Here is a 111,101-nt window from a genome sequence, read left to right on the forward strand (position 1 = left end):
TGTTATTATTCAGTGTCCCTCAAGCTATGGCAGGAAAATACATATTTGGCTGCAAGAGGAGCCATTGCTCCTTCGCCCATGAGTATTCTTAGTTTTTCCTCTGGGTTCAATTTGTAAAAAATTGGAATATGTTTAGTAATTTCTGTGAATAATGAATCTCTTTGTGAGGAATATTTATCACAGTAAAGGAGAAAGTGCATCTCTGTCTCTACCTCCCCTGTTATGCAGTGACCACATACACGCTCCTCTTTGGGTAGCCATGTCTTTTTATGTCTGCCGGTTTCTATTGCCAATCGGTGGTCACTCAGCCTGTACTTGGTAAGGATCTGTCTCTGCTTCGTATCTCTGACAGAGTAGAGATAATCAGCCAATTCATATTCTCTGTTTAGGGTCAGATAGCAATTTAGTCGGCTTTGGGATTTTGTTTCATTTTTCCAATGTTGTAAATATAATTCCTTTGATTGGTTCATGATTTTGCTTATTGGAATTCTTTCTTTTGAAGCAGTGCTGGTGTCAGCTTGGTTGGTGAGGTCCAACACCAGCTGACTGAGAGGGCTCGTTTCTGGGCTCAGCTCTTCGGTTTGAAGTGATTTAAATTGCAGACTTGAATTTGGACTTGAATTCAAATGTAGCCAAAATTTTAATGATCTTTTCTGTATTTTCATTATTACTGGAAAACGGCCCAATTCTGCCCTACATGCATTAGTTGGTGTATTTCTCTGGACTTGTAGGATTTTCCGACAGAATTCTGCATGTAGGGCTTCAATTGGATGTTTGTCCCACATTTTAAAGTCCAGTTTATTGAGTGGCCCCCAAACCTCACTTCCATAAAGAGCTATTGGTAGGATTACACTGTCAAATATTTTAGTCCAAATTCTAATTGGGATGTTGATTTTGAATAATTTCATTTTTATTGCATACATTGCTCTGCGGGCTTTTTCTTTGAGTGCATTCACTGCCATATTAAAGTTTCCCGATGCAGATATGGTCAGACCAAGATAGGTGTAATTTTTTGTGTGTTCAATTAAGGTGTTGTTCAGGGTGAATTTATATTTGTGTTTCTGACATCTGTTTTTTTTTTGGAAAATCATGATTTTAGTTTTTGGAAATTTACTGCCAGGGCCCAATTATGGCAATATTGCTCCAGAATATTAATTTTCTGTTGAAGACCTTCTTTGGTTGGTGATAGAAGTACCAAGTCATCAGCATATAGCAGGTATTTCACCTCTGTGTCAAATAGTGTGAGTCCCGGGGCTGGAGATTGGTCCAACATGTCTGCTAATTCATTGATATAAATGTTGAAAAGATTTGGACTCAAACTGCAGCCTTGTCTCACACCTCGACATTGTGAAAAAAATTCTGTTCTTTGGTTTTTGATTTTTATTGCACACTTGTTTTCTGTGTACATACATTTTATTAAGTCATATACCTTACCACCAAGCCCACTTTGTAGAATTTTGTAGAATAGCCCTTCGTGCCAAATCAAATCTCTCTCTGTCTCTGTCTCTCGCCCTCTGTCTCTCTGTCTCTCTCTCTCTCTCTCTGTCTCTCTCGCCCTCGCCCTCTCTCTCGCTCTCTCTCCCCCTCTCTCTCTCTCCCCCTCTCTCTCTCTCTCGCCCTCTCCCCCTCTCTCTCTCGCCCTCTCTCTCGCTCTCTCTCGCCCTCTCTCTCGCTCTTTTTCGCCCTCTCTCTCGCTCTTTTTCGCCCTCTCTTTCTCTCGCCCTCTCTCTCTCTCGCCCTCTCTCTCTCTCGCCCTCTCTCTCTCTCGCCCTCTCTCTCTCTCGCCCTCTCTCTCTCGCCCTCTCTCTCTCTCGCCCTCTCTCTCTCGCCCTCTCTCTCTCGCCCTCTCTCTCTCGCCCTCTCTCTCTCGCCCTCTCTCTCTCCGCCCTCTCTCTCCTGCCCTCTCTCTCTCGCCCTCTCTCTCTCTCGCCCTCTCTCTCTCGCCCTCTCTCTCTCGCCCTCTCTCTCTCGCCCGCCCTCTCTCTCCCGCCCTCTCTCTCTCGCCCTCTCTCTCTCGCCCTCTCTCTCTCTCTCGCCCTCTCTCTCTCTCTCGCCCTCTCTCTCTCTCTCGCCCTCTCTCTCTCTCTCGCCCTCTCTCTCTTTCGCCCTCTCTCTCTTTCGCCCTCTCTCTCTTTCGCCCTCTCTCTTTCGCCCTCTCTCTCGTCCTCTCTCTCGCCCTCTCTCTCTCTCGCCCTCTCTCTCGCCCTCTCTCTCTCTCACCCTCTCTCTCTATCTCACCCTCTCTCTCTCTCTCCCTCTCTCTCGCCCTCTCAATTCAATCCAATTCAAGGGCTTTATTGGCATGGGAAACATGTGTTAACATTGCTGCTGTGATGGCACACTGTGGATTTTCACCCAGTAGATATGGGAGTTTTTCAAAATTGGATTTGTTTTCAAATTCTTTGTGGATCTGTGTAATCTGAGGGAAATATGTCTCTCTAATATGGTCATACATTGGGCAGGAGGTTAGGAAGTGCAGCTCAGTTTCCACCTCATTTTGTGGGCAGTGAGCATATAGCCTGTCTTCTCTTGAGAGCCATGTCTGCCTACGGGGGCCTTTCTCAATAGCAAGGGTATGCTCATTGTACATAGTCAAAGCTTTCCTTAGTTTTGGGTCAGTCACAGTGGTCAGGTATTCTGCCGCTGTGTACTCTCTTTGTAGGGCCAAGTAGCATTCTAGTTTGTTCTGTTTTTCCTCTCTCTCTCGCCCTCTCTCTCTTGCCCTCTCTCTCGCCCCCTCTCTCTCTCTCTCGCCCCCTCTCTCTCTCTCTCGCCCCCTCTCTCTCTCTCGCCCCCTCTCTCTCTCTCGCCCCCTCTCTCTCTCTCGCCCCCTCTCTCGCTCTCTCGCCCCCTCTCTCTCTCTCTCGCTCTTGCCCTCTCTCTCGCCCTCTCTCTCGCCCTCTCTCTCTCTCACCCTCTCTCTCTCGCCCTCTCAATTCAATCCAATTCAAGGGCTTTATTGGCATGTGAAACATGTGTTAACATTGCCAAAGCAAGTGAGGTAGATAATATATAAAGTGAAATGAGAGAGAGAGAGATGCGCGCTTTGTGCCCCGGGGCTTGGGGAACCTGGACTCTCAGGCCAGTGAATGACTTTAAATATCAGTCAAGTGCTGAGGAGAGATTCAAGCATGTACCAGAGATATACACCACTGCCATAACTGTGTCGACTGCCTAATCTATACTATATTGTCTGGAAAAGCCTCCCGTTACCAGATTGAGCACCAGCTTGCTATCTAAAGTATCCTCAATAATTGAACGCTGCCAGCATCTACATGTATATTGGCCCTCCACTGGGACTGAGGGAAAGCACAGGTTGGTGCTCGCCTAACTAGTGCGACGACACAGTTCCCCCTCCCATGTGTGTGCGTGTTTGATGGTTAGGTAGGCGCACAGTCCTCTCCTGTTCCCACGCAAACCCTTCTTCTATCTCTCCTGGAAGAAAACGCACGTCTTCATTAAATTTGCATGGTTGTTTCTCTTCTTCCTGTTTTTTCCCTTTCCTTGGTTGTTTCTCTCTTTTGGGTCCCGGGAGGACGTGTATCTGTGGTCTACTTTTCATTTTTTTTTTTTTTTTTTTTTTTTTGCTGAAGGCTTCTATCTCTCGTCTGACAGTTTTTTTGTTGTTGTTGCAAATTGGAACGCTCGTTCCCCCCACACATACACTCATGCCCTTGGCTGCCTGCAAATGTGCAGTCGTTAGTTTGTCATCCCTCATAATAGAGCTGTCAAAACAGCAGAGAGACACGAATCAACATACACAACCAGTATAGTCTATTGATGTACACAGGCATCCAGACCTGATGACCACCTCCACAGCCACTCATGTAGTGTGGTCATATTCATTCACCCCTTTTTTGGGATAAAGATAAGCAATTAATCACTGTATAAAAGAAATTATTAAAATACTGAGCTATATTGTATGCCACATTTTGGGGTGAATTACATTTTTTATACGAACACAACAGATTTAGTTTAACAGGTAGTCAAAATGATTGACACCCGTAAAGATTGTTGTATGTAAAGTAGTAAATGTTTACTATTTGGTCCCCTATTCCTAACATGCAATGACTACGTCATCGTTGTGACTCTACAAACTTGTTGGATGCAGTTAGTTTTGGTTGTGTTTCAGATTACTTTGTGCCCGATTTAGAAATGAATGGTAAATAATGTTTTGTGTCATTTCGGAGTCACTTATATTATAAATCAGAATAGAGTGTTTCTGAACACTTCTACATGAATCTGGATGCTACCATTATTATGGATAATGAATTGTGAATAATGATGAGTGAGAAGGTTACAGAGGGTCAAAAATCATACCCCCGGGACATGCCAAATAACATGTATACAGCCCACTCCAAAATGACACTACATTATATCCCATTCATTTATTCTGGACACAAATTAATCTGATACAAAACCAAAAACCAATTGCAAATGCATCCAACAAGCATGAACAAAACAGACCCACTAGGACCATAGGTTTTTATTTTCTATTTGTATTATGTAACTAGGCAAGTCAGTTGAGAACAAATTCTTATTTACAATGACGGCCCTATGGGACTCCCAATCACAGCCGGCTATGATACAGCTTGGAATCGAACCAGGGTCTGTAGTGACGCCTCTAGCACTGGGGTGCAGTGCCTAAGACCGCTGCGCCACTCGGGAGTCCTTAAAAGAGAGAAGCGTTTTCCTAAAACCCTTGCGCAATGGCAGGAGAAGAGCAAACAACAGACCTTCATTCCATTTCTACCAGATCTGACTTGTTTGTGTTGAAAATCAATGTTTGACCAACCCACAGATTTAGGTAATAAAACTAAGATCTCCAATCAGATCCAGCCGACATCTTAAAGAAAGAAAGGGGGTCACCTCGACGTGTGAAGACCTGAGGTGGCGGGCTGGGTACAATAGAGATACGACCGCATTCCTGAGAAGGCACAAAGGACATCCTTGCATACCGTGTCATCAGAGTTCACTCTGAACCACCACAGATAACCACAGAGATCATACATGTGTGTAGATGGCATCAGAGTTCTCTTCAGGGAAGAAGTTTCGAATACAGATGCCAGTCACGGCTGCGGAAGCATTATTCTCTCACACATTCCAATAGTCAGTCCGCTAGATGCTGTGCGAGAGAGAGCCAAGATTTTGGCCCCTCAACAGGGGGAAGGGCTGACTGGCCCTTGAGTATTTCACTTGGGTTCCTTTGCCATTTGCCATGCAGACCCAGAGGTGACAGAGAGCACATAGATTAGGGTAGAAGATTTAACCATGTTACATACACACAACATACTGTGACCCCTGTGCATATACACAAGTAATCTGTTTTGTACACATGCACACACACACACACACACACACACACACACACACACACACCCCCCCCAGGCTGTTACCGGGGGCTAGGATTAGTGGTGCAGCTAAAGAGGCTTACAGGATGGGGAAGGCAGGACACGGTGTGATGTATGGAGTGGAATGGTGGATGGGTGTTGACCCTCCCCACGGTAAAAGGTCACCGTAACGTGAGTTGATCCACTGTCCCAGGTCGCACCAGGGTCAATCGCAGGCTCCCGTGGGTCGGCCGGTGGCCAGGAAGAGATCAGGGGTCGGCCGGTGGCCAGGAAGAGATCAAGGATCAGATATAGGTCCACAGAGTCCTGTCAGGCTGTTCTCTCTCTCCTCTCCTCTGTCTCACCCTTCTCTCCATCTCTCTTTTATCTCTCTCTGATACTCTTTTCTCTCTGTATTTTCATCTTTCTTCTGCTCTTTATCTACCTGAACACTTCCCCATGTCCCTCTTCATTCTGATCTTTATCTACCTGAACACTTCCCCATGTCTCTCTTCATTCTGCTCTTTATCTACCTGAACACTTCCCCATGTCTCTCTTCATTCTGCTCTATATCTACCTGAACACTTCCCCATGTCTCTCTTCATTCTGATCTTTATCTACCTGAACACTTCCCCATGTCTCTCTTCATTCTGCTCTTTATCTACCCGAACACTTCCCCATGTCTCTCTTCATTCTGCTCTTTATCTACCTGAACACTTCCCCATGTCTCTCTTCATTCTGCTCTTTATCTACCTGAACACTTCCCCATGTCTCTCTTCATTATGCTCTTTATCTACCTGAACACTTCCCCATGTCTCTCTTCATTCTGCTCTTTATCTACCTGAACACTTCCCCATGTCTCTCTTCATTCTGCTCTTTATCTACCTGAACACTTCCCCATGTCTCTCTTCCTTCTGCTCTTTATCTACCCGAACACTTCCCCATGTCTCTCTTCATTCTGATCTTTATCTACCTGAACACTTCCCCATGTCTCTCTTCATTCTGCTCTTTATCTACCTGAACACTTCCCCATGTCTCTCTTCATTCTGCTCTTTATCTACCTGAACACTTCCCCATGTCTGTCTCTCTCTCTCTCTCTCGCTCTCTGTCTCTCTCTTCCTATCTCTCCCTTTCTGTCATCCCCTCTTTATTTATAGACCCTTAGCCCATGGGTTCCACTGGGAATTCTTCCTGGCTGTAACCGGTGTGTGTGTGTGTTTCAGGTGTGTTTATGGGCTGTGTCGTTTGTGTTCCCGACATCTGTATGTGTACTTTCAACCCTCACCAAACCTAGACCTTCGATCTTCTCCCCCGTTCTTAAATTCAGAGCGTTTCACTCTCAGAGCGCACACTAGACGCTCTGGCAGAGGAGTAGGGTTGATCCGAGCGCTCTGACCATCACAACGGTAGTCAAGCACCCAAGCCAACTGGCTAATGTTGGCTAGCTACTTTCAGACACAAATGAGAGAACACCTCACTCTGACCATTTTACTCGCTGTAACAGAGCTGGTTAGGCTGTTTTCATGTTATCCAGAGCTTTGGTGACTGTAACTGTTCTGCTGGCAACAATTTAATTACGCTTTTTTTTGCCAACGTGCAACAGGTGTTGAGCGTTCGTAAATTTAGCAGTTATTCTGCTCTCTGGCACACTCAGACGAGAGTGCTCTGAAATCGGAGTAGATAGCCAGAATTAACCATGTCCATTGAGAACGCACAATGTCTGTACAACTTAGCTAAGAATGATGTGAATAATCAAGTCAATAAATGTTGGGTAGTTAGATAGCATATAGTGAAAATACTGCCTGGCAAGTTCGATGTATTTGTAGCCAACTAACTTTAGGTAACTAGCTAACATTTTTTATTTCACCTTTATTTAACCAGATAGGCCAGTTGAGAACAAGTTCTCATTTACAACTGCTACCTGGCCAAGATAAAGCAAAGCAGTGAGACACAAACAACAACACAGAGTTACACATGGAATAAACAAATGTACAGTTAATAACACAATAGAAAAGTCTATATACAGTGTGTGCAAATGTCGTGAGGAGGTAAGGCAATAAATAGGCCATAGTAGCAAGTAATTACAATTTAGCAATTAAACACGGGAGTGATAGATGTGCAGAAGATGAATGTGCAAGTAGAGATAATGGGGTGCAAAAGAGCAAAAAATATGGGGATGAGGTAGTTGATGGGCTATTTACAGGTGGGCTATGTACAGGTGCAATGGTCTGTACGCTGCTCTGACAGCTGATGCTTAACCTGTTGCGTCGCGCAATCCCGGATCCGGGATTCTATTTATAGCCTCAAGCTCATTAGCATAACGCAACGTTAACTATTCATGAAAATCGCAAATGAAATGAAATAAATATATTTGCTCTCAAGCTTAGACTTGTTAACAACACTGTCATCTCAGATTTTCAAAATATGCTTTTCAACCATAGCTAAACAAGCATTTGTGTAAGAGTATTGATTGCTAACATAAGCCTAGAATTCAGCCAGCAACATTTTCACAAAAACAAGAAAATCATTCAAATAAAATCATTTACCTTTGAAGAACTTCAGATGTTTTCAATGAGGAGACTCTCAGATAGCAAATGTTCAGTTTTTCAAAAAAATATTATTTGTGTAGGACAAATCGCTCCGTTTTGTTCACATTTGGCTATGAAAAAAACCTGTATACAGTTATAGCCTCAAGCTCATTAGCATAATGTAACGTTAACGATTTCTGAAAATCGCAAATGAAATGAAAATAATGCGCCTGCTCTAAAGCTTAGCCTTTTCTTAACTTCTTGAAACTCCCCATCCCGGATCCGGGTTTGTGACTAAAGCCTCAGGCTCATTAGCATAACGCAACGTTAACGATTTCTGAAAATCGCAAATAAAATGAAAATAATGCGTCTGCTCTCAAGCTTAGCCTTTTCTTAACAACACTGTCATCTCAGATTTTCAAAATATGCTTTTGAACCATAGAAATTGACTAATTTGTGTAAGAGTATGCAAAGCTAGCATAGCATTTTGAGTAGCATTTAGCACGCAACATTTTCACAAAAACCAGATAACCAAATAAATAAAATCATTTACCTTTGAAGAGCTTCTGATGTTTTCAATGAGGAGACTCTCAGTTACATACCAAATGCGCAGTTTTTCCTGAAAGCGTCTGTGTGTAGGAGAAATCGTTCCGTTTTCTACATTGCGTCTGGCTACCGAAACGAACCGAAAATTCAGTCACCTACAACGTAAAACTTTTTCCGGATTAACTACATAATATCGACCGAAACATGGCAAACGTTGTTTGGAATCAATCCTCAAGGTGTTTTTTCACATATCTCTTCATTGATATGCAGTTCGTGGAAGCTTGCTTTCCTCTCTGTATCGCATGGAAAAATACTGGCAGGTGACTTTTGCGCACCAATTTCGGCGCAGGACACCGAGCGGACACCTGGTAAATGTGTTCTCTTATGGTCAATCTTCCAATGATCTGCCTACGAATACGTCACAATGCTGCAGACACCTTGGGGAAACGACAGAAAGGGCAGGCTCATTCCACTCGCATTCACAGCCATATAAGGAGACAATGGAAAACAGAGCCTCAAAAATCCTTGTCATTTCCTGGATGCCATCTCATCTTGGTTTTGCCTGAAGCTCACGTTCTAGGGCACGCACAGAGAATATCTTGGTATTTCTGGACACGTCAGAGTGTTTTCTTTCGAATGGTATCAATTATATGCATAGTCGAGCATCTTTTTGTGACAAAATATCTTGTTTAAAACGGGAACGTTTTTCATCCAAAAATGAAATAGCGCCCCCATAGATGTAAGAGGTTAACAACACTGTCATCTCAGATTTTCAAAATATGCTTTTGAACCATCGCTATTCACTAATTTGTGTAAGAGTATGCTAAGCTAGCTTAGCATTTTGAGTAGCATTTAGCGCGCAACATTTTCACAAAAACCAGATAACCAAATAAATAAAATAATTTACCTTTGAAGAGCTTCGGATGTTTTCAATGAGGAGACTCTCAGTTACATAGCAAATGTTCAGTTTTTCCTGAAAGCATCTTTGTGTAGGAGAAATCGCTCCGTTTTGTACATCACATTTGGCTACCAAACGAACCGAAAATTCAGTCACCAACAACGTCAAACTTTTTCCGAATTAACTCCATAATATCGACCGAAACATGGCAAACGTTGTTTGGAATCAATCCCCAAGGTGTTTTTTCACATATCTCTTCATTGATATATCATTCGTGGAAGCCTGCTTTCTTCTCTGAATTCCATGGAAAAATACTTGCAGCTGAGGTTTGCGCACCAATTTCGGCGCAGGACACCGGGGCGGACACCTGGTAAATGTGGTCTCTTATGGTCAATCTTCCAATGATATGCCTACAAATACGTCACAATGCTGCAGACACCTTGGGGAAACGACAGAAAGGGCAGACTCATTCCTCTCGCATTCACAGCCATATAAGGAGACAATGGAAAACGGAGCCTCAAAAATCCTGCTCATTTCCTGGATGCCGTTTCATCTTGGTTTTGCCTGTAGCTCACGTTCTAGGGCACGCACAGAAAATATCTTTGCAGTTCTGGAAACGTCAGAGTGTTTTTTTTCCAAAGCTACCAATTATATGCATAGTCGAGCATCTTTTTGTGACAAAATATTCTGCTTAAAACGGGCACGTCTTTTTATCCAAAAATGATATAGCGCCCCTAGAGTTTCAAGAGGTTAAAGTTAGTGAGGGAGATATGAGTCTCCAGCTTCAGTGATTTTTGTCATTTGTTCCAGTCATTGGTAGCAGAGAACTGGAAGTAAAGGCGGCCAAAGGAGGCTTTGGGGGTGACCAGTGAAATATACCTGCTGGAGCGCGTGCAAGATTTAATTTTGGGTTGGAGATGCTTAATTTGAGTCTGGAAGGAGAGTTTGCAGTCTAACTAGACACCTAGGTATTTGTAGTTGTCCACATATTCTAAGTCAGAACCGTCCAGAGTAGTGATGCTAGACGGGCGGGCAGGTGCGGGCAGCGATTGGTTGATGAGAATGCATTTAGTTTTACTTGCATTTAAGAGCAGTTGGAGGCCTCTGAAGGAGAGTTGTATGGCATTGAAGCTCGTCTGGAGGTTAGTTAACACAGTCTCCAAAGAAGGGCCAGAAGTATACAGAATGGTGTCGTCTGCATAGAGGAGGATCAGAGAATCACAGCAGCAAGAGCGACATCATTGATGTATACAGAGAAAAGAGTCGGCCCGAGAATTGAACCCTGTGGTACACCCATAGAGACTGCCAGAGGTCCTGACAACAGACCCTCCGATTTGACACACTGAACTCTCTGAGAAGTAGTTGGTGAACCAGGCGAAGCAGTCATTTGAGAAACCAAGGCTATTGAGTGTGCCGATAAGAATTTGGTGATTGACAGAGTCGAAAGCCTTGGTCAGGTCGATGAATATGGCTGTACAGTATTGTCTTTTATCGATGGCGGTAATGATATCGATTAGGACCTTGAGCGTGGCTAAGGTGCACCCATGACCAGCTCAGTTCATACCGGCACATACTGCCTAAATGCTATGCGGCTCGTAAGGATAGCGTAGCTAACAAATTGTCAGCCATCATAACGTGTAACGTAACTTATTTGAAAGGTCATTACTTTATTACCATTGCTCAACATTTTATTAACATTTGTCATAATTAGATAAAGCAATGAGTTTGTATCCGCTCTCGTCGGACTTCGGCAGCATATTTTCCGCCGGTTTCTTCAAATCTGAAAACGTTGAAGCCACGCCCGTTTTCTGAAGAATAGCGTTATGGGCCTTAAAAGCACGGAAATAGTGTTGACCGCATATATATACTTCGTATTATGGCGAATTTAGTATGACATCCGGGAACTTTTGGCATACTAACTATATCCATACTATGACCAATAAGCATACTACGTACTCAATTTATTTCACAAATAGTACGATTAGTGCGGTTAGGGTGAGTATCCAACACCGCTTTAGGCCTCGTATTAGCATACGCACTTATCTCCTGTACAGTGCTAATTCCCCCTCTCTTTTATATTGCTGTAGCTCCAGTATTGTAAAGTCCAGCTCCTGTAGTTTAGCCACAGTGTATTGTTTCACTCCAGAGCTGTAAGGTCCAGCTCCTGTAGTTGTTTACCTGTGGTTGTAGGTCCAGTGCTGTAAGGTCTAGCCCCTGTAGTTGTTTACCTGTGGTTGTAGGTCCATTGCTGTAAGGTCTAGCTCCTGTAGTTGTTTGCCTGTAGTTGTAGTTCCAGTGCTCTCAGTCTTCGACCAGTACCAGCCCTCTGCTGACAGAACATTCTTCACACCTTGTAATTACTGAGCTTCAGTCCAGGGGGGATTTCAGGCCACTAACTTCTGTAGCTGTTAAAAGACAAGCGAGAGGAAACAGACTATTTTGGACATACTATTTAGTGGGTGCATGAGCTTTTGTGTGTGTGCCTAGTACACCTCTCAACAGAGGTCCATATGTATCATAGGGTGCACAGAAGTGCTCTCCACTCAATCTATCCCTGTCTTCTATACCATTTTGTCCCTTCTCCTCTTTCTCCTTTCACATCTGCAAATGCACCCTCTGTGGCTTGGCGGCTTGGAGCCGTCAGAGGTCACTAAGAGGGCTTTTCCACTGAAGGGCCGTGCTGTGAATATCACGGTTCCCATTTAATTTCCGTTTGCACGTGGCCCACTTGATTCCTTGGAACCAAGCGGGATATTCAGCCTCGTTTGATATCTGGTACTGTCCTCGATCCAAGTAGGCTGGTGGGTAGGGTTACAAATGCCTGTATTCAATGATTGATCTCACGCAATGATGTCACAGTGTGTGTCGCGTATGTTGTTAATACTCATGCACGAATCAAGAGAAGGAAAATCTGACTACGAACGGTACAGCTACACGAACGAATAACTCTAGAGAAAAAATTGATTGATTTTTTTCTCCGTCGATTTAGTGACCAGGTTTTCTGGTGATTTTGACCACGGAACTCGTTCTGTTATAGTCACAGACATATATATATATATATATATATACCATTGAACCAGTTCTAGAAACTTCAGAGTGTTTTCTATGCACACATACTAATCATATGCATATACTATATTCCTGGCATGAGTAGCAGGACGTTGAAATTTGGTGCGATTTTTAACAGAATGTTGAAAAAAGTAGCCCGATCTCTAAGAGGTTTAAATAAAGAGCAAAATTATTATTATTATTTGTGCCCTGGTCCTATAAGAGCTCTTTGTCACTTCCCACAAGCTGGGTTGTGACAAAAACTCACTCCCATTCTTATGTTTAATAAATGTTTCATATAATGTGTGTGTGGCAGGCTTACAACGATGGCATAAAAACGTAATTTGAGAGTGTGCTGACCCTGGTGCTAGAGGGGGTACGCAGCTGGAGGTTTAATGTTTGAAGGGGTATGGGACTATAAAAAGTTTGGGAACCACTGCTCAAGTGGAATTGTGCCGCGGAGGTATCCCGAGGTGTCCTTCCTCTCTGACCTCAAACCCAGGACGTCTCTAGTAAGAGTGTCAATAAGGCATCAGCAAACCACCCAGCTGAATGCGAGATGGCCACTTACAGGTTAGAACCCTCATTTTGGCACCATAGAAGAATGAGAGCAAGAGATCCTCCCTGAGACTGCATCCCAAATTGCACCCTTTGAGGTGCCTTTTGGGACGTACACTGAGACGCCATAATAAAACCACAGCCCCAGACTGCATGAAGAGTGGTAGGGGAGTTTCACGGTCACGGCGTTTGCAGCGGGGCGAAGTCACCTAGCTCTTTCGACCATGATTATTTCATGTCGGCCGTGGTATGTCTTGGACGGGCTCTGATATTGTGATGAATATTTGAGGGATTGAGAGGGTATCACTCTCGCACTCTCTTTGTAGGGAGCGTTGACCTGCGCTAGTCTTTCTAAATCAGTCCCCAGTCAGATGTTTACATACACCTTAGCCAAATACATTTAAAACTCTTTTTTTTCTTCACAATTCCTGACATTTAATCCTCGTAAAAATTCCCCGTCTTAGGTCAGTTAAGATCACCACTTTGTTTTCAGAATGTGAAATGTCAGAATAATAGTAGTGATTTATTCCAACGTTTATTTCTTTCATCACATTCCCAGTGTGTCAGAAGTTTACATACACTCAATTAGTATTTGGTAGCCGTTAAATTGTTTAACTTGGGTCAAATGTTTCTGGTAGCCTTCCACAAGCATCCCACAATAAGTTGGGCGAATTTTAGTCCATTCCTCCTGACAGAGCTGGTGTAACTGAGTCAGGTTTGTAGGCCTCCCTGCTCGCACACGCTTTTTCAGTTCTGCCCACAAATGTTCTATGGGATTGAGGTTAGGGTTTTCTGATGGACACTCCAATACCTTGACTTTGTTGTCCTTAAGCCATTGTGCCACAACTTTGGAAGTATGCTTGGGGTCATTGTCCATTTAGAAGACCCATTTGCAACCAAGCTTTAACTTCCTGACTGATGTTTTGAGATGTTGCTTCAACATATCCACATAATTTTCCTACCTCATGATGCCATCTATTTTGTGAAGTGCACCAGTCCCTCCTGCAGCAAAGCACCCCCACAACATGACGCTGCCACCCCCGTGCTTCAGGGTTGGGATGGTGTTCTTCGGCTTGCAAGCCTCCCGCTTTTTCCTCCAAACATAACAATGGTCATTATGGCCAAACAGTTCTATGGAGGACGTTTCTCCAAAAAGTACGATCTTTGTCCCCATGTGCAGTTGCAAACCGAGTCTGGCTTTTTTATGGCGGTTTTGTAGCAGTGGCTTCTTCCTTGCTGAGCGGCCTTTCAGGTTATATCGATATAGGACTTGTTTTACTGTGGATATAGATACTTTTGTACCTGTTTCCTCCAGCATCTTCACAAGGTCATTTTGCTGCTGTTCTGGGATTGATTTGCACTTTTCGAACCAAAGTACGTTCATCTCTAGGAGACAGAACGCGTCTCCTTCCTGAGCGGTATGACGGCTGCTTGGTCCCATGGTGTTTATACTTGCGTACCATTGTTTGTACAGATGAATGTGGTACCTTCAGGAGTTTGGAAATTGCACCCAAGGATGATCCCGACATGTGGAGGTCTAAAAATGTTTTTCTTCTGAGGCCTTGGCTGATTTCTTTTGATTTTCCCGTCATGTCAAGCAAAGAGGCACTGAGTTTGAAGGTTGAAATGCATCCACAGGTACATCTCCAATTGACTCAAATGATGTCAATTAGCCAGAAGCTAATTAATTAATCAGAAGCTTCTAAAGCCATGACATCATTTTCTGGAATTTTCCAAGCTGTTTAAAGGGACAGTCAACTTAGTGTAAGTAAATGTCTGACCTATTGGAATTGTGATATAGAGCATTATAAATGAAGTAATCTGTCTGTAAACAATTGTTGGAAAAATGACTTGTGTCATGCACAAAGTAGATGTCTTAACCGACTTGCCAAACCTATAGTTTGTTAACAAGAAATGTGTGGAGTGGTTGAAAAAACTAGTTTTAATGACTCCAACCTAAGTGGACGTAAACTTCCAACTTCAACCGTATCTGTAGCTCGAGGAGTCGGGTCTCGCTCTACTGTTGTATCTGTGCCTTGTGTTTGATGCTGATTGGCCTGTGTAGGGCAGCATGATCCCATAAAGCATCAAACACACACCACTAGCACAACAATAGAGACCTTTCTGTTTTACTTAGTACTTACTGCTAGTTTTCCATGGATTCCAAGTTGGCCTGATACTAATGCCAGATGTTATGAAGAATTTGGGAGTTGAGTCTCTATAAATGTGATAGCACGGAGACTTACCCAGTAAGTTAAGCCCAGTAAAAGGGCTTAACTGGAATGGAGAGATTTTCATGGTTGTACCACCTGCCATGCCAAGCAGTGCCGTTGCCAAACTGGGCACAGGAATCTCCTCTGGCATGTGGAGAGGGCATCACCCACCACATTGGCAGTGCCCCTGTCGTGACATGACTAACTTCTGCTGGGAGGGTAGGCTTACATACAGTATGTTCACTATGTGACCGCACCCAGTGAAGCGGGGCTAGTCATGTCCACACGGACTCCATCCCCGGCTACATTTAGTTGCTTTTCCCAGCCTTCACAAAGCCCACAAGTCGACGAAGCCAGGGCCATTTGGCACAAAATGGCCGACATCAGATGTGCTATGTTTGCTAATGTATGGTATGTTTCAAGTCATCCATGTTGGCTCTGCTGATCCTGGTTGATGGCGAAGGGAGGTCAGGGAGGGGCTTGACGGGTCACCTGACCTTCATACAGGGCTACGTGCAGAGGAGTGTTTGGCCTGGCCTGTGCACACTGCCGAAGCCATACCAACTCTGCTCTGCCACCACACACACACACACACACACACACACACACACACCAGCTCTGGTCTGCCGACATTAGGTGCTGTCGCCACTTAATCTCCCCCACAATTGTGTGTGGGCGTGCGCGCTGGAGTGGATTAGTGATATTGCTGGGCAAAGCGCAGCACCAGAGGGGCACTCAAATCTCCGCCACGAGCAGTACTCTTAGTTGCTGCAGGGCATCAGTTCATTGACACTGCATCTGGCTGCAAATCTGGCCGTGTTTTTGCTCTCCATTTCTCCTTCTTTACAGCCTGTTTACTCGTCCCTTTCTGTCTGTTTACGTTTGATATGTTTGTTTTGTCGCCTTGCCTGTCTTACCGGTCTATTACCCTCTACTCGTCTGCCTGTCTGCCTGTCTTGTCTATTACCCTCTACTCGTCTGTCTGCCTGTCTGTCTGTCTGCCTGTCTGTCTGCCTGTCTGTCTGCCTGTCTGTCTGTCTAAATATTAATCTGTGTTTTCTGTAAAAATCTGTTTTCCTATTTATTTCACATATCTCCGTATCCTCTGAGTGTACAAAACATTAGGACCACCTGCTCTTTCCAGGACACAGTTTTCACCCGGATTCACCTGGTCAGTCTATGATCCCTTATTGATGTCACTTGTTAAATCCACGTCAAATCAGTGTAGACGAAGGGGAGGAGACGGGTTAAAGAATGATTTTTAAGCCTTGAGACAATTGAGACATGGATTGGGTGTGTGTGTGCCGTTCAGAGGGTGAATGGGCAAGACACAATATTTAAGTACCTTCGAACTGGGTATGGTTGTCGGTGCCAGGCGCGCTGATTAGTGTCCAAAAGTTTTTTCAGTTTCCTGGGTGTATGAAGAACGGTCCACCCACCCAAAGGACATCCAGCCAACTTGACACAACTGTGGGAAGCATTGGAGTCAACGTGGGCCAGCATCCCTGTGGAACGCTTTCGACACCTTGTAGAGTCCACGGTGTTCTGAGGCTGTCCTGAGGGCAAAACAGGGTGCCACTCTATATTAGGAAGGTGTTCCTAATGTTTGGTATGCTCGTGTGTTTCTGTCCAGCACCCTCTACCTCTCTGGATGCCACCACTCACTCACCCCGTCACGATGACAGGTTCATAGGTCAGCAACAAAGGCTCTCCGCTCCAGCACACAAACGCTATGAAATCGGCACTGTTCATTGTCAATGTTCTGATCGGTAACCTTGATCAAGACATTCACAACATGCCTTGTGTTTAACGAACATGCGTTGTAATTTGCCAAACGCCTCGCGGGCATGCACACGTACCCGCATTTCAACACAATAGGCTGAAAGCTTCCCACACGACTTGCCTGTCAGTCTCTCGCCGTCACCGTCTCTGTGGGCGAGGAGGGCAGCAGTTGGGGCTTCGTCTTCCCTTTAGAGAGTAATTAAGAGGAATGGGAGTTAATTTGAAGCTCCCCCAATGCCACCAGGCCCTGCCTACCCATAAGCCCCTTAAGGGATTAACCAAGGGGAGCTCATTGGCGCTTAGACTGGTGAGTTAATGCCCACCCAGTGTGGCACAACTAACCTGGCCAAGCGAGGCCCACACAGCCGCATAGACACACACATACACACACAGACACATGCGCAAACACATTTAATGGTCCCATGTAGCTCAGTTGATAGAGCTTGCAACGCCAGGGTTGTGGGTTCGATTTCCAACAGGGGACCAATACAACAAAAAGAAGGTACGAAAATGTGTGCACTTAGAGCGTAAGTCGCTGTGAATAGAAACATCTGTTAAATGACTAAAATGCCAACTGTTAATGTCCGGCGAACGTTCTCGTTCCCACACACACACACACTTTTCCCCTTCAGATTGCGCCATTGGCACCTAAAGTGTGCACGTGCAAGCTTTGGCAGCGCATGTCCCTCAGCTTAGTGGGTTGTAAAAGTCAAGTCCTGAAATATGTTGACAGCCTCGTTTTAAAATGCCCAAATAGCAGAGTGTGATCGGGCATGATTCAGAGTGGAGCGTAGCACGTGCGGTGGCGGTGCCACGGTTAGTCACTGTGGAGAAACACGTGGCTGGACAATACGCTCCGTGACACAGACACACAGAACGGGAAGTTGAACACTGTGCGGGCACTCATTTTAAGGAAGTCGATGTGTCGCATTGTGTGTGTGTGTGTGTGTGTGTGTGTGTGTGTGTGTTACATGTTAAGGCTGGGAATTGCAAAGGACATCTCTTTACGATATCACAATACTTAGGTGCCGATATGATACGTATCAAGATTCTCACACTTCTATATGTTTTGCCACTCGATACCGCGATTTTCATTGAGACTCGAACGTATTGCTCATCTTATGTCCGCTGCAGAGAGACGAGTGGGAGAGAGAGAGACATGAGAAAACGGGTTTTGGCCAGTCGTGGAAATAAATGTGCCGAAAACAAATTGGCTCCCTGTTTAAAAAGAAGTAGATGGGAGTACTGAGCTATGAAGGAGAAATACTGGGTGCAGGTACAGCCGACCTGGCGCATAAATAGTATTGCGGTATTGTTAAAACGATACGACATATCGTCAAAAATAATATCTGTATTTGTAGCTAATCACTATTACCTACGTACCGATGTTATTGTCACTCGCCCTCCATAGGTCAACATGAGAGCTTTGGGCCAATACACGGCCACACGTTTGAACGTCACTCACCAGCATGTTGAGCGCCGTTGGATGTTAGAGCCTGTCGTCGATGCGGGTGTCCTTTGTCGTGTGACAAAGCATGTCATTCGTAGGCGTATATTGTCTAAGCAAATCCAGAACATAACAGCAATCATTCTCCCCTTCTCTCCTGCTTATTATTATTATTATTATTTATTTTTTTACAATTATCTTTTTTTATTTTTATGAGCAAATAAAGCAAATGTTAACACTCGACCTCTCTTCTCCCCGCAGGGTTTCTTCCGGCGAAGCATCCAGAAGAACATGGTGTACACCTGTCACCGAGAGAAAGGCTGCATCATCAACAAGGTCACCCGCAACCGCTGCCAGTACTGCCGCCTGCAGAAGTGTTTGGAAGTGGGCATGTCCAAGGAGTGTGAGTACTAGTACATGTCTCTCTCTCTCTCTCTCTCTCTCTCTCTCTCTCTCTCGTGTGTGTCTCTCTCTCTCTTGTGTGTCTCTCTCTCTCTCTCTTGTGTGTCTCTCTCTCTCTCTCTCTCTGTGTGTCTCTCTCTCTCTCTCTCTCTCTCTCTCTCTCTCTCTGTGTGTCTCTCTCTCTCTTGTGTCTCTCTCTCTCCTCTCTCTCTCTCTCTCTCTCTGTGTCTCTCTCTCTCTCTTTGTGTGTCTCTCTTGTCTCTCTCTCTCTCTCTCTCTGTGTGTCTCTCTCTCTCGTGTGTGTGTCTCTCTCTCTCTCGTGTGTCTCTCTTCTCAATGTGTCTCTCTCTCTCTCTCGTGTGTGTCTCTCTCTCTCTCGTGTGTCTCTCTCTGTGTGTCTCTCTCTCTCTCTCTCGTGTGTCTCTCTCTCTCTCTGTGTGTCTCTCTCTGTCGTGTGTCTCTCTCTCTCTCTCTCTCGTGTGTCTCTCTCTCTCTCGTGTGTCTCTCTCTCTCTCATTTACTTACATTTACATTTAAGTCATGTGTCTCTCTTATCCAGAGCGACTTACAAATGTGTCTCTCTCATCCAGTGGAACAGCCTCTCTCGAGTGTGTCTCTCATTAAGAGGGGTGTGTTACTTATCTATCTCGAGAGTGTTTTCTCTCCGGAAGGTGGTGATTGACTCTCCTGGCGTCGTGTGTTCCACTCTCAGCGTGTTTTGTGGGCTCTGGGCTCTCTCTCGTGTGTGTCTCTCTCTCTCTGTCTCTCTCGTGTGTGTCTCTCTCTCTGTGTCTCTCTCTCTCTCTCTCTCGTGTGTGTCTCTCTCGTGTGTCTCTCTCTCGTGTGTGTCTCTCTCTCTCGTGTGTCTCTCTCTCGAGTGTGTCTCTCTCTCGAGTGTGTCTCTCTCGAGTGTGTCTCTCTCGTGTGTCTCTCTCTCTCGAGTGTGTTCCTCTCTCGAGTGTGTTCCTCTCTCGAGTGTGTTCCTCTCTCGAGTGTGTCCCTCTCTCGAGTGTGTCTCTCTCTCGAGTGTGTCTCTCTCTCGAGTGTGTCTCTCTCTCGAGTGTGTGTCTCTCTCTCTCGAGTGTGTGTCTCTCTCTCTCTCTCGTGTGTGTGTCTCTCTCTCTCTCTCGTGTGTGTCTCTCTCTCTCTCTCTCGTGTGTGTCTCTCTCTCTCTCTCGTGTGTCTCTCTCTCGTGTGTCTCTCTCTCTCTCTCTCTCTCTTGTGTGTCTCTCTCTCTCGTGTGTGTCTCTCTCTCTCTCGTGTGTGTCTCTCTCTCGAGTGTGTCTCTCGCGTGTCTCTCTCGAGTGTGTCTCTCTCTCGAGTGTGTGTCTCTCTCTCTCTCGTGTGTGTCTCTCTCTCTCGTGTGTGTCTCTCTCTCTCGTGTGTCTCTCTCTCTCTCTCTCGTGTGTCTCTCTCTCTCTCTCGTGTGTGTCTCTCTCTCTCTCGTGTGTGTGTCTCTCTCTCTCTGTGTGTGTCTCTCTCTCGCGTGTCTCTCGCGTGTCTCTCTCGTGTGTGTCTCCAATTTGTAAGTCGCTCTGGATAAGAGCGTCTGCTAAATGACTTAAATGTTAAATGTAATGTAATGTCTCTCTCTCATGTGTGTCTCTCTCTCGAGTGTGTCTCTTTCTCGAGTGTGTCTCTCTCTCGAGTGTGTCTCTCTCTCGTGTGTGTCTCTCTCTCGTGTGTGTCTCTCTCTCGTGTGTGTCTCTCTCTCGTGTGTGTCTCTCTCGTGTGTGTCTCTCTCTCTCTCTCTCTCTCGTGTGTCTCTCTCTCTCTCTCTCTCTCTCTCTCTCTCTCTCTCTCTTGTGTGTGTCTCTCTCTGTGTCTCTCTCTCTGTGTGTCTCTCTCTCTCTCTCGTGTGTGTCTCTCTCTCGATTGTGTCTCTCTCTCGTGTGTGTCTCTCTCTCTCTCTGTGTGTCTCTCTCTCGTGTGTGTCTCTCTCTCTCTCTCTCTCTCGTGTGTCTCTCTCTCTCTCTGTGTGTGTCTCTCTCTCTCTCTCGTGTGTGTGTCTCTCTCTCTCTCTCTCGTGTGTGTCTCTCTCTCTCTCTCTCTCGTGTGTGTCTCTCTCTCTCTCTCGTGTGTGTCTCTCTCTCTCTCTCTCGTGTGTGTCTCTCTCTCTCTGTGTGTGTCTCTCTCTCGTGTGTGTCTCTCGTGTGTGTCTCTCTCTCTCGTGTGTCTCTCTCTTGTGTGTCTCTCTCGTGTGTCTCTCGTTTCTCTCTCTCTCTTGTTTCTCTCTCTCTTGTTTCTCTCTCTCTTGTTTCTCTCTCTCTTGTTTCTCTCTCTCTTTTGTTTCTCTCTCTCTCTTGTTTCTCTCTCTCTCTCTTGTTTCTCTCTCTCTCTCTTGTTTCTCTCTCTCGTGTGTTTCTCTCTCGTTTCTCTCTCTTGTTTCTCTCTCTCTCTTGTTTCTCTCTCTCTCTCTTGTTTCTCTCTCTCTCTTGTTTCTCTCTCTCTTGTTTCTCTCTCTTCTCTTCTCTCTCTGTGTTTCTCTCTCTCTCTTGTTTCTCTCTCTCTCTCTTGTTTCTCTCTCTCTCTTGTTTCTCTCTCTCTCGTTTGTCTCTCTCTCTTGTTTCTCTCTCTCTCTCTTGTTTGTCTCTCTCTCTTGTTTCTCTCTCTCGTGTGTTTCTCTCTCTCTCTCTCTTGTTTCTCTCTCTCTCTCTTGTGTCTCTCTCTCTCTCGTGTCTCTCTCTCGTGTGTCTCTCTCTTGTTTCTCTCTCTCTCTTGTTTCTCTCTCTCTCTTGTTTCTCTCTCTCTCGTGTGTTTCTCTCTCTCTCTTGTTTCTCTCTCTCTCGTGTGTTTCTCTCGTGTGTGTCTCTCTCTCGTGTCTCTCTCTCGTGTCTCTCTCTCTCTCTCTCGTGTCTCTCTCTCTCTCTCGTGTCTCTCGTGTGTCTCTCTCTCTCTCTCTCGTGTGTCTCTCTCTCTCTCGTGTGGCTCTCTCTCTCGCGCGGCTCTTTCTCTCTCTCGTGTCTCTGTGTGTGTCCGTCTCGTGTGTGTCGGTCTCTTCTGAGTGAAATACTGTCTCCCACGAAATGTCTTCACGAAGTAGATGTTCAAAGCACCACACACTGACGTGACAAAAAGTGATGGTTCCAACCCATTTCAAGACATTTTCATATCAAGCAGCAATAATGCACAACCCACCATGATGGCTTCCCTCCCTTAGTCCACGTCTATACTTCCACCACACACACGCTCACACGCACTATATATCTATCTCCCTATAGGTTTCCATGAGGCTAAGCGCCAAAACAATTTCCTAGCACTTCATCCTCTTTGCCCCCCTGTAAGTGAGTTATTCCCCTCAGTGCTCCGAGCTGCTGGTTTACAGCTACATTCATCCCAGTCGAGGCCGCTAAGGAAATCAACCACTGCCATCTAGTGGTGGGGAGCATGTTACTACACCTGGGAAGTAGCACTGTGTTGTTGTTGTTGTTTTTTCATGTATTAATTTGACAGAATCAGATGTGTGTGTTTGCTTTTAAACTGGGATCTATATCGAGTTGTGTAGCTGGGCTGTGCGTGTGAACAGGACTATCTTAAATACTCTTGACTGACCTTTGTGCCCTGACCTTGACATCTCGGTCATCCTTTTAGTCATAGAACCACGGACACAAAAACTCTCTGAAGGGGGTTGACACACTGATGCTTTTTAGTCAAATACCAAATACCCCCCCCCCCCCCCCCCGATGCGCATGTCATTATCACATGTCATGTACAGCAGAGTTTCCCAAACTCCTACCTGGCCACCCCCCCCCGGGTGCATGTTTTGGTTTTTGCCATAGCACTACACAGCTGTTTGAAATAATCAAAGTTTGATGATGAGCTGGATGGGGGGGGGCATCTCTCTCTCTCTCTGTCTGTGTGTGTGTGAGTGAGAGGACTGATTGGAGCGCCAGGCTAATAGTTATTTAATGGCTTCATTAGGTTGTGTTTTCTGGGCCCACGCTGGCAGCACACACATAGTGAACAGTGCTTCTCCTCTCTCTCTCTCTCTCTCTCTGTCTCTCTCTCTCTCTAACTGTCTCTCTCTCTCTAACTGTCTCTCTCTCTCTCATATTTATATACTGCTCAAAAAAAATAAAGGGAACACTAAAATAACACATCCTAGATCTGAATGAATGAAATATTGGAGTCACACTCAAAATTAAAGTGGAAAACCACACTACAGGCTGATCCAACTTTGATGTAATGTCCTTAAAACAAGTCAAAATGAGGCTCAGTAGTGTGTGTGGCCTCCACGTGCCTGTATGACCTCCCTATAATGCCTGGGCATGCTCCTGATGAGGTGGCGGATGGTCTCCTGAGGGATCTCCTCCCAGACCTGGACTAAAGCATCCGCCAAGTCCTGGACAGTCTGTGGTGCAACGTGGCGTTGGTGGATGGAGCGAGACGTGATGTCCCAGATGTGCTCAATTGGATTCAGGTCTGGGGAACGGGCGGGCCAGTCCATAGCATCAGTGCCTTCCTCTTGCAGGAACTGCTGACACACTCTCCAGACTCTGTCACGTCTGTCACGTGCTCAGTGTGAACCTGCTTTCATCTGTGAAAAGCACAGGGCGAATTTGCCAATCTTGGTGTTCTCTGGCAAATGCCAAACGTCCTGCACGGTGTTGGGCTGTAAGCACAACCCCCACCTGGGGACGTCGGGCCCTCATACCACCCTCATGGAGTCTGTTTCTGACCGTTTGAGCAGACACATGCACATTTGTGGCCTGCTGGAGGTCATTTTGCAGGGCTCTGGCAGTGCTCCTCCTTGCACAAAGGCGGAGGTAGCGGTCCTGCTGCTGGGTTGTTGCCCTCCTAAGGCCTCCTCCACGTCTCCTGATGTACTGGCCTGTCTCCTGGTAGCGCCTCCATGCTCTGGACACTACGCCGACAGACACAGCAAACCTTCTTGCCACAGCTCGCATTGATGTGCCATCCTGGATGAGCTGCACTACCTGAGACACTTGTGTGGGTTGTAGACTCCGTCTCATGCTACCACTAGAGTGAAAGCACCGCCAGCATTCAAAAGTGACCAAAACATCAGCCAAACATCAGCCAGGAAGCATAGGAACTGAGAAGTGGTCTGTGGTCACCACCTGCAGAACCACTCCTTTATTGGGGGTGTCTGGCTAATTGCCTATAATTTCCACCTGTTGTCTATTCCATTTGCACAACAGCATGTGTAATTTATTGTCAATCAGTGTTGCTTCCTAAGTGGACAGTTTGATTTCACAGAAGTGTGATTGACTTGGAGTTACATTGTGTTGTTTAAGTGTTCCCTTTATTTTTTTGAGCAGCGTATATACATTCAATTCCATTTAGTGGTTGATGTGTGTTCCCCTGCCATACATTGTCTTTCTTGTCTCTTTGGTTGGCACGGCTATGTGACGATTGTGAGGTCGACCTGGAGCCATTAGCTTTCACATATCCTCGGGAATTGTCATTTGAGCCTAGAGGATAACTCTCTCCGTCTCTCCCTCTCTCTCTCTCTCTCTTTCTCTCTCCATCTCCTCTCTCGCTCTCAGCGGTGAGGAACGACAGGAACAAGAAGAAGAAGGAGGAGAAGAAGCCAGAGTGTACGGAGATCTACGTGCTGAGTACCGAGACGGAGCAGATGATCGAACGCGTTCGCAAGGCCCATAAGGAGACTTTTCCCTCGCTCTGTCAGTTGGGCAAATACACCACGGTGAGTTATGTATATATACACACACACACATGCACACACACCGACAAGTTACACGTACACAAACATTACCCTCACTCTGCCAATATGTTTTGGGTACACCAAACGCTGACAAACATACACTCCTTTCACTCTCAAAATGCCAACCGGTGTATTTGTAGAATCACAGAATAAAATGCATCCCTCTTCCTCCCCCCTATAGAATAACAGTGCAGAGCACCGCGTGGCTCTAGACGTAAACCTATGGGATAAGTTCAGTGAGCTGTCCACTAAGTGTATCATCAAGACGGTGGAGTTTGCCAAACATCTGCCAGGCTTCACCACCCTCACTATCGCTGACCAGATCACCCTGCTCAAGGCTGCCTGTCTGGACATACTGGTGAGGAGACGCATCAGGACACATACACACACACACACACGTAGGACATACATATATTTATTACAAACGACAAAACATCTACAAAAAGGGAACACCAATATACAATATCTTTGTGCTCCACCTAACTTTCCAACTAACTCCGTGGCCTTGTGGTTAGTGTCCGTCCTGAGACTGGAAGGTTGTGAGTGTGATCCCCGGCCGAGTCAAAAAAAAAAATGGGACCTGATGCTTCTCTGCTTGGCACTCAACATTAAGGAGATAGATTGAGGATAAGGCCCTGCTGTAGTCCAGCATTCTGTCCAGGTGGTGCACTTGCACATCAAGCTTCCTCACGCCATGGAAACAGAAGATCTACTCCGATGAGCCAAGGCTCGTCGCAAGACTGACTAACTTCCTCCTTTTTCCCTCCTTCCTTCCCTCCCTCCCTCTACATCTCAATCCCTCCATCTCAGATTCTGAGGATCTGCACGCGCTACACTCCAGACCAGGACACCATGACCTTCTCAGATGGGCTGACACTGAACAGGACCCAGATGCACAACGCAGGCTTCGGCCCGCTCACAGACCTGGTGTTCGCCTTCGCACAGACACTCCTCCCTCTGGAGATGGACGACGCCGAGACCGGCCTGCTTAGCGGCATCTGTCTGCTGTGTGGAGGTACTGCACTACTGCTCGGATTCCAACCCAGCGCTGCACTCCTGTCAGGGCCCGGGAGTTGAGCTCAAAAGAGGCCGATTTGTCATTGTTTTTCCAGCAAATTAGTACAAACAAGTCTCGGCAACTAGTGTCTTTTGTCAGTTGTGTGTATTACTGGTGTGAAGACGTGAGTTTGCCTAATACTGCCTGTGGGTAATGCTACTGTTATCATGCCACTGTGTGAATCATGCCAAGGTTGGGCGTGCTCTTTGAGCGTAAAGATTGGGTAATAAGGACGTGTTTTTCATTGTTTGTTTGTGTGTGTGTGTTTGTTGCGCGTGCTTGTGTGTGTGCGTGTGTAGACCGCCAGGATCTGGAGCAGGCAGACAAGGTGGACTTGCTACAGGAGCCCCTACTGGAGGCTCTGAAGATCTACGTGAGGAAGAGGAGGCCTCACAAACCGCACATGTTCCCCAAGATGCTGATGAAGATCACGGACCTCAGGAGCATCAGCGCCAAGGGTGAGCGAACATGCCTGTACACTGCGTTGTTGTTTTTTTTATATAGGGTAGCTTTAGTGTAGCTTAAACTTCTTCCAGTGTGAAGTCATCGGTAGCTTGGGAAACGGTATTGTTTTATGTTGGTGTTGACTTGATTTTTTGGCAGTTACCTATATGTGCTTGTTATGCAACTTAATCCACAGTTATATATATATATTTTTTTAACCATTGATCCTCTGTGGCTAAATTATGTTCTTTTGGTGTATTTTAAACTTTGAAAGTTGGCTCCTGTGATTGTATATTTGTTGTTATTTTTTGCCTCTTGGGCACCCTGCAGGGTTGGGCCCAGGGAATTCTGCCTCTGTAAACCCCTGCGTTCGTCCAGCCCTCGTCTCAGTGCGGCAATACTGCCATTTATAGCTACATCATGCGTCATTTATTTGAAGATAAATGTTTATGGTCTTACATACGCATTTTGCTGTAGTGGCCGAAACTTGTGGAACACATAACACATGACCCTCTCTCTCTGCCTCTCTCTTCTCCTCCCTCCCTCCCTCCCTCTCTCTCTCTGCCTCTCTCTTCTTCTCCCTCCCTCCCTCACCTCCTCCAGGAGCGGAGCGAGTGATCACTCTGAAGATGGAGATCCCAGGCTCCATGCCCCCTCTCATCCAGGAGATGCTGGAGAACTCAGAGGGCCTGGAGGGCCAGGGGGCCAGCGGGGGCCGCTCCAGCGGAGGAGGGGCCCCACCTGGCAGCTGCAGCCCCAGCCTGTCCCCCAGTTCAGCTCGCAGCAGTCCCCCTGCACCCTCCCCTTAGACGGGGGTCCACCACCACCCCCAGACAGGGACAGCCAGAAGGCGTGACTACAGACTCCCACACTGTGACAAACCAGGCCAGAGTGGAGTGGGGTTAGGAAGAGGGCCAAGCCTGGGCCCAACCAAGACGGACATTGACACTTTGGGGGCAAACGTAGGCCTCGATGGACAGCCGTCCCCCCCACTCCCCCTATCTCAGACCCAGACCTGGCACCGAAACGGGGCCGAAACCGACCCCATCATACTTGACTGAACAATAGGAGGGGGGGGGGGCAGGCATCTCACTTGGATGGCACTATCCCCATCACCCCCTCACCACAACTATAGACATGCCTCAGAACCAGAACCAGCACCAGGGAACGGCTGCCCTGCCGCACAAGGAGTTTAATCTGAGATGTTCTGTTTACTCTCCTCAGTGACGACTCTCTGTTCCTCCTCTCTCTCCCTTAAGACATTGGAGAGGAATTTAGGCTCGGTGCCCGTCAGACCTGGGGTGAAGGGGTCGACAAGACACACGTCTTTCTGCAGGGAACTAGACAGACAGACAGACGGACAGCTAGACATTGGGCACGAGTCATCCCTAAATGTTGTCAGGGACAGCAAACGGGGGGGCCCGAAGGGGGGTGCCTGCCTCACCTCCTATACAAGAGACTGATTTTTTTTTTTCTTACAAAAGATATATGGAAATATAAATATATATATTGAAAAAGTAATGATTGCAATTTGAATTGTCCTTAGGTGGAATGATGCATAAAAGAGGAGTTGCTATCTTTTTTCCAAATGCCCCCCCCCCCCCCCCCCCACCTCCCCAGACCTAGTGTTTTGTTCTCTCCGTTTCACCCAGGAATATCGGCACACTAAGTAGTAGTCACAGTGGAAATTTATTTTGTTTTTCTCCTCTATCAAATCAATAGATAAGTAGATCAAAAATGATTTTCAGATGCAATTCACTTTATGCACTAGACCTCTTGCACTGTCACGTTCACAGGTTGGATCAAATTGATACACAAAACACAAATTGGACCAGGTTGGGTTGGCATCTCTCTGTTGTTCCTTTTACAGTATTTCGGTTTTTTTTTCGTGGGTGGAAAATAAAAGAAAACGTAGTGGCTCTAATGATCGAGAGTCAAGTCGTTGTGGAGTTAAGAAGATGCTCTGTGAGATAATAGCAGCCGTGACAAAATGTACATAAGATGTATTCCTTCTTTTTAAAAGTACACGGAGTCTAGACCTTTTTTTTTAACATTGTCAAAGCCTTTTATGTTCAGCTTTTTTTGTTCTCGTTTTGGTTTCTGAAGTGAAGGTTATTGATCACTAAATCGACTGTTTAGACCACCTAAGGAAGGGGCTGACTTCTAGGACCACTACGGCCGTTGACAACCAGTAAAGAGAGTTACATTTCCACTTCACCTGAAATAAAACGGAAAGATTTATAACAATTTGTTGACCGACAACTCCGTGATCCCCTTCTCCCCCTCTTTTCCCAAGGTGGTCCCTCCCTCATTCCACGTCTGGATAGTGTATGTGTTACCCCCCCGAACACCACTGCCTCTGCACAGTCTCAATATCTATGCCCCCCCCCCCGTCAGTCCCAAACTGTCCCACGTTACCAGTATGCTCACAACACCACTGCCTATGTATGTATACATGTTCCCCATCTCTCTCTAGTCCCCCCCCCCCACCACCACACAACACAACAGCACTGCCTCTCTAAGTCTGTTTCACAGTATCAGCACCTCTCTCTCTCTTTATCTATCATGACAACGCAACTGCCTCTGTTTTACACACTATCAGTATTTATCTGCCTGTCATCCCGGACTCTTGTGACACATCTGAGTACCTAGCTGTTCCCCAGCCTGGCCCTGGATCAGTTTGTGCTGTCTTGTCAATGCATGACAACGAAACAGGAGTGGGCAAGACCGCACAGACTGATCTGGGATCAGGCGAGCTACTCGCCCCGCTCTCCAACCGCTGTTTACACACTAGTGTGACTTACACCTACCCATCTCCTTTCCCCCCACGACTCCACTGCCTCTGCTGTTCAGTAGCAGTGGACCTGTCTTTCACAACGGATCGGACGGGGCCAAACTCACTGCAGCCAGTATGACAACGCACAACTCCCCCCCCCCCCCCTGCACTCTCACTTGTAATGCAATCGGATGCACAACCAGCATTTGCGGATAAAATGAATAAATAACTGTTTTGCTTATGCCAGATCATTGGATGAAGAGAATAATGTTTAATAAAGAACCATGTCTGTGTTTTTTTTATTTGTATGTTTCTTAATTAACTGGGTGTGTGTCCACCATTTATACGTTTGTGGTGGGACTTTAAGAGCAGCATTTTGGTGGACCTGGGACTATAGCAGGTCTCGTTACAAAAAAAACAATACAAGATTCAGACACCCTTTAATGGTTATACTACAGTTTTCTTACCTTTTTGGCCCCTCGATTTAGTTCAGAGAATACACGGAGTGAGCAAAACATTAGGAACAACTATTTCCCTGACAGACTGCCCAGGTGAATGTTAGGATCTCTTACTGATGTCACTTGTTAAATCCACTTCAATCAGTGTAGATGAAGGGGAGGAGACAGGTTCTAAGAAGGACTTTTGTGCCATTTGAGGGTGAATGGACAAGACAAAATATTTAAGTGCTGTTGGGTTATGCAAATATGAAATCCACTTCTTTGTGTCACTGAGGGAGACTAGGAGAATGTATAAGTGAAAGCACCGCCAGCATTCAAAAGTGACCAAAATATTAGCCAGGGAGCATAGGAACTGAGAAGTTGTCTGTGGTCACCACCTGCAGAACCACTCCTTTTTTGGGGGATGTCTTGCTAATTGCCTATACCTTCCACCTGATGTCTATTCCATTTGCACAACAGCATGTGAAATTTATTGTCAATCAGTGTTGCTTCATATGTGGACTGTTTGATTTCACAGAAGTGTGATTTACTTGGAGTTACATTGTGTTGTTTAAGTGTTCCCTTTATTTTTTTGAGCAGTGTATATACAGAACCAGTCCAAAGTTTGGACACACCTACTCATTTCAGGAGTTTTCTTTATTTTTACAATTTTCTACATTTTAGAATAATAGTGAAGACATCAAAACTATGAAATAACACATATGGAATCATGTAGTAACCAAAAAAGTGTTAAGTGTATTTATATAGCCCTTCGTACATCAGCTGATATCTCAAAGTGCTGATATCTCAAAACCCCAAACCGCAAGCAATGCAGGTGTAGAAGCACGGTGGCTAGGAAAAACTCCCTAGAAAGGCCAAAACCTAGGAAGAAACCTAGAGAGGAACCAGGCTATGTGGGGTGGCCAGTCCTCATCTGGCTGTGCCGGGTGGAGATGTTAAAATGTTCATAAATGACCAGCATGGTCAAATAATAATAATCACAGGCAGAACAGTTGAAACTGGAGCAGCAGCACGGACAAGTGGACTGGGGACAGCAAGGAGTCATCATGTCAGGTAGTCCTGAGGCATGGTCCTAGGGCTCAGGTCCTCCGAGAGAGAGAGAGAAAGAGAGAATTAGAGAGAGCACACTTAAATTCACACAGGACACCAAATAGGACAGGAGAAGTTCTCCAGATATAACAAACTGACCCTTGCCCCCCGACACAAACTACTGCAGCATAAATACTGGAGGCTGAGACAGGAGGGGTCAGGAGACACTATGACCCCATCCGATGACACCCCCGGACAGGGCCAAACAGGAAGGATATAACCCCACCCACTTTGCCAAAGCACAGCCCCCACACCACTAGAGGGATATCTTCAACCACCAATTTACCATCTTGAGACAAGGCCGAGCATAGCCCACAAAGATCTCCGCCACGGCACAACCCGGGTGGGGGGGGCACCAACCCAGACAGGAAGATCACATCAGTGACTCAACCCACTCAAGTGACGCATCCCTCCTTGGGACAGTATGAAAGAGCCCTAGTAAGCCAGTGACTCAGCCCCTGTAATAGGGTTTTAGGCAGAGAATCCCAGTGGAAAGAGGGGAACAGGCCAGGCAGAGACAGCAAGGGTGGTTCGTTGCTCCTGAGCCTTTCCGTTCACAGTCACACTCCTGGGCCAGACTACACTCAATCATATGACCCACTGAAGAGATGAGTCTTCAGTAAAGACTTAAAGGTTGAGACCGAGTTTGCGTCTCTCACATGGGTCGGCAGACCATTCCATAAAAATGGAGCTCTATATGAGAAAGCCCTGCCTCCAGCTGTTTGCTTAGAAATTCTAGGGACAATTAGGAGGCCTGCGTCTTGTGACCGTAGCATACGTGTAGGTATGTACGGCAGGACCAAATCAGAGAGATAGGTAGGAGCAAGCCCATGTAATGCTTTGTAGGTTAGCAGTAAAACCTTGAAATCAGCCCTTGCCTTGACAGGAAGCCAGTGTAGGGAGGCTAGCACTGGAGTAATATGATCACATTTTTTGGTTCTAGTCAGGATTCTAGCAGCCGTATTTAGCACTAACTGAAGTTTATTTAGTGCTTTATCCGTGTAGCCGGAAAGTAGAGCATTGCAGTAGTCTAACCTAGAAGTGACAAAAGCATGGATTAATTTTTCTGCATCATTTTTGGACAGAAAGTTTCTGATTTCTGCAATGTTACGTAGATGGCGAAAAGCTGTCCTTGAAACAGTCTTGATATGTTCTTCAATAGAGAGATCAGGGTCCAGAGTAACGCTGAGGTCCACAGTTTTATTTGAGACGACTGTACAACCATTAAGATTAACTGTCAGATTCAACAGAAGATCTCTTTGTTTCTTGGGACCTAGAACAAGCATCTCTGTTTTGTCCGATTTTAAAATTAGAAAGTTTGCAGCCATCCACTTCCTTATGTCTGAAACATGCTTCTAGCGAGGGCAATTTTGGGGCTTCACCATGTTTCATTGAAATGTACAGCTGTGTGTCATCCGCATAGCAGTGAAAGTTAACATTATGTTTTCGAATGACATCCCCAAGAGGTAAAATATATGGTGAAAACAATAGTGGTCCTAAAATGGAACCTTGAGGAACACTGAAATTTACAGTTGATTTGTCAGAGGACAAACCATTCACAGAGACAAACTGATATCTTTCCGACAGATAAGATCTAAACCAGGCAAGAACTTGTCCGTGTAGACCAATTTGGGTTTCCAATCTCTCCAAAAGAATGTGGTGATCGATGGAATCAAAAGCAGCACTAAGGTCTAGGAGCACGAGGACAGATGCAGAGCCTCGTTCTGATGCCAATAAAAGGTCATTTACTACCTTCACAAGTGCAGTCTCAGTGCTATGATGGGGTCTAAAACCAGACTGAAGCATTTCGTATACATTGTTTGTCTTCAGGAAGGCAGTGAGTTTCTGCGCAACAGCCTTTTCAAAACATTTTGAGAGGAATGGAAGATTCGATATAGGCTGATAGTTTTTAAAATATTTTCTGGGTTAAGGTTTGGCTTTTTCAAGAGAGGGTTTATTACTGCCACTTTTAGTGAGTTTGGTACACATCCGGTGGATAGAGAGCAGTTTATTATTTTCAACATAGGAGGGCCAAGCACAGGAAGCAGCTCTTTCAGTAGTTTAGTTGGAATAGGGTCCAGTATGCAGCTTAAAGTTTTAGAGGCCATGATTATTTTCATCATTGTGTCAAGAGATATAGTACTAAAACACTTGAGTGTCTCTCTTGATCCTAGGTCCTGGCAGAGTTGTGCAGACTCAGGACAACTGAGCTTTGAAGGAATACGCAGATTTAAAGAGGAGTCCGTAATTTGCTTTCGAATAATCATGATCTTTTCCTCAAAGAAGTTCATGAATTTATTACTGCTGAAGTGAAAGCCATCCTCTCTTGGGGAATGCTGCTTTTCAGTTAGCTTTGCGACAGTATCAAAAAGGAATTTCGGGTTGTTCTTATTTTTATCAATTAAGCTGGAAAAATAGGATGATCGAGCAGCAGTAAGGGCTCTTCGATGCTGCACGGTACTGTCTTTCCAAGCTAGTCGGAAGACTTCCAGTTTGGTGTGGTGCCATTTCCGTTCCAATTTTCTGGAAGCTTGCTTCAGAGCTCGGGTATTTTCTGTATACCAGGGAGCTAGTTTCTTATGAGAAATGTTTTTCGTTTTTAGGGGTGCAACTGCACCTAGGGTATTGCACAAGGTTAAATTGAGTTCCCCAGTTAGGTGGTTAACTGATTTTTGTCCTCTGGCGTCCTTGGGTAGACAGAGGGAGTCTGGAAGGACATCAAGGAATCTTTCTGTTGTCTGTGAATTTATAGCACGACTTTTGATGTTTCTTGGTTGGGGTCTGAGCAGATTATTTGTTGCAATTGCAAACGTAATACAATGGTGGTCTGATAGTCCAGGATTATGAGGAAAAACATTAAGATCCACAACAATTATTCCATGAGACAAAACTAGGTCCAGAGTATGACTGTGACAGGTCCAGAGACATGTTGGACAAAACCCACTGAGTTGATGATGGCTCCGAAAGCCTTTTGGCGTGGGTCTGTGGACTTTTCCATGTGAATATTAAAGTTACCAAAGATTAGAATATTATCTGCTATGACTACAAGGTCCGATAGGAATTCAGGGAACTCAATGAGGAACGCTGTATATGGCCCAGGAGGCCTGTAAACAGTAGCTATAAAAAGTGATTGAGATGGCTGCATAGATTTCATGACTAGAATCTCAAAAGACGAAAACGTCATTTTTTTTTTTGTAAATTGAAATTTGCTATCGGAAATGTTAGCAACACCTCCGCCTTTGCGGGATGCACGGGGGATATGGTCACTAGTGTAGCCAGGAGGTGAGGCCTCATTTAACACAGTAAATTCATCAGGCTTAAGCCATGTTTCAATCAGGCCAATCACATCAAGATTATGATCAGTGATTAGATCATTGACTATAATTGCCTTTGAAGTAAGGGATCTAACATTAAGTAGCCCTATTTTGAGATGTGAGGTATCATGATCTCTTTCAATAATGACAGGAATGGAGGAGGTCTTTATCCTAGTGTGATTGCTAAGGTGAACACCGCCATGTTTAGTTTTGTCCAACCTAGGTCGAGGCACAGACACAGTCTCAATGGGGATTGCTGAGCTGACTACACTGACTCCACTATGCTGACAGGCTGGCTAACAGCCTGCTGCCTGACCTGCACCCTATTTCATTGTGGAGCTAGAGGAGTTAGAGCCCTGTCTATGTTGGTAGATAAGATGAGAGCACCACTCCAGCTAGGATGGAGTCCGTCACTCCTCAGCAGGTCAGGCTTGGTCCTGTTTGTGGGTGAGTCCCAGAAAGAGGGCCAATTATCTACAAATTCTGTCTTTTGGGAGGGGCAGAATACAGTTTTCAACCAGCGATTGAATTGTGAGACTGCTGTAGAGCTCATAACTCCTCCTAACTGGGAGGGGGCCAGAGACAATTACTCTATGCCGACTGTTACGGATACCAGTATCCTGTGTTCTTTTCTCTCCTTCTCCCCTCACAGGTGAAAATCATCACTCCCCAATCAGTCAACAATCAATCATCAATCAGAAGACACACCTCCTCCTGTTTCCTACCCAATCACAGTTCCTTTCCCTTGGTTTAAAAACCTTGTCAGTTGTTTGCTCTGGAGCTCAATCTCTCTGTAAATTCCATGTATGTAGGTAGGTCTCTGTGGACATACACTACCCGTAGGTAGACTTTGTTAAATACACTAGTTAGAACTGGGAGGACCAACCACTGTATTTTTGGTTGGTTAGTTAGCTGTTGTTAAAGTAGGCTAGTCTAGCTTAGTTTTTTTTAATACTTATTCTTTCTTTCCTTGGGTCCAGCTTAGCCCCTTTTCCTGCTCCCCCCATTACCGTGTGTTTTCAAATAAACCTTGAGTTTGACAGTAGATTTCAGTTGTCCTGGTTATTTCATTAACACTTTTGCTTTGTCACTATTATAATTTGCATGAGTTATGGGTCTCATTACCACCCCCCCCCCCCCCCCCTCTAGACTGTCGGGACAGAAGGGATTCGTAACACCGACACATCTTTCTAGCTGATTTACACGCTGAAGCTATGTTGCGCTTGGTGATCTCTGACTGTTTCATCCTAACATTGTTGGTGCCGACGTGGATAACAATATCTCTATACTCTCTACACTCGCCAGTTTTAGCTTTAGCCAGCACCATCTTCAGATTAGCCTTAACGTCGGTAGCCCTGCCCCCTGGTAAACAGTGTATGATCGCTGGATGATTCATTTTGAAGTCTAATACTGCGGGTAATGGAGTCGCCAATGACTACAGTTTTCAATTTGTCAGAGCTAATGGTGGTAAGCTTCGGCATCTCAGACCCCGTAATAGGAGGAGTAGAGACCAGAGAAGGCTCTATACTTTATATTTGAGATTCTTAAAAGTAGCCACCCATCGCCTTGACAGCTTTGCACACTCTTGGTATCCTCTCAACCAGCTTCATGAGGTAGTCACCTGGAATGCTTGTCAATTAACAGGTGTGCCTTAAGTTCATTTGTGGAATTTCTTTCCTTAATGCGTTTGTTTTGTTGTGACAAGTTACGGGTGGTATACAGAAGAGGGCCCTGTTTGGTAAAAGACCAAGTCTCTTTGATAAATAAGCAAAGAGAAACGATAGTCCGTCATTACTTCAAGGCATGAATGTCAGTCAATCTGGAAAATGTCAAGAACTTTGAAGTGTCTTCAAGTGCAGTAGCAAAAACCATGAAGCGCTATGATGAAACTGGCTCTCATGAGGACCGCCACAGGAATGGAAGACCCAGAGTTCCCTCTGTTGCAGAGGATAAGTTCATTAGAGTTACCAGCCTCAGAAATTGCAGCCTAAATAAATGCTTCACGGAGTTCAAGTAACAGACACATCTCAACATCAACTGTTCAGAGTTGACTCCGTGAATCAGGCATTCATGGTTGAATTGTTGCAACACAAAAACACAACTAAAGGACACCACTAAGATGAAGAGACTTGCTTGGGCCAAGACACATGAGCAATGGACATTAGACCGGTGGAAATCTGTCCAAATTTGAGATTTTTGGTTCCAACTGCCGTGTCTTTGTGAGACTCAGAGCAAACGAACAAATGATCTCTGCATGTGTGGTTCCTACCCTGGAGGTGGTGTGTGGGTGTACTTTGCTGGTGACACTGACTGATTTATTTTTAATTCAAGGCAAACATCTAGCATGGCTACCACAGCCTTCTGCAGTGATACGCCATCCTATGTGGTTTGCGCTTAGTGGGTCTATCATTTGTTTTTTAACAGGACAATGACCCAACACACCTTCAAGCTGTGTAAGGGCTATTTGAACAAGAAGGAGAGTAATGGAGTGCTGCATCAGATGACCTAGCCTCCACAATTACCTGACCTGAGCCCAATTGATATGGTTTGGGATGAGGTGGACGGCAGAGAGAAGGAAGAGCAGCAAAGTGCTCAGCATATGTAGGAACTCCTTCAAGACTGTTGGAAAAGCATTCCAGGTGAAACTGGTTGAGAGAATATAAAGAGAGCAAAGCTGTAATCAAGGCAAAGGATGGCTACTTAGAATCTGAAGTATTTTTTCGATTTCTTTACCACTTTTTTGGTTACTACATGATTCCATATGTGTAGTCCATAGTTTTGATGTCTTCACTATTATTCTACAATGTAGAATGGTGTGTCAACTTTTGACTGGTCCCCTATAAATATGTGTATGTATAGCTCAATTGTCGTGTTTTATGGGTCTCATGTTCTTGGTTTAAAAAATGAAGCAAGTGGGGTTTGTGATGAGCTCAGTGTTGTTCAGTGGAATTAGTAACTTGACCAGAGACCAACCACATTTTTGCTCAGTTGGGTTGGATTTCCTGTTTTGTGACAGTTTACTTCTCTTCTCTGTCATGGAAATGCTGATACCAGAAAGTGTCTAGAGAAGATCACACATTGATTGACCTTGTCTATGAGTTATTATTGCCAGAAAATGGTAATTTAACTCTCAATTTTGGTTCATCAGAATTTTGTTTTGCTCATCCATCATATTGTAACTTAAAAACAGTTAAATCTGGGGGTAAATATTACAATAGTTTACTACCAAGTGTTGGTGAGAATCCTAGCTGACATTGGAGGACATGACAAGGATAAAGATGGTGACAACTCTACTCATTATGGCATTAGGTGAGTATTACACTTAAAATCAGTTAAATCTGGGGGTAAATATTACAATAGTTTACTACCAAGTGTTGGTGAGAATCCTAGCTGACATTGGAGGACATGACAAGGATAAAGATGGTGACAACTCTACTCTTTATGGCATTAGGTGAGTATTACAGTAACTCAGTTTTCATAAAGGAAGGTATTTCAAGTGCCTTACATGAACACCAATAGATCACATCTATAGCTGGGTATCCATTGTCTCTGTGCATTCTGCTTTATACAAATACTGTATGTTATTGTCTCTGCCTAGCCTTGTTTCAATAGGCTATTTATACATTGGATATATTAATATCTGCAATGCAATTTTAACAGGCTAATTTGGATCTCCATGAATATTGATCACGAGCGACTTGGTAGACAGTGGCAAATTCAAACTGACCTATAACAAAGGACTTGTTTCCAGGTCTCATGTCTGCGTTCTAGTCTCACACAACTGCGACCTCAAAGTTAAAAGTTGATGTGCTTTGTGCACATCCCGGAGAAGTTTAGCAAAATAGGATCTTAAATCCGTGGAGAGGATAACACCGGTCCATCTATGTGAAAAGTACAATGATTCATCCTCTAGTGATGTCGCAGTTCACACATTTATTCAGGTATAGAATCCTCTTTCAAGACCCGCAAGAAAAAATGTCATTTTATTTGGAATAGCAAACCAGATAGTTAAACGGGCATATCTATATAACAAACATGAGTTTGGAGGGTTTAAACCAGGTTCAGAGTCAATTTAAATGATGGAATTCACTCATAAAGTGGAGTATTTAAGTTGATATGAATTCAAAAATTTCAACGATCTTCAAGTTTTGGAATTGAACTGTTTGGTCTGTTTTGAATTGGAATTTAATTAGATTTCAATATTTGTACATTTCCAAGTTAGTACACTTACAGTGCAGTCCTAAAGTATTCATACCCCTTTTCCACATTTTGTTATGTTAGTGTTATTCTAAAATATATATTTTTTAAATCCTCATCAATCTGCACCCAATACCGTGCAAATGTATTAAAAGTAAAAAACAGATACCTTATTTACATTAGTATTCAGACCCTTTGCTATGAGACTTGAAATTGAGCTCAGGTGCATCCTGTTTCCATTTCTACAACTTGATTGGAGTCCACCTGTGGTAAATTCAATTGATTGGACATGATTTGGAAAGGCACACACCTGTCTATATAAAGTCCCACAGTTAACAGTGCATGTCAGAGCAAAAATAAAGCCTAGACATGATTGTGTCGAGGCACAGATCTGGGAAAGGGTACCAAAATATTTCTGTAGCATTGAAAGTCCACAAGAACACAGTGGCCTCCATCATTCTTAAATGGAAGAAGTTTGGAACCACCAAGACTTTTCCTAGAGCTGGCCACCTAGCGAATATGAGCAATCGGTGGAGAAGGGCCTTGGTCAGGGAGGTGACCAAGAACCCGATGGTCACTCTGACAGAACTTCAGAGTTCCTCTGTGGAGATGGAAGAACTTTCCAGAAGGACAACCATCTCTGCAGCACTCCACCAATCAGGCATTTATGGTAAAGTGGCCAGATGGAAACTACTCCTCAGTAAAAGGCACATGAAAGCCCACGTGGAGTTTGCCAAAAGGGATCTAAACGACTCCCAGACCATGAGAAACAAGATTCTCTGGTCTGATGAAATGAAGATTTAACTCTTTGTCATGTCTGAAGGAAACCTGGCACCATCCCTACGGTTAAGCATGGTGGTGGCAGCATCATGCTGTGGGGATGTTTTCCAGCGGCAGTGACTGGGAGACTCGTCAGGACCTCAGACTGGGGGGTGGAGGCTCACCTTCAAACCGGACAATGACCCTAAACACACAGACAACGCAGGAGTGGTTTCAGGGCAAGTCTCTGAATGTCCTTCAGTGGTCCAGCCAGAGCCCGGACTTGAACCCAATCGATCATCTCTAGAAAGATCTGAAAATAGCTGTGCAGCAATTCTCCCCAACCAACTTGCAAACATTTCTAAAAACCTGTTTTTGCTTTGTATTTATGGGGTGTTGTGCATAGATTGATGAGGGGGAAAAAATTATTTCATCTGTTTTAGGCTGTAATCAAACAAAATGTGGAAAAAGTCAAGAGCACTATAGGGCTCCATTTTAACAAACCTAACGCAATCTTGCGCCGCGGTGAAAGGCCTGGATTCTGATAAATGAACAAGTTGTGGCTGTGCCGAGGCTTGGCCCCTCACCGGCCAATCAGAACGTGCTCCATGCCGAAATGTGTGGTTGCTCCAAGTTGTGCATTTACAGTCTTTTGTGAATTGCCTTGGAATCAACTCCAATTCCAACGTTAGTCCGTTTTATAGTTTGTTAAATGGCTTACAGAAACGAAGTAACAAAATGTAGACCTATCTTTGCTAAATATGTTAACTTGAACCCATTTGCAGTCCACATTGTTCTAAGTACTTGCATGGCTTCAATACCATTTACACTGATATAGGGGCTAGGCCTAGTGCACATTACATTATGGCTGAGCATGGACACGCCAAACATTGTCAATAAGCATTATGAAAGTAATTATTTATAAGTCCTAAAAAGAGAAACAATAATTACAATCAAAACCAAAACAACTTGTTTTAAATGGGCTTTGTCACACTTACAGGCACCATTTCTCCCCATGGGCATATAAAATTAAAACAACGCAGACTATGGAGGGTTTTACGCACATCCACATTTTTCACAGTAGCTGGCCATAGATCCATTGCAGAACATTGATCTAAAATTGACCATAGAAATAGTACTGTTGGGAGCTCTGGAGACACCGGGTGCGTCAATTTCTAATACTCTTAGTAAAAGTGTTTATCTTCAACTCGCAATCTGTGAGTTGCATTTGATTAGATTGAAATTGTATGCAAAACATCACAGCATAGTTGAAAGATATATGGTGCATAGACATCCGAAGAGGGTGGCCAGAAGAGAGAGGTGTGTTGGGATGTGGAATTGGAGACAAGTGGGAGGGAAGTTCCTGGGCCAGAAATTGAGAAATTGATGTGAGAAATTGATTTTTTTTATGAAGCTGAATCTGTATACTAAGCAGCTGGTCTGTGAGAGTCTGGCAAATGTTAACTATTGTGGTTAACTATGGTACATACATCTCTCACAGGGCAGTTTCACAAAGGAAATCCTTGAGCTCTATATAGACAACCATCCGGCTTTACTAATGTTTTAAATACCACAACAGCATATGCAAATTATGTTTGCTTGCTGGGATTACACTTAAAGTTGTTTATAAATGTGTCAACTATCTACATATAGCTTACTAACATAACTTTATTAAATGGTGAGCAAACTTATGTTACGCACGCCTCTATGAAGATGGAACGCAACACCCTGCTACAACTAAACTCTCCGTGAAGTGAAAAAGGTATGGACTGTAGGTGCAAGAAAGAATGACAACAGGCAGAATGTGGTACCGTTTACCAGGACTTTATTCCTTCACACGGTAATATGGGGAAAAGGGGCTGGACGGAACCAAAGCAAAGAAAGTAAATCTCAAAGCCCCCCTCTCCTATCTTACCTGCCTACCCACTACTTACCTAATTTAGCACCACCTGGTGCCCTAACCAAAATACAAGGGGGTGGTCCGCCCAGGTCTTACCTAGTGTGCCTAGACAGCGAATATGCTACGGGTATATGTATGCCCGCGGGCCTCTTGCCTAAGCACTCCCTAGGTGCCTTCCCCTTCCCCCCTGGGAACAAATGAAACAGAATATTAAACAATTTCACAAACAAAGAAACAAAGGACATCAAATAAGCTCTATCTGAGCAACAAACTCACAAAACATACCAACTCTCAGGCCAGCAAAATCTCTAGCAAAATCTCTGCAATGACCTCCCAGCAATGACCTCCCAGCAATGACCTCCCAGCAATGACCTCCCAGCAATGACCTCCCAGCAATGACCTCCCAGCAATGACCTCCCAGCAATGACCTCCCAGCAATGACCTCCCAGCAATGACCTCCCAGCAAATCTCTAGCAAAATCTCTCTAGGAAAATCTCTGCAATGACCTCCCAGCAAAAAAGTCTCTCCCTCCTGAACAGAACACTGGCATTTATATAGCTTCAGAATGAATGGGTAATTGGAGAGCTGCGTCTTGACGAGGGGGCGGGGTCAGCTCTCCAATTAGCCATGGAGTCGACCAATCAGCTGCTTGAGGGATTTCAGGAAGCCATTTCCTGAAATAAACACATGCAAATACACAAACTACAACACAAACTGGGGAACGTAACAGTATATTTAAAAAAATGTATGATTTTTTTTGTACAGGACATTATAGTAAGGTGTTATCCATTTAGAAATGGCAACTTCAGTAAATGTTTGTTTAAATTGTAATGTTTTGGTTGTCTGTATTTATTGATATTTATTATGGATCCCCATTAGCTGCTGCCAAGGATACTCTTCCTGGGGGTCCAGCAGAATTAAGGTAGTTCTACATTTTTTTTAAACATTACAAAACATTCATAACAGATTTCACTGTGTTTCTCCCCAACAGCTCATCGAATGGTGTTATCTTCATTGGCAGGTAAGTATTCATTTACATGTGAACTGTCATGTTCTGACCTTTATTTCCTTTGTTTTGTCATTATTTAGTATGGTATTTCTATGTTTCGGCCTAGTATGGTTCTCAATCAGAGGCAGGTGTCATTAGTTGTCTCTGATTGAGAATCATACTTAGGTAGCCTGGGTTTCACTGTGTGTTTGTGGGTGATTGTTACTGTCTCTGTGTTTGCACTAGATAGGGCTGTTTTGAGGTTTCACGTTTTTTGTTTTGTTTATTCATGTATAGTGTGTTTTTTTAAATTAAACATGAATAACCACCACGCTGCATTTTGGTCCGCCTCTCCTTCAACTAAAGAAAACCGTTACAGAATCACCCACCGCAACAGGGCCAAGCGGCGTGGTAACGGGCAACGGCAACAGCAACAGCCGCGCAAAGAGGAATGGACATGGGACGATGTATTGGACGGCAAGGGTTGGCTACACATGGGAGGAGATCCTGGCGGGAAAGGATCGCCTTCCATGGGAACAGGTGGAGGCAGCGAGGAGAGCAGAGGCAGCCGGAGAGAGGAGCCAGCGATATGAGGGAACACGGTTGGCAAGGAAGCCCGGGAGTCAGCCCCAAAAATTTCTTGGGGGGGGTGGCTCACAGGGAGTATGGCGTCGCCAGGTAGGAGACCTACGCCAACTTCCTGTGCTTACCGGGGGGCTAGAGAGACCGGGCAGGCACCGTGTTATGCTGTGTCTCCAGTGCGGGTGCATATCCCGGTGCGGTACATATCAGCTCCGCGTATCGGCCGGGCTAGAGTGAGCATCGAGCCATGAAGCCGGCTTTATGCATCTGGTCCCCAGTGCGTCTCCTTGAGCTGGCTTACATGGCACCAGCCTCGCGCATGGTGTCCCCGGGTCGCCTGCATAGTCCAGTGCGGGCTATTCCACCTCGCCGCACTGGCAGGGCGACCGGGAGCATTCAACCGGGTAAGGTTGGGCAGGCTCGGTGCTCAAGAGTTCCAGTGCGCCTGAAAGGTCCGGTCTATCCAGTACCACCTCCACGCCCCAGCCCTCCGGTGGCAGCCCCCCACACCAGGCTGTCTCTCCGTCTCATCCCTACAGGTGCTCCCGCCTGTCCAGTGCTGCTAGAGCCTTCCTTCTCTCCAGCGCTGCCAGAGCCTTCCTTCTCTCCAGCGCTGCCAGAGCCTTCCTTCTCTCCAGCGCTGCCAGAGCCTTCCTTCTCTCCAGCGCTGCCAGAGCCTTCCTTCTCTCCAGCGCTGCCGGAGTCTCTGCCCGTTCGGCGCTGCCGGAGTCTCCCGCCCCTCATTCCAGAGGCGCCAGAGCCCCTCTGTCCAGAGCTTCCACCCCTCTGTCCAGTGGGGTCATTTAGGAGGGTCACTGTGGTTAGGAGGACACGAAGGCGGACTAAGACGTTGGTGAAGTGGGGTCCACGTCCTGCACCAGAGCCGCCACCATGGACAGACGCCCACCCAGACCCTCCCCTATAGGTTAAGGTTTTGCGGCAGGAGTCCGCACCTTTGGGGGGGGGGGGGTACTGTCATGTTCTGACCTTTTATTTCCTTTGTTTTGTCATTATTTAGTATGGTCAGGGCGTGAGTTGGGGTGGGCAGTCTGTTTGTTTTTCTATGATTTGGGTATTTCTATGTTTCGGCCTGGTATGGTTCTCAATCAGAGGCAGGTGTCATTAGTTGTCTCTGATTGAGAATCATTCTTAGGTAGCCTGGGTTTCACTGTGTGTTTGTGGGTGATTGTTCCTGTCTCTGTGTTTGCACCAGATAGGGCTGTTTTGAGTTTTCACGTTTCTTGTTTTGTTTATTCATGTATAGTGTGTTTTTTTAAATTAAACATGAATAACCACCACGCTGCGTTTTGGTCCACCTCTCCTTCAACTAAAGAAAACCGTTACATGAACAAGTCTCAAAAAGGTTTTAAAATGCTGTTTAAATGCTGTTAAAGTCCATAAAAGGTTAAGCAACACATTTGTAACAACTTTTAATAGAACAACTTTGACAATACTGATGGTGTTAAATTGCTTATTTGATTATTAATTATTATTTTCCTCTTTGAGCTGGTGAAGAGATCAGGCTGGTCGATGGCACTAGTCGCTGCTCGGGGACAGTAGAGATTCTTTACAAGGGCCAGTGGGGACGAGTGTGTGACCAGAAGTGGGACGTAAATGATGCCAATGTGGTGTGTGGCCAGCTGGGCTGTGGGAGAGCTGTGAGTGCCCAAGGTAGTGCCCACATAGGTCAGGGTAGTGGTGGCAGGCCTACTTGGCTGGATGATGTTGGGTGTAAAGGCACTGAGAGCTCCCTCACAGAATGCTCACATGGAGGATTGAAACACCATGACTGTTTACAGGCTCAAGATGCCAGAGTTGTCTGCTCAGGTAAGAAATGTCCCTCTGTTGCTATTGTGGTTGATACAAGTCGAAATACCTTGATTTTAGTTGTCAACTTGGCATTGATTTAGTTGATAAAAACAGTTACTGAAATGCATTTTATTGTCAAATGTTCTTTCATGCCTAGTTCAACCTAATATCAGACTGGTCAATGGGAGTGACCTCTGCTCTGGGAGGGTGGAGGTCTATCAAACTGGTCACTGGCGGACCGTGTGTGACGACGTGTGGGACTTGAATGATGCTGCTGTGGTTTGCAGACAGCTTGGCTGTGGGAGAGCTGATAGTGCACCTGAGAGGGCCTACTTTGGTCAGGGCAGTGGGCCCATCTGGCAAGATGATGTTGGCTGCTCTGGCACGGAGTGCTCCATCACACAGTGCTCACACACAAGAGAAGGAACACATAACTGTAATCATGGTAACGACGCAGGTGTTATTTGTTCAGGTAAGGGAGTCTCTTTGCCTTGTCTAGACATTTGGTTTGAATGGTTTGAATTGTGCAGTAAGGTCTCGTCATAGGGAAAATCCTAAAAAAGCATATTACTGCAGTATTGTAGCCTGCTCTGCCACCTAGTAGTTGACCGTTGCACAAAGAAATTTAACCCAGGCCTGACTTGGTGCTATATGACCAGATGGGGGCAACCTAGAACAGAGCATGTGGCTTATATAGTTTGAAGACCAGATAGGTTGTGATTATTGTTTCCTCACCTCTCCTCACAACCCTCTTTGACCAACAGGGGTTGTGTTGCAGAAGCCTTCACTCTCCACAGACCCGTCCTACTCTGCCTTCTTGCATGGAGAGGAGGTCCAGCTCACCTGCACTCTTCCATCCCGTATCCACTGTAATGCTGTGGAGTTCATCTTCTATCTGAATGGAGACTCCGTCATGACCGTGACCGTTGGATCCCCACAGCCCAGGGCTACTTTAACAAAGTTTAAGATGGACGCTTCACACCAGGGCAGTTACAGCTGTCTCTACAGAACCCACTCCAACGGCAAAGCCATCAGCTCCCCTTACAGCAACGTTACTAAAGGTGAGGTGGTAGTTGGGAAACAAGTGTTGCTTAATCTACAGTGAGCTCCAAAAATATTGGGACAGTGACAAATATTTTGTTTTGGCTCTGTACTCCAGCACTTTAGATTTGAAATGATACAATGACTGAGGTCAAAGTGCAGACTGTCGGCGACCCGTTTAGAAATGACAGCACTTTTTGTATCTAGTCCCCCCATTTTAGGGGACCAAAAGTATTGAGACAACTCACTTATACAGTATGTGTAATAAAGTAATCAAACGTTTAGTATTTGGTACCATATTCCTAGCATGCAATGACCACGTCACGTTTGTGACTCGACGCACTTGGATGCATTTGCTGTTTGTTTTGGTAGTTTTTCAGATTATTTTGTGGGCTATGAAATTTGTCCATCTAACTTTCTCACTCATTGTTCAAGATTATATTCAGGACTATCCGTAATCACGGTAAAACATTCATGTAGAAGTTTTTAGAAACATATTATACACTGCTCGAAAAAATAAAGGGAACACTAAAATAACACATCCTAGATGTGTGCTGACAACAAAATCACACAAAAATGATCAATGGAAATCAAATTTATCAACCCATGGAGGTCTGGATTTGGAGTTACACTCAAAATTAAAGTGGATAACCACACTACAGGCTGGTCCAACTTTGATGTAATGTCCTTGAAACAAGTCAAAATGAGGCTCAGTAGTGTGTGGGGCCTCCACGTGCCTGTATGACCTCCCTACAATGCTTGGGCATGCTCCTGATGAGGTGGCGGATGGTCTCCTGAGGGATTTCATCCCAGACCTGGACTAAAGCATCCGCCAACTCCTGGACAGTCTGTGGTGCAACGTGGCGTTGGTGGATGGAGCGCGACGTGACGTCCCAGATGTGCTCAATTGGATTCAGGTCTGGGGAACGGGCGGGCCAGTCCATAGCATCAATGCCTTCCTCTTGCAGGAACTGCTGACACACTCCAGCCACATGAGGTCTCGCATTAGGAGGAACCCAGGGCCAACCGCACCAGCATATGGTCTCACGAGGGGTCTGAGGATCTCATCTCGGTACCTAATGGCAGTCAGGCTACCCCCCCCAAAGAAATGCCACCCCACACCATGACTGACCCACCGCCAAACCGGTCATGCTGGAGGATGTTGCAGGCAGCAGAACGTTCTCCACTGTGTCTCCAGACTCTGTCACGTCTGTCACAAGCTCAGTGTGAACCTGCTTTCATCTGTGAAGAGCACAGGGTGCCAGTGGCGAATTTGCCAGTCTTGGTTTTCTCTGTCACATGCCAAACGTCCTGCACGGTGTTGGGCTGTAAGCACAACCCCCACCTGTGGACGTAGGGCCCTCATACCACCCGCATGGAGTCTGTTTCTGACCGCTTGAGCAGACACATGCACATTTGTGGCCTGCTGGAGGTAATTTTGCAGGGCTCTGGCAGTGCTCCTCCTTGCACAAAGGCGGAGGTAGCAGTCCTGCTGCTGGGTTGTTGCCCTCCTACGACCTCCATGTCTCCTGATGTACTGGCTTGTCTCCTGGTAGCGCCTCCATGCTCTGGACACTACGCTGACAGACACAGCAAACCTTCTTGCCACAGCTCGCTTTGATGTGCCATCCCGGTTGAGCTGCACTACCTGAGCCACTTGTGTGGGTTGTAGACTCCGTCTCATGCTACCACTAGAGTGAAAGCACCGCCAGCATTCAAAAGTGACCAAAACATCAGCCAGGAAGCATAGGAACTGAGAAGTGGTCTGTGGTACCACCTGCAGAACCACTCCTTTATTGGGTGTGTCTTGCTAATTGCCTATAATTTCCACCTGTTGTCTATTCCATTTGCACAACAGAATGTGAAATTTATTGTCAATCAGTGTTGCTTCCTAAGTGGACAGTTTGATTTCACAGAAGTGTGATTGACTTGGAGTTCCATTGTGTTTTTTTAAGTGTTCCCTTTATTTTTTTGAGCAGCATATTTTTTTATTTACAGTAAAAGTACATTGAAAATGACACTACATTATTTACCATTCATTTCTATTGGGCACAAAAGAATCTGAAACACAACCAAAACAAACAGCAAATGCATCCAACAAATGTGTACAGTCAGAAGCTTGATGTAGTCTTTGCGTGCTATGAATATGGGACCAAAAATACTAAACTTTTGACTATTTTAAACATATACAGTACCAGTCAAAAGTTTGGACACCTACTCATTCAAGGTTTTCTTTATTTTTCCTATTATCTATATTGCAGAAAAATAGTAAAGATATCAGAACTATGAAATAACACATAGGGAATCATATAGTAACCAAAAAGGTGTTCAACAAATCAACATATATTTTATATATGAGATTATTTGCACAATCTTGGCATTCTCTCAACCAGCTTCATGAGGTAGTCACCTGGAATGCATTTCAATTAATGTTTACCCTGTTAATTTGTGAAATGTGTTTCCTTCTTAATGCGTATCAGCCAATCAGTTGTGCTGTGACAAGGTAGGATTGGTATACAGAAGATGGCCTATTTGGTTAAAGACCAAGTCCATAGAATAGCTCAAATAAGCAATAAGAAATTACATTTCAAAAACTTTCAAAAAGTTTCTTCAAGTGCAGTCGCAAAAACCATCAAGTTCTATGATGAAACTGGCTCTCACGAGGACCACCGCAGGAAATCAAGTCCCAGAGTTACCTCTGCTGTAGAAGACACGTTCATTAGAGTTAACTGCATCTCAGATTGCAGCCCAAATAAATTATTCACAGAGTTCAAGTAACAACATCAATTGTTCAGAGGAGAATGCGTGAATCAGGCCTTCATGGTCAAATTGCTGCAAAGAAAACACTACTAAAGGACATCAATAAGAAGAAGAGACTTGCTTGGGCCATGAAACACGAGCAATGGACATTAGACCATGGGAAATCTGTCCTTTGGTCTGATGAGTCCAAATTTGAGATTTTTGGTTCCAACCGCTATGTCGTTGTGAGATGCAGAGTAGGTGAACGGAAGATCTCCGCACATGTGGTTCCCACCGTGAAGCATGAAGGAGGATGTGTAACTGTGAGGGGGTGCTTTGCTGGTGACACTGTTGGTGATTTATTTAGAATCCAAGGCACACTTGTCCAGCATGGCTACCACAGCATTTTGCAGCGATACGCCAACCCAAATGGTTTGCGCTTAGTCCCACTATCATTTGTTTTTCAACAGGACAATGACCCAACACACCTCCAGGCTATTTGAACAAGGAGAGTGATGGAGTGCTGCATCAGATGGCCTGGCCTCCACAATCACCTGACCTCAACCCAATTGAGATGGTTTGGGATGAGTTGGACCGCAGAGTGAAGGAAAAGCATCCAAGTGCTCAGCATATGTGGGAACTCCTTTAAGACTGTTGGAAAAGCATTCCAGGTGAAGCTGGTTGAGAGAATGCCAAGAGTGTGCAAAGCTGACATCAAGTCAAAGGATGGGAACTTTGAAGAATCTCAAATCTCAAATATATTTGGATTTTGTTTAAAACTTTTGGTTACTACATGATTTCTTATGTTTTATATTTTTGATGTCTTCACTATCATTCTTCAATGTAGGAAATAGTGAAAATAAAGAAAAACCCTTGAATGGTACTGTATGTGAATTTGTCCCAATACTTTTGGTCCCCTAAAATGGGACTATGTACAAAAAGTACTGTAATTTCTAAACGGTTCACCCGATACGGATGAAAATACCCTCAAATTAAAGCGGACCGTCTGCACTTTAACCTCATATTCATTGTGTCACACACATTTCTCAGTTACAAGGTGTGAATATGTAATCACATTACAGTCATATTGCTGTTTACTTTCTTCCAAGTGGTCCTGCTACAGCCCAACATCTCTCTCAGTCCTCCAAATGGAGGGACGTTTTGGGAACCTCATGGGCCAGAGGTGACCAGGGGCCACAGCTTCTCCATCACCTGCTCCATTCAGCCACAGTATCCCGGAGGCCTCTTCTATCTGGACTTCTCTGGGTCCAACAGAACAGACACTACGCCAGCAGTCAACCACTCTGCCTGCTTCCACTTCCCTGTTGCAGAGTATAAAGACCAGGGGAAATATAGCTGCAGCTATGGAGTCAACATCTCCACGCGGTCATTCAGGTCGGCTAATAGTGAACTAGCTGTCACCATTAGAGGTAAAATAACACATGCTTTACATTTTTTTATTTAAAATAGCATTTACGTGAGAAATCATAGTATTGTAAAATGATTCATAATCCTTCATATCACTTTATTTTTTATATCCTATGAATTGGCCATCTACAAGTCTTGATCTGTACGTCTAAACCTTGAAATATCTACCTTTTTCTCAGCCTCTATGGTCCCCATCATTGCCTCTGGAGGGACTGGTGGGCTAGCACTCCTGTTTCTGCTTCTGCTTGTCATCTGTCTAGTCAACAGGAGGACCAGAAGGAGCAGCAAGCCATCTACAGAGACTGACCAGAGAGAATGTAAGTGATATCATCATACTGTAAACTCAAATTTGTCCCAAAGACTTTTGTTGATATCATTTTGTTTGTAAGGCTTTTTTATTCCCTTGAGTTTGTTCTTGCGAATATTCATGAGCAAACGTTTAATGCAACAGGTACTGACAACAGACACAGAGGGGAGGACAACGAAGAGGGAGAGGACTATGTGACTTTTGAAAACGTCTGTTACGAGAGAGGTCTGGAGAGGGGGAAGAGGGAAAAGAAGAATGAGGAGGAGAAAGGGCACATCTATGGGAAATCAGAGGATGTCTATGACAACGTGGAGGGAAACACTCAAAGAAAGGGTGTTTGTGGGGGGTCTCATGAAAAAATGAACAGTGACGAAGAAGATTACGTTAATGTCTCCGCTCAGGACAATGCTGTAACACAGGCAGGCGCGTCAGCTGGGTTCAGCTCAAGATAAAAATAAAATAAAAGTAGGCTGCAAAAAAAATGAAGGCTAAAATAATTCCAATCCCGCATTAAAATGCAACAGCTGTTTAGCGTATCGATTGGATAGCTTTGGGAACATGCAGACATTTGCTTGGCGAGAAGCTGCCAGCCTGTGTACGTTTCTCTCAGCATTGAGCAGAGACATAACCTGACAGTTTGCTTGAGGTCAGCTATCTAGGCTATTTTGATGTCATTTGAACTTGGCCTTGTAAGCCTCGCAGCCAGCTCTTTTATGCACCGGCTACTCATACATTGATGTTGACATGGGCGGCGCATCCAGTAGGCTAGGGGAAGGTAAGCTTACCCTAAAGTAAATGGAATGAAATTTGCCAAAATTAGCTATCTTTTAAAAAATATATTTAACCTTTTATTTAACTTATTTGCAGTCGGCCTAATAATTACTTGTGTCTTGTACAGAAATGAACAACATCATTACAAATACTACACCAGAGAATATGATTTGACCACAGATGATCCTGAGCTTCTTTAAAAAATGAGCTGTTGATTGTTTTAACACTTTTCTCACTTACCAGCAAACGGGTGTGGTCATTCTAAAGTATGGTCCCTGGAGCTACGATCAAACCAGTTTGATTAGAACGCTTATTTAGAACGTCCAGTTTCGACTAACGCAACAGTCAGCATTTGAGCAAGCCACACTTTTTTTCACAAACATTTTTTCAAAAGCACAGTCCTTACAAAGTTAAAGTCCTGAATGTGACACGTTTTTTTATTTTTTTATTTCACCTTTATTTAACCAGAAGGGCTAGTTTAGAACAAGTTCTCATTTGCAACTGCGACCTGGCCAAGATAAAGCATAGCAGTGTGAACAGACAACAGAGTTACACATGGAGTAAACAATTAACAAGTCAATAACACAGAAAAAATAGTCTATATACATTGTGTGCAAAAGGCATGAGGAGGTAGACGAATAATTACAATTTTGCAGATTGACACTGGAGTGATAAATGATCAGATGGTCATGTACAGGTAGAGATATTGGTGTGCAAAAGAGCAGAAATGTAAATAAATAAAAACAGTATGGGGAAGAGGTAGGTAATTTGGGTGGGCTATTTACAGATGGGCTATGTACAGCTGCAGCGATCGGTTAGCTGCTCAGATAGCAGATGTTTGAAGTTGCAATTCGTTCCAGTCACAGGCAGCAGAGAACTGGAACGAAAGGCAGCCAAATGAGGTGTTGGCTTTAGGGATGATCAGTGAGATACACCTGCTGGAGCGCGTGCTACGGGTGGGTGTTGCCATCGTGACCAGTGAACAGAGATAAGGCGGAGCTTTACCTAGCATGGACTTGTAGATGACCTGGAGCCAGTGGGTCTGGCCACAAATATGTAGTGAGGGCCAGCCGACGAGAGCATACAGGTCGCAGTGGTTCATTTTTGGATGCAATGTTCAGACTTTCACAGAAGTAGCAACAGCATAACACAATCATCCAAACCAGGAAAATGTACGCTACATTAGTCCTAGTGCTAACACCATGCCCAAACCGCGTGCGCCAACGTGTGAAAATAGATTTTGTCCCCCCACACCCAACGCGATCATGACACGCAGGTTGAAATATCAAAACAAAATCTGAATCATTATATTGATTTGGGGACAGGTCAAAAGCATTAAACATTTATGGCAATTTGGCTAGCTTGCAGTTGCTATTTAGATAGCTAGCTTGCTGTTGCTAGCTAATTTGTCCTGGGATATACACATTGTTATTTTTCCTGAAATGCACAAGGTCCTCTACTCTAACAAATAATCCACGCATGAAACGGTCAACCGAATCATTTCTAGTCATCTCTCCTCTTTCCAGGCTTTTTCTTCTTTGGACTTTATATGGCAATTGGCAACTAACTTTCATAAGGTGCATTACCACAACCGACCTCCGTTAATCTTTCAATCACCCATGTGGGTATAACCAATGAGGAGATGGGAGAGGCAGGACTTGCAGCGTGTTCTGCACCACAAATAGGAACAACTACTTTTTTAGTGCCTGGCAACGCAGACGCTCGTTGCCGCGTGCGAGCAGTGTGGGTACAATGATTGAATAACATGTATGTATACATTTACATTCATCTGCATGTAACTGAGGAAATATTGACGCAACAAAGCGGTCATATTTAGATGACTCTCGGGTGACAAAAACCACTATGTATTACCTAATAGCAAATACTATTTATAATTCATCACATCATGGGTCAGCTCAACACTGATCGAAATAATTTAGTAAAACACTTTCTAGAAATGGAAAGCAATCCGATGGGTAGTTTGTGCGCACAGCCACATTTGTTTTCACATCAACCAAAGATAAGAGGAAACAAGATGTTTGGTCTGTTTGCTGTACGCATGTTGAAGGGGGTGTGTCGCCTACGATCATTCACATCCCTTCCTTCGCTTCCAGAAGTTTACCTGAAAGATGAGTGAACCATTCCTTCACCTCATTATAACATCTTTGGTCTGTCAGACCAGAATGCATTATATGTCAACAAGCATGGCGCCGCAAATAGCTTAGCATTAGCTCATTATAATCAGTACAACCTTAAAAGGTATTCTACACACATCATAGGTGTCCATTACAATCTATGCAATAATCGGAATGCATTATTTGTCAGCAGTACTTGAAAACATGAATAAAACTGTAAATACATTATGCTCCATACATACATACATTACTGTATGCTACAGTAGAAACGAAAAAACATGATATACAGAAAATAAGGCACTTACTTTGATAGGAACGTACACATGTCCAAAGTTATGATTGATAAGGAAAACAATAAGGCCATGCGAGTGTCAGCCAGAAAAGGTGGCAATTTGTGCAAAACTGCACACATCTATCTGCATACTTGATCTGCGGAAACATTGAAGTGTGTGGGATCCTCGAAATGTAAAGCCTCAAACATAAATTGCCCACAACGCTGAAAGGAGCTACTTCTATGCAAATTAATGAGGCAGAACATACCTCAAATCAAACTGTTAGAAAATATTTTGAAATGTACAAGTTGAAACATAGCCTATAGATAATTAACAGGTAGTGCGTGTTAACGGTCCTATTGCGTAACAATCACATTTTGAAACAGTGAGTGCATTCTGACATCACATGCATAAAACGATTCTTGTTGGGTTGGCGGTTAGAGATATTCAGAACTCATGTATGAAGAGGTTAAATGAGCAATTTTGGTAGTACGCAATTTGGCCGGGGGTGCGGCAAATAGCCTACCAAATAGCTGATTGTTGAGTTGCAGCAGTCAGTGAAAATAAGTTTAATTGCCTATGTCAATACTTCAAAATACAATCATAGGAAAAACATAGTTTAGAAAGCAAATGGCTATTGCTGAAAAGGGAAGACAAACAAAATACTCGAATATGTCTCCAGTTATCAACATTCTCAACTCCCAATTGAGCAAACAGTATCTTATTGGCACCAGAAGAGAGCACAGGGATGCAAACTGGTGAAGGCCCAAAAAGATGACACTTTTTGTTGTTGTTGCACAAACATGCAAAAAATCCCTGCTTAGGGGGAAATGCAGGTTAACTAATTAAACAACAAGGAATATGATCTACCCGATCAGTCTCTGTGTGTAAAATAAAAAGTAGTTCATGTGAACCTAACTCTAAAAAAGAAACCAATCCAATGTTACAGTTGAAGTCGGAAGTTTACATACACCTTAGCCAAATATATTTAAACTCAGTTTTTCACAATTCTTGACATGTAATCCTAGTAAAAATTCCCTGTCTTAGGTCAGTTAGGATCACCACTTTATTTTAAGAATGTGAAATGTCAGACTAATAGTAGAGAGAATTATGTATTTCAGCTTTTCTTTCATCACATTCCCAGTGGGTCAGAAGTTTACATGCACTCAATTAGTACTTGGTAGCAAAGCCTTTGAATTTTTTAACTTGGGTCAAACTTTTCGAGAAGCCTTCCACAAGCTTCCCACAATAAGTTCGATGAATTTTGGCCCATTCCTCCTGACAGAGCTGCTGTAACTGACTCAGGTTGGTAGGCCTCCTTGCTCTAACAGGCTTTTTCAGTTCTGCCCACAAATGTTCTATAGGATTGAGGTCAGGGCTTTGTGATGGCCATCCTTAGCCATTTTGCAACAACTTTGGAAGTATGCTTGGAGTCATTGTCCATTTGGAAGACCCATTTGCGACCAATCTTTAACTTCCTGACTGATGTCTTGAGGAGATCGTTCAATATAGCCACATAATTTTCCTACCTCATGATGCCATCTATTTTGTGAAGCGCACCAGTCCCTCCTGCAGCAAAGCACCCCACAACATGATGCTGCCACCCCCGTGTTTATCGGTTGGGATGGTGTTCTTCGGCTTGCAAACCTCCCCCTTTTTCCTCCAAACGTAACGATGGTCATTATGGCCAAACAGTTATGTGGAGGACGTTTCTCCAAAAAGTACGATCTTTGTCCCCATGTGCAAACCGTAATCTGGCTTTTTTATGGTGGTTTTGTAGCAGTGGCTTCTTCCTTGCTCAGCGGCCTTTCAGGTTATGTCGATATGACTTGTTTTACTGTGGATATGGATAATTTTGTACCGTTTTCCTTCAGCATCTTCACAAGGTCCTTTACTGTTGTTCTGGGATTGATTTGTACTTTTCAGCACCAAAGTACGTTCATATCTAGGAGACAAAATGCATCTCCTTCCTGAGCGGTATGTGGTCCCATGGTGTTTATACTTGCGTACTATTGTTTGTACAGATGAACTTGGTTCCTTCAGGCATTTGGAAATTGCTCCCAAGGATGAAACAGACTTTTGGAGGTCTACAATTTTTTTGAGGTCTTGCCTGATTTTCTTTTCATTTTCCCATGATGTCAAGCAATGAGGCACTGAGTTTGAAGGTTGGCCTTGAAACCTACAATTGAATCAAATGATGTCAATTAGCCTATCAGAAGCTTCTAAAGCCATGACATCATTTTTTGGAATTTTCCAAGCTGTTTAAAGGCACAGTGAATTTAGTATATGTAAACTTCTGACCCACTGGAATTGTGATACAGTGGATTATAAGTAAAATAATCTGTCTGAACAATTGTTGGAAAATTACTTCTGTCATGCACAAAGTAGATGTCCTAACCGACTTGCCATAACTATAGTTTGTTAACTATAGTTTGTGGTTGAAAAACGAGTTTTAATGACTCCAACCCAAGTGTATGTATATTTCCGACTTCAACTGTAAATATTGCACTTGGGGGAAAAAAAAATGTTAAAGTGGAAATAGAATGAAACAAACAGGCATTCTATTTTTGCTCTATTTTTGGGGCCACTATTGACATTGATCAAGTGCACAAGGCTACATGTGTTCAAAAAATAATGTTCACTGAGTAAAAAATATATAGAATCCCCCCCCTCACACACACACACACACACACACCTGTTACTGTCAAGTTCAACACAAAAACAATATCTTTGGGCTACACTGCACATTATTACCAGTGGCGGAAGTACAGTTTTATACATGGGGGTGGCCAAGGCTACTTCAGGGGGTTCATAGACCATGACAGAAAATGAGTGTGTAACCCTAACCTGGCATCTAAGGAGCATAAATGAATCCTATGATTGCTGATTAGAGGTAGAAGTGATAATTCACTGAACCCCGGAGTTCTTCAATGTGGCAGATAGTGTGGTCCAAAAGGGTTACTTCACTAGAATTCAATGTGACAGATAGTGAGGTCCAAAAGGGTTACTTCACTAGAATTCTTTAACATACTATGAATAGTCAGTGTCTCTACCTCGGAATTGCAGCTCAACTTCTCTCACTCTCTCACTGGAGAGAATTTGGTCACTCTGTTTTCATAATCTGTGTCTAAGTGTTGAACACTGCAATTTGACATCCAAGCAGAAATGGACTTGAAAACTAAAAAAATGTTTGGTGCCCATCAATATTACAAACGTACAGTGTCATATTTATGCTCCTATATATTATTTTAACTAATAGCAAAGAAAAGCTTTGGAATTGGCCTAATCAAGACCAAATTAAATCTGTGTATATGATACCCTTTGGATGTATCATTTTGGAATGTCAGTGTACTAGCTAGTACACGGGGCAGATTTTAATCATGACCGGAGGGACCACCTGAGGGCCAAATTATCCTAGGTAGAGTTCAATAGCATAAATCTGCGGTCCGGGTGAGAACTGGCAAAATGTTTCACAACCTCATCCATGTTGAGGGAGTATGCCCTCCTTGACTCATCAATGAGAATTCCGAGGTGACTTAACCTGTCATCAACCATTGTTGTCCTCGGGTGGGTTTTAATCCGTTTTAAAGCCGAGAAGCTTCGCTCGCAAGAAGCAAAGCTGACTGGTGTAACAACAGAAATCTTACAAAGTCGAAATAGCTCATGGAAGAAGGTTCTAGAAACACAACAAAGTCAAGGAGAGTAGATGGTCTGTCCCTTCCACTTTTCTCTCTCCTATCAAGAAGCCGCTTGGTTTGATGAATCTCATGTTTGCAAAGGCAAACAGAGGCTCCCCATTCAAAAATGTTGTATTCTTTGGGTTGAGAGTCTGGACCCCTTGCATTATCTTGCGATTCTTCTTTGAAAAACGCCTCGGCAGCTCAGCTGTGAGACTGTCAAGCACCTGATAAAAGATAGCTCTTTGGAAGCTCTCACCATCACCTCTTTCCATAGTTCTCCAAAATAATCCTCACTTCTGTAGTCCTTTAATATATCTGGAAGGGCACCTACTAGATCCACAGCCCTTGAGGGATCTGAATACTTTCAGAATGCACTGTATATAGGTAAGAGTCAAGCTACATTTTCACATATTATACATCTCACATTTTGTCCGAAAGTTGTTTTCATTGCAATTTAAAGCATTCTGTTTGCTAGCTAGCGAACATTAACTTGCTGGCTTGCTAGCAAACATTACATGTATGATTTGGGTAGTAATATTATTACTATCTCAGAAATCTATTTGCATTGCTAGTTATAGGATAATTTGAGCTTGAAACATTGAACCTAGTTGGTTAGCTTTAGCTACCTGCAGATTCATACTACAGCATTTCATGCATGGTGGCTAGCTATGACAATCTGTTTGTATTGCTAGTAGTATGGGTTGAAATTATGGTGAATTGTTTTGCTAGCTAGCTACATGTCTAAACAAAAGACTCCACTTTGCCAGATCATTACATGACCCATCAAGGTAGCCAGGTGTGTCTGGGGTGATTATGTCCATCTAATGTATTTCATGAATATGTGTACATGTCTAGTGCGGGCGGGAATAAATACAGTATGGTATTTTCCTGTCGTAATGGAACTACTAAAACACTGCCCCTTGACAGCAGTATCTAGCCACAGTCGTACTGGAATAACTAAAACTACTGGAACCCTTGACAGCGGTTGCACTGGAGCTAGTAAAACTACTAGGGGGGGTTGCTGGGTTTTTCATGATCAACAGTATCCCACGTGTATCAAGGATAGTCCACCACCCAAAGGACATCCAGGTGTAACCAATGTGAAATGGCTAGCTAGTTAGCGGTGGTGCTCATTAATAGCGTTTCAATCGGTGACGTCACTCACTCTGTGGCCTTGAAATAGTTGTCCCCCCTTGCTCTGCAAGGGCCACGGCTTTTGTGGCGCGATGGGTAACGATCGTTCCAGGGTGACTTGTATGTGTGCAGAGGGTCCCTGGTCCGAGCCCAGGTAGGGGCGAGGAGAAGCTATTCCGTTACACATGTAATGTGAGAAATTGGTTGAATTTAACTGGTGCTTTTGGGACAGTTTCTCTAAAGATCCACTCTCTGGGTTGTGCGTTTGCATAAGAAAGCCTTCTGATGATTATTCTGGATCACAGTGTGTTAGGTGAGTCCAGAATTTGGTGTCTCTTTTCTTAATTTGGAGTGCTAGGGGGAATCTCCTAAGTTTTGACCTTCAGGCTAGGTTTGGGGCATTTTTACGTACACCTAGAATATTTGTACAAAATTCCCACATTAGGCTGCCATATAGAAGGACTGGAGTTATGACAGAGTCTGTAGAAAGACCAAGGTAAGTATAGTTGGTGGTGCGTTTCAAAATTGTTTCACCTTGGGTGAAATGTTAGCTACTTTCCTGAGATCTGGATTTTATTCTGAGAGATCATTACATTGGTATGGTCAATATTAAAATGGATAGTGCCCAGTCCTCACAATACTGTTCTAGAAAGGACCGGCTTTGTTGTAGCCCCTATTCTGTTGGTAACACGATTACTAAGTCATCGGTTTATAAAATAAACTTTGTCTTTGTCTTCTAAGTTGAGTTGCAGTGATGTAGATTGTAATATATGGTAGCCAATTAATTTATATAAATATTGAATAAGGTTGGACTAATATTGAAACCTTGTCTTACTCCTCTGTCCTGACTAAATAATTGTGGTGTTTTGTTTTTTCCTTATAAATCCCATGAATAATATCATATACCTTGCCTCCTATACCAATTAGAATTTAAGAATGATTCCATATGGCATGAAGATGTAAAGGCTATAGAAAACAGGCAAATACACTATATATACAAAAGGATGTGGACCCCCCCCTTCAAATTAGTGGATTCAGCTATTTCAGCCACACCCGTTGCTGACAGGTGTATAACATCGATCACACAGCCATGCAATCTCCATAGACAAACATTGGCAGTAGACTTACTGAAGAGTTCAGTGACTTTCAACGTGGCACCGTCATAGGATGCCACCTACCAACAATTCAGTTCGTCACATTTCTGCCCTGCTAGAGCTGCCACGGTCAACTGTAAGTGTTGTTATTGTGAAGTGGAGACATCTAGGAGCAACAACGTCTCAGTCACGAAGTGGTAGGCCGCACAAGCTCACAGAACGGGACCACCGAGTGTTGAAGCGCGCAGTGTGTAAAAATTGTCTGTCGTCGGTTGCAACACTCACTATCGAGTTTCAAAATGCCTCTGGACGCATCGTCAGCACAATAAGTTTGTTTGTCGGGAGATTCCAACAATTCAAGAACTGAGAAGTGTTCACTCAGGCGCTCGCTGTCTTCCTCTGACAGGCATGGGAGGTTGAGAGAGGAGAGAAAGGAGTCGATCTCTGATAGATCATCGCTTGATTGGGAAGTGTAGAGGTCTTCATAGTATTTCTTAAAAGTATGTATGATTATAGGGTTGTCTGTCCCATTTGTAAAACAATTCTGCCCCAGTGTCATTTACCTCAAGCTTTTCAATGTTCAACCATGAGGGAGAGGGGCCATTGTCAAACCTCTGAGCCAGAAACCTAGACTGTGCAGCCCAGTAGTACATTCTAAAATTGGAGAGGTTTAAGCCCCCCCCTTGACTGTAATCAAGGGTCAGTTTATCAAGGCCAACCCTAGGGGTTTTGCCGTGCCAGATAAACCCTCTGGTCAGCTTGTCGAGAGAGGAAAAACATGTTGCGGGAACAGGGATAGGGAGAGATTGAAACACATATAGAAACCTGGGCAGGACATTCATTTTAATTACATTGATTCTACCCAGTAGAGTGAGAGGTAAGTCCGTCCATTTACAAAGGTCAACCTCCACCTTTTGCAACAAACTGGCCAGATTGAGTTCATAGAGGTTGTTCAGATTACCATCCACCATTATGCCCAAATATGTGAAGCCCATAGCCGACCATCTAAAAGGAAACTTGTGCTTGATGGTATGATGATCAAAGACAGACAACGGTAAGATTTTGCTTTTATCAAATTTACCTTATATCCAGAGAAAGAACTATAACACTGTAGTAGGATCTGCAAGTGAGAGAGGGAGTGTTCTGGGTTTGTTAGAAATGAGATATGGTCATCTGCAAAGAGGGATAATTTATGGGTATGGGTGCACACCTCGAAGCCATGTATGTCAGGGCACGTTCTAATAGCCTCAGCCAACGTTTCGATGGCGAGGGCAAAGAGATGGGGGCTAATTGGGCAACCTTGTCTGTTCCCCCTATAAAGAGGGAAAGAGGAGGAAGTAATCTCATTGGTAGCAATCCTAGCTTTAGGAGATTTGTAGAGTGATTTTATCAAATTTACAAACACGGTACCTAAACCGAACCTTTCCAAGACTCGAAAGAGGTATGGCCATTCAACCCTATCAAAGGCCTTTTCAGCGTCGAGGGAAACTGCGACACTAGGTATTTTGTTTTTGTTAGCAAGGTGAATTATATCAAAGAACCTTCTGAGATTATTGGAGGACAATCTATTAATTATGAAGCCAGTCTGATCTGGGTTGACCAACAGGGAAAGACATGACTCCAGTCTACAGTCTTAGATAGCATCTTGGTGACAAGTTTGCAATCTGTGTTAAGGAGAGAGATTGGTCTATACGAAGCGCACTTTAGCGGGTTTTTCCCTTTCTTGTGGATCACAGTAATCACTGCTTGAGAGAAGGACTCTGGAAAGCAGTTGTCTTCTTCTGGCTTTTTAAGTACCTCCATAAGGTAGGGGACCAACAGCTCCCTAAATTCTTTATAGAACTCTGGAGGGAAGCCATCCTCCCCAGGAGATTTATTAGAAGATAAGGATTTAATGGCCTCCAACAATTCAAGAACTGAGAAGTGTTCACTCAGGCGCTCGCTGTCTTCCCCTGACAGGCATGGGAGGTTGAGAGAGGAGAGAAAGGAGTCGATCTCTGATAGATTATCGCTTGATTGGGAAGTGTAGAGGTCTTCATAGTATTTCTTAAAAGTATTATTAATTTCAGTAGGGTCGAAAGATATCTCATTAGTAAGAGTTTCTATGGCATTAATTGTCCTCTTACTTTCCTCTGCTTTCAGTTGCCATGCCAATACTTTGTGAGCTTTCTCTCCAAGCTCGTAATAACGCTGTTTTGATTTAGTGATGGCCCTCTCAGCTTGATATGTGTTCAGAATATTATATTTAAGTTTTTTATTTACCAAAAGCCTGTATAGTCGGGCCTCTTTGGTAGGTTTTCTCAAGCTCAGAGATTTCAGATTCAAGGGCACTCAGTTCCGCACCGTGTTTTCTCTTCAGCCCTTAGGTATAGGAAATAATCTGTCCCCTTAGATAGGCCTTCAATGTGTCACAAAGAATGAAGCTGTCAAGAGCGGAGGGTTTGTTTGTCAAAGGAAAAATATTGATCTGCTCTTTGATGAATGCACAAAATTCAGGTTACTTTAGGAGTGTAGAATTTAGTCTCCATCTATATGCTCCATTTACCTTGGTAGGAATGGAGATTGCTTAGTGACCATTCTCCTTTGGTATTATCAATCTGGGGAGATACTCGACATCCAACACTATGAAACAGTTGTGTCGAAAGTAAAAAGTTATCTATGCGTGTGTGTGTGTCTTGTGTGGGTGTGAATAAAAAAAGAGTCCTGTGGGTGCAACTGTCTCCAGATGTCTAGTAAATTGAGATCTTTCATGAATGACATGGTGAGCTTGCCGGCTTTGGTAAGAAGTGAGGGTTTATCAGAAGACCTATCAAGAACTGTATCTAAGCAAAAAATAAAATCTCCTCCAACCAGTAGCCATCCTGGTGGTGCTTGAGCGACCTGAAGGAAGACATTCTGAATAAACATATGGTCATCGAAGTTAGCAGCATAAATATTCAATAGGGTCCAAGACTCTGAAAACATATGCCCCTGCACCAAAACAAACCAGCCCGAGGGATCAGAGATGGTGTTGTTAACGCAGAAGGGGATGTGCCTACTTATCAAAATTGCAGTTCCTCTTGCTTTGTAGTTAAAAGAGGATGCAAAAACTTGTCCTACCCATTCCCTCTTCAATTTCTTGTGTTCACTGGCTGTAAGATGTGTTTCTTGTAAAAACACAACGTCAGCCTTTTAATTTCTTATGGTATGTATAGACTCTTTTCCTTTTAATCGGGCTGTTAAGACCTTTTACGTTGAATGTGACATATTTTAATGGATTAAGCATAGGTTGGGTTTCAAATATGTAACTGGATGGAATCATATGAATCTATCATATGCAGATAATTAGGAAATGTTTCAACTTTGGTGTGAGCACAAAAGTGACCTGTGTGTCTCTTTAGGAAGGAAACAATAAACATAGAAAAAATAAATAAAAATCCCACCGACCCCGATTGTCAGACTAAAACAACAATCCCAACAATCAAACATGAATACACTTGTAGAGATACGTTGCTGCTCGCTTTCCATCTTGCTCTTACTAGCTAAACCTTGGCGTAAACTAAAACCGGCGAGCTCTCTAAGTTGAAAACTAACGTTGTGAATAGATATTTATGGCTGAATATTTACTGCCCACGGTAAGGGCTACTTGAGTCTCTTTTCGAAAGATTAACATAAATGAGGGGGTAAGCAGTGGGCCTAAGCCCACTTATTGCTACGCCCAGTGGATATGGACTAAACCAAAATATTCTCCCCATGTAAATGTAATAGAACTCAACCCGGAAAGATACGGTTAGTTGAAAATGTACAAATCAATTATAGTGACCGGGAGATACCAGCAGTTCAGTCCGGATAAGAGAAAACAAACTAACTCAATTTTATCCCCCAGAGAGACCGTCCTGGCTCAGACGTTGCTCAGTTCTTTGAGAAAAGTGTGCACTTCTCCCGGTGTGTTGAAGAGATGGCTTCGGTCTTTGCACTGAACTTTCATCCGTGCAGGGTGTATGAGGTAGCGGTGATGTTCTTCTCCTTCAGTGCTTTGGCGGCAGGTCTGAACTGCTTGCGACGTCTGGCGAGATCCGCGCTCATATCTGGGAAAAGGCTGACCCTCTTTCCATTGACGGTGATGTCCTCTTAGGCTCTTGCGAGTTGCAGTATCTTCTCTCTGTCTTGGGAACGGAGGAACCTGATTAGGATGGCTCGTGGGGGCTCATCTGGCCGGGGTTTTGGCACTGATGTTCTGTGGGCGCGATCGATTTCCAGCGGCTTGGTGATGCCTAGAACCTCCGGGATCCATTGAGTAAAGAAACGGACCGGGTCACGGTCCTTGCTGTCCTCTTTCAATCCCACCACATGGATATCACTACGTCTACTCTGGTTCTCCATCTGATCTACGTTGTTTTTGAGGTAGGCATTGTCCTTTTGCAGTTGTATCAAGACCTGGTCATGTCGAGCGATGGTATCTTCAACTGTGCTCATACGCAACTCTGTCGTTCTCAAAAGGAGATGATTCATGGAGGATTTCAGGTCGTCAATGGAAGAATGGAGTTCAGCCGATTTCTTATCAATTTTCATAGAAAGTCCTCTGTTACCATCCTGAATTTCCCGGAGGAGAGTAGCCAGCATGTCGGCAGGCTCGCAAGAGGCTACTGTCTGGAACTGTCGTCTGAGGTATGAGGGCTAATGCTAATCTCACTAGCTGTAGCGTTATCGTTATCTCGGGAATCAACAACGTTTTGGTCGTCCTTGCCTCTCGGTCGGAGGTCCATAGAATAACGTTTGTCAACGTCTGCTCAGCTCCGTGGCATCACGTGCTCCCCCGCCATCTCTAAACTTGAGGAGAAATTTGATTATTATGAAAATGTCCAAAGGCGTTTGAATTTGAGACTTCAAGGTTTCTCGGAGGCCATGGAGGGAAGAGACACAATCTCCTTTCTATAGGAATGGATTCCCAATATTCTGGATCTACCCCCTCCCACGCACCCACTGGAGATCGAGAGGGCCCATCGCACACAACGGAGGCATCTGCCTGGCCAGGTTGCACCCAGGGCATTTGTCATTACATTTCTACAGTACCAGGACACTGTTCGCATCCTCTCTGCTGCCCGAGCAAAGGGAGAGCTCAAGTACGGAGATGCCAGAATCATGATCTTTCCAGATCTTTCTCCCACACTACAAAGGAGGAGGATGGCTTTCTCCTCACTGAAGAGACTTCTGCGTCAGGCTGGCTTGGCATACGGCCTGTGCTATCCAGCAACTTTGTGGATCGAAGCCAAGAATAGTGGCTTCGATCCACATTTGACTCTGTGAAGATGAGGAAAGAACTTCCTGACTTGTTCACGTCTACTACACCCAGAGGAACTGTCTTTTGAACAGTAGAGCGAACTGTTAGCACATGAGGAAACAACAAAATTACTCATATGATCGACTGGCTGGCTGGCTAGATGGCTAGCATGATAATGACTGGTGAGGCAAAGTTTGAGCATAGCTAATGTTGTCTGTGCTCTTTAGCCAGCTCGCTAGGTTTACAAGGGTGTAGCTATAGCTACTATCCATCCTCACTATGCCAGGTAGTTACATTTTGCTGTATACTTTTATTTTACTCAGAGGTCGGGTTTGGTTAAATAGTTATGTGGCTTTTGACTGGGTTTCAAGCCTAACTAAGTATTTTGTTACTTGAAAAATATTAACATGCTACAAGGAACAGTCAATGTACTTCTAATTCCATATACATATCATTTAGAATTAACCTAATTCAAGCGATGCTATGCATAGCAGGTACATCTAGCTTTAAGACTAGAGTCTAAGGGTATGGGTTCTTTAACTCCCTCAGTTGGGGAGGAGGTTGGGTAGGTTTGTGGTAGGGTCAGGATATTAGTTCATGATGTTTACTACTTTATACTTTCATCATTTTAATTGTGTACAAGTTGTAGACACTCAATGAAATTGTTTTTCTTTTTCCCTATTTCTTATTTTCTTGAAAGATAACTAGCACCTAATTACTACATTTATGACACTTAACATTAGGGGTACTAAATGCCCAGTCAAGCGCAAACACATTCTGAATTATCTAATGCAGCATACGGTTGATATAGCTCTTCTTCAGGAGACACACCTGACTGACTCTGAGCATGCTAAACTGAAGAGGGAGTGGGTGGGTCAAGTGTACTATTCATTTTTCACCTCTCGGGCAAAAGGGGTGGCCATACTCATAAATAAGCATTGCCCCTTTCAGATACAATCTCCGATTAAAATCAAATCAAATCTGACAAAGGGGGTAGGTTTGATCATTCAAGGTTTCATTAACACTGAGCCCAGGGGGATTTTAACTTGGTACTGGACCTTTCCAGTGATAGATATTCCTCTAATAGTATCAACCTCACACAGGCAGCTAAAATGTTAAAGGCAGAAATGAACCATTTTAGACTTGTAGACTTATGGAGATTTCACAACCAAAAGGTTAAAGAATACTCATTTTACTCCCCTGTCCATAACAGTTACTTTAATTTACGTATTTCTTATTCTTGCAGCCAAAGAAAGTTTAACTACTGGGTGTAAGTACTTACCAAGATGTATATCAGATCATTCTGCCCTGCTGGCTTCAGTACCACTCAGTAAAACACAACCTCCCTCAAGAAGATGGCACATACTTACTAAATAATCCCACATTTGTAACATTTCTGAACAGTCATATAGACATATATTTTTTAGCACCGATAACAGCTCTGCCTCCGCCCTAATTTTATGGGAAGCTCTCCTTGCATATCTGAGGGGGCAAATCATAGCCTTTAGTTCAGGTGCTCGTAAGATGTATAAGGCTCAAGTAGATTCATTGGAAAATGAAATTAGAGATCTGGAAAATGGACATAGTGTAACATTTGACGACTCAACTCCACAAAAATTATACTCGATTGGAACATAACACCCTGATGACCCATAAAGTGGAAAATGCTCTTAGGAGAACAAAACAAAACTACTACGAACATGGAGATGGAGCAGGAAAGTTGCTTGCTTGGCAGATAAGACGAGAGGATGCTAGTAGAGTTATTAGCTCTATTAAACTTCCCAAATAACATTTGTTCAGTCCTGAGGAAATTAATCTAGTCTTCAGGGAGTTTTATAAAACATTGTACAAGTCTGAAGGGGATGTCTCTGCCACAATGCATGAGCTTTTGAACAAACTCAATTTACAAACTTTAACTAATGAGGACAGAGAGCACCTGGAGAAAGAGATTACCTCAGAGGAAATTAGGGAATCCATTTTCAACACTGCTTGGGGAAAATCACCAGGGTTAGACGGATTCCCTATTGAATTCTATCGATCCTTTTTACCCAAACAAATTTAGCCTTTTTGCAGTATGTTTAATTATGCCATAGAGACAGAAAAGCTCCCAGACACACTTGAACAGGCACTGATTACAGTTTTGTTCAAATTTGGGAAAGATCGTCTGCTCTATTGGTCGTATAGACCAATATCTCCAATGAACACTTCATACAAGAATCTTGCGAAACTCATAGCTCTTAGACTGGATAAGGTTCTTCCGGACTTGGTTGACCAAACAGGCTTTGTAAGAAACCGCTCATCTCCTGATAATATCAGAAGATGATTTAATTTTATGCATTATGTAGAGAATGACCAAGAACCTGTAGTGGCGGCTTCATTAGATGCGGAAAAGTCTTTTGACCGCATAGAATTGAACGACCTGTTTTACAGAGGATGAATATATTACCAAAATTCTTGTACATTTTTCAAACCTTGCCTTTTCCTATTCCCAAATATATATATTTTTTCAAACAACTTAATAGGAAGGTTTCTTCATTTCGGTGGAAAGGGAAACGCCCCAGAGTGAAACTCACAACTTTATTGCAAACCATACTCAGAAGGAGGACTTACTCTCCCTGACATCCAGTTGTTTTACTGGGCATCTCAGTTAAAGACACAACACCAAGTTTACCCTCTTGGAGACAGATAGAGGAGTGTCTGGCCCCTGCTACATTGGCATCTATACCTTTTATTATCCCACCTTAAGCTTTGCAAGGTCTCATAAACAACCCGTTCCTTAAACACTTTAAATATATGGAATGAAGTTTGTAAACAAACAGAAGGGCAAGCAGACGTGGCTAAAAGAACTATCTGAAAAAATAACACAGTTGACGTAATGAACCCTTTGAATTTATTGATGTCTGGGGGAACTTTCAGTAGTTTCGAGAGACGTCACCTTAGCTGCCTCATTACTACTTTCTTCATTAATATAATATTATTATTTGTTTTTGTGTTGAATGATTTATTTTCTAGCATGGAATGTGAAGGTCATTCTGGTTCTTTTTGTTGTTGTTAATGAGTGAAGCTAATACCGGTAGAGGGGAGGAGGGGGGTGTTCCTGTGTTGGGGAGGGAAGGGTTTTGCACGATGTGCCCCCATGTAGCATGGTGTTTTGTGTAGGTGGAAGGAATAATGGAGCTTTATCTGTGTCATATTGTGATGATTGTCAAATTGTAAGAAAATAAATGCCAATAAATATATTGTACAAAAAATAAATAAAAGATTGTTTAGCCCGCAGGTGCATCTAATGTCCTGTTAGAAGCGTCACAAGAAATCCAACGATAAACTGCAACAGGGCATTACATATATTCTGCCTGTTGGTTGCAATGAGCCAGGGTTGTGTTCTTGCAGTTGAACATTCTTTGCCAACCCATTTTTCCTTAGGTAATTTATTTCTTTATTTTCACTTTTAATAAAAAAAAATTTTTTATCGCACACATTTAAATGTCTCGATCTGAGTGGACAATTTCCCTTTTTGTCTTTAGCCAAATGTATGTATTTATTTTTCTCTCTGCTGTGGTATAATTTGAAAGATCTTCTTTACAACAGATTATAATCCCTCCTAAATCTCTGCCACATGTTGCATGTGTTTCCTGAAGGGACACTACATGACCAAATGTATGTGGACACCTGCATGTCAAACATCTCATTCCAAAGTCCTATGCATTAATATGGAGATGGTCCCCACTTTGCTGCCATAACAGCCTCCACTCTTCTGGGAAGGCTTTCTACTCGATATTGCTGTGGGGACAAAAGCATTTATGAGGTTGGGCACTGATAATGGGCGGTTAGGCCTGGCTTGCGGTCAGTGTTCCAATTCATCCTCAAGGTGTTTGATGGGGTTGAGGTCAAGTCTCTGTGCAGGTCAGTCAAGTTCTTCCCCAGCGATCTCAGCAAATCATGTATCTGTATGGACCTCGCTTTATGCACGGAGGCATTGTCATGCTGAAACAGGACAACTTCCAATTTTAATCTCCAGCTTTGAATGATATTATAGTTCATCTAAGAAAAGAGAAAAAACAATTATTCTCTCCGAAAGGAACTGTGGGAGTTGTAAAGGGGCTCTATGCTTGATGCAGCATTATCTATTTCTTCAGATGCATTCCTAAAGCCCTTGTTTTACCAATGGCTAGCTCCTCATATGATTTTCCTACTAGCTAGCTAGCAGGATGAACACCTGCGTCCAGTCAGTGTGGTGCAGTCAGTGGGGCTGCTAACCACTGTGCGTGTGTGTGTAGACCGTCAGGGGGGGGTTGTGAATAAGGCTGTTATGTAACAAGATGTTGAAAAAGTCAAGGCGTCCGAATGCACTGTATGCCTATTTCAATGGATTGGAAGATAAATATTTTGGGTCTTACATACGACATTTTGATGTAGTGGCAGAACCTTTTGGACCACAACGGATGGCCTGTCCTGATCTTCTCTCTCTCTTTCTCCCTTCAATCAATCAAATGTATTTATAAAGCCCTTTCTACATCAGCTGATGTCACAATGTGCTAACCCGCCCTCCTTCTCCTCCTCCAGGAGTGGAGCGAGTGATCACTCTGAAGATGGAGGTCCCAGGCTCCATGCCTCCTCACATCCAGGAGATGGTGGAAAACTCAGAGGGTCTGGAGGGCCAGGGGACCGATTCCAGCAGAGGAGGCAGCTGTGCAGCCTGTCCCGCAGCTCAGCCCGTAGCAGCCCCCTTGCACCCTCCCCTTAGACGGGGGTCCACTGCCACCCCTCATGCATGGACAGCCAGAAGGCATGACTACAGACGGAGCCAGCACAGAATAGAATAACATTTTATAAAGAACCCTGTCTGTGCGTGTTTTTAAATGTTTCTTAGCTGGTCCACCATTAGGCTGAAAATAAGATTGTGGTGGGACTTTAAGAGCAGCATTTCAGTGGACCTGGGACTATAGCAGGTCATGTTTCAAAAACTTTTATATTTGTTATTAAGAGACCCTTTAATTTTTATTTTGTTTTAATTTTATTTCACCTTTATTTAACCAGGTAGTCCAGTTGAGAACAAGTTCTCATTTACAACTGCGACTTGGCCAAGATAAAGCAAAGCAGTGCGACAAAAACAACACAGAGTTACACATAAACAAACATACAGTCAATAACACAATAGAAAAAATCTATGTACAATGTGTGCAAATGTAGAAGAGTATGGATGTAAGGCAATAAATAGACTTATGGATGACCTGGAGCCAGTGGGTTTGGCGGCGAATATATGATGAGGGCCAGCCAAAGAGAGTGTACAGGTAGCAGTGGTGGGTAGTATATGGGGCTTTGGTGACAACTGATGACACTGTGATTCTAGATTTAATTTTGGATTGGAGATGCTTAATGTGAGTCTGGAAGGAGAGTTTACAGTCTAACCAGACACCTTGGTATTTGTAGTTGTCCACATATTCTAAGTCAGAACCGTCCAGAGTAGTGATGCTAGTCGGGCGGGAGGGTGTGGGCAGAAATCGGTTGAAGAGCATGCACTTAGTTTTACTTGCATTTAAAAGCAGTTGGATGTCTCGGAAGGAGTGTTGTATGGCATTGAAACTCGTTTGGAGGTTTGTTAGCACAGTGTCCAAAGAAGGGCCAGATGTATACAGAATGGTGTCGTCTGCGTAGAGGTGGATCAGAGAATCACCTTGCAGAAAGAGTGACATCATTGATATGTACAGAGAAAAGAGTCGGCCCAAAAATCTAACCCTGTGGCACCTCCATAGAGACTGCCAGAGGTCCGGACAACAGGCCCTCCGATTTGACACACTGAACTGAGACGTGGTTGGTGAGGCAGTCATTTGAGAAGCCAAGGCTATTGAGTCACCAATAAGAGTGCGGTGATTGACAGAGTCGAAAGCCTTGTCCCGGTCGATGAAGACGGCTGCACAGTACTGTCTTTTATCAATGGCAGTTTTGATATTGTTTAGGACCTTGTGCGTGGCTGAGGTGCACCCTTGACCAGCTTGGAAACCAGATTGTATAGTGGAGAAGGTACGGTGGGATTCAAAATGGTCGGTGATCTGTTTGTTAACTTGACTTTTGAAGATTTTAATATAATAATATAATAATATATCCCATTTAGCAGACGCTTTTGTCCAAAGCGACTTACAAGTCGGCTGGGGCCACTACTTTTACATATGGGTGGCCCTACCGGGAAACGAACCCACGACGCTTGGCGTTGCAAGCGCCATGCTCTACCGACTGAGCCACACAGGACCCACACAGGATTTTAGAAAGGTAGGGCAGGATGGATATACTGTAGGTCTATAACAGTTTGGGTCTAGAGTGTCTCCCCCTTTGAAGAGGCGATGACCGCGGCAGCTTTCAAATCTTTGGGGATCTCAGATGATACGAGAGGTTGAGTAGGCTAGAAATAGGGGTTGCAACAATTTCGGGCAGATCATTTTAGAAAGAGAGGGTGCAGATTGTCTAGCCTGGATGATTTGTTGGGAACCAACTTGGACAAGTTGCTACAGGGGGTAATGAGACCGTGGGTGCTAAGATGTAGGCCGGGGTAGGGGTAGCCAGGTGGAAAGCATGGCCAGCCGTAGAAAAATGCTTATTAAAATGATCAATTATCAAAGATTTATCGGTGGTGACACCATTTTAAGGGTTTTATTAAAATATTGTTTCAGGGGGGAGGTTTTCTGTACATTTCTTTGTACATTTCTTTGGCCCCTCAGTCTAGTTTAAAGCATATATATTGTGCTTTATACATCTCATATTCTTGGTTTAAAAAGTCCAACAAATGGGGTTATTGCCGTTGAGCTCACCTGCATTGCTTGCTGTTTGGGGTTTTAGGCTGGATTTCTGTACAGCACTTTGAGATATCAGCTGATGTACGAAGGGCTATATAAATACATTTGATTTGATTTGATTTGTTGTGTGCAGGCGGAAGATGGGTGGAATCGGTGACCAAACCAGATAATAAACCACATTAGTGGGCCAGGATTTCCTGTGCTGTGACAGTATATGCCCTTCAATGTCATTGTAACTCTAACACAGGAAACTTGTAGAAGATCACACATTAGTCTCTTGTACACGGAGAGAACTTTGTCAGAGCCTGGTAATTTAACTCTCCATTTTGGTTCATCAGAATTTTGGTTTTGCTCATCAATTGTATTTCTAACTTCAAACAGTTGAATCTGGGGTAAATATTGCAATAATTTACTGCAAAGTGTTGGCGATAATCATACCTGATATTGGAGGACATTACAAGGATCAAGATGGTGACAACTCTACTCTTTGTGGCATTAGGTGAGTATTACAGTATCTCAGTTTTCGTAAAGGACGGTCTTTCAAGTGTCTTACATGAACAACAATATACTATACTGTATATAGATTGGTATCTGTGACTTCTGCTTTATCCAAGTACAGTATAATATTGTCTCTGTCTAGCGTAATATCTGCAACGCAATTTTAACAGGCAAATTTGTGAATTCTGGTATCCATGAACATTGCTAAGGAATGACTTGTTAACGAGAGTCACAAAATAAAACCAACCTAGAACAAAGGACTCATTACGATTTCTGGTCTCACACAGCCTTGACTTACAAGTTAGAAGTCGATGTGCTTGGTGTACATATCCCAGAAAGTTTGTGCAATCTTGCAATTATTAACTTTGATAGAAAATCTATCAAAAGAGACAGGATCTTGAAACCGTGGAGAGGGAGACACCTGTCCGTCTGCGGGAACATTTTATGGAATAATTCTCTAGTGATACGAGTTTACGTATTCATTCATGGCTCTCCCGAATGGGGGAGTCTGTTTTTCCAGCAGGCTCCTAAAAGAGGCACATCCAGTGTTCAAAAGGGGTCTTTTTGCTGTTATACAGATTAAAACGAATCATTTTTGGTGGATTGACAATGGAACCCTGTTTCAAGTATGCTCCTTTTAAACGAAGAGGCAGAACAAATATTACAGCAAATAATTTGGCTAAACTCTAATGTACTGAAAACAATTTATTGGAAAAAATGTACAAGAAAGGTATCATGTTTACAAATCAGATTGTGAATGAGGATGGTAACATTCTCACACAAGCAATGAACATTTGTATATTGAGAAGTATCAATACAAAAGTATATGTAGCGATGTGTGCTGAGAGTCGGGAAGCAAAGTTCGGTGAGTGAGTGTTTAAATAAATGAACACAACATAATACAAAAATAAGAAACACGAACAACGCACAGAACTGACACAGAAACACCTGAGAATGGAACCAAAGGAAGTGACATACAGTTGAAGTCTGTAGTTTACATACACCTGAGCCAAATACATTTAAACTCAGTTTTCACAATTCCTGACATTTAATCCTAGTAAACATCCCCTGTTTTAGGTCAGTTAGGATCACCACTTATTTTATGAATGTGAAATGTCAGAATAGAGAGAGTGATTTATTTCAGCTTTTATTTATTTCATCACATTCTCAGTGGGTCTGAAGTTTACATACACTCAATTAGTATTTGGTAGCATTGCCTTTAAATTGTTTAACTCGGGTTTTGGCCAATTGCCCCTCACAGAACTGCTGTAACTGAGTCAGGTTTGTAGTCCTCCTTGCTCGCATAAGGTTTTTCAGTTCTGCCCACAAATGTTCTATAGGATTGAGGTCAGGGCTTTGTGATGGCCATTCAAATACCTTTACTTTGTTGTACTTAAGCCATTTTGCCACAACTTTGGAAGTATCCTTGGGGTCATTGTCCATTTGAAAGACCCATTTGCGAACAAGCTTTAACTTCCTGACTGATGTCTTGAGATGTTGCTTAAATATATCCTCATGATGCCATCTATTTTGCGAAGTGCACCAGTCCCTTCTGCAGCAAAGCACCCCCACAACATGATGCTGCCACCCCCATGCTTCACGGTTGGGATGGTGTTCTTTGGCTTGCAAGCCACCCCCTTTTTCCTCCAAACATAATGATGGTCATTATGGCCAAACAATTCTATTTTTGTTTCATCAGACCAGAGGACATTTCTCCCAAAAAAGTATGATCTTTGTCCCCATGTGCAGTTTCAAGCCGTAGTCTGGCTTTTTTATGGCGGTTTTGTAGCAGTGGCTTCTTCCTTGCTGAGCGGCCTTTCAGGTTATGTCGATGTAGGACTAGTTTTACTGTGGATATACAGTTGAAGTCGGAAGTTTACATACACTTAGGTTTGAGTAATTAAAACTAGTTTTTCAACCACTCCCCACATTTCTTGTTAACAAACTATAGTTTTGGCAAGTCTGTTAGGACATCGACTTTGTGCATGACACAAGTAATTTTTCCAACAATTGTTTACAGAAAGATTATTTCACTTATAATTCACTGTATCACAATTCCAGTCGGTCAGAAGTTTACATACACTATGTTGACTGTGCCTTTAAACAGCTTGGAAAATTCCAGAAAATGATGGCATGGCCTTAGAAGCTTCTGATAGGCTAATTGACAAACTCAGTGCCTCTTTGCTTGACATCATGGGAAAATCTAAATAAATCATCCAAGACCTCAGCAAAATAATTGTAGACCTCCACTAGTCTGATTCATCCTTGGAAGCAATTTTCAAATGCCTAAAGGTACTACGTTCATCTGTACAAACAATAGTACGCAAGTGTAAACACCATGGGAAAAAAACAATCGCATATATTTCAAGAAGTTGGGAACAGATTTTTTGTCCCAATACAATAGCATCAGGTTCATGAACTGAAATACGAAACAACAATTGACGCATTAGTCCGTACTTTTCAATTTAAACTATTACATACTATTCCGCCACAGAAGTAATGCTACAAATAATGCTATTTGACCAAGAAGGAGAGTGATGGAGTGCTGCATCAGATGACCTGGCCTCCACAGTCACCCAACCTACACTCAGTTTGAAATGTTTTTACGACCTGTAATATAACTTTGAACTTCTCGTCCGACGTTCGGCTTGACCTGCACGAGCGTTTGGATTTGTGTACCTAACGCCCGAACAAAAGTAGCTACTTGGACATAAATAATGGACATTATCGAACAAATCAAACATTTATTGTGGAACTAGGATTCCTGGGAGTGCATCCTGATGAAGATCATCAAAGGTAAGGGAATATTTAAAATGTTATTTCTGATTTCTGTTGACTCCAACTCAACAACAAAAAAATATTCTGAGCGGCATTCTCAGATTATAACATGATTTGCATTTTTCCGGAAAGTTTTTTTGAAATCTGACACAGCGGTTGCATTAAGGAGAGGTATATCTATAATTCCATGTGTAACACTTGTATTTTCATCTACATTTATGAGGAGTATTTCTGTAAAATTGATCTGGTTATGCAAAATCACTGGATGTTTTTGGAACTAGTGAACGTAACGTGCCAATGTAACCTCTGATTTTTTTAGATAAATATGAACTTTATCAAACAAAACATACATGAACTGTGTAACATGAAGTTCTATGTGTGTCATCTGATGAAGATCATCATCGTTAGTGATTCAATTTCTCTATTTGTGCTTTTTGTGACTTCTCTTTGGCTGGAAAAATGGCTGTGTTTGTCTGTGAGTTGGTGGTGACCTAACATAATCGTATGTGGTGCTTTCGCTGTAAAGCTTATTTGAAATCGGACACTGGTGGGATTAACAACAAGATTACCTTTAAAACGGTATAAAATACATGTATGTTTGAGGAATTTTAATTATGAGATTTCTGTTGTTTTGAATTTGGCGCCCTGCACTTTCACTGGCTGTTGTCATATTGAGATTGGGATTGCAGCCCTAAATTAAGTCATACCACAGATTCTAAATTGAATTGAGGTCTGGGCTTTGTCTATGTAACAGTATAATTTTAGACTGTCCCTCGCCCATACCCGGGCGCGAACCAGGGACCCTCTGCACACATCAACAACTGACACCCACGAAGCATTGTTACCCATCGCTCCATAAAAGCCGCGGCCCTTGCTGAGCAAGGGGAACTACTACTTCAAGGTCTCAGAGCAAGTGACGTCACCGATTGAAACGCTATTTAGCGCGCACCGCTAACTAAGCTAGCCGTTTCACATCCGTTACATCTAGTCCATTCCAAGACATTTTAAATGTTTCCCCTTAAACCACTTGAGTGTTGCTTTAGCAAATATGCTTAGGGTCATTGTCCTGCTGGAAGATGAACCTCCATCCCAGTCTCAAATCTCTGGAAGACTGAAACAGGTTTCCCCTCAAGAATTTCCCTGTATTTAGTGCCATCCGTCATTCCTTCAATTATGAGCAGTTTCCCAGTCCCTGACGATGAAAAACGTCCCCACAGCATGATCCTGCCACCACCATGCTTGGATGGTGTTCTCAGGGTGATGAAAGGTGTTGGGTTTGTGCCAGCAAACAAGCATTTCCCTTGATGGCCAAAAAGCTCAATTGTAGTCAGAGTACCTTCTTCCATATGTTTGGGGAGTCTCCCACATGCCTTTTGGCGAACACCAAACGTGTTTGCTTATTGTTTTCTTTAAGCAATGGCTTTTTTTCTGGCCACTCTTCCATAAAGCCCAGCTATATGGAGTGTACGGCTTAAAATGGTCCTACGGACAGATACTCCAATCTCTGCTGTGGAGCTTTGTAGCTCCTTCAGGGTTATCTTTGGTCTCTTAGTTGCCTCTCTGATTAATGCCCTCCTTGCGTGATTTGTGATTTATAGTGGGCGGCCCTCTTTTGCCAGGTTTGTTGTGGTGCCATATTCTTTAAATTGTTTAATAATGGATTTAATGGTGCTCCATGGGATGTTCAAAGTTTTGGATATTTTTTTTATAATCCAACCCTGAGCTGTACTTCTCCACAACTTTGTCCCTGACCTGTTTGTTGAGCTCCTTGGCGCTTGCTTGGTGGTGCCCCTTGCTTAGTGGTGTTGCAGACACTGGGGCCTTTTTAAATCGGTGTGTATACATACTGAGATCATGTGACACTTAGATTGCACACAGGTGGACTTTATTTAATGAATTATGTGACTTCTGAAGGTAATTGGTTGTACCAGATCTTATTAACGTGTTTCATAGCAAATGGGGTGAATACATATGCACACACCACTTTTCTGTTTTTTATTTTTTTTGAAACAAGTACTTTTTTAAATTTCACTTCACCAATTTTGACTCTTCCATTACATGAAATCCAAATACAAATCGATTTAAATTACAGGTTGTAATGCAACAAAATAGGAAAATGCCAAGGTGTTGCGTTTATGCACTGAAGGTAGGTAAGGAGTCAAACGCAGGAGAGCAGAGATGTCAGTGTAGTGTATATTTGAATAAGGGCAAGTTAAAAAAAAACGGTACAGTACAATACCCCAAAACAACGCCCACGACAATGGGCACTAACAGTACTTCCGTAAGGCGCAAAAACACAACGCACCTTACTATAATAAACACACGCGAAATACACTGAAGAAGCCGAGGAGGGAAAATATTCCTGCACAAACCTAAGCGGGGAAACAGGGGTAAATATGCACACAGAAATTAAAGCAGGTGTGAATGAACCAAAGACAAAACAAACGGAAAAGGAAACATGGATCGGTGATTGCGAGTAGGCCGGCGACGCCGACCACTGCCTGACAGGGAGAGGAACCACCGTCGGTGGAAGTCGTGACACAAGGGGGCGATTTTTTTTTTGCAAGGCACTGTATATAATTTTTATATTTTTCACCAAGTCCTCCAACTAGAATCTAGAACTCGAAACTATAATCTGAGTAACTGTAACACAAGCTATATCTGACATACGTTTTGCATTAGCTCGGTGGTAGTTTATCCAAATTAAAATCGTATTTTCAGTAGTTATTTACCCTTTTGACATGTAGCGGTGTAGCTAACTACTGAAACTACCCACTATTTTTTTCTGTCCTGAACCACTGGGCGAAGCCGATGCACTCTCTAATCTGGCTCACATAGATCTCAGTACACTGTTAACATTTGACTCTAGAGTTAAGTATTCTTCCAGTCTTGTTTTTTTTTAAACATTTTGTATTATGACATTTCAGATTTACATATGATCATTTTTCAGGGGGACGTTGTGCTGTAGTGAATTACTTTTTCAAAGTAACTTTAGTTACGCAAACAATATTTCTCTCAACGGCAGCTTCACAGTAGCTCAACTTTGTCCTCCAGTGTGACATTGGTAGCTTCTTAAACTATATTTTCAGAGTAGTTCCCCAACACTGTTAACATATTACAAAAGGAAATAACATTAGTCAACATCAAGTGGAGAAACTTTTTAGCAAAGTAAAGAGTTGAGTCATTTAATAGCATTTTGCAGAAAACAGGATTAAGCCAATTTTAAACAAAGGAAGAGTGCCATATTGTAATGGTTTTCCTCCTCTTCTTCTTCTGAGGAGGAAAGATCGGACCAATGCGCAGCGTGGTAAGTGTCCATATTTTAATGAAATATAACCGAACACTGAATACAAAAGAACAATAGAAATAAGTAAAAACTGAAATAGTCCTGTATGGTAAACACAGAAAACAACTACCCACAAATCATAGTGGGAAAACAGGCTGCCTAAGTATGGTTCTCAATCAGAGACAACGATTGCCAGCTGCCTCTGATTGGGAACCATACCAGGCCAAACACATAGAAATAGAAAACAGAATGCCCACCCCAACTCACGCCCTGACCAAACTAAAACGGAGACATAAAAAAGGAACTAAGATCAAGACGTGACACATATTGTGTGAAACTGATTCTAAAAACGTAGCTTTCACTTGTATACCAAACTGTTGGTCTGTGAGAGTATTGCAAATGTTAACCACAAGTTAACTCCTCTACATGAGAAGTACATCTCTAACAGGGAAGTTTCACAAAGGAAATGATTGAGCTTGACATACAGTGCATTCGGAAAGTAGTCAGACCACTTCACCTTTTCCACATTTTCTGAGCTTGGCACACCTGTATTTGGGGAGTTTCTCCCGTTCTTCTCTCCAGATCGTTTCAAGCTGTGTCAGGATAAATGGACTCTCCAGAGATGCTCGATCGGGTTCAAGTCCGAGCTCTAGCTGGGCCACTCAAGGACATTCAGAGAAATGTCCCGAAGCAGCTCCTGCATTGTCTTGGTTGTGGTCCTGAGCTCTCTGGAGCAGTTTTCATCAAGGATCTCTCTATACTTTGCTTCATTCATCTTTCCCTCGATCCTGACTAGTCTCCCAGTCCCTGCCGCTGAAAAACATCCGCACAGCGTGATGCTGCCACAACCATGCTTCACCGTAGAGATTGTATTGGCCAGGTGATAATCAGTGCCTGGTTTCCTCCACACGTGACACTTGGTATCCAGGCCAAATAGTTCAATCTTGGTTTCATTAGACCAGAGAATCTCGTTTCTCATGGTCTCAGAGTCCTTTAGATGGCTTTTGGCAGACTCCAAGCGGGCTGTAATGTGCCTTTTACTGAGGAGCAGCTTCCGTCTGGCCACTCTACCATAAAGGCCTGATTGGTGGACTGCTGCAGCGATTGTTGTTCTTCTGGAAGGTTCTCCCATCTCCGAAGAGGAACTCCTCCAGAGATGGTCACACTCTGTCAGAGTGACCATCGGGTTCTGACGTGCACTGTCAACTGTGGGACCTTACCTCTGACATGCACTGTCAACTGTGGGACCTTATATAGACAGTTGTGTGTCTTTCCAAATCATGTCCAATGAATTTAGTTTACCACAGCTGGACTCCAATCAAGTTGTAGAAACATCTCAAGGATGATCAATTGAAACATGATGCACCTGAGCTCAATTTCGAGTCTCATAGGAAAGGGTCTGAAAACTTCTGTAAATAAGGTATGACTGTTTTTATTTTGGAAAAAATTAACAAAAATGTCTGAACCTGTTTTTCGATTTTGCCATTATGGGATATTGTGTGTAGATTGATTAGGAAGACAAATTATTTAATCCATTTTAGAATAAGTGAAGGGTTGTGAATACTTTCGAATGCACTGTATAACCATCCGGCTTTACAAATGGTGTAAATACCACAACATGGAAACATTGTCTGTTTGCTTGGTTTACATTTAAAGTTGTTTATGAATGTGTCAATAACTATCTACATAAAGCGTTTTAACATTTACAAATGTAATAATAACAGTTCATGAGTTAAAACATAAAAACCTTGTGATTTTTTTACTGGACATTATAGTAAGGTGTTATCCATTTAGAAATGGCAACTTCAGTAAATGTGTATTCAATTGTAATGTTTTGGTTGTCGGTGTTTCTCCCCAACAGCTCATCAAATGGTGTTGTGTTCATTGGCAGGTAAGTGTTAATTTACACTGAACGAAAATATAAAACGTAACATACAACAATTTCAACGATTTTATTGAGTTGCAGTTCATACAAGGAAATCAGTCAATTGAAATGCATTCATTAGCCCCTAATCTATGGGTTTCACATGACTGGGAATACAAATATGCATCTGTTGGTCACAGATACCCTAAAAATAAAAGGTAGGGGCGTGGATCAGAAAACCAGTCAGTATCTGGTGTTAACACCACTTGCCTCATGCAGCGCGACACATTTCTTTCGCATAGAGTTGTTCAGGTTGTTGATTGTGGCCTATGGAATATTGTCCGACTCCTCTTCAGTGAATGTGCAAAGTTGCTGGATATTGGCAGGCACTGGAACACGCTGCCGTACACATAGATCCAGAGCATCCCAAACATGCTCAGTAGATGACATGTCTGATGAGTATGCAGACCATGGAAGAACTGTGACATTTTCAGCTTCCAGGAATTGTGTACAGAGCCTTGCGACATGGGGCATCATCATGCTGAAATATGAGCTGATGGCGGCGGATGAATGGAAAAACAATGAGGATCTCGTCACGGTATCTCTGTGCATTCAAATTGCCATTGATAAAATGATGTTGTGTTCGTTGTCCGTAGCTTATGCCTGCCTGTACCATAACCCCACAACCACCATGGGGCACTCTGTTCACAACGTTGACATCAGCAAACCGCTCGCCCACACAATGCCATAAACGCTGTCTGTCATCTTCCTGGTACAGTCGAAACCGGGATTCATCCCTCAAAACTTGAGGCATCTGTGGCATTGTGTTTTGTGACAAAACTACATATTTTAGAGTGACCTTGTACTGTCTCCAGCACAAGGGGCACTTGTGTAATGATCATGCTGTTTAATCAGCTTCTTGATATGACACCTGTGGATGGATTATCTTGGTGAAGGAGAAATGCTCAGAAGGATGTAAACAAATTTGTGTACACAAATTTGAAAGAAAAGGCTTTTTGTGCATATGGAACATTTCTGGGAGGAAACATGAGACCAAAACATGACATTTGTTCAGCGTACATGTGAACACAAGTCCCCAAAAGGTTTTAAGTAGCATGTTTGAATATCATTTAAATACATTTAAAAGTACACATGAAATAAGTCCGAAAAGATTCAGTAGCACGTTTGTAACAAAACTTTGAATAGAACATCTTTCACCATACCGACAGTGTTAATTTGCTTATTGATCATTAATACATTTTCCCGATCATCTCTTTTCCTCTTTTTGAGCTGGTGAAGAGATCAGGCTGGTCGATGGCACTAGTCGCTGCTCGGGGACAGTAGAGATTCTTTACAAGGGCCAGTGGGGACGAGTGTGTGACCAGAAGTGGGACGTAAATGATGCCAATGTGGTGTGTGGCCAGCTGGGCTGTGGGAGAGCTGTGAGTGCCCAAGGTAGTGCCCACATAGGTCAGGGTAGTGGTGGCAGGCCTACTTGGCTGGATGATGTTGGGTGTAAAGGCACTGAGAGCTCCCTCACAGAATGCTCACATGGAGGTTTGAAACACCATGACTGTTTACAGGCTCAAGATGCCAGAGTTGTCTGCTCAGGTAAGAAATGTCCCTCTGTTGCTATTGTGGTTGATACAAGTCGAAATACCTTGATTTTAGTTGTCAACTTGGCATTGATTTAGTTGATAAAAACGGTTACTGAAATGCATTTTATTGTCAAATGTTCTTTCATGCCTAGTTCAACCTAATATCAGACTGGTCAATGGGAGTGACCTCTGCTCTGGGAGGGTGGAGGTCTATCAAACTGGTCACTGGCGGACCGTGTGTGACGACGTGTGGGACTTGAATGATGCTGCTGTGGTTTGCAGACAGCTTGGCTGTGGGAGAGCTGATAGTGCACCAGAGAGGGCCTACTTTGGTCAGGGCAGTGGGCCCATCTGGCAGGATGATGTTGGCTGCTCTGGCACGGAGTGCTCCATCACACAGTGCCCACACACAAGAGAAGGAACACATAACTGTAATCATGGTAACGACGCAGGTGTTATTTGTTCAGGTAAGGGAGTCTCTTTGCCTTGTCTAGACATTTGGTTTGAATGGTTTGAATTGTGCAGTAAGGTCTCGTCATAGGGAAAATCCTAAAAAAGCATATTACTGCAGTATTGTAGCCTGCTCTGCCACCTAGTGGATAGTTGACCGTTGCACAAAGAAATTTAACCCAGGCCTGACTTGGTGCTATATGACCAGATGGGGGCAACCTAGAACAGAGCATGTGGCTTATATAGTTTGAAGACCAGATAGGTTGTGATTATTGTTTCCATCACCCTATTACAGCCTCACAACCCTTCTTTGACCAACAGGGGTTGTGTGTGCAGAAGCCTTCACTCATCCACAGACCCCCTGTTTGTGGTTGAATCTGTGTATGAAGTTCACTGCTCAACTGAGGGACTCTGCCTTCTTGCATGGAGAGGAGGTCCAGCTCACCTGCACTCTTCCATCCCGTATCCTCTGTAATGCCAAAACAAAGGGGTTGGATACTTATTGACTCAAGACACTTCTGTGGAGTTCATCTTCTATCTGAATGGAGACTCCGTCATGACCGTGACCGTTGGATCCCCACAGCCCAGGGCTACTTTAACAAAGTTTAAGATGGACGCTTCACACCAGGGCAGTTACAGCTGTCTCTACAGAACCCACTCCAACGGCAAAGCCATCAGCTCCCCTTACAGCAACGTTACTAAAGGTGAGGTGGTAGTTGGGAAACAAATGCTGCCTAATCTATATCTAAATATTTAAGATTCATAGCCTTGATAGAGATGAGAGACTGATTACCTTGTCCATCACACACATATTTCTCAGTTACAAGGTGTGAATATGGAATCACATTACTGTCATATTGCTGTTTACTTTCTTCCAAGTGGTCCTGCTACAGCCCAACATCTCTCTCAGTCCTCCAAATGGAGGGATGTTTTGGGAACCTCATGGGCCAGAGGTGACCAGGGGCCACAGCTTCTCCATCATCTGCTCCATTCAGTCACAGTATCCTGGAGGCCTCTTCTATCTGGACTTCTCTGGTTCCAACAGAACAGAGACTACGCCAGCAGTCAACCACTCTGCCTGCTTCCACTTCCCTGTTGCAGAGTATAAAGACCAGGGGAAATATAGCTGCAGCTATGGAGTCAACATCTCCACGCGGTCATTCAGGTCGGCTAATAGTGAACTAGCTGTCACCATTAGAGGTAAAACAACACGTGTTTTAAAATAAAAAGTTTTTCAAAATGGCTTTTACATCATATTCACCCCTAAGAGAGAAGAATCACAACGTCGTAACGTGACTTATCATCCTTTTTTTTGTCATCACTTTCTTTTTGTTTTTATGTCATATGAATTGGCCATCGGCAATTCTTGATCTGTACTGTAGGTCTCAGCCTTGAAATATCTACCTTTTCCTCAGCCTCTATGGTCCCCATCATTGCCTCTGGAGGGACTGGTGCGCTAGCGCTCCTGTTTCTGCTCGTCATCTGTCTCGTCAGCAGGAGGACATGGAGGAGCAGCAAGCCATCTACAGAGACTGACCAGAGAGAATGTAAGTGCTATGACTATACTGCAAACAAAGGCTGAATCTGGACTTAATTTACACCTTGAGCTTGAAAATTTGAGTTAAGCAGAATCTCAAAATTGACTTCAAAGACTTTTGTCGACATCATTTCGTCCGGATGTTTTTTTTTTGAAAGTTTTTAAACCCCAGCGTTTCCTGTGGCGAATATTAATGAGCAAATTGTTACGCAACAGGTATCGACAACAGAGGCGAGGACGACAAAGTAGAAGAGGAGGAGGACTACGTGAATGTTGAAAACGTCTGTGACGAGAGAAGTCTGGAGAGCGGGAAGGGTGAAAAGAAGAATAGGAATAAAAAAGGGCGCCGCTCTGGGAACACGGAGGATGTCTGTTTCAACGAGGAGGAGGGTGAAAGGGAGGGAAACGTTCACAGAAAGCGTGTTTGTGGTGGGTCTCGTGAGAAAGTGAATAGTGCAGACGCCGATTATGGCAATGTCTCTGCCTATGACAATGTTGTAGCGCATGACGTGAACAAAGACATTTATCAAAACTATTAGGAGGAGTAACAGTGGACTGTGTGTCACTAAAGTAACTCATTGGCATCAACACATTGATGTGTAAATAAAGTTAAGTAACAATAATTCAGATGCAATAGTTGCTATAGTTGACACTTAAACGAGACATATGACATGGTATTGCTCTATTTTATTTAGCTTTTTGTAACCAATCGAAATGTTCAGCATATTTGATCCATTGGGTCAAATCCGAACTGTCGTTTTTTGTATTACGTCGGTGGGGTGTCCCTTTCTGTGTCTTTGATCAGTTCCAGTATTGTTGAGGAACTAGCTTTAAGTATAAACTGTTGGTTGATTGCACTAAAATAAACAGGGTTCTCATTGCATGCTTTTGAGGTGAACTTTATGTCTCCACTTTTTCTTTGAAGAGGAGTAGAAGGTGTTCAACCAAGTGAGAAAAGGTCCAACCATAAAAAATAATATGAGCATTGGGAAGTAAAAGATGTGACTCTCGACTCACTGTTTTGGGTCTTTGCCTTCCTAATCCACTTCCGTAGGTCAAGACCATCAAGCTCTCACTTTTGATTCTCCCTGGTTTATCTAGAAATCATACAGGGCACATGGGCTTTACGGAGAACACAACCATCTACCCTAGATGCAACAGCACAAATGAGGGAGAGACAGAGGAGCTGTGCACAGGAAATGCATCCTGGTATAGAGTAAAATCTTACATTCACCAGACCGTCTGGGACAGAGACTGGTCATCACACGTTTTTACCAGAAAGCTTGTTCGGTTCTACCAGAGAAAATACCTTCCATTATTTCTGACATGAAGACCAATATAGTGAGAGGTCTCCTTTATCCGACAATGGGTGAGTTCAACTTGCAAAACGTGCAATTCAATTTCATATCTGTCAACAAAGGGGGAACACTGCTTTGTTTGAAATGAACGTGTTTAACGGCTGCTTATTGGATGAAAGTACTCAGGGATGAATCCTACATTCAGTTGAGAAATGTGTACCAAATGTTCATGTCACCGTTTAAAAACTTAGTCAATAGTCAAATGACCTATCAAATGGTTCAGTAAAGGGGTGGATTTTCTCAATCATATCATTGAACAAAAAGGAAAGACTGACTCCTGCCAGATAATTGATAAAGGCAATTCATTTAATAGATTGATTATGCAAACACATTTTAGAATATGTTTTAAAACATTTAAATTCAAGAATACAATATCCATCCAATCCATCCGGTAACAAAAACTGTCTCTCTCTAATGTCAATATGTCTTGTATACTGTTGTTTAGGATAATTATCATTGTTTTAGTTTTTCTGTGGAGCCCCTAGTCCCACTCAACATGCCTCAGATACCTCTGTTGTCCCAACTCCTACACATGCGGTGACCTCACCCAGCATAACTAGTGCATCCAGAGATGCAACCTCTCTTATCGTCACTCAATGCCTAAGTTTACCTCCACTGTACCCACACCCTACCATACCCTACCCTACCATTATGCCCTGAATCTATCCTACCATGTCCAGAAATCTGCTCATTTTATTTATTAAGTATTCAGACCCCTTCACTTTTTCCACATTTTGTTAGGTAACAGCCTTATTCTAAAATGAATGAAATTAACATTTTTTTCTCATCAATCTACACACAGTACCCCATAATGACAAAGTGAAAACAGTCTTTTAGAATTTTGGGCAAATTTATTCAAAATCATTTTTAAATGGAAGAAGTTTGGAACCACCAAGACTCTTCCTAGAGCTGGCTGCTCAGCCAAACTGGGCAATCGGGGGAGAAGGGCCTTGGTCAGGGAGGTGACCAAGAACCCGATGGTCACTCTGACAGAGTTCCAGAGTTCCTCTGTGGAGATGGGAGAACTTTCCAGAAGGACACCAATCTCTGCAGCACTCCACCAATCAGGCCTTTATGGTAGAGTGACCAGACAGAAGCCACTCCTCAGTAAAAAGCACGACTGCCCGCTTGGAGTTTGCCAAAATGCACCTAAATGACTCTCAGACCATGAGAAACAAGGTTCTCTGGTCTGATAAAACCAAGATGGAACTCTTTGGCCTGAAAGCCAAGCGTCACGTCTGGAGGAAATCTGGCACCATCCCTACGGTGAAACATGGAGGCAGCATCATGCTGCAGCAATGTTTTTCAGCAGCAGGGAGACTAGTCAGGATCGAGGGTGAGATGAACGGAGCAAAGTACAGACAGATCCTTGATAAAAACCTGCTCCAGAGTGCTCAGGACCTCAGACTGGGGCGAATGTTCAACTTCCAACAGGACAAAGAACCTAAGCACCTCTGCAGAGAAGAATGGGAGAAACTCACCAAATACAGGTGTGCCAAACTTGTAGCGTCACACTCAAAAAGACTCAAGGCTGTAATCGCTGCCAAAGATGCTTCAACAAAGTACTGAGTAAAGGGTCTGAAATCTTAGTTAAATGTGATATTTCAGTTTTTTAAACCTGTTTTTGTTTTGTCGTTATGGGGTATTGTGTGTAGATTGATGAGGGAAAAAAGCATTTAGGCCATTTTAGAATAAGGCTGTAAAGTAACACCATGTGGAAAATGTCAAGTGTTCTCAGTCAACTTACCTGTTAATATAAGGTTTCATATAAAATAAGATTATGTGCACTAACTAATAACATAGGCTAATTCATTTGGGTTTCAACATCTGAAGACACGTTGCTTAATTGCTGTCTCTAAGTATAGTACCCACTGCTAGTAGCCATGTATTCATCCAAAAGAAAATTAAATGTCCTAAAATAGACGTTGCAGTTGTAGGCTACGACCCATGACCTCCATATCTCAAATATCTTGGTTGTAAAATAGATGCTACTGAGATGAATATTGAGAGTTGAGAAATGCATAATTTTACCTACCGAAAACTGAGGCCCTCCTCTCTTTGACAAGGGGACGAATCTTGTTGTATGTTTAGAATATTTTTTTTCTCTCTCTCTCGAGCGCATGGGGTGAGAGGAGAGTGGCTCGCTCATTGCAGCAACAGGCCCCAGTGAGGGCACAGGCACATGGGGAGAGCGGAGACTTACAGGAACCGTGACAATAATGCACTTTACTGTTTGACCAAATCCCGGGTTTAGACACACAAAACATAGAATGTTTTGAGTGAGGTGACAATGTAGAATATGCTCTCCCGACGTTTACAGGCACTGTTTCTGGGGTTTTTCTAACTGATGACAGAGTCGGAGCAGGTCTCTTTGCTGATGTAGAATTTGACTTTGAATGTAAATTTGCGCGACCTCAGCCTATGAGAAAACCCGGCCGGGCCACCTTGGTCCACTGATCATCCAAAAGGTCATTATAGATTAGTATAACAAAGAAATTGCATAAATGTATTTTAAAAAGACATTTTCTAAGGCCCGTGGGCTGACGGTCATGTCATCCTTTTCATTATTACATTTTTATATATAAAACATTTCTGTGTGTGTCAATTTCAATTGGAAATCAATTGTTTGATCCCCACAAGGATAGTAAAACAAATGTGTGTGTGTGTGTGTGTGTGTGTGTGTGTGTGTGTGTGTGTGTGTGTGTGTGTGTGTGTGTGTGTGTGTGTGTGTGTGTGTGTGTGTGTGTGTGTGTCTTCTCCTGAGTGTCATTGATTATACCTGAGTGGGTGTATGTGTGAGCCTGGCAACAGGTGTGTGGAACCTTTATGTGTGAGGGTACCTGTCAGCCAGAAGCACCCAGTAAAACTAGCTGTGCCTGGCTTAGAAGCTAACCAGGGCTGACAAGGGACAGGGGGCAAGGCATCAGGGCTGAAGACACACACACCAGGTGTGGAGACACCGTGCAGCTTTAATGAGCTTCCTTTATAAAACCATCACACTCCTCCTGCAGTCAGAGGCCTGACGAGGCATACTGAACACTGGACGCACACTAGTCAGGGAAAGTTGGGCAGAGATGGAAAATGTAAACTGCAGCCTGGTCTGGTGTCTACTGCATATAGACAGACATGTACACACAAAGCCTCAGCCAAAACATAACGAACTTCACTTCAGAACATTTTCACTTAAGAACATCTTCACTTAACATTATTGAGTACTGCATTCCATGCTGGCACTCTAGCACAATGAACGGTAGATTACAAGAGAGATTACTTGCGGGCAATCTAGCGCAATGGCAGGAGTGTTGTGAGGACAATCAGAGCGTTGTGAGGACAATCAGAGTGTTGTGAGGACAATCAGAGCGTTGTGAGGACAATCAGAGCGTTGCGAGGACAATCAGAGCGTTGCGAGGACAATCAGAGCGTTGCGAGGACAATCAGAGCGTTGCGAGGACAATCAGAGCATTGCGAGGACAATCAGAGCGTTGTGAGGACTATCAGAGCATTGTAAGGACTATCAGAGCATTGTGACAGTGTGTTCTTGAGGGGTGAGAGAGAGAGCATCGGTGTCCTCTCAAAGCAAACTTCCACCCTGACGACCTCTGTGACACTCGTTTGTCTTTAGCTCTCTTACGGCTCCCCATTGCAGCTGCAAACCCTGGCTGTGTCTCAAAACGTTACTCGCCAGCACATCCTTGCACTAGAGAAGAGGATTTTAAGGTCCCTCCCCCAGGCCTCCTCCTCCAACGAGCTTTGTAAGGAATTGAGGAAACAAGGTTTGAGAAAGCAAGTAAGAATTTGACAGCTCTCTCCATTCCCCTCTCCCGTGCTCCATTTTCCTCAAAACGCTCCTCTCTCTCGCCCTCTTTCCCTTCCTCCCCCCTCTCGCTCTCTCTCTCTCTCTCTCTCCTTCCCTGCCTTTCACACCCTCTCTTCTGAGGTTATTTTCAACCCCTTTAAATATATTATTGTCTTGCTACTCTGTACATGTGCTGTCCTTCTTATGTAATTATATTGTCCCTAACCTTCCTTTAGTCACGCTTCTATCTCTTTTATCAGTAAGTATGCAGAGCTGCATTCATTTGTTTTTGATCCTCATCCTTCTTTTTTCTGTTTAATGAGACAGGTGAAAGTGAGTCTTCTCTCTCTCTTCTCCACTACACTTAATGGATATCCTCCATAAACACATTTTCAATTCAAATCAAATCAAATCAAATAAATTTTTATTTGTCACATACACATGGTTAGCAGATGTTAATGCGAGTGTAGCGAAATGCTTGTGCTTCTAGTTCCGACAATGCAGTAATAACCAACAAGTAATTCTTCTACATTTTGGAGATTCCTCCTTCTATTTCAGCCATTTCAGATATCAAGCAGGGTGCTCTTTCCTAGTGAAGATAGCCTTTGAGAACAGAGTCTTTGCTTAGCTCACAATTGGACTCTTTAGGCCTATTTTACGATGACAGACAGTGTAGCTGAAGTTCAACATATTAAGTACACATTTCACCTTCAGCGGTGAATGTATTAAACCTATCGCGGTGAAAAAAGTGTTTTGTTGTTAGGAGCTCACCTCAAACAATAGCATGGCATTTTTTCGCAGAAATAGCTACTGTAAATTGGACAGTGCAGTTATATTAACAGGAATTTAAGCTTTCAGCTGATATAAAACACTCACAGTTGAAGTCAAAAGTTTACATACACCTCAGCCAAATACATTTAAATTCAGTTTTTCACAATTCCTGACATTTTAATCTGAGTGAAAATTTTGTTTTTGGACAGTTAGGATCACCACTTTATTTTAAGAATTTGAAGTGTCAGAATAAAAGTAGAGAGAATGTTTTAATTCAGCTTTTATTTCTTTTATCACATTCCCAGTGGGTCAGAGGTTTACATACACTCAATTAGTATTTGGTAGCATTGCCTTTCAATTGTTTAACTTGGGTCAAATGTTTTGGGTAGCCATCCACAAGCTTCCCACAATAAGATGGGTGGATTTTGTTCCATTCCTCCTGACAGAGCTGGTGTAACTGAGTCAGGTTTGTAAGGCCTCCTGACAGAGCTGGTGTAACTGAGTCAGGTTTGTAAGGCCTCCTGACAGAGCTGGTGTAACTGAGTCAGGTTTGTAGGCCTCCTGACAGAGCTGGTGTAACTGAGTCAGGTTTGTAGGCCTCCTGACAGAGCTGGTGTAACTGAGTCAGGTTTGTAGGCCTCCTGACAGAGCTGGTGTAACTGAGTCAGGTTTGTAGGCCTCCTGATAGAGCTGGTGTAACTGAGTCAGGTTTGTAGGCCTCCTTGCTCGCACACACTTTTTCAGTTCTGCCCACAAATGTTCTATAGGATTGAGGTCAGGGCTTTGTGATGGCCACTCCAATACCTTGACTTTGACTTTACCTTGACTTTAAGACATTTTGCCCAACTTTGGAAGTATGCTTGGGGTCATTGTCCATTTGGAAGACATATTTGCAACCAAGCTTTAACTTCCTGACTGAAGTCTTGAGATGCACCAGTCCCTGAAGTGCACCAGTCCCTCCTGCAGCAAAGCACCCCCACAACATGATGCTGCAACCCCAGTGCTTCATGGTTGGGATGGTGTACTTCGGCTTGCAAGCCTCCCCCTTTTTCCTCCAAACATAACGATGGTCATAATTATTGCCAAACAGTTCTATTTTTGTTTCATCAGACCAGAGGACATTTATCCAAAAAGTACGATCTTTGTCCCCATTTGCAGTTGCAAACCGTAGTCTGGCTTTTTGTAAGGCGGTTTTGGAGCAGTGGCTTCTTCCTTGCTGAGCGGCCTTTCAGGTTATGTCGATATAGGACTCGTTTTTACTGTGGATATAAATACTTTTGTATCCGTTTCCTCCAGCATCTGCACAAGGTCCTTTGCTGTTGTTCTGTCATTGACTTGCACTTTTCTCACCAAAGTACGTTAATTTCTAGGAGACAGAACACGTCTCCTTCCTGAGCGGTATGACGGCTGCGTGGTCCCATGGTGTTTATACTTGCGTACTATTGTTTGTAAAGATGATCGTGGTACCTTCAGGTGTTTGGAAATTGCTCCCAAGGATGAACCAGACTTGTGGAGGTCTACAACTTCTTTATGAGGTCTTGGCTGATTTCTTTTGATTTTCTCATGATGTCAAGAAAAGAGGCACTGAGTTTGAAGGTATCCCTTGAAATACATCCACAGGTACAACTCCAATTGACTTAAATTATGTCAATTAGCTTAAGCTTCTAAAGCCATGACATAATTTTCGGGAATTTTCCAAGCTGTTTAAAGGCACAGTCAACATAGTCTATGTAAACTTCTGACCCACTGGGATTGTGATACAGTGAATTATAAATTAAATAATCTGTCTGTAAACAATTGTTGGAAAAATTACTTGTGTTTTGCACGAAGTAGATGTACTAACCGACTTGCCAAAACGATAGTTTTTAATAAAAAATGTGTGGAGTGGTTGAAAAATGAGTTTTAATGACTCCAACCTAAGTGTATGTAAACTTCCGACTTCAACCGTGTAAGTATCGACATTTGTTGTTTCTCTAAAATCTGTGATCGTGACACACAGCGCTGCATGATTTACAATTGCCCCATTAATGTATAGCGGCTAATTATATAGCTAATAGACGATGTGTTTGTTGATCGACTGAGGTGAATGAAGCTACAGGAACCATTGTGATAATGGCTGGGGTCATTTTTGCTTGTTTTTGCTGTTCTCCAAATATCATTTTAGAGTTATTTAAATTGTATAGAAATACAGTAAATGAGGGGAAAATGTCACCTCGTCAGCATAGCATCACAACTCTCCCCGTCCATTACTATTAGCAAGCCTATGAAATGTCATTCACCTATTAACTTCAGCCTATGAGCATGGCACACTAAAGCAATTCCACCACAATTGTTGGACAACCTCCTGGCTCACTCGTGCAATAATCACTTTCCATTCTTCCAACCAATGGGAAAACATCTAGGGAAGTATTTATGTCAACTCAACCCTTGTGTCTCTCACTTTCTGTTTTGCAGCAGCAGTCTTCCAACGACCTTCCACAATCCCACCCCCGCCAACTGAAGGGCGGGGGTTTCGATGCCAGCAGGCCAGCATAGGGCAACCTGTCATCAGCATCTTGTCACATCTGCTCCTGCTACGCCCTCTGGTGTTCATCCAGTGTCTTCTTGACCTGCAGTTACTCCCCCTGTACACTCTGTCTCTCCCTCTCTGTGTGGTTGGAGACAGATGTGCTGAAGTCAGAGCTGAATCCCTACCAGCTGCAACTCGTTCCATAATCAAGACCTCTACAAATACTCAGTCCTGCCAATTCCACTCTGCCAAATTGTAATCTCTGCTCAGTCAGTTCGTGATTCTAGCCATGTACGATTACACAAGATCTTGTTACTCTGCTGTGCCTATTTCCCTGCCTGACACTGTTTATGTTCCTCATTGCAGTCTCTGGCTCCTGTTCCACATTACACAACCCAACTACCTTGCTCTGGATTTTACTCACCACCACTACCTTGGATTCCCCTCAGGACCTGTTAACCCTGTTCTACTCAGCCAACTCCAACCTCAGTCTGGTTTTTCTGCAAACATCCAAGCTTCCCTGGATCTGCACTCCATATCTCTCTGTGTAACAATAAACATTTTTGGTTCATTCATCCCTTGTTTCCTCATCTTGGTCTGCTCTAGGGTTCCCTTGTGTCGCTCCGCTTAACACATCTGGTTACAAGAAGCATTCCTTGGAGATGAGGCCTACCCCAAACTATTCATTACAATTGCATTTAGTCTCTGTTGTCATTCAGTTAATCCTGTAGTTCAAGTGAACTAGAGTTAGTGTCAAGAGTCAGAAGCACTCATTGCATATAGACGTAGGCCTACACTCATAGAAAAAAAGGGTTCAGAAACGTTTTTTCGGCTGTCGATATGGGAGAACCATTTTTGATTCCAGGTAGAACTATTTTGTGTTCCATGTAGAACCCTCTGTGGAATGGGTTCTACCTGGAACTATGGGACAACCGGATAACCCTTTTAGGTTCTACATAGCACAGTTTTTCTACTTGGAAGCACTCAGACATGGTCTATAATTTGGATAGTCAGCATTTTGTATATTATTGTTATCTCTGAGATTGTATCTCTAACAATCCCCCATTAGTAAGTACTAATTAGTCATTAGTAGCCTACTTCCCATGTGACCATAGGCTATTGTATTGCTCGGATAATTGTTCAGAAAAAGGTAATTCTGCGCAGGTCATTTTAGCATTCTCAGCCTTGACACACGTCCCTTGAAGGCTGCGCATGACATTAATCATGGAAAGGTTTCCAGCCTCTCAGAAGTCACGATGTGGGTTGACGCGCACAGCAAAGCGCACAGCGCAGCAGTAACCATCTACTGTAGCAGGTGGTGTATGTGTGGCGAGGAGATTTTATGCTTCAACGCTCCTGTGCCTGCGCATGACGGCTTGATATTACAATTTTAAGACAAGAATAGGTTACGTTTTGGTAACGGATCCTCCTGTCCCTCTTTATATTTACAGTCGTGCTTATTTCAACTAGATCGAGGGGAGCGGAGAGGCAACAACCATCGGTATTGAATGCTGGTAAGCAGGCTCCAGTCCATGGGGTTGTGACGCGGATTCTCCGGCTGCGCTGAATTGCAAGCGGGTACTGTAAACGCATTTGAGATATGGACGCTGTTCTGTGAAGCATGCTGACAAATGTTCTTCTCCCAGACAACAAAAGCTGAAGTGGTAAGAAAGCTCTTATGTTTGCCAGCCTTGCATTTGCATCTGATTATATTATTAATACATATGTCCTTTATATTGTTTGGGGACCTTTTCATTGTCATGTTGGAATATTGAGGTGTATTTTCCAAAAGCATATCTCAGGGGGATATGATATGCTTTTGTAAACTACACCTCCATATTCCATCATTAATAAGTTATGTAGGGTATCCCTAAAACACCTCCAATTTAGGTCAGTGGCCCAATGAATTCATAATAGCCTACTGTATGTGCCAAGGTTCATTCCTTACAGAGGATTGTTGACGTCCTGCACTTTCCAGAATGCATCCATTTAGCCTGAATGTTGTGCAGTCGGAGAGTAATGGCATATTAATGTCGGCCTACCTTTGTGTACATGAACATTTGCCAAATCAATATTTTATGTATTAAGTTCCCACATTCTGAATGTTTGAATGTATTAGAACTGTCTGTAAGAGTTTTTTTGTGTGATGCCTAGCAGTCCGGCTGAAAGGAACTGTATATAAGAAACGATTCAGAGAAACTAATTCACATGCAAAACACATGTTTAGAGTTACTTTAGCCAAAGTTGCTAACATCATGTACTAGGGAACAAGGTGAATCCGGGTTTTCCCCCAAGTATTCCTGCAATAACACTTCTATGCTGTGTCCACTGTGGAAAAGGGTTTTCTGTCTCGTGGCAAGCCTCGAGAGCCAGTTTCTTCTATTGCATGAACGCTCCGTCGCACAAAGGTTAACCGTGTGAACGTCAAACCAATGACTAGAGAATATCCATCGCTGCACCGAGGTGGAGGAGGAGGAGGAGGGAGGAATCAGGATAGGAAAAGACTGAGGCCTTCCTTCGGGTGATAATTGCAAGTTCCCCCATATCACTTACTGGGAGGATAGTCTAATCTAATGCATTCAAATGTTCTTCTTGTAGTCAGACAGCGAGTGCACACTGTACACCAGGCCCTGTGGTATTTTTAATATACATTAACAGTTTATACGGTGGTACATCAGATTTTCTTATTGCAGGCCACAATAAGTAACTGAGAGAGTTTATATTCAATACTATCTTGGCCTATATAGTACTAAGTCCTTAGGAAAAAAACTGATGTAACTGAGCAAATTAAATACTGAGCCTACTCTCGCTCACACACTGTCGCACACTGTAGTACACACACTATAGTACAGTCACACAGTATATCAATCCATTCCACTTAGATCATGGGTTTCTTTATTGTTTGGAATTAGTGGTTGTCAAGTTAAATGATGCTATGTTTAGCCTCTGGTCATTTTCTTTATTAGGTTGTACCCTTCTCCTCCTCACGCATTCAGCAGAACCCCAATAAACCAGACTTTGACATGCTGTGAGATGTACCACTAATGTGGCTGTTATACGGTCCATTCAGGCCTCCCAGACACTCGGCCATCCCTCACCCTGGCTCCGAGGAGACTGTGTGCGAGACGCAGTCCTTCTTATTGAGCCGTGCTGCCTTTCGTAATGTGACTTTAAGAGCCACTCTTAGATTATGTAATTTGTAAACCAGCCTAAGTGGAGCCCGTCTGGTCAGATAGAGCTCATTTCCCAGAAGCTGGACGAACGGCCAGATAGAGTACAGTTTCAGTACATTATCCCTGTATGCAGCAGGCAGATCTGATGGGATGGGAGCCATGTTGGAAGTAAATATACCAGTTACTGTTTTATTTATTTTAAGTTATCATTATATAGTTGTTGTTTTTTAATTTTTGTATACTGGTGAATACTTTAGGAAGAATATGTTTACATTTTTTATGTGCAAGATTTACAATTATGAAGAGCATGAATCCATAAAACCAACCTAGCCTATGACCAAAAAAGCTCTCCTAAGGTTCTTAGACCTTTTAGGCCAGGGTTTTCCTACCTGGTATCTTTGTATCCAACATGGCTCCCATCCCATCACATCTACCTGTTGCATACAGGCATCATGTACTGTAACTGTACTCAACAGGCTGTGATTATTTGAATTGGCTGTGTAGAAAGTGCTAGGGCAAATACCAAAACGTGCACCCAGGGTGTCCGAGTTTGTGAAACCCTGCTCTAGACTACAGTTGTGTTGCGGTGAAACGGGTGAGCGTCTCGTCCAACTCATACACTTTCTCTGGGGTTTTGTGTCAGTGGGGAAACATATTCTATGCGGTTTAGAGAGGATTGGTAAAACGATACTGGACTGTGGCATTTACTGCGTCTCAGCCTGCCTCAGACAGCGCTGCTCAAGAGTCTGTTACCTGAGTCGGGTCTCAGTGAAAAGTGGGTTTCCAGAACCGACGGGTCCGGAAACATTACATTGATTGCCCCAAAATGTACTTACATTAAATGACCCAAAGATGACCTACTTACCGCTGAAGACATAGGCTACATCCAAACAGACTCACCCCTAGATTCAATTAGTTCCCGCATTAGGGCTCTATTACAGCGTGATTGAAATTGAAACGTTAGCAGAGACTGCATTCCCGGTAGGTGGGCATATGTCGGCTCAAACGGAAATGCCCTCCACTTTTCTATCACACAATCTGGAACGCTTCAACGATACAGATTGAATAGAGCCCTTAACCCACAACAACCGCCGACTGCATAGCAGTTTTATTGCTTTTGTTTAGGCGACGTCTGAGGTGTAACTGTGTTCGGAAGCAGTCAAATCGGTGAGCGGCTGCTCTTGTCGTCATTGTCACGAAACCACACCTGTCCTTAAATCCCACCCGTGTTAGAAAGTTCAGAACGAGAGAGTGTAGGCTCTATAGAACAAGTTTAAAACCATTAAATGAAATGAGGGTTGATATCAGCCTAATCGAGTTGTAGATTACAACACACAGTGTTGGAACTTGTAGCAATTCTGCATGGGATTTGTACTAATGCAACTCGGTGCAGCCAATGGCAATGTCCGCCATAAGTATAACGCCAGGATCCGCTTGCTGACTCGACAGCTCCAGACGTAGTTCCACCTGTGACATCGCCGAAAACAGTAATGCTGCTATGCAGTTGTCGGTTATCGCGGGTTAAGACAGATCTGATTGAATCTAGCCCATAGCCTACATCCAAACCGGGTTAGGTTAGGTACTGTAGGCTCCTAGAGACCCTAAGACTGAGTTTCAGAGATATTCACTCACTCATTAGAGGCTGACAGTACTTTGCGTTCTAAAATAACCATGACCATATATATTTTGAGCGTCTGTCTCCCTAGTTACACTGGATCAGAGCAGGATTATGGTAATGCAAAGTCACTCCACGGCAATGTTGAAGTGGGACGAGAGAGGAAAAAACATGCCAATCAACGAGAGTTCCATCACAGCACTGGCAGGAAGCACATTATATGTCATCTGTACGCACGGATGACGCCGTCGCTGATCTCTATCCCACTCCTCCTCTACACTACAGCTGTGTTTTGTCATTTTCTGTTCGTCATGTCACAAGTGCCAATTCATTACAATTAGCCCAGTCAGGATCAAAGTGGGTTTAAAAATAACACCTGGCACTTGTATGGAAATTCGGATTACTCACACCGAGATGGTTAGGTGTTGCTTCTGCCACACTGATATTAGTGTCATTTGCAATCACTTGTTGTCCTTGTTCCTTTTCTTCATTATTTTCGCTCTGACATTTTTCCTCATTGTCTCTCAGGCCGGCTGGTTGGTGAAGCTGTGACCTATGCAGGGTTGTCTTGGCTGATGGTCCAGGGGCTGTGTCCTTCCAGGAGGGTATGCCTGTATCCCACCATGTCGCTGCTGGCAGAGTGGCTGCTGTGCCACTCCTTGGTGGCATGCCTGTTGCTGCACAGCCTGGCGCTCGGGGCCACCACCGCGGGCCTCCACGGGGCAAACACAGGCTGCTCCGAGAGCTGCTACTGCTCCGAGATGGCCGACGGCGGGAGGGTGGTGCGCTGCAGCAACATGCACCTGGCGGAGGTGCCGCATGACCTGCCCAATGACACTCGCCGACTTTACCTGGACGGTAACCTCCTTACCACCATCCCCGCCGACGCCTTTGCAGGGCTTCCTTTACTCAACGAGCTGGACCTCTCCCACAATGAGCTAACTCAGATGGAGCCGGGGGCCTTCCGGGGTCTGGTCCCCTCTCTCAGGAGCCTAGACCTGTCCTCTAACAGACTGACCACCCTGGAGCCCGAGGTCCTGGGGGGCCTGAGGGCCCAGGCCAACCTCACCCACAACCCCTGGCACTGTGACTGCCGCCTCCAGGTGGCTATGCCCCGGCTGGATCTGGAACCGGTATCACTGGCTGGCGTGATGTGCCACACTTCGGAGCCCAAGGACGTTGGCATAGATACAGGGGTGCCCTTCATCATGGTGGCGGCCGACCTGGACCTGTGCGCAGGGCTCAAGAGGACCACGGACGTGGCCATGCTGGTGACCATGTTCGGCTGGTTCGCCATGGTCATCTCCTACCTGGTGTATTATGTCAGGCACAACCAGGAGGACGCACGGAGACACCTGGAGTACCTCAAGTCCCTTCCCAGCAAACTGGACAGGCCAGAGGAGTCCTCTAAACTCAGCACAGTGGTGTGAGTAAATTACCAGACCTGGGTCAAAATGCATTTTGTCAGGTACTTTCAAATTCTGGAGAAGTGCTTGATTTAGCTTGATTGCTGTGCAAGGAGGTAGAGTTTGCACTTTTGGGACGATTCTTATGTAGTAGGTAAGTTAAATCAAGCGCACCTATAGTATTTGACATATATTTACCTAGGTCAGGTAGAGACACAGGAAATAACAGCCAAACAACTCAAAGGGACCATAAAAGGAAATGCCCAGACTTGGAAATAGACCGGGATACTACTGTACTGTACAGGTTTTCGCCAGTAATCCATTGGAAACACAATACCTCAACGGTAACATTTCATTTAAACAAATTCACACTCTTTGATGAATCGTCATTAAATGAAGACTATTTTTTTCCCCACATAGCTGTTTGTTATACTAATGAAGGAATTATTTGACACGTTTGTGAATATTCTAAATGTATTTGCAAATCAGTCTGTGTCTTTATGTAAGTCACTCTGTATTTGAAAATGATTGAATTCCAGCGAGGTATTGAAATGTTGTCAAATGCATAACTATTTCTCAATGGACTGCCGAGGGCACCGTTTTGTTATTAATCAGGAATGTACGATGTCATCAAATGTCCCCATATTAGTGATAATACTGTGCTTGGCAGTGTAACAGAGACTGCATTGTTCGACTAGCATCTGCACTCATTGAATGTTGGATCTTTATTTTCTGGATGAGAAGCCCCATGTAATCATCAAACATTGTACCAGAAAGAATAAAATCCTGACATGCTCCTTCCTTTTTTATTTTGGCCACAATACCATATTTTTCCACAGTTGTATTGCATGTAATATTCCATTTCTCACAATGTCACCTTTTCATTTATTTTAAATGAACAATGTGTTCATTATATTGAATTGTGATATTTGACAGACCGTAGTGCACGATGGCAAAACTAGTTTAGAAATATGAATTGCGCAACTTCAATCAGTGGGTCCAACAAGTAATTGTAAAAAAAAAGAAAATAAGAAAAAAACAACGTTTAAAAGAGTTCACTGTCTGAAGTCTTATTTCAATTTCCTCCAAGCCTCATGAATTCCTTTGATCTCACTAACGAGGATGTCTTTTAGAACTATGAATCTGCTTTAGGGACAGACTGCACTGAATATGACTTCTGACACACACACACACACACACACACACACACACACTCACGACAGCCACAATGCACACGGTAAAACTCCACACACTCAGGCTGAAATAAAAAATGATATAGATTTGATCCTTGCTCACCGTTTGGAAACTGGGCCTGCCGATGGGATCCCCCCCTGGCCTCCCACATCATGACGTAGGATGGGAATCAATACAGAATGGTGTTTCTCCTGTCCTACTGGAACTATTAAAACCCTGCCCCTTGACCGTGGTACAGTATCTAGCCACAGTCTGTCCGCTTTCTGTCTATCTTAAGTGCTCATTTGTGGAGGATGGGAAATTGGGGGAAGCCTCTCTCTCTCTTCTCTCCCTTGCATTTATCTGTCATTGTGGAAAATGCAGCTGAGCTCTAATGGCCATGGTGACATACACACCACCAATCTGATACTGAACCCTGAGGGTCAATCATGCACACGCACACACAAATAAATATAGTTGACAAAATTATACAGTATAGCCTGTTCGGTCTTAAAAATGTCAGTCATGACATGGATACATTGCCCTACAGACACGGATACATCGCCCTCATTAGCATGTGTTTATGTGCATGGACAAATGGACTCAGTCACATTACCATACACATTGCAGTAGGAGAATGTCTGTACATGAGTGCTATGTAAGCAATAAGCCACGGGGAGGGGGGGTATATGGCCAATATCCCACAGGTAAGGGCTGTTCTTACGCACGACGCAACACAGAGTGCCCGGACACAGCCCTTAGCCGTGGTATACTGTCCATGTATCACAAACCCCGAGGTGTCTTATTGCTGTTATAAACTGGTTACAACGTTATTAAAGCAGTAAAAATACATGCTTTGTCACACCCGTATATGGTCTGATATACCACCGCTTTCAGCCAATCAGCATTTAGGGAACAGACTACCCAGTTTATAAAAGAGTGTATGGCCTACAGCTAAAAACTATCATATTGTTAGTCTGAGGTCTCCTCTTAGCTGAACGTCATTAAACACACTCACTCTCTCTCTCCTGGATGTAAGGCAGGCTTGATAGGTGACATTCAAACAGTGTCCTGGATGTAAGGCAGGCTTGATAGGTTTCATTCAAACAGTGTCCTGGATGTAAGGCAGGCTTGATAGGTGACATTCAAACAGTGTCCTGGATGTAAGGCAGGCTTGATAGGTGACATTCAAACAGTGTCCTGGATGTAAGCCAGGCTTGATAGGTGATATTCAAACAGTGTCCTGGATGTAAGGCAGGCTTGATAGGTGACATTAAAACAGTGTCCTGGATGTAAGGCAGGCTTGATAGGTGACATTCAAACAGTGTCCTGGATGTAAGGCAGGCTTGATAGGTGTCATTCAAACAGTGTCCTGGATGTAAGGCAGGCTTGATAGGTGTCATTCAAACAGTGTCCAGGTGTCTGAGAACATCCCTGTTCTCAGACACCACTGTCACTCTGAAACCAGACTTATTGCTCTGCTCCTCAGTTACACTCTGTAGTAAGTGCAAGGGCTTTCTCTCAGGAGAAGGAAACGCAAATCTCTCCCCTTCATTTTTAAATGCTGTGTCCTCTCGGAAATCGAATTGAGGACGAATTTGCGTTGTGTCAGGCGAATAGCTCATACTGCTGAAAGTAGAAGATGGGTATAGGAACACACACACTGCTTCTGAGCTCATATCCAACACTTTCAGTTACTAAACTCTCTCCTCCCCATGTGTCAGCTGGTTAATTGCAGGTGGAGGGAACAAGTCATCTCAGTCCATGTCCCTGAATGAGCTTTGGAGTTTCACTGATTACTTCTGCAATGCAACACTCGCTCCATTGTTTACAAAAGGTAGAGAATACGCAGCAGAGAGAATGAAGCTTTGGTTTCAGGCTCCTGATTAGATCTCAGAACAGTTGTTCTCTGTCTCCCTCATTTCCTAAATTCTCTTGTGTTTGCTTGATTTCACCTCTGCAATCGAGTCCACTAATTGCTTCCAATTTCAATCTCCAGCTGTGTCTGATATTATAGTGCATTAAAGATAAGATTAAAAAAAAGATATATATATATATAATTCTCTGAAAGGAACTGTCTCTGTGGGAGTTGTAAAGGGGCTCCATGCTTGATGCAACATATCTATTTCTTCAGATGCATTCAGATGTTATCTCACTGGCTAGCTCCTTGTTTGATTCTCCCACTGGCTAGCTAGTGTGGTGCAGTCAGTGGGGCTGCTAACTACTGTGTGTGTGTGTGTGTGTGTGTGTGTGTGTGTGTGTGTGTGTGTGTGTGTGTGTGTGTGTGTGTGTGTGTGTGTGTGTGTGTGTGTGTGTGTGTGTGTGTGTGTGTGTGTGTGTGTGTGTGTGTGTGTGTGTGTGTGTGTGTGTGTGTGTGTGTGTGTGTGTGTGTGTGTGTGTGTGTGCATACCCACCATCGAAATGGGTAACGTTGCCTGGGGCAGAGACACCACTGGGAGCTTGGCCGACATCAGGAGCCAAATCATGTCCTGCTACAGCTGCCTGCAGAACAAAACCCACTCCAGCTGGTAAGCGAGTCCACTTTGTCCCCACATCACCAATGCCATGCTTTAACCCAGATGGATTCTATACTTACATTGTTGCCTAGCCAACCAAGAAGGAGCGAGTCTGTGAAAAACGGAATCAAGGTTAACACCCAGCCTTGGCTGAGGCCTCCCATAATCTACTCTGTCCACCTACACTTACTGAATGGAAGAGCACTCTGACCTCTCTCTCGCTCTCTCTCGCTCTCTCTCGCTCTCTCTCGCTCTCTCTCTCAGCCTTTCATTTAGACAGAACGTTGTAGTTACTGCATGGTAGAACTGCAGATTCAAGGCTACAGCTCCTAGGTTTTGTGTGTGCTGGTATAATGACAGGCCTGTGTAGTAATGAGCTTGGTCCACACTTCCCATACACTGTGGTATCTGCTGTTCTAGTCTGTGGCGTTCCATCCTCTTTGATAGATACAGGTAAAATAGCTAAATGAACCAGAATGGCCAGTGTAGTGTAGGGCTAGCCAGCCACTTAGCAGTTCAATTCTTATTTCACCTGAGGCAGCTGAATATCCTCAAATTGGTAGGGGATTTAATTTTGGTTCCTCATACTTTTATAATAATAATTTGTGTACTTGCAGCATTTTGCTTTCTGTGAAAGTGGCAGGATGGGGTCACCCGGGTGGCTCAGTGGTCTCATTGCAGTGCTAGCTGTGCCACCAGAGATTCTGGGTTCGAGCCCAGGCTCTGTCGCAGCCGGCCATGACCGAGAGGTCCATGGGGCGATGCACGATTGGCTCAGCGTCGCCCGGGTTAGGGAGAGTTTGGCTGGCAGGGATATCCTTGTCTCGACACGCAATACTGACTCCTGTGTCGGGCCGGGTGCAGCGCACACTGACCAGGTCGGTGTACGGTGTTTCCTCCGACACATTGGTGGCGAAATAGGCGAAATAGGGGAAATAGGAATAGCACGAAATAGGGGAGAAAAAAAGGCTAAAGAAAATAATAATAAAAAGAAATTGGCAGGATTAGTAATAGCAATGGAAGGGTTGAATTGAACGAAGGATGTCACTCACTAAAGCATGAGCTGACACACACACAAAAATGTTTGTGGAGGGGCTGACTAACCATGAGTAAGCAGTAAAAAAAACAATAAGATATATAGAAAGGAAGTTGCACACTCTATATGCTCCCAACAATTGAATGGGCAAACCTAATCTACTTAAAGGAGATGATTGTGGACTACAGGAAAAGGAGGACCGAGCACGCCCCCATTCTCATCGACGGGGCTGTGGTGGAGCAGGTTGTCCACATCACCAACAAACTAACATGGGCCAGGCACACCAAGACACTCGTGAAGAGGACACAACAAAACCTATTCCCCCTCAGGAGACTGAAAAGATTTGGCATGGGTCCTCAGATCCTCAAAAGGTTCTACAGCTGCACCATCGAGAGCATCCTGATTGGATGCATTACTGCCTGGTATAGAAACTGCTCGGCCTCCGACCACAAGGCACTACAGATAATAGTGTGTACAGTCCAGTACATCACGGGGGCCAAGCTTCCCGCCATCCATGACCTCTATACCAGTCGGTGTCAGAAGAAGGCCCTAAACATTGTCAAAGACTCAAAAGACTCCAGGCTTCTACCCCCAAGCCATAAGACTCCTGAACATCTAATCAAATGGCTACCCAGACTATTTGGATTACCCCCCCCCATCCCCCCTTTACGTTGCTGCTACACTTTCGTCACTTTAGTAGTCACTTTAATTACCTACCTACCTTTAACTACCTACATGTACATATTACCTCAATTACCTCGACTAACCGGTGCTCAGGTACCCCCTGTTTATAGCCTCGCTATTGTTATTTTACTGCTGCTCTTGAATCCTTTGTCAAATTTTGGGGGGTATTTTTCTTAAAAAACTTGATTTTTGTTTAAGGGCTTGTAAGTAAGCGTTTCACTGTAAAGTCTACCTACACCTGTTGTATTCAGCGCACGTGACAAATACAATTTGATTTGATCATTGCAATGTCAAAAAGAAAACACCACATCAGTGGTAATGTAGTAAGAATTGGCAACTTTGTTCCGTTAATGCTGCATGTATTGTGCTTGTCGTCCTTGCCAAAATCATCTCAAATGCCAAATGTGCACATGTTGACTGACAATGTATTAATGCGTTGTTATTGTTCTCGTCATAGAGTTGATCTAAATGTCACATTTGTAGAGGGGGGAGCATTACCCCATCAGGTAATGAGACACAGGCCACTCCGGATAGGGTGTCACACATCCATCCAATCTAATGGAGCGTGCTCTGTCTCCACCAACTCTCTGCTCCTCTGGCCTGCTCTGGATCAGTCGTTTATCAGGTGTCAGGATGGGATGCTGCAAGGTGGTCCTGCCTTTGTAGAATGACGACTTGAATGATAGCTGTATGTGCACTTGTTTGTGCTTTATTATACAACAGGTGGTCTGGCTCGCAAAGGTGTTCAACGGGCTTGAGGTCAGGGTTCTGTGTAGGCCAGTCAAGTTCTTCCACAGTGATCTCGACAAACCATTTCTGTATGGACCTCGCTTTGTGCACGGGGGCATTGTCATGCTGAAACAGGAAAGGGCCTTCCCCAAACTGTTGCCACAAAGTTGGAAGCACAGAATCATTTAGAATGTAATTGTATGCTGTAGCATTAAGATTTCCCTTCACTGGAACTAAGGGGCCTAGATCAAACCATGAAAAACAGCCCCAGACCATTATTCCTCATACACCAAACTTTACAGTTAGCACTATGCATTCGGGCAGGTAGCGTTCTCCTGGCATCCGCCAAACCCAATTCGCGGCTAATCCGTTGTTTCTCTAAGACGTTTCCATTTCACGAAATTAGAGGCGGAAGGTAGCCTAGTGGTTAGAGCGATGGACTAGCAACCGGAAGGTTGCAATGGTCGAATCCCTAAGCTGATAACGTAAAAATCTGTTCTCCCCCTGAACAAGGCAGTTAACCCACTGTTCCTAGGCTGTCATTGAAAATAAGAATTTGTTCTTAACTGACTTGACTAGTTAAAGAAAGGTAAAAAATAAATATAAAAACAGCACTAGCAGTGTAGAAATTTGACAAACCTACTTTTTGGAAAGGTGGCATCCGAAGACGGTGCTACGTTGAAAGTCACTGAGCTCTTCAGTAAGGCCATTCTAGTGCAAATGTTTGTCTATGGATATTGCATGGCTGAAATAAACAAATCTACTAATTTGAAGGTGTGTCCACATACTTTTTATGTATATATATAGTTGAAGTCGGAAATTTACATACACCCTAGCCATATACATTTAAACTAAATTTTTCACAATTCCTGGCATTTAATCCTAGTAAAGATTCCCTGTTTTAGGTCAGTTACGGTCACCACTTCATTTTAAGAATGGGAAATATCATAATAATAGTAGAGAGAATGATTTATTTCAGCTTTTATTTCTTTCATCACACTCCCAGTGGGTCAGAAGTTTACATACACTCAATTAGTATTTGGTAGCATTGCCTTTAAATTGTTTAACTTGAGTCAAATGTTTTGGGTAGCCTTCCACAAGCTTCCCACAATAATTTGGGTGAATTTTGGTCCATTCCTCCTGACAGCTGGTGTAACTGAGTCAGGTTTGTAGGCCTCCTTGCTTGCACATTCTGCCCACAATTCTTCTATGGGATTGAGGTCAGGGCTTTGTGATGGCCACTCCAATACCTTGACTTTGTTGTCCTTTGCCACAACTTTGGAAGTATGTTTGGGGTCATTGTCCATTTGGAAGACCCATTTGCGACTAAGCTTTAACTTCCTGATGTCTGATGTGATGTCTTGAGATGTTGTTTCAATTTATCCACATAATTTTCCACCCTCATGATGCCATCTATTTTGTGAAGTGCACCAGTCCCTCCTGCAGCCAAGCACCCCCACAACATGATGCTGCAACCCCATGCTTCACGGTTGGAATGGTGTTCTTCGGCTTGCAAGCCACCCCCTTTTTCCTCCAATCATAACGATGGTTATTATGGCCAAAAGGTATTATTTTTGTTTCATCAGACCAGAGGTGTTTATACTTGCGTACTATTGTTTGTACAAATGAAGTAATAAAAAATGTAATAAACATCAAAATAAATTACTGGTGATTGTTTACCAGCACAACAACGTGAGTCCGGAGCCTTGTGAGTCACTCACTGATCCAAGATCAAGCTTTGCTTGGTAACAGCAGAGAATCCCCTCCTGGATCAAGATATTTGTTTTGTGTGTGCAACAAACTGTGAGTAGCATTTTTTCGTTACTTGTTATGAGCTGGGATGTCTGTCCTGCAAATACTTCAAACGTTTCCAATGCATTTAGTTAGCATCAGTGGGGTTTGTTCAGTGCCGGTATGGCACAAGGTCGGTATGAAGGTATGACAATCTGGATACCGCCAGTGGTGGAAAAAGTACCCAGTTATCGTACTCGAGTAAAAGTGAAGATACTTTAATAGAAAATGACTTAAGTAAAAGTCACTGATTAAAATACTACTTCAGTAAAAGTCAAAAAAAGTATTTGGTTATAAATGTACTTAAGTATCAAAAGTAAATGTAATTGCTAAAATATACTTCACCCTTGTGTAGTCTTCACATTCTGCATACTCCCCTTGTCCTAAGGGTCAAAAATGAACCGCCTTCACTAAACCACTAAATCCCTAAACCCCTAAACCCCTAAAACCCTAAACCCCTAAAAGCAGCTTAATTGAATTTTAAACCCCAAATCTATTTTGCATGAAGAAACAACCTGTCACTTTTCACAATGCAGAAAGACTGCATTTCAATCACTGGACACTACAAAAATGTTATTACAACACAAAAGTAGAGGCTTATTATTATTATTATTGCTAAAGGTACTGCATAGGTGTAAACAAGAGATAGCAAGAGATAGAGATAGCAGAAGTGTGCAGAAAGTAGTTTTGAATGCATTTTATTGGCAACATAGTGATATATTCGTATATACTGTACAATGAGGAATTCAACTACAAAATAGTTGTCTTCCCCCATTTTTTTAACCATTGCCACCACCCACAAGGTGTAATAACAACAACAATAAATAAGAATAAGATAAGATAATAGATACAAAACAAAAACATGAAGAACATAAATCAATCAACTCTAACTAGCACATGTAGGTCAGTATGCAAGTGTGCAGGGACTTTGCAGAAATATTTCTCACATGTGCAGCACATAGTATTTGTTTTACAGTCCTTCTTTGGGGGCAGAATTGGCATCTCCTCCTCTTGCCTGCCCCAGCTACAGTCTCAGGTGGATCAGGACAAGATTCAGCCCCCTGAACAGCTTTCACAAGTGCTGCAGAGGCTGCTGTGCGTGGGAGGTGCTCCCTTCTTTCAATGTGTGGGGCCTAGTGGTTAGAGCGTTGGACTAGCAACCGGAAGGTTGCAAGTTCAAACCCCCGAGCTGGCAAGGTACAAATCTGTCATTCTGCCCCTGAACAGGCAGTTAACCCACTGTTCCTAGGCCATCATTGAAAATAAGAATTTGTTCTTAACTGACTTGCCTAGTTAAATAAAGGTAAAATAAAATGTGTGGGTTTACAAGTGCCTTTCCCAGCTGCTCCAGGAACAGCCTCCTCTTGTTCCGCTTATCAGACATCCAGGTAGGGTTGATCTTTTTCCATATCACAAAGGCATTGTGATTTGGGCCAGCGGGGAGTTTTCCTCCTGGAACTTCATTTTGTCCATTTTGTCCACGCCTCCTTTGTTGTGGTTGTAGTCCAGGATGATGGCTGGCTTCCTGTCCTCACAATCACTGATCTCAGCCGTTTTGTGCAGTGTGCTCAGGAGGACCACATTCTTGTTCCTCTTTGGGAGATAAGAAACTAGAGTGCTGTTGGGGGTGAAGGCAAACTTTAATGAGAAGGCCTCTCTCCCCCTTGTTGCGAGGAGTGCAGGGGGAGCTCAGGCTTGTTCTTTCTAACTGTACACATAATCTCAATTTCTCATTGTATGTGTGTGTGTGTGTGTGTGTGTGTGTGTGTGTGTGTGTGTGTGTGTGTGTGTGTGTGTGTGTGTGTGTGTGTGTGTGTGTGTGTGTGTGTGTGTGTGTGTGTGTGTGTGTGTGTGTGTGCGTGCGTGCGTGCGTGCGTGCGTGTGGTTTTTGTGGTGTATAAATTATTTTATAACTGCTGGGTCAAAAATGACCCTAAGGTGATGTTTCACTTTTTCTAATGTTGGGGTCACTCTAGGAAAAGCCATCAAAGTTCAAGTTGAAAAAATATCATTTAGGGAGTTTTCTCTGCTGTTAAACACAGTGGTGGGTCATTTTTTACCCTTCAGACAGCACAAGGGTTAAGTATCAAAATATCATATTTCTTATATTACAGTTTTCCCAACTGTTAAGACAAGTTTTCTGAAACTTCATCTCAGGTACTCAAAACTCTAAACACAAAACAGTTTCTCCAACCCCCACATACATCTTGCAAAATGAAACACAGCAATCATAATCATATCCTCCCTGATCAAAATGAAACTCTGCATACAAATGAGACATACACACACATGAATCTAACTTAGCGACAACCGAGATCACACTAATCTGACATATTCAAAACACCACTTACTATCAGAACCTATTTCAGTGAAAAGACTAAGATGTTGTTGTTATATTGTATATTGTTTGTGTGTACTCAAATAAGAAAAAAATGCCAAAATACGGTAAATATCATTTGCATCTGCAAAGGAAGAAAAATAGGCCTATTCTGTACTGCTTATTAGATCAATTGTACGGAATAGATCAACTGTAGAAATATAGCTAGCTACATAGCCGTCTTTGTATCAAAGACAATTGTGTAGTCTAGAGCGATTTTCTAGGTTAGCTAGCCAGCTATTGTCGTTCTTTTAACGTAACGTAACGTAATCAACACTGCTAGCTAGCCAGCTTAGCAGCACTGTAGAAACTATTACACTCAACGGAACGACTTGATTAGTGTAGTGTCAACAACGCAGCCACTGCCAGCTAGCCTACAAAGTCAACAACGCAGCCACTGCCAGCTAGCCTACTCCAGCAGTACTGTATCATTTCAATCATTTTAGTCAATAAGATTCTCGCTACGATCCTCATCTCTCCCAAGTGGTCATTCTCTCTTTCTCCCCTTACCCATCTGTCTATCGCCTCCTTTGAATTCCATGCTGTCACAGTTACCAGCCCTTTCAAGCTTAACATCCTTATCATTTATCGCCCTCCAGGTTCCCTCGGAGAGTTCATCAATGAGCTTGATGCCTTGATAAGCTCCTTTCCTGAGGACGGCTCACCTCTCACAGTCCTGGGCGACATTAACCTCCCCACGTCTACCTTTGACTCATTCCTCTCTGCCTCCTTCTTTCCACTCCTCTCCTCTTTTGACCTCACCCTCTCACCTTCCCCCTACTCACAAGGCAGGCAATACGCTCGACCTCATCTTTACTAGATGCTGTTCTTCCACTAACCTCATTGCAACTCCCTCCAAGTCTCCGACCACTACCTTGTATCCTTTTCCCTCTCGCTCTCATCCAACACTTCCCACACTGCCCCTACTCGGATGGTATCGCGCCGTCCCAACCTTCGCTCTCTCTCCCCCGCTACTCTCTCCTCTTCCATCCTATCATCTCTTCCCTCTGCTCAAACCTTCTCCAACCTATCTCCTGATTCTGCCTCCTCAACCCTCCTCTCTTCCCTTTCTGCATCCTTTGACTCTCTATGTCCCCTATCCTCCAGGCCGGCTTGGTCCTCCCCTCCCGCTCCGTGGCTCGACGACTCATTGCGAGCTCACAGAACAGGGCTCCGGGCAGCCGAGCGGAAATGGAGGAAAACTCGCCTCCCTGCGGACCTGGCATCCTTTCACTCCCTCCTCTCTACATTTTCCTCCTCTGTCTCTGCTGCTATAAAGCCACTTTCTACCACTCTAAATTCCAAGCATCTGCCTCTAACCCTAGGAAGCTCTTTGCCACCTTCTCCTCCCTCCTGAATCCTCCTCCCCCTCCCCCCCCTCCTCCCTCTCTGCAGATGACTTCGTCAACCATTTTGAAAAGAAGGTCGACGACATCCGATCCTCGTTTGCTAAGTCAAACGGCACCGCTGGTTCTGCTCACACTGCCCTACCCTGTGCTCTGACCTCTTTCTCCCCTCTCTCTCCAGATGAAATCTCGCTTCTTGTGACGGCCGGCCGCCCAACAACCTGCCCGCTTGACCCTATCCCCTCCTCTCTTCTCCAGACCATTTCCGGAGACTTTCTCCCTTACCTCACCTCGCTCATCAACTCATCCCTGACCGCTGGCTACGTCCCTTCCGTCTTCAAGAGAGCGAGAGTTGCACCCCTTCTGAAAAAACCTACACTCGATCCCTCCGATGTCAACAACTACAGACCAGTATCCCTTCTTTCTTTTCTCTCCAAACCTCTTGAACGTGCTATCCTTGGCCAGCTCTCCCGCTATCTCTCTCAGAATGACCTTCTTGATCCAAATCAGTCAGGTTTCAAGACTAGTCATTCAACTGAGACTGCTCTTCTCTGTATCACGGAGGCGCTCCGCACTGCTAAAGCTAACTCTCTCTCCTCTGCTCTCATCCTTCTAGACATATCGGCTGCCTTCGATACTGTGAACCATCAGATCCTCCTCTCCACCCTCTCCGAGTTGGGCATCTCCGGCGCGGCCGACGCTTGATTGCGTCCTACCTGACAGGTCGCTCCTATGGCGTGGTGAGAATCTGTCTCCTCACCACGCGCTCTCACCACTGGTGTCCCCCAGGGCTCTGTTCTAGGCCCTCTCCTATTCTCGCTATACACCATGTCACTTGGCTCTGTCATAACCTCACATGGTCTCTCCTATCATTGCTATGCAGACGACACACAATTAATCTTCTCCTTTCCCCTTCTGATGACCAGGTGGCGAATCGCATCTCTGCATGTCTGGCAGACATATCAGTGTGGATGACGGATCACCACCTCAAGCTGAACCTCGGCAAGATGGAGCTTCTCTTCCTCCCGGGGAAGGACTGCCCGTTCCATGATCTCGCCATCACGGTTGACAACTCCATTGTGTCCTCCTCCCAGAGCGCTAAGAACCTTGGCGTGATCCTGGACAACACCCTGTCGTTCTCAACTAACATCAAGGCGGTGGCCCGTTCCTGTAGGTTCATGCTCTACAACATCCGCAGAGTAGAGGTCAAGACCCTGCCTCACACAGGAAGTGGCGCAGGTCCTAATCCAGGCACTTGTCATCTCCCGTCTGGATTACTGCAACTCGCTGTTGGCTGGGCTCCCTGCCTGTGCCATTAAACCCCTACAACTCATCCAGAACGCCGCAGCCCGTCTGGTGTTCAACCTTCCCAAGTTCTCCCACGTCACCCTGCTCCTCCGCTCTACTGGCTTCCAGTTGAAGCTCGCATCCGCTACAAGACCATGGTGCTTGCCTACGTAGCTGTGAGGGGAACGGCACCGCAGTACCTCCAGGCTCTGATCAGGCCCTACACCCAAACAAGGGCACTGCGTTCATCCACCTCTGGCCTGCTCGCCTCCCTACCACTGAGGAAGTACAGTTCCCGCTCAGCCCAGTCAAAACTGTTCGCTGCTCTGGCCCCCCAATGGTGGAACAAACTCCCTCACGACGCCAGGACAGCGGAGTCAATCACCACCTTCCGGAGACACCTGAAACCCCACCTCTTTAAGGAATACCTAGAGTCCTGTGTGGCTCAGTCGGTAGAGCATGGCGCTTGCAACGCCAAGCGTCGTGGGTTCGATTCCCACTGGGGCCACCCATATGTAAAAGTAGTGGCCCCAGCCGACTTGTAAGTCGCTTTGGACAAAAGCGTCTGCTAAATGGGATATATTACCTAGGATAGGATAAAGTAATCCTTCTCACCCCCCCCCCCCCTTAAATGATTTAGATGCACTATTGTAAAGTGGCTGTTCCACTGGATGTCATAAGGTGAATTCACCAATTTGTAAGTCGCTCTGGATAAGAGCGTCTGCCAAATGACTTAAATGTAAATGTAAAATCAGAGGTCAAGAAACCACTGCGAAAACAAAATCAGTCATGTCTGTTGTTTTAGTCCAGCCCCAGTTATTCATTAACATCACAGGCGATATATTCTCCATGACCAGACAGCGGGGGAAATATCTTCTGGCATGACGCATCCACCCCAGACTGGACTCTGCTGGAAAGTCACCACGGGCCATTGCCTGGAGAAGGGCCATACGTTCGTGGGGTTTGTGATCATACACCTTGCACTGCCATGCTGAAAACAACTACTCAAAGGGGTTGAGAAATGGGCAATATTTTTTATTTTATTTAATATTTTTTTTAACTA

The 111,101-nt window shown here is 43.8% G+C and overlaps 4 protein-coding genes across 5 annotated transcripts in view; all 4 read left to right on the forward strand.

The window, feature by feature from the left end:
- LOC135553949 (retinoic acid receptor alpha) overlaps positions 1-29,008 on the forward strand; it is a 210,298-nt gene extending 181,290 nt beyond the window's left edge. For both annotated transcript variants that reach the window (XM_064985907.1, XM_064985908.1), the window contains 6 exons: positions 18,612-18,753; positions 24,260-24,420; positions 24,620-24,796; positions 25,249-25,453; positions 25,795-25,953; positions 26,543-29,008. In XM_064985907.1, coding sequence (XP_064841979.1) covers positions 18,612-18,753; positions 24,260-24,420; positions 24,620-24,796; positions 25,249-25,453; positions 25,795-25,953; positions 26,543-26,748 — 1,050 coding nt within the window. In that variant the 3' untranslated portion in view covers positions 26,749-29,008. The remainder of the gene's footprint in view (positions 1-18,611; positions 18,754-24,259; positions 24,421-24,619; positions 24,797-25,248; positions 25,454-25,794; positions 25,954-26,542) is intronic.
- Positions 29,009-41,737: 12,729 nt separating this feature from the next.
- On the forward strand, positions 41,738-81,440 carry LOC135554859 (uncharacterized). The gene is made up of 14 exons (XM_064987294.1): positions 41,738-41,903; positions 42,281-42,454; positions 43,509-43,829; positions 43,969-44,283; positions 44,576-44,872; positions 48,701-49,021; positions 49,199-49,336; positions 49,471-49,767; positions 68,236-68,458; positions 70,895-70,959; positions 78,884-78,913; positions 80,177-80,497; positions 80,637-80,951; positions 81,271-81,440. Exons 1-14 carry the CDS (start codon positions 41,738-41,740, stop codon positions 81,438-81,440), a joined length of 3,153 nt encoding a protein of 1,050 aa, XP_064843366.1.
- A 25-nt stretch (positions 81,441-81,465) lies between these two features.
- On the forward strand, positions 81,466-83,348 carry LOC135553950 (uncharacterized). Its single transcript, XM_064985909.1, has 4 exons — positions 81,466-81,638; positions 81,814-82,134; positions 82,350-82,481; positions 82,688-83,348. Exons 1-4 carry the CDS (start codon positions 81,491-81,493, stop codon positions 83,008-83,010), a joined length of 924 nt encoding a protein of 307 aa, XP_064841981.1. The 5' UTR covers positions 81,466-81,490; the 3' UTR covers positions 83,011-83,348.
- A 9,015-nt stretch (positions 83,349-92,363) lies between these two features.
- Positions 92,364-97,894, forward strand: LOC135553667 (leucine-rich repeat-containing protein 3B-like). Its single transcript, XM_064985621.1, has 2 exons — positions 92,364-92,569; positions 96,222-97,894. The coding sequence occupies exon 2, from the start codon at positions 96,269-96,271 to the stop codon at positions 97,121-97,123; it is 855 nt and encodes a 284-aa protein (XP_064841693.1). The 5' UTR covers positions 92,364-92,569; positions 96,222-96,268; the 3' UTR covers positions 97,124-97,894.
- Positions 97,895-111,101: the final 13,207 nt, after the last annotated feature.

The sequence above is a fragment of the Oncorhynchus masou genome, chromosome 14, assembly GCF_036934945.1.
Source record: "Oncorhynchus masou masou isolate Uvic2021 chromosome 14, UVic_Omas_1.1, whole genome shotgun sequence".
NCBI classification, from domain to species: Eukaryota; Metazoa; Chordata; class Actinopteri; order Salmoniformes; family Salmonidae; genus Oncorhynchus; species Oncorhynchus masou.

Bases quoted from the DNA above. Each gene is read 5' to 3' on its own strand.
- LOC135554859 (XM_064987294.1), top strand. From the start codon at position 41,738: ATGAATAACCACCACGCTGCATTTTGGTCCGCCTCTCCTTCAACTAAA. The intron at 70,960-78,883 runs GTGAGTATTACA...TCTCCCCAACAG, and splicing joins TCTACTCTTTGTGGCATTAG to CTCATCAAATGGTGTTGTGT. The intron at 80,498-80,636 runs GTAAGAAATGTC...TTTCATGCCTAG, and splicing joins TGCCAGAGTTGTCTGCTCAG to TTCAACCTAATATCAGACTG.
- LOC135553950 (XM_064985909.1), top strand. From the start codon at position 81,491: ATGACCGTGACCGTTGGATCCCCACAGCCCAGGGCTACTTTAACAAAG. The intron at 82,135-82,349 runs GTAAAACAACAC...CCTTTTCCTCAG, and splicing joins ACTAGCTGTCACCATTAGAG to CCTCTATGGTCCCCATCATT. The intron at 82,482-82,687 runs GTAAGTGCTATG...GTTACGCAACAG, and splicing joins AGAGACTGACCAGAGAGAAT to GTATCGACAACAGAGGCGAG.
- LOC135553667 (XM_064985621.1), top strand. From the start codon at position 96,269: ATGGTCCAGGGGCTGTGTCCTTCCAGGAGGGTATGCCTGTATCCCACC.